We start from the raw sequence: 138597 nt of genomic DNA, 5'->3' as shown, positions 1-138597 counted from the left end.
CAATCAAAACAACCCAAATGCATTTTACCCTACTTGTACTAATATTTTGGCCCTAATAAAGCTTTATAACCATATATCAATAGCCTGTGGCACAAAATACACAAGATAATATCAACTATAATTCAAGTAGTAAAAAAAAATTTGAACTCCTAGTTGACAAATTAACAACTTAAATACACATCAAAATAAATCTAGAGGCCTACAGTTGGGATTTACACATGATCCTACACCTTCGATCATTTTTCCTGATCCTGATCTGATCTAAACCTCGAAAATATTGAAAAAGAAAGGGTGAGTATAACCACTCAGTAATCAAGATTAACCTAACCTATACAGTTGCATATTAATTAATTATGGATGTAAATGGCAATAAACATTCATCACAAGCTCATATGTCAATTATAGCCTCGGCCATAATAATAACAACTATGTGATAGGGTGTGCAACAATTTAACATCAAACATGTCACAACAATGTACATTTTGGGATCACAAAAAATAACAACCATATGCTCCTAAAAGACATGCCGTACGATAATAATAACAACCATGAGACCAAAACAAAATACATGATTAATGCCAACTTTATAACCTCTTGTTACCTCTAACATGAAAGGAGTGGCTACTAGTGGCTACGTCCGTAACTCAAACTAACACAACCTTTCACATATGAGGAGCTATCAGGCCAAAATTAACTCACTTACTTGTGTGCCACGATTTTCTCAATACTAACAACTATGAGGTGTCGTATTCCTAATCTAATCTCTTCATAAACCAGTAGAGATTAGTTAGATTCGATTTCCTTGAAAAACAAGTGAAATAGTCCCAAATCAACTATGGAACAATAATTACCTCTTGATTCTAGTGCTCGATGCCAAGGCTAACTTTTGATTCTAATGGTAAGTCACCGCTGCCATATGAATTTACTAATCTACCTCTCTCTCTAGGTGAAAATCTCACAAATAATCATGCTTATGTAAATAATAACAAGTAGTATGTCATTCAACTCACATTAATAGCATCATCTCACATACACATACTTCTCTTTCTCCACACAAATCCACATACTAAGAAATCACATATTTATCATTTTCACAATGAGTTGTTCTCAAATCATCATTCCTAGTCACATTTACATAAGCATGCATATTACTCTCCATAATTCAAGACAGTACCACACACATAATTCATTACTTAGCCAAAATTTGTATCAATGGGTTTATAAATACCAAACAAGTTCCAAATCATTAAATTCAACAAATAACTAATTAATAAATAATTATATAAACTAGATTTTTTCTTGGTTACCTCCAACCATTATGAGGCCAAAGATTTACCCCTTAAAATGTCAACTTTTAAAGATTCTTTTCAAGTTTGAATGATGCTCATTTGGTTAATCTACAATTATATCACAAGGATATCTATTAATACTCCAATTCGAGTAATTTTCCAACACCAACCCCATCCTTTCAACTCATATAATAGCACGATCTCTACTTTACATCATATCTATTAGGTTTATTAAGTTCTAATGACCAATATTGATATAAATGAACTATTAAACTACTATTAATGTCTTTAACACGATCCCAACAACCATATTTATTGTCATTTTCAGTTATTAATGGCCCTCAACAACAAATAACTCACGAAATCATAAATATGGGGTTTAAATACTACAAACAACTCCCATTATTCATGTTTTAGCCATTAGGTTTGAACCCATAGCTCATATAGATCAAAAATCATTTCATAACTCAAACCCTAATTTTAACCTTCATGAAAATGGATGCATAATGTACTTACCTTAGGTAAGGAAGCTTTAAAATATCTCCAATGGTTTCTAAATTTATGCCCTAGCAGAGCAAACATCGTGCCTTTCATTTTCTCCTTTTTTCTCTCCTTTGGATTCAATCTGTTTCACGACCAGTACATCAAAAAACTAGCCATGTGCCATAGTACACGCAACATGCGTCATGGTGTATGGCATAAAGAGGCAAATTCCTTTCTAATCCACACACGTGCTGCAGCGGATGAATCATATGTCGCGACATGTGGCACAAGATCACTTCCTTCAGCTTTTCTCCTTTTTTCACATCCGGCCACTTTAGACTTGTATTTAGAGCTAAAATTCACAATCAATCGTACTAATTAAACCTCTCTGGCCACACATCACATTAATTCACTTAATAACTCTCTTTTACTTAACTAAATCCTGATTAGTTTTACAGGATGTTATAGAATATACTAAAATATTAACCCATAATATTTGCATAAAATATATGAATTGAGCCAACTAATTAAGTCATGACCTATATGATTCATACCAAAAAAATTTGCCCCTTTTTCCTTTTTTAATTTTTTTACAACATAATATGAATTAAATGGCTCAACCCTAGCTCATCAAGGTTAATTTATATAATTCACAAGTTATATAGTCTAAGCTAGAAAAAATTTATTTTTATGTAGGTTATTTTTTCTAACTCAACCTGATCTTTATGATTGGTAATTCGAGCCAACCTATATTCTTGGCTCTAAAAAGCACAAGTTTGACATACTATTATTTTTTTTTTCATGTTTTTTAATTCAACAATATTATTTTAGATTCAACACTACCATAAAAGACCACTATACCTGATAGTTACTTTTTCTAACATAAAATAAAGGGGCATCATATATAATAAGCCACCATACTTAATGGTTAAAAACTAACAAATATTCGGGGTGTTACTTGATGATTATTTGAGAATAACTGTCATGTATTGGCTTTCAAGTTTGGCTTCTGGTTAGTTTTGAAAGCATATACTTACTAGTTATTTTCAAATAATTGTCAAGTATTTTCAAATATTTGATGATTATTTTTAAATAACTTTCAAGTATTTATAGTAAAAATTAGGCTAAGTTTTTATCATAAATACTTGACAGCTATTTTAAGATAACTGTAAAGTATCTGAGAGTACTTAATGGTTATTTCCAAAAATAACCATCGAGTTAATCAATACTTGGCGGTTATAACAAAGAAACTATTAAGTATTTATGATATTTTTTTAATTGGGAGTTGCTTGCAAAAATTTATACAGCACGTAACCAAAACAACTAGCTAGTAATAAAAAACAATACAATCAATATTCCTATTAAATAAAATACACATGCCTCATTGCAATCATTTTGCATGAAGGATTATTTATCAGACAATTGCAATCATTGTCACCCTAAACAAACAATGCCAGTTTCTAAGATAAAAAAAGTTAAGTAAATTCATAAGATTAAGCATATTACTTCAGATATTTCATTTGAAAGGATTGTGCAGTTATCTTTTTTATTAGAGTTAATCTCAACCAAAATCCTTCCAAAAATATGCCCTTTCAATATCATATCAATTAACTTTGCATGGACTTCTAGCTACTTTTTCATAATGACTTGCTCTTCTATCAGCTTTTGAATATCAAATGAAGAAGTTGATGTTTGTTTTTTTATCTTACCAAAGTATTATTTATTCATGATATTGAAACCAAAACCTCTAACACAACCAATAAGGCATGGCATGCAAGCTAACAGTTGCAATGTTTGAATTTTGAAACAAAAGTTAAAATATGATATGATGATAAATAAATGAGGTTTAAAATATATATATATATATATATAGTTCTTAAACTTTATACAATATTTTATTTTAATTTTTTAATTTTATAGAGTGTCATTTTAGTTCTTTAGCTCTAATATCTTTAGTTTTATCATAAAAGAATTTACTTTTAACTTTTAACTATTTATAAAACATTCTCAAAAGTTTATTTTTAAAAAATAATAATGACTGACATAAAAGATAAATAATTGATATTAATAATATCAAGATTAAATAATTAAAAATATATTTTATAAAATTAAATGATAAAATTGAAATGTTGTATAAAATTAAAAGAGTAAAAATATAGTTTAATCAATAATTTATTTAATCTGTAAGTATGAAAGGCGGAAATCGTGGGGAAGTCCGCAGCCAAGTGTCCACCGGAAAGGCAATGGTGTCAACGGGGTCCACTCTTCCTTTTCTCATGGTAGTTATTGCAGGTTAGGTGGATCTCGTGGTCCTTCAACTCATCAACGTGTTCACATGTGCATCGAATTCATAACTATCTCGTTTTTTTTTTTTTTGGTCGGTTCATAAATATCTTATATGTTTTTATTTTGCAATAAGTGAATATGCTCTTTTCATCCAGTATTATAGTAAAATATTTTTAATCAATTTATGCCTCTTGATAAGTTAATTAATGATATTTAAAATTACATAGTCTTTTCATATTTATTTTTATTTAATATATTGTTTTTATTAAAAAATTTATCAATTACATCTTCTAATTAAGGGTTTTTTTTAGAAAAAATCATATTAATTATACCTCATAAGGCTCAAAATATCTCATATTTTTTAATATAATAATTTAAAAAATTATATTTAATATATTTTTATCAAATTAAATCAAAACAACTAGATTTCAATTTGTTAATAATATTAATAATAAGAATTAGTTATAGGATAAATAATATATAAAAATTTTATATTTCTTGATTTAATTGAAAATTCTTCTTAATTAATTCAATTATTATGGTACAGTGGGATGTAGAATGTTTGTGTTTTTCCAGCCATAAGTCTATAACCGGTTGTTTTTCAAATCTCTTTAGAAAGTAGTTTTTGATGTTTGCATATGTCAAAACGCATTCACATGCCAAAATAAACATGCTGATAATGCTTAGAACATTTTAATAATTTTAGCTTCTTTTATACGCGCGCACGCGCGCAGGAGGCTCCGGTAACAGCAAAAAATATCTCCCAACTGCTAATTTAAATAATGAGATGAAGCATCCACTACTTTTGTTAATTTTAGTTGATAATAATTTTAGCTCTGGATATAAATAGAGTGCATGTTTGATTTTTTGTTAGTCAAAAATTAGTTTGTCAAAAATTTATTTAATAAAATTTAATTTAATAAAAATTAATTATTATAACGAAATTTGTGTTTAGATATATTTTTTATGAAGATAATTTAATATAAAAGTTATTTAAAATATATATAATGAAAGTACTTTTGAATGTTATATTACACAAAAACATTAATTTCTATTTTTGTTATACTAATACAATATATTACAATATGTATGATAAGGATTTTAAATAATATAACATTTGATATGTTAAATAATAAGAATAAAAAACATAAAATTTGATATATTGGACAAAAATTATATAGATAACTCAATATATGTTAATACTGAAAATTAGCACTATTAATAAAAAAAATAATTCTGTACAGTAAGAGTTTGAATTAGTTTAAATGGGAAGCGATAATAGCCAACATCTCAATATATTTTTAGAACCCACTTTTGAAAAATTATCATAAATTACATTTAAAAAATTCACTTTTAGTCACTTTCAAAATGTATTTTTAAAATATATTTTTATTTTAAATTTTTTATCCAAACAGCTATCAACTTTTTAAAAAAGCCAAAAAGACTTTTTAAAGGTATACGAGTTTGTTTAAAACTGTTTTTATTGGCATTATTAATAAAAAAACAATCCTGTACAGTAAGAGTTTGAATTAGTTTAAATGGGAAGCGATAATAGCCAACATCTCAATATATTTTCAGAACCCACTTTTAAAAAATTATCATAAATTACATTTAAAAAATTCACTTTTAGCCACTTTTAAAATGTACTTTCAAAATATATTTTTATTTTAAATTTTTTATTCAAACAGCTATCGACTTTTAAAAAGAGCCAAAAAGACTTTTTAAAGGTATACGAGTTTGTTTAAAATTATTTTTATTTTATTATTTTAAGAATTCATCTTTTATAGAATACATTTTAAGAGTAAAAAATAATGAAAACATATATTTTTTTTTATTCTCTCTTATTCTCTAAACCATGACATGCAAAAGACGTTTTCATTTTTCTATTTTTAAAAACAATATTTATTTTTTTATTTTTTAAAATATTTTTTAAAAATATATTATCAAATAATTTTTTTTATTATAAATAACAAAAAACTGTTTTCATAATAGATTACCAAACAAACACTACATCTCCTAATTCTTAACTGATAGATGACAGTTCACATCAGTCCCTTTCTTTGTGTTTTTTTTTTTTTTTTTTTTTTTTTTTTTTTGGCTCCTTCTTTTGCCAATGCATCAGTCCTCGGTTTTTTAGAAGACTTTAACAGTTGTAGAATTTAAAAGTGTAATCCTTTTTTCCACCTTTACCTCTCATAGTGGTTTTGTTAATTCTGTTTTGACACTAATCTTGTAGCTTTTTTTTATTTTTATTTATTATTATAATTTTCTTTTTAGTTAAAAAAAAAGCATCGGTCCTTGAAAATCCAATACCAGCATCCATTAAAAAAATAAAAATCCAATGCCATCAGGGACTTCTGCTCTGGTTCTGAGATCTGAATCAAGGATGGGGAAAGTATTTTAAATTTTTTAGGTCATTTTTGTCATAAAAAATAAGGGATATTTTAATTATTATATTTTTCTTTAATTTGGACCTTTCCTCGCTTTTCTTTTTTCTTTCGAGGAACACAATTTTTTAAAAATACATCTCCTCGTGTGACAAAGACATAAATGTGAGAATGCATTTTCCTATTTTACTTTCCATAAAATAGAATCCCTACACCTCATATATGTTGATGAAATTTGTCATCTAAGAGGATTTGAAGGCTTAGATCAATAATTTTGGGATCGATATATCTAGGCCTTTGATCCAATAACTAGAAATCAAAATAATCCAAATCGAGTTGCAATTTAATTCTTCATTTATTTTTATTTTATTTTTTATAAATAAATTTCTTAAAAAATTTAGTTCTTCATAAATGTAATATGTCTCAATGTAGTTTCTTTTACAATTTTCTCTCCTCTTCTTTTTTACTTTGATCTCTTGCGTATTGATGATTTTTGTTTGATTTTTCACAAAGAAAATCATTGTCAATAACATGAATAAATTTATTGTACATGAAATTAATAAGGGAGAATAACAGAAAAATACCCTTGAAATAACTAAATGATAGTTCAATACCATGAAATGTGATAATTGTTTTCTAATCCTTAGGGATTTGATTGTCAATTAATTATAATGTGAAAAGACTATTCTACCCTTATGAGGAAAAAGAAGGGAGTCAGACCTAATCTAACTGGATCATTAAAATTACGACCCATCCACATTCAAGCTTAAAGCGTTTACAAATCGATCGAATTCAATGAACTAGCTAGTTGAACATGAGCTCGTGGCCATCAACCTAGATAGAAAAAAAAAGAAACATAACAATGTTGCTCTTTCATTGATAATAAAACTCTTTAGACCCCAATGTTTAATGAACTTAATAATCCTCTAACGAAAGTTGAAGGTCATCGTTTAAAAAATTCCTGGTTCATTAATATTGACAATTGAAGTTCTTCATGAAGCTTTGATAATGAATGCAAATGTGGGCTAAGGCGAGGGATATCAGATATGGTGAAGAAGAACCAGATATTGCCTACTTCGTTTGCATTGTCGATGAAGAAGGTAGATCTGGTGAAGGTGAATGACATTATGCATTTGAATCTCTTGCCTTGTGTGACGACTGTGCGTATATGTAGAATTGCCGACTGAGTTCCAAAGATTCAACATTGTGAACGTCCCATTTTATCTCCATTCAACATATTATCTTTCATTTGTATATTTCGAAAAAAATTTATTATCATTTTCCCAATTAATAAATGTAATGATATAAAAAATTGTTCGGATTAGCTATTAGTGATCACCATTACATAATATGTTGGTCCTTGTTAATTCTAATAATGATAAATTAACAAAACGACAATATTGACTATAATTTCATTTACAAGTAGTCAAACTGAATAATAGTTGGACCAAATTATTATATCAAAAAAAAGTATTTCACACGTAAAAGTTAAATTGACAAATTAATGTTATGAAAAACCAACATGTGATGTGGTTTTATAAGATCAGTTATTAGTAGCCTTCTAGTCTTCCTATATAATATGTCAAAGTATCTATTATAGATATAGAAAGATAGGCTCCTGAAAATGAAAAGATATTATAGGGTACTCATTTGTCTTTAATTATATCCAAGAAAATTGCCTTTATTTTTCGGCGTCACGAAACCGGTCTTCATGTGGCCGAAAATGAAATTGGTCCTAATTAAGGGGCTTCAAGATTTGGGCCCGGCATTAAACCCAACTATAAACCCTGTATTATGTAAACAAGTCATTTGAGCTGTCTTGCTCGTCCATCAATGGGTCTTTGGATCAATGATTAAAAAATCAGATGATCGAACCGTCAATCGATTTAGATTTTGGCTGGTTCAACATGAAAAAATCATTTGGCAAGTTGGGTCGAGGTTCGCTTTGGATTGGCAATTAAATTGAGAATTAGAATCTAAGACATGAACCAGATCTGATTTTTAAAAATTGAATTGTTAAAAAAAAACCACTTTTTATTTATTTAATTTTTTATCAATTTTGTTTGGAAAATGATCAATTTTTGTAATCATATGATGTCATGTTGCATCATGTGGCTTGTTAAACAATGATAAACTTAAAATATTTTGTTATATTTTTAAGTGAAATAGTAATTTCATATTTATTTTTTATATTTAGATTAATATACACATATATAATTTTTTAATTTAATTATTACATCATTGGTTTGATTATTGATCTAACCCGATTAGACCATATGAATTGTGAAACACTGGCCTTTTTGGTTCAATATCTAGTCCAGTCCTTAAAACATTACCTTGAATAATAACTATAAATTACATCTCTTGCATGGGACCTTAATTCTCTCCTCAATTTGAGAGAAATGGATGGCAATAAAATGGAAGAGATATTTTAATGATTTCAATTTAAAAAATAGATAGATAGTGTTATAAAATTTTAAATGAAATTTTTTTAAATTTACATTATATTTTCTCTCATAATTAATGAGTTTAAATAGGAATAATACTATAAAAATATAATTAATTTCCTATTAAATGCTTTATGCTAAGGACTAACAAATTCTTCTAGAAAACCTATAATAGGGACCAAAGTGAATGTACAATAAAGATATAATTAAAAAAATATATAAAATATATCCAACGCCTTAATTTTTAGACCAAAAGAAAGTTTTTAGAAAATGTGATATATTATAATTCAATAGAAGTAGATATTAAATATTTTTATATGCTCATTTTTTTACTATGGCCCTACATGATCCACACTCACATTTTTTTTTAATGTAGATCCGGTTTTTTAATGGCAATTACAATATATAAAACTTTTATAATGGTAAGAATTATATATTTAACCTTATTTAATATACTTTTATCTAATTAAATTAAGATATGTGAATTTTAATGTGTTAATAATATTAATAATAAAAATTTATTATAGAATAAATAATTTATAAAAGATATAAATATCTTAATTTAATTGAAAATGAGCACCTTGAGTATATAGTTAAGTATACACTTTTTTCCTTTTTATAATACCATATATTTATAATTATAAAATAATTATTCGATAATAGAGTGTTATTTGATAAAAACAATCAACACTTGAGTCTTTAAAAAAAAAATCCTTATGCTTATAATAAATTAAAGATAAATAATTATCTATAACAAATTCTATGTATACTATTAACATTCACAAGAAAATATTTTTTCAGCCAATGATTTTAAATAATTTTTGTTACCAGCTTATTTTTCTTGACGAAAGTATTCTCCTCTCATAAATCATACTAATCGGTTGCTTTTAAAGAATTAAATCAGACTAGAACATGGAAAGACCTGCACACATGCATGCATGTACAGAGGCACACACCAACAAAATAGAACAAAATCTTAGCCACCACATATATTAACGTTTGGACATACAAATATAGTTAAGATGTCTTGGATGGTAATAAAGTAAATAATAAAAAGTGGTACGTAGCATCTAAACACGTACCCCCTCCGTTAAAAAATATAAAATATTTTTAATTGAATCTCACCTCTCAATAAAGTAGTTATCTACTTTTAAGCCAACCGTATCTTTTTATATTTTATCTCTATTAAACATCTTACAATAAATATAAAGTCATTATTGGTAGGGATACTTTTGAAAAAAAAAAAGCAACAATTATACCTTAAAAAATTAAAAATATTTTTTATTTTTTAATATCAAACTCTTCAAAAAAATATCTTATATTTTTGAATGAAGGAAGTATATTGTACTTGTACTTGTGTACCCTTAATTTAATGTGACTGAGTTCGCATGTTCCTTATCCTTTTGGTTCTATCTTACCCAAAGTTGGTGAATGTTCCCAAACTTTCTCTGTTTTATTACACTCATTCAATGTCTTCCTTCACGTGCTCCCGTTACTCGAATCACCCAGCATTACAAGTCTAACTTGTGCTCTTATAAATTACTTCTTCTGATTTCAGAATCCTATATATATATATATATATATATATGTTTCCACCAAATAGTGTATGCATCCTATATTTGTCTTGTTATCCTCTGTTTTTTTTAGCGATAATAACGAGTATATTAATCATTACATACATGGAAAATAATAAACCCAACAAAAATTAATGATAATTAAGTTTTTAAAAAAATTTCTGAAAAAATAAGTTTCAAATTCAAGAGTTTCAATTTTAAATAAAATATTTAAATTCTAAATATAACTCTTAATTTAAAACTAGGAGGCCTGTTTGCATTTATCTAAATCGTTATATGTAACTTATTTATTAAAATTTTTTGTCTAAAACTAAACTCTCATTAGTTTAATTTGCTCTTTTGAGATTCTAATATGTAATTCTTCCTTACATTAGATGTATGGTATATCATTTTCTTTTGTTTTGCAAAATAAAGAATTTTTTCCCATGATATACAAACAAGGGCTTAAATTAAATTTGGAAGAATGATAATAAAGTCTCAAATAATGAAATTAATGGTAGTTAAATCTCCAACAAAATTTTATGAAAAATTAATAGTAAATATCAATTTAGATGAATACAAACAAGAATCTCACATGAAAACTAAAAGTTATATTTAGAACTTAAATGTTTTATTTACAATTAAAACTTTTGAATTTATAATTAGTTGAATCAATGAGCCAACTATTATTAACTCTCTCTTTTAAAACTTAATTGTCATTATACCTAAACTTTAGCCTTCAAGGCATGCTCAAGCCTTTGGAGTAGTTTCCAGGGATAATGCAAAACAAATCATTTATATAAAAACGGTACAAAATGTTCTAGAAATCACTCTCATTCCAATCCATGGAAGCTCAATATTGAAGATTTTCCTCTCAGTACAATTATATGGCATGGTACAAGCCACTACGACTAATCAAGGAAAGAGATTTTCAATAATGTTGAACAAGAGCAGCATTATAAAGAATGCTTAGGAAAATCCTCTCATTGCAAGGAATGTGAAGTTTAGAGGCATTGCTGAATCCAAAAACATCTTCTGCATCATCAAGCAATGCCTTGAACTGTGGATGGTTCAACACAGAAACTCTAATCACATATCTCTTGAAATCCTCACCTACATATACAACTACGTGACCTCTTGGAACATCCTTTGGTATGTTTTCTTCTTCATAATAATAATCACAGAAACAACACCTAACCCATTTCACTACTCTACCACTTACCTGTTTTCTCAATGTACACACTTCTTTTCTGAACAGTTTCATGGCCTTCAACTTCATCATCATCGTCATATCCTTAACTAAATGCAGAACCAGAAGCAGAAGAGCGAGAAGGAGGATAAATAGGAAGAATAGATCAGAGTTTAATTTGTGAGGTACTATATATTGGAGAAGAATAGAGTTTGACAAGCTCTCTATGTACAGATAGAATCAATGGTTTTGGACAAAAAGACAAAAACATGGTATTTTTTTAGCATTTAAAAGAAACACAATCGTGCAATAATTTGGTCACTTGAGTACAACATTAAGATAATTTTATTACTTTGGCCCCGAAAAAGATACATTTTATTACTACATGTAAACCTGCTTTTTGATCTCATCAAAAAACAAAATATTAATATCTCCACATTTGTTGCAACTCAGTGTTATACTGACGATTAAGGAATTTAGTAATTGTGTGCATGTGTGTGTGTGTGCCCAAGTTGGAAAAAAATTAATTAGCATATTGTCCTGTTCATGCTAGGAAAAAGAGGAACAAGACAGGAAGAATATGGTTTCAACGTTCAAGTTTTGATTCCTCTTCTGGATTTCTAATTAATAATAATAAGAACTTTGTGTTTCCTATAATAATTAAATATTCTTCTTTCCATCAAGATAGAAATTTGTTACATGCTGAGGGATCACTGACAGTGAAGAAAATCCAGACACTTTATCACTTGAATGATTGTTATTAAAAAAAAAAAGTTTCATTTATACTTAGTTGTAGGTGGGATAGCAAATTTTGTCTGATATCTAGGTTATAATATCACAGAAATGATGAACAAAAGGAACAATATTACGTGCAAGAATGAATAGAAAGATGAAAAAAATAAAGAAGAATAAATAAAAGAGCCAACAGATTGAAGTGTTTGCTAAGTGGTATATATGAGAGGAGATCTCCATATTGTGGCATGTACATATTCTTTTCTTTTTCATGAGCGACAACAGATTGGCAGAAACATGATGTCTTCAATTAATTAATTATCTCAATCATTCACGGTCTTCATATATAAAAATATGGTTTGGTGGTTGGCGAGTCTCTCTTTGATCACTCTCAAAATATGTTAATGTATATCTTCTTGTTTTTGGCTTTATTTATTTATTTATTTTCGACCAGATATTCTTGTTTTGGATTTATTAAACACACAATAATAGTATTGTACGTAATATCCCGTATTTTATTGGAAGAGTTCACAGGGTGGTGAGGATTATTAAAATTGTGGTTAAACACAACCGATTTGATTGCATTATATATATCAGCATTGCAGTGGCTATATTAACTGCAATATACACTAGAATTTCTAGATTGGTTAAATTCCTCATTTTACATAGACTATTTTTTTAACCTGTCTAAAATATGAATTTAGCTTAATAAATGATAGAGCACAATGGCGTCTTGCAATCCATGTAGCCGACCCCACCTAGTGGGATAAAGGCTTGTTGTTGTTGTTGTCTAAAATATGAATTTAAAAAAAAAAAGCCTTTTTACAGTAGTGCCAATTAATTGTATGTGGTGTGGCTCAAGCTACGAACACTTTTATCTTATTAGGTAGAATTGATTATATGGATTGCATGTGTCATTGTATCAATAACCAAGCCTTTTTAGATAGCTTCCTTGACTGTTTTCTACACAAGTTCAAATCATTAATTTAAATAATTTTCTAACATCTTTTTTCTCAACAGTGATGTACCTACCTTTCCTTATATATACTCATTATGGTTTTATCTTTTTATATTTATCCATATATCTATTTCAACATCCTCATCTTTACTACCCTAACTTTATTCGTTCGTTGCTTTCTTAAAGCACAACAATCACTATTATATAACATGATTAATTTTATAATAGGTTGATAAAAGATCCCTTTAAACTTATTATAAATACCTTTCCATAAAAAATAATTCCTTTAGCATTTTTCTATTTGAACCCCATCTTTTATTCTATGAATGAATACCAGTCATGAGCTGATAAAACAATAAAGAACAAAAGCACTTAGCGTTTAAAATATTAATACTTTAAAGATAGTTAGGTTTGAATTTTTTTCTAATATTTTATTTATTAAAATAAAAATTATAAAAATTAATATTAAATTTAGATTGTCTAGAATACACCTAAATAGTTAATTCATAAAAATTATAAAAATTCTTAAAATTAAATTAAACGATCAAAATTAAATCTGTAGAGTCATGATAGATGGTAATGAACAGATTTATTAAAAGTTTTTATAAATTTTATTTTTAAAAATACAAAATACAAATAAAGAATAAAAATTTTAAATTTAGACCATTTGGGTTAAATCTGAACATCAAGATCAGCCCCTGGTCGAGTATGTTTTTTAATGACAGTAGATGGAAATATTGCTTTTAAACTTGTTAAAATTGGATATCTAAATTGGTTAATTTTTAAACCAGTTGTGAAGCCAATTTAGAAAGTGTCCTACTAAAAGCAACAAAGAAAAAATAAAAAATACTTTCTAAACTAGTTCTTCACCACAACCGGCCTAGAAAGTTTCATTTTCTTAACCGGTTTTTCCTAAATCGGTTGTGACATTAATATTAATCGACTTAGAAGTTGACTTTTTAAACTAGTTAATATTATATTAGAACATAAAAGAGGTCTCACATATAAAAATTAGAAGATGGATTATAAATATATAAGTTTATGAAGTATCTAACTAAGTAGCTTAAACTATTTTAGTGAAATATACTATCCTTAAGCTTACTTACATATAAGACATATAACAGGGTTTCATGAGTCATTCATTCAAGAACCAAAAACCAAAAAAAGAAAAGAAAACAAAGAAAAAAAATAAAAAAAATGCAAGAATGAAAGATGAAAAAAAAAACAAGAGATTAAAAAAGAGAAAAGGAAAAGGTGGAGGAGGAGGAGGAGAAATTAAATAGACCCGAGGCCTCTAAAACTAAAAAAATAATACAAGCCCAAGCAAGAAGAAGAAAATTTAAAAAAAGGAAAAAAAAGTAGTGGAGAGAATTTTAGAACATAAAAGAAGTCTCACTTCCAAAAATTATAAAATAAATAATAAATATATAAGTTTAAGAAGTATTTAACCAAATGACATAAGCTATTTTGATTGGGTATACTATCCTTAAGCATACTTAATATAAGAAATATAATATGGTATTATGAGTTTTTCGATCGGGGACTAGAAAACAAAAGAAAATAGAGAGAAAGAAAAAAAATGAAAGATGAAAACAAAACAAGAGATTAAAACAAAAGAAAGAGAGAAGGAGAAGAAAAAGAAGAAATCAAATAAACCTGAGGCCTCTGAGATTAAAAAAAGTATAAGCTTATGCAAGAAGAAGAAGAAAAATGAAAAAATGAGAAAAAATAATAGAGGAAATATTAGAACATAAAAGAAGTCCTACATCTAAATATTAGAAGATAGATAATAAATATATAAGTTTATAAAGTATATAACCAAATGGCTTAAGTTTTTTGGTGAGTATACTATCTTTAAATATACTCACATATAATAAATCTAACAACAACCAATTTAGAAAAGCTATTTTTTTTTAACATTTTTCTAAATATGTCTTAACCCCATGTTTTACAAGACAAATTCATGTTCTTTCACTTATAATGAAAAACAAGTATATACAAGCCAATCGAATCCAATCCAATATTCTAGAATAAAAAATATTGTTAAACAATATGACTCCTTCCAACAATTCTTATTCCAATTCAACTTAAACTATGTACAATTAAAGTGCAATGAAATAACTAAACTAAACTAACAATTCAAATTTAAACCTAACAATTTCATTCAACAACTATTGAAATAACTAAACTAAACTAATAATTTAAATTTAAAATGTACTAACTAACCATGGAGTTCCATGAAGTACTCCATCCACCATCGCTTGATTTCCTCCAAGTCCTCTTCAAAAAATGACTAAGTAAGCTCAAACATTTGAAAGCACAAAACTAAAGTATTATATTAGTTATTCCAGTTGAAGAAAAATAGCACAAATTGTTAAAAATAATTTTACCTCTTGGGTGAATGAAGCCATGCCTTGCCTAATGATGTTGACAATGTGTCACATGACATACAAGTTACATAATTAAGTTTTCTTTGACTATCTATGATTCTGTTTAAAAAAAAAAGCTTTAGCAAAGTAAGAGAAAATTTATAATTAACTAGGCTTATCACAAACAAACATGCTCTTACTTTTGGTGCAATCCATATGGGGTCTTTGAGCTCATATGTGTACTTCTTTAACTCCGCAATCTAATATGTTTTTATACCCTATCGTCACAATTACAATGTCAATCACTTACCAATCATATACCATAAATAACACTTTAATATAGTTTTTTATTGAAAAATACTTACTAGTCTATTGTCTTCTTCAAATCTTTCCCCACTAGTAAAAAGAGCATAAGAACAGAACAATGTTGTTCTTCAGGGTAAGGAGTACTAGCTACTAGCGGCCATTGTAGAAAAACATAATGGGAGTTAGGGAGGGCAAGGTTAAATCAGGATTAACATGAAATACAAAGTTTTACTTACTTGTGGTCGTGGATATATGGTGTAATGTAACACTGCTTTTTCCCTTTAATGAACCTCTGAGACATGTATGTACTCCCTTCGATCTTATTTATAGGTAATAAGACACAATATTTACATACTTTATCCACTAATTTAGACCCATTTTATATGTTATATTCTTCATTTTGGTGAATTTATAGTCTTAAAAGTAAGAAAATCACCTAAGGGGCAAACTTGCGCATTAGGATGGATATTTTGGTCTAAAAATTTGAGTTTTGTGAAAATGTACAAGAAAATTCTCAAAAAGTGTTTGATGCCCAAGAGAATGAATATAAAATTATATTTTAAAAATTCAATATGGTTTGGAAGATATTAATTTAAAATCACAAAATCAGAAATAAGATATTCATTTTATTATTTATTTCCCATCTAAATAATTAATTTTATATTTCCTAAATATGAATTATTATGTCACATGCATTTATTTGATTAATTTTGTTTACCATGTAACATAGGTGACACATGTGCATTTAGAGTTGTATCAATTGGTCAAAAAAGTGTAAAAAGGGCATTTTGGACAAAAGCGACAAGCAAATAGCTGAGAGGATGGTGTAGATCAGATTTTCTAAGTGCAAAGCATGAGAATATTTATATTAACATAGAAATTATCACCCAACCAAAGAGAAAGTGCCATCTAAGGGCATGTGTGTTAAATGTGAAGCTCTTTTAAGCTTTTGAACATTTTGAATTATTTTAGGAGCCAAATCTGATAGGAAACCAATATGCATGTCCCATACACTAAAAAATCAGATTCAATACTTAATTCATTCATCTTTTTCATTTCATATTTTTTTCTCTCTAGTTCTTAGGTTATTCAATTTTTTCCTGCTTCTTTCTAGAATTCTCCCACTCCACCTCCACATTTAAATCTTCATAAAACCACGACCATTCTTCTCCTCTTATCATTCTCTACACATTCCTACAATTTGGTGTTCTATCTAAAGCCTAAATCTCTACTTGAAGTCATGGAGCATTTTGGGCATGAGAAAGACTTCAATAGATCTTGAAGGCTAGGTTTCCCTTAGTGCCTAAAGGAGGATGAAGACTTGATGAACTATTTTAATCTTCAATTTGTGTAACATTTTCCTTTCTCTTAGTCTTTCTCCATTTACTTAACATTGTAAGACTATAATCTTGGATTATGATGTTATTGGCTTGCAACCATAATCTTGAATCACTGCTAAATGCCATTTTTCCTCACTAAATTGTATTTTAGCAGGGAATTTTATCCATCGCTAAATTTATAGTTAAAAAAGAGCTTGCTAAATTTAACAAGGGATTGTATTTTTCTCGCTAATTAATAAGGAATTTAGTGAGGGATTCACTCCCTTGCTAATACTATTTAATATTTAATAACTTTAGCAAGGATTAGTCACTCACTAATCCCTTGTTAAATATGCCTATATTTAAAAATGGTGATGCCATATCATCTGCCATATATGCATCAACTTGTAACATGTCACCAACAATCTCGTGTCTCGTCAATGGTTATATCACCCATTATCTCGTGCCTTATCACCAGCTACATGTGCAACAACTCATGATATGTCATCATCTACCTTGTGTCATGTTACTTGCTTCTTACCATATCATATATTTATTATGTTTATGCCAAAGCTAAGACATAAACTCTTGACCTCATACCTTTCAAGCCTTATACTCTTTTTCTTTACTAGTTAAACTAAAAGTCACCTTTAGTTAGTATATGAGAAATTAGATATATATTATTTAACTATATAAATATATAAAATAATATATTATAAAAATACACACACATATACATATTAAATTTTATTTTCAATTATTAATATATTAAAAATATTTATATTTTATTTAAATTATTCTTTATATTATATTTTTAATAAAATATCATTTTATTAATGAAAATCAACTTAAAATAAATAAAATATTAAACATTAAATAATTTTATTATGAATATTTTAGATAATTTTTAAATTTAATTTTTATTTTTAAATTAAAATAATTAAATATATAATTAAGAATCATTGTCAAAAGGTAAATTTTTTCACAATAATTAGCTAGGGATAGAATTTCTCATTAAATCCCTTGCTAATTATCTTATTTTAGAAAGGGATTAGCAATTCTTTGCTATTTTTCTCACTAATTGTCTTATTTTAAAAAGGAATTGATAGTCCCTCATTAATCCTCTTCTTTTAGAGAGGGATTAATAGTTTCTTACTAATTTTAAGTAAAGTTATGAAATCAACATTTCTCGTTAATTTTCTTGCTAACTTGGTATTTTAAAGAAGAATAGGCAATACTTCACTAAATTTTCTCGCTAATTTGCATTTTTCTAGCAGTGAATTCATCTAATAGTATGGAGATTGATTAGTTTGGATATGTGATTTGTGTATTTTGGCTATTAATGAGAATTGCATAATCTTGTATTTCCGTTGATGTTTGTACCTTCCATATCCCTTCCCATAATCTTGAGAGGTGTGTGTTAGGTTTACTTGTGGTCAACTATAGTCTTAGGGGTTACATGGGCTCTTGACTAAATCACCTAGTCATTCTAATCACTAAACACCTAGACAGCACTTAACACTAATTTAGCAAATTGAATTGACCACTATAGTCCTAGGCTTGAGGATATTACTTAAGGAGGTAGCAGTAGCTATTGAATTTGGTTGGAAAGGGAAGGAGAATTAGAGCACACTTACTTGCACATTGGTCATGATTTAAGTCCTAATCCAATTTTAGGTACCTACTTCAATAAGAATTTCATCATACATGCTTTAGGTTAGGTTTCAAGTTTAATCCAATAGGTAATTAGTTAACACTTCCAATTAATTGGTTAATCTATTCACCTAGTTTTTTTAACTAAGAAGTTAGAACTACCTCCTTGTAAGAAGAATTAGGATTGGCCCTATACCGTCTTAGAGTTAGTTCTAGAAATAATTTTGAGGGTTAAGTGACTACACTTTATCAATAGGACACCTTTTAGAAGTAATTTTTAGTCTAAAATGTAGAATACCTTGAAATAATTAAATCACTTTTTTCAATTTTATCCTTTCTTAATTAGTGTGAAGGTATTTAATATAGTTGTATTATTATTTAAAGCTAAAGGTAAAAATGCAAATACATCTCATTTTTTTATGATATCAAGAAAAAATTAATTTTTCTTAAGATGTATGAAACAATTAAAAGTGTCTTACAATAGAGATTGGAGGGAGTATGTCTTAACTTAGGAATGTTCCATATCTCTTAGGTGTAAACCAGGTAAAGGAATCCAAACTTATCATTTTGCTTATTGACACTAACATACAATGCATACACCTACAATAATGCAAGCAAGTTGGTTGAATTCTTTGAATATATTAATTTAAGACAAAATACTAACATTATCCATAATTGTAAGTGCATTAATGTGAGCTGATCATTATTTAGCATTTAAAATAAGTCCTCCCTCTCAATCCTGACATCTACTTCCACCTTCCTAATAAGCCCTAGATCTATTTAAAAAATTGCTACCTCCAAGGACTTATATATTACATGCCGTTAGAATATACTGCTATAGCTAATTCAACTATGATTGTGGTTGTGGCTAGGGCTGAGGCTAGGGAACTACTTGATTAGAGGGGGTAATTTGCAAAATAATTTCAAGTTAGTAAAATATGTTTAGAAGTAAAAAAATATAATTAATTACACTTACCATAGCTACAACCATATATGTCTTCTCAACCTCACTAATAATCTTGACCTCTTTAATAGGGTGTAGGATAGGGTTATTAAGATACTCGATATATAACTCACAAGGAGTACCCATGTTAGGACCTGCGTTGCCCTCCGATAGATGCCTGGTAATGCAAAGCTTCCTTTCATACTTTGATGAGTGGTAGGAGAATGGGTCTTGGGGGCAGATGTATCATGTCTTGACCTTAGGATATTCATCATTCTCAATTTACTTCATCTTGGCATTATTTTAGATTAAATAATGTTTTTGCCTCTGCCCTTACTTCCACCCTTACCTCGTACCTCACAGTGGCAAGTATTACCTCTAAATCCTCCCTAGTAACACTCCTTATGCAGGTTATACAGGTGCTTTAAATATGTCTCTTATGCCCACCCTACCTTTAACTCCCTTAATATGGCTATAATACTCTTGTTTCCTGGTAACAAGGGTCAAGATGTCATTCTTTCCATTTGGAGTAAAGGATCCCTCATTTTTCTTATTTTAAGTTCATCTTGTAACACAAACCATAAACATTACTTATAATTATTTAACAAAAGCAAATAAAATAAAGAATCATAATACTTGTAATCTTTTCACCAATTATATGAGCCTTATCACTTGTGTAGGACTTGCTCCTTATTTGGTATGCATACTTCTATTTATCTTTTCAATGCATTAGAAATGGTGGACCAAGAAGAACAGAAAAGTAAGAATGAGCTTGTTCCTCCAACCTTGTCCTCTTTTGCATCATCAAGTCTTAGATTGGAACATCTCAAATTTTTAAATTTGGACCTTCAATAAGTAATAGGGATAAATTAGTAAAATAATAAAATAATTAAGTTGTTGAGTTTTTAGTTTACTAATGGATTTACTGAACCTTTAGGCAACTTAAGAGTTAGTACAGGTCATGTTTTAAACTACTCAAGCCTAAATAGAGGCTTAATCATGTGGAGAGGCATGTTATGCCATCCATTGCGGTGCAAGCATAATGCATCACGATGGATGTGTAAAATTTTAATTAAATCAGACATGTTTTCACATCTAAAATAAAAAAGAGGAAAAGAGGAAACTAAAGGCAATGAAGAGACATCTTAAGGCTGTTATGGTTTGGATTTTTTTAGCACTTTAAAGCATTTTAAAGCTAGATTTAAATTGGATAATTTATAAGCTTCTTCAACCTCTCTTTTACCTTCTTATGCGAGAGCTTAGGGTTAGAGATGAGCTCTCTCATCTCTTAATGGATTCTAATTGAACCCATTAGATTTAACTAGGTTAATAGGAGTTAATTTAAATTTTTATTCCCATTTGTTAATGATTTTATGATGTTTTGAAGTTAGGTCCTAGGGTATGGATGAACTCTAAGTTAAATTTAGGATTTTAAGAGCATTATAGGCTATAATCTAGTGTTGTGCAAGTTTGAGGAAGCTAAATGATGTTAATGGAACATTGTTAAAGTATTGAATTAGTTAACAATAATGTATTAAGGTCATGGGTAGCTAATTTAAGGTAAGTTAATGCTTATGTTAGAATCAATAATTAATTATTAGCATTTAGTTTTATAGATTATATTTGTTTAGAGCTTACTTGAGCTTGTGGAGCCTTGAGAAGTGTTCTAAAACCATGGGCAACCCTTTCAGTAACAAAAGAGTTGAGGTAGCTAGATAATATAATCTATTTGTTGAGGCATACTGATTCATGAATAAGCTTTTATGAAATTAATATCTATTTGAATACATGTACATGCATGTGGGTGTGTGAGTTGGCTTTAGAAAATATGTGAAGTAGGTAAGTGGTTTTTGAAAACAATGCTTTGATTTTCATATACCTATGTTTTATTGCAAATAAGGTTATGTTTGTATCTTGTGATAGATATGAATATAAATATAGTTATTGTAATGTAATCACAGGATATGATGATGCATGATTGAGTACATATGAGGGTCGGAGGTTCACTCTAGGTATGGAGTAGTATGAAAAATCATATGATACTCCTTGACACTATAAGTAGCCCCAGTATTTAGTCTTATCTTTGTTTAGAAATCCTAGCTCACTGCATGTGATAGTACTTAGGCATGTAACACCTCGATTATTTGTAAAAGGAGAGTTTGTTATTATTTAGCTTAGTTGTGTTAGCCTATAGATTCAGTTGCTGGTGTTGAGAAGGTTTATATTGACTTGGAATCATGCATGTGTAATTTATGGTATATGTGTACTTGGATATAAGCTTGTTTTATAAATTATAATACATTTTTCCTACTTTACATACTCATTTATGTTTTAGCTAGCTAATAGGTAGCATAGTTTGTTTAGTTATCAAGACTCTATCTCACTCCCTTATTAGAATTTCGCAAGTGACACCGCTGGTAGAAGTAAAGGGAAAGGTGACTAGGGTAAATAGTATGTTTGGATTCTACTTTTGTAATGCTTCATAAACTTTTGATTATTATGTGTGATTTGAATATATATACTTTTATTTCCAATTAGGTTGTATGTTCATTTTAGGTACACTTGCATGAATTATATTTATTATTATGGTGTAATTTGGCCTAAGATTATGTGACTTGGTATTGTGGTCAATGGTAAGGCTGAATTACTATTATAAGTATATGTTTGAGATATTGAACTTGTTGTATTTCTTATTTGGATGATTTCATTATGCCAAGAAACTATTTGGCAATTGGCCCTTGTTATTGTGATATGAAGGTTTTTTAGCCAATCATGCTTTGGATTGTGAATATATGCTTGTGATTGTTCTATTTAGAAGCTGACAGTCCATTAGACTTGATTCAAGTTAGGGTGAAGGTTGATGGCACTTAGGTTGGTTTTGAACACTTGGGTGTCAAAAATTGTGTGTAAGTAATTACTTTGCATTCGATATATCAGACTCCTAAATAGGTTATCTTTTTAGTGTACAACTCATGCCATCATCTAAAACTCAGAACAAACTTCATATGGACATTTAAGCCACTCAAATCTAACATTAAATAGCAAAACAGTGCACGCCAAGAGTTGGGCGTTTAGAAGCTGTCACAACAACTGTTCTATCATGACTTCATTATACACCATGACACATGACATAGAAAGAGGACTTCCCCTTTTATATTATCCATTGTGACGGATGATAATTGTGTTACAGTGAACAAGCTAGAATTATGGGAAAAATTGCTATTGCCCCGGTTCTAGTTTGTACTTCTTATCTGGTCCTTCTACTTCCTGATTGTGTTTAACTCTGATTTTAAACTTATGATAAGCTTAACCATTACTTTTAAAGTTTTTATTTAGATCCCAATTCTTTTAAAATGTTTTCCATTTATAATTTCCATGATTGAATTGGATGTGTGGTGTTGTTTTGGTAATGTTAAGGAGAACATTACAAAGTCAGCTTTAGCATGACCATCATGAGATATTATGTGCAAGGAATCATTCTTCCTACCATTTTCTTATCCTTTTTCCTATTTTTCTTGTAAAGAAGATAATACATTAAAAAAGTTAGAGTCAACAATAAATGAATCACCAATAATATAATTGAAATGATTCAAAATTATCCTAAATAAATCAACTTACCAAAGCTTTTGGTGTAGTATGAAGCCTATAGAATTCTTGCTAAGTTGCCTTATCTAGACATTATCACTTGGAGCATGGATTAGGATGTGGCTCACCATCTTTCACCTTGATGTGCATATGTTGGTGAGCTAGAGTAGTGTTGAATGCCCTTTGAAAAACCCTAGTCTTATTAAGTTTCTTAAAGAAATTAAGGTGTAGTAGTGAGAGCATCCCAGGTCATTTTATCATCAAGGAGCAAGCAATTTGCAACCAAATCAAGCTAATGATCATGATAAGTTAAAATTCTAGATTTAAATTTGAGAGTTTAAGAAAGAAATTAAATGTTTATGTTTGATTTTAAAGTGAAGAAAATGTGCAAGAATCAACCAAGTGTCAAAGTAGCTTCTTAAGATTAGAATCTACCACTTCTATCCTTGTTCTTCCTTACCTTATTTTAGATTCAATTGCCTTCTTCAATTAGTGTGTCAAGGTGTCATAATGACTATCAAGACTAGGTGATAGTAATTAGAACCTAGTGACTACTTAGAATCAAATACATAAACCACCTAAATTGATACACTAATTTATGATTCATTTTTTGAAACTAGTCTTATCTCTTGCCTTGATTATGTTTAATACCTTAAACTAATCAAGTTATGATATTAACTAGAGTTTAAAACTTAAGTAATAGCTAATAACATCTAAACAACAAGAGATTGAAATCAAAATATGTACTCATTCATAACCTTAAGGCATAAATACAAACACTTAAAGTGCACAACTAATTCAAGAATCAAATAGATATCCTTTTCTCTTTAGAACATAAATTTCAACCATAATGATTAATCTATGATCTAGAATCAATCATATAGAGCATGAATTAAAGAATTAAAAAAGGAGAAAAGAAGAATTCAAAGCAATTGAAAGTAAGAGAAAAGGTTTAGGAGAACTTAAGATGTGGCTTCATCTTTCAAAGAAAGCTTTAAGAATCTAGCATCTCATAGTGAATTTTCATTGAATCCAAGCTTGAATCCTCCTTGAGATAACTTCTATGGCTTTAACACTTGCTTGAGATGAATGAAGGTGGCTAGGAAAGTATAGGAAAGTAGAGAAAAATGAGAGAAAATTTGGATGAAGTGGTGCTGAAAATTTTAAAAAGTGAGAGAGAATAGGTGTGAATTATAATGTAAAAAGTGAGTGAATCCCACATGTGCACAATCTAAAATCCCTATATTCAACTTGTGATGGTGTAAAATCAGTAGAATATGATGGGTTTTACGTGATCAAAGCTATAAAATATCTTAAACTACTTGATAGTTAAGAGGTTTAAGAATGAAGGTGGCTACCATTTAAGCTAGATTAACTTGGATGCACAAGTAGCTCTTGTAGGATACTCCAGACTTGATTATAACTCACTAAACACTTCTAAAAAGATGATTAAAGGGTGATTAAGGGATTTTTAGTCAAAATCCTTAATGTTTAAAGTTATTAAAAGCTCTTTGAATTAACTCTTACACATGTGTCACTCTAGGGTCTTTTTACTTTATAGTTTGTCTTATAATTCAATCTTTTGGCCATTTAATATTCATCTAAATCCTTATTTGTATTTGGAATTATACATAAAACAATGATGAAAGCATGTGTGCAAAATTTCAAATTAAAATTCAAAGCCAATTGCAAGATACAATATCATTTCCAAGTTCTTAAGTTATAAAATATGACAACTTAGTGTTAATATCTTTGTCTTAAAATATCCTATTACTTATATCTTTTAATGTCTCTTTATAACCTAAAATGAATTTGAATATTAAACTTGTTCTATTAATCTTAGAAAGATAAAAGACACAAACTAAGCTAATGTTTTAAAATTGCCTAAAAATTGTCAACATGACAAAAATACTAGGCTATGAATGAACCCTAATTGATTCTAAAGGCCTAGAAATATCTGAATATGCAAGAATTGAGTTCTCAAGGATGCAATAATGCAAGAAAATAATCTTAAAATGTATACAAATAATGCAATATGTCACCCTCCTATGTATACAACAACTTTTCATTATCACCCTCCTTAACCCTTCATCATCAAGGATATTATAAGTGAGTTGCAATGCCATATTCAAATAATTAGTAATAAGATACAGCAATAATAGTTAGTAAAATAGTAATAATAATGATAAAAATTGATCACATACCTAGATAGAATCTTAAATATGATTCTTCACTTGCTTTAGCACCTCTGCCTACTTAAGTATCAAGATGTTAGGCTTGTTACATGAAAGCAAGCTGAAAAGCTATTATAATTGGTCATATCTAGTCACTAATGCTTATTAAACTTGATTGGTACTAAGTTGAGTGAAAATTACAATTTTACTTGGGTGATGAAGCAATGGCCATGAATTGTTAGCTATAGCTTAGAGAACCTAAAAAATCTCAAACAAGCACGCGAACAACACAAAATTCATAAAGCTCAAGTGCGATAATTGAACACTCAAATAGGAACAAACTAAAAATTGAAGAGTAACTGATGAATTAATGAAGAAGAAGAAGAAGCATGGTGTTGAAGGAAAATAGCTATATAGATTCGAATTGAAGAAGATAAAGGGCTTTAGGTTGAAGAAGACAAAGAAGGGTTTATGGGATAAAGGAGAGAATAAGGTTTTGGGTTTATGATGTTGGACATAATGGCTTGTGACATTATATTTAGCTTATGTTTTGATTATAACAAATATATATGAGTTAACTATACTCATGCCTACTTGTTTTCATCTATATAGTAGTTAATTATGATTATGGAACAAGTGCTTTAAAAATGATCTTATCTATATTGTTCCTTATTATACGTGAGATTTGGAAAAATGAGTTGAATGGACAAAAGTTATTTTACACTATCTTATTTTTTCTTATCTTAAAGTAATTCTATATCCAAGAGTATTCATAGTATTATCTTTCATGACTTGGATATATATTGATACTTAAACTAATTGTTTTATTCATAATATATCATTTAAGGTTGTCTAAAGTGAAAATGAAAGTAAGCATGAAAAGGAATAAAATGAAGTTATCACTAGCATGCATGCCACACTCAAGATGAGAGAACATAAAGAGAAGGATTATCCAAGCCAAGTTTAAAAGAATGTGTTAGGATAGGCTAGCATCTAAGAGGGGGTGAATTAGGTAACACTTAAAACTTTTGAAAATTTAAAAAGAGTGAAGAGTTAAAGAGTAAAGGAAGAAGATAACACACTCAAGATTTATACTAGTTCAGCTATGAACTTAGCATGCGTCCAGTTTTCAAGATCATACTTAAGATTTTTAACTAAAAACACAAGCTTAAATGGGTGCTTGCCACCACAATACAACTCTCAAGACTAATCATGTATTGATTCACTTAACACATCTTGCTACAAGCCAGCAAGTTGTTATAACACTTAAAACTTCCTTTTCAAGATTTTTAAGACGATAACAAAAGTTTTTTTTATAGAAAACTCTCTTAAAGAATATATGATAATACAAATGAAAGCTTATAAACTTTTAGGAGATTTTCACAATTCTTTTCAAGAATAATGAATGAATGCAATATGTAAAGTCATAATTTAAAAGCTCTTTAAATTCACAAATGATAATTTGTTCACTCAAGGATCATTAGTTTCTTTTCTGGTTCAAAATGAATTACTTATATATTTTTTAAAAATTACAGACTATTGGAATAGTGATTCTATTCGTTGGTGTATTTTATTATGAGTGACTGGTATAATCACGTGTGATTTTGCACTAAGGAAGTTTCACAAAACTGAGTGTGATAGATCAAGCATGAAGATCGTGTCTTCTCACGCATGGTTTTGTACTTTTGAGTAACCATTCAATTTTGTGTGCTTAATCACACGTGATACCTTATTGCTCTTACACGTGGTTTAGCACTCATAAATATACATTCAGTTTTGAATGCTAAAACTCACGTGGTACTATATTGCTCTCTCGTGTGATTTTGTATTTATGAATATACTAACATATCAAGGTGCTAAAACTTGCAAGTGTACTACTTGCTTTCATGCGTGGTTTTGCACATAATAAACTATCATCAATTTTGTGTGACAAATCACGAATGGAACCCTGCTCTCTTATGCGTGAAATGGCTAGTGGAATGCCAAAGCCATTTAATGTTATCAAAACTCTCATGGAAATAAAAACATATCATGCTTGAAATTGCAAGTACTAATACATACACTTGTCTGATGCATATTCACATGTGGAATAAAGCATAACTCAAGCAAGATTTTGCATGATCGGGAGATATAAATTTGTGAATCAATGATTATATATGTGAACAATTTTAGCTTGACTTGAGAAGTTTTAAGACTCAACAAAATAAAGTGTGATTATTCAACAAGTGACAAATCACACATAGCTACCATCAGTTTCACGTGTGGTTTTACATTTTATCACAATATAATGAAACACAAGTGCTAAAACTTGCATAGACAATGAAGCCTTTCACACATCATTTTGCATGCAGAAATAAAGCATAAGGTAGCATACAACACAAGTGCTTAATCAAGCATGAAGTACTTCTTCATACTCGTGTGATTTAGCTGTCAGTGTGCCTAACATGTAAAAACTCATAAGTAACCTACAGAATCACACATGATTCTGCTCTTCACTATGCAAACTTTTACTATGAAGAACCATACACAAGAAGGCCATTGTTTGCAAGCTTTAACATATTTAGATGAGTCTTAATGCATATAAAAGAGACATATGATGCATTCATTTAGTGATTAAAAAAAGTGATTAAGTTCTCTAAGTTTTCATATTGAATTTAAGAAAATTTAAATTACTTATCTTAAACTTCTTTATCTTCTCTTGATTCTTCATGCTCTTAAGATTTTGTCTTCATCCATGATTCTTTATATTGGCACACATAATAAATACCTCTTCTCTTAGTTTCGTAATCATTAAAACACATGTTCCAACAGAATGAAGATGTTCATACAAGTTTGGATGCACCTTGAAATCCTTGAACTTGAAAGGTATAATATCTTTAGACTAAAATTATTTATGTTAAACTTATTGATTTGGATATGAAATATTAGCTTAAGATATTTTAAATTAAAACATGCATTTTGGCTCTTAAGAGAAAGAGTGAGATATAATTTTTTATAATTATGTTTTTTTTATCTTTGATCACATATATCTCACAGACTTTGAAATATTTTGATTACTAACTCTATAAAGTTTTGAAATTTGTTCTATTTACTCAAAATGGAGTTAAGTTGAAAAAATCATGAATACTTAAAGTTTGAGCTTTAAAACGAGAATTGTGAAGAAAATTAGCTTTGACCTTTGGTCATATTTTTAGTCATACCTCTCACTACACAGATGATTTTAATTTGAAGCATATCTCATTTAAAAATGGGCTCCAATAGATTTTCAATGATAGTTTGTTTATTCAAAATAAGGTTCTATTGAGAAATATATGAATTTTAGAAGTTAAGTGTTGAGATGTTATTTCTGCACTATATTTAAAGTTGACCTTTGTTCACTTTTTTAATCATATCTCAAAATTTACATTAAGTTTAAATGTAAAACTTCTTTTATTGAAAACTAGACTTTAAGAGATTTTCAAGAAATATTTTGTTAGATTTGAAGTTGTATTGAGAGAGTTATAGCCTTATGAGATTCTATATAGTGAAACCCTTTAAAACACGCGTGATTGAAACTGGCACACATACGTAAAATGTCCTTAAAAAGCTTTAATGTCTAATTCAAGCATGAATCCTTACTGCATTCACACATAAATTAGCCTCCAAAAGCCTTATTTTCACTAAATAGCTTCTGTGGTCCTTTTCAAGCATGATTTGTCACCTATCCACACATGAAACGTCATTTAGAAGCCTTATTTTTCACTTAATAGCTTTTGTGGTCCAAATCAAGCATGAATCACTTTTTGTCCATAAGTAATTTGTCACCTGTGCACTATCACATGACATTTCAAGCGTGATTTGTCATGTTTCAAGCGAGACTTGTCACCTATGCATGAGAAATTGCCATTTCACGCGTGAATGTGTTTTGTTCCATATGTGAAACATCACCAATGGCTATAATCACTGTGTAATGACTATAAACGATCATCTTATGTCTCTAACACCTATTTCACTCCATCGGCTAAAAATATAGCACTCTAAACTTATCTTAACAAGTAATTAAATTTAGAAATTATCAAGTTATGAAATTTATTTTTATATTACTCTTATTGAAAATCATTGTTCTTGAGCCAATATTATTTATATCTTCATTATTTAAATACTAGAGTTTTATTGTACTCATCATTGCTTATAGATAGAGTTTCAATCAAGTGATTTATATATTCTAAATTATTGTAAAGGTGAGGAAGAGATTTTTCTTATAATCAAGAGATGTTGTTCTCTTGGGAAAAGAAGTTCACTGGTAAAGTGAGTTGCCATAAAGGCTCAAAGTGCCTAAGCTAAACTTGTGGTTATACTGTGATGGCAAGTACCCACTTAAGTTTGTGTTATAGTAAAGAAATATCAAGTAATTATTTGAGGGTTGGATGTAGGCTCAAGTAGTGGAGCTAAACTAAGATAAATTATTGATTGCAATCTCTCTTTCCTTATCTCTTTATATCTCCAACAACCTTAGTTTATGCTATGTTTTAGTGTCCAAAACAAAATTTGATATATTTACATACACTTATTTAAACTTGCATTTAGTGATTGTTTCTAATCATTCTTACACATATTAAGCTTCCAAAACTAACTTTAGCATTCTTACACACAAAGTTTATAACTTAAATTTGTCTAAACTTTTCTTTAAACACAGTTTTGCTAAAAAAGTTTTATAAGAACTAAAAATTTTATAAACACTCAATTCAACCCCCTCTTGGGTGTGTTGTCATATCTAACATATGGGTTTAAGAATTGAAGAAGAACGCTATGTGATTTAGGTTTGCTTAAAGGTTTCTTTGATGATTCTGAATTTTAGGTAGAGAGATGTTTGTAGAATGGCGGAGATCAAAGCAATTCAAAATTTTACCTTCTTAAGAGTTTTGTAGATTGATTACCAAAAAAAAAAGAGTCTAGAAAGTAATAAATATTTATTTTTAATTATGTTTTAATACTTTCAAGACCATTTATAAAGCCAATTGGTCTAGAAAGTAAATAAAAATTAATTTCAAAAAAATATTAAAGCTTTTCTAAATTGGATTTTAGTTTAACTGATTTAGATGTATTTCAAAAGAAATTATGCAAAAGTACAAAAAAGTTTCTAAACCGGTTATCATTACACATGATTTAGAAATAAATCAATTTTTATTATTTAAAAATATCTTCTAGACTAGTTATGTAAGCATCCAATCTAGAAAGTATTTTTAAGATCAATTACTCTTGCAACTAGTCTAGAAAGTCTTAACAAGACGCTAATTAATTCTATAAGATCTCGAATTTTAGGCTTGGAAGCTCAAGAGTACACAAGAATTTAGTAAGCTACTAAGCTCAAGTAATCAAGAGTCCCTAAAATGACTTGATAAGATAGAATGATTTTTAGGGACCGAATCATAATTTTAAAGTCTTTCTTAGATAGAAATGTAATATTTTTATAGACTTTAAGGAAGTGTCCGGAAATAAGGAATGAGCAAGTTAAAGTCCAAAAGTACCTAGAATAGGCTAAAAAGGAATAAGTAAGGTCTAAGAGAGTAAAAAAAGGTATTTAAGATTAGTCTTAAAGAATAATTAATAAAGTTACTGAATTAAATAGAGGTAGAGATCTTTGACAACTTTATCCTTATGTCTAAAGTCTTCCAGAGAAGGATTGCAGTTAGATCTTAAGGATAATAGATTTTAAAAGGGCTAAGTTGTAACCTCCCTGATATTAAACCGCAATTGACTCTAAATTATGGTAATTCAGGGTTTAACTCTCAAAGGTTCACCAAATTGAAAAGTTTATAAAAGGGAATTTCTCAAAATTCTTTCAAAGAAATCTCAATCTTGACAATTTAAATCTCAAATATGATTCAAAAAGCCCAAATCAGAGTTTTGAAAATAAAGCAAAAGCTTGAAAATTAATTAGGACTCAAAATAATGAGTTTTAAAACTCAAAAATAGACTTTGTGTAGAAAGTGTTACGTGCGACGTGGCGTGTCTTCTTTATGCCATACACTGTGGTGCTTTGCATGAAATTTGACAGCATCAGTGCCATTATTTGACAACACGAGGAGCAAACTTTTGACGCATTTCAAATCTCCGTCTAACGTCCGATTGAGGTGGTTTTGGTGTTTACATGGAGCTTTCTCCTAGCTCTACCTAATGGCACTATTTTCACACTCAAACTCATTTTCTATAAAAAGTTGGACACCAAAATTCACTATGGCTACTTTTTTACAAAATCTCATAAATGGGGTGTCCCAATTCAACCACATGTGCCAATAGCTTGTACCAACTATCCGATCATACTCAATGAACTCTTGTAGACTCATGCAATACACCACACACAATCAAAAGCACTTATCTCATAAAATTACTACTCAACCCCAATTTTCACAAAACATAAAGGAGGAGGAAATGTTGTACAAAATCAATAATTTCATTCCAAATTTCTCAAAATATATATGTTTCTATGTGCACAAGTATTTTGGTCCTATCCATGGGTTCACAACCAAAACTCACTAAAACAGGGCATAAAATACACAAAATCATACAAGTAGTATATAAATCATGTCAATTAATCCTAGTTGGCAATTACATTAACAAACACACATGAAAGTAACAAAAGAGAGGCATATAAAGGATTACTCCATAAATCCTAAGACTTTGTATGTTTTTCCTGACTCGGATCCAATAAGCCAGGTCTTAAAAATATTGAGAATTGAGGGGTGAGTACAATCACTCAGTAACCAAGTTTCACTTAACCCATACAGTTGCATATTAATTGTAAATAGATGTAATTTGATAAATAAGCACACATATCACATAACATTCGGCCACGGTTCACAAAAATAACAATCGTGTGATTGGACTTGCCAAAAATACTTAATCATATTATTTTGCAAAACATAACATAGGGTCATAAAAATAACAACCATGTACCCTCAACACATGTTGGACCACAAAACTGACAATCATATAACCGGACTTATATGTATGATCGTATACCAATCTTATATCCTCCTGTTACCTCCGACATGAAACTGGTAGCTATCACATGGCTACGTCCATCACAAACTAACTCAGCCTTCCACTTGTGATGAGCTACAGGGTCAGGGTGAATTCACTCACTTATATAATTTGGTTTCCCCCAATACTAACAACCATAAAGTACCGTACCCCTAATATGGCCTCATCATGAACCGACGGAGACTAGTTAAGTTCAAGTCCCTCATAAAATAAGTGGGATAGTCCCAAGTCAACCATAGGATAAGAGCTACCTCCCGATTCCAACGGTTAGTGGCAAGGCTAGTTCTTGATTCCATTAGTCACTGTCAATACCACAATAGATTTCAATCAATCTACTCCTCTCCCTAGACAAACTCCCATCAATGATCATGCTATGCACATTTCTCACACAATATGCTTTTTAAAAATCAATTCATAATACATGAACTCACATAACTCAATATTCCATAATTCAACACATAATATATCACAATTCTCCACCCATAGTAATAAATCACAATCAATTTCACAAAACATCAAAGGTGGAAATATCAAGGTTTTCTTTCCTAAAAACCATCTCACAAATCAAATACTTTGTCAATATGCATCATTAATTTAACTCATAATTCACATTTCACAAACACAATTAATATTCAACTATAAGGATTAAGTTTTTCCCGATTACCTCAAACCTTTAAGAGGTCAAAGATTTACCCCTTACTGTACCAACTTTCTAAAGCTTCAATAAGCTTGAATGGTGCCAAAAACAAACCTCACTACATCCATACCACAAGAATATCATCATTATCTAACTCTTAGAGCTTTATCAACATATAACTCCACATACTTTATTTTTATCAACTCATAATCACTACCCATTCATATTTAATGGGCTCATTAAATTTTATTAATGCATATTATCATTAATAACACCTCAAACCATCATTAATGCACATTAACCTCTCTCAACTACCTCATAAATATCAATTTTCGGATAATAAATGCTCTCATGGGCCAACCACTTTTAAAATCATTAATGTGGTGTTCCAATACCTTAAATAACTCCCATTATACTTATTTTAACCAATGAAATTGGATCCATACTCCTATAGATCAAAATCTATCTCCCAACTCAAACCCTACCACAAATAATCATAAATAAAGAAGAGAAAGGAAGAAAAAGGCACTATAATCTTACTTTGGATATTTCAAAGCTTTAATCTATCAACAATTGAACCCAATGTTGTGCCCTAATAGAGCCAAATTAAGCTCTTCATTTTTCTTCTTCTTCTTCTTCTATTTTTCTCGTGTAGAAACGAATTAGATATATCTGATTTTTGACTGTGTGCCACAGCGCACGACACAAAGAAGCTCGTTATATTTAAATTGTCATTGTGTGCTGCAGTGGACCAACCACTCACCGCAATGTGTGGCACAAATAGAATTTAGTTTAAACCTTCACTACAATCAATAACACTTACTCTTCCTCTTCCTCTTCCTCTTCCCATATGCTCATTTCGGCCATCAAATGCGCCCGCACACACACACACATCAATATGAAAAAATAGAGGTTTAGAAAGAGAAGGATAAATTAAGCAAAATCTCTATCTAAGCCACATTTCTACCTTAAAGTGTCTTCACAAAAGTTGTGAAACACTTGAGAATGCTACTGCCCTAATTTAAACCATGATTAAATTAAGGATTTAAATGTGGAATTAGAGTAATTAAGAGTATTAGGATGTAATTATATTTCAAGGATTATAATGATACATGTTTAGAGGCAAATGGTAAAGCAACATACCATGAGCAAGCTCTCAATCAATTCTAGTTCTGCATAAAGCACTGTGATTTTGTCAAAATGCACCTCATTAATGGATTCAATGAGCCAAATTGTGTAGGGTATAGCTAGATTATCAATTTTAAAGTCATTGGAAGTAGAAGTCAAATTTAGATGATAAAGTTTAATGAGATGTTCAAGGAATTGAAGAAGACTGGTTTAGTTCTTTTGTAGCAAATGCAAGAATTTTTGGATGTTACCACCAAATTATTTGAAAGAAGGATAAAACAATTGTGGAAGTTTTGATTGGATCAAAAGCAAAAGCAAGAGTTATGGTGCTGTCATGTGCTGTGAGAGGCTAAATGTTTCATATGAAATTCTTCCATGGTGCCACGGTATGCATTTATGTCGTCAAGTTCCATGCTAGTAGTAAGTACATTGAATAACATGCCATACTTGTTAGTTAATTTCAATGTTTAAATGGGTCATGCTATGTGGAATGGTTATGTTGCTACTAACACTTTATGTCTCACTCCCAATTACTAACCATGTTAGGTGAAAAGATAACAAGAAAAAGAATGAAGAAGAATCCAAAGAAGTAAGTGGCACTAGATTGCCAAGTTGGAGACTAAATGTTTTAAATCACATGTAAATTTATATAAGTTATGTAAAGTCAATCAAAAACAATACTATGTGTTTTTGATATGTTTAGAGTGATAATGCATGAGCTGAAGCTTTAGAAATCTCATGAAGCTATGATTTGAATAGATAAGTACTAAGCTATTCTAATGCAAGATTTTTTAGAGATCTATTACTGTTCCATTAAAACTTTTATAGTAAATGAATTATTTTGACCTTGATAATTTGTATATGTAATCTAAATATCATACTTTCTAGAAAGTTCAAAACCAAATCAATTCAAGCTCTGTAGGTTAAGTTATTAATTTTTTAAGAGAAGGGTCAGAATTATTCGTGGATACAGAGCAACTTTAGGGGATGTATTTACTGTACGAACTAGCTCAATTAAAGTCCTGTTTCTTATATTTTTTTCTTGTAGAGGACTTGTCAAGATTTGCAATAAGCCAAGAATCAGATCAATAGAAATTTTTTAAAATGAGTTATGAATTTTTCAAATTATGGGATAGATTTTGAATGAGAAACAGAGCAACTTTGAAAAAATGAATAAACTATGTTATTTGGAACTAAAAGGGATTTAAAATGTACTTTTATCATGTAAAGGACTTTAATAGCTTTCAAGAGAATTTTAGAGCATCCTCACATAAATTTTTTCGATTTAGTTATGATTTTTTAAAATTCGACAAAAATTCTTAACTTACCAAATGAGCAATAATTTAAAGATTAATTTGTAAATTTTTAGTTTATGAATTTCAATTTTCATTTCGCCGGAACTATATCGCTCCCAATTGCATAAGGAAAGTGTTAAAAAATTAGGTTTTAACATATTACAATACTGTTACTGTCTCAAATTTCTAAGTTGTATGTGCAAGAACCAGTTTAGAAAGGGAGGTTTACATGACCATTTTTATGTGATGAAAATGAATCTAATAAAAAACAACAAAAAATTGAAGGAGAACCACTTTGGGCTATTATACATGTTTCATTGATTCAGTCTTGTAGTGTTTTGTACTTAAAGTGGAACGTAATATAATTTGTAGCCATATATTTGCCCTGACTATGATCGCTATAGTCAATAATTCTGATATTTATGATTGAACATTAATTAATTCCGTGGGGGTGGGGTCCACCCCATAAATTCGTCACTATCTAATAACATACCACACTGCGTCTTCATTTTTCTATCACGCATTTATGGTTTATTTAATAAAAGTTTGGTATCGCCTTTTCAAACTTGAAGATTTTATCAACATTTGAATAAATAAATCATAAAAAAGTGGAAGTGTTTATGTAAATGTGATGGGATCAATAACAAGATGGATGTTAGATGTCTAATCATGCTTGCCACTTGCTTCATTTTTTTACTCCCCTCCCATGTCTTCTATATATATATATATATATATATATATTGTTGATTTTTAATTTGAAATTTTCTTTAAGTGTTGATAATATATTCTAATATGTATTCAAAATTTTAGACATGTGGCTGATTTTTAGTCTGATTAATTTAGATTTCAAAATTAAAATTCAGTGTTCACTTCAGGTTATAGGCTTGTGCTCGTATTTAAGAAAGAAACATACAAATTATAAATTAACCTTTCAAAAATATTTTTCTTATGAAACAAAAATAAATTATTCAATTTATAAGAATCAACCAAAGGAATAGGGCTGGGCGGACCTTACTTATCCTTTTCTCTTGTGCAAGGTTATCATAATTTGAGGTTGGTTTATATACAGGGAGAATAATAGAGAGGTCACAAGAATCAATTAATTTAACTTAGATTTTAAGTATTAAATTTTAAAAAATTTGTTTACCTCTCAATTTTACAACTTATTTTTTAAATCTTAATATGATTGAAAAATAAATTATTTTTTCATATTAAAATTTAAAATATAAGTTGTAAATTCATTATAATAAAATTGTAAAATTAAAAATTAAATTTGTAAATTTTTAAAGTTTGACATTTGAGATTTAGGGGGACTTATATGTCATTCTCCCTTTAATATATATGTAGCATGTGTAAGTGTTTGTGCGTGAGAAAGAGAGAGATATTAATTTATTTTATTCTGCTTTATAAAGGGAGCAAAAAGTTGTCTAAAATTTGAAAATATATCCATTTTTGTATGGGATGTCCCCGAAGGGACAATATATCAATATTTTTTGGACCAAAAACTGATCCATAATTTACATGAATAAACTGTCATTCATACATTCAGAAATACAATCAAATCTGTCGAATATCACAACAATCTTTCCGGTCAAGAATAGAAACAAGTCTAAAACGTTTTTGTAACATCAAGGTGTGACTTTGAGCAACAAGAGCGATAATTTATTTTCTAAAAAATAATACTTATAACAAGTTATGAAGTTCTCTCTTCCCAAAAACCCTAATAGTAATAAGCCACAATGTCAAAAGAGTATGCAAATACTAACGGGTTAGAGGAACCAAGATTCGAAATGAAAAAGGTGTCTGTATATATATAGTGTCTATGCATAATTCGAACAAAATTATTTCTAATAAGAGGCGACTCAAGAACATGCAGGTGTAAAGGACAGAGAACAAAACCCCAGAGGTGTTAAATTACGAATTTCTTGGCCCAGAAAAAAGCAATCAAACTTGAAAGAAAAAACGAAATCATGGGTATATATATTATTTGATTCCATCAGAATCACCATGTATATATATATATATATTGCTTTCTGGTAAAGCAGATGAATCAGAAAGGTCATCATCAAGAACAATCATGACCTGCAAGAGAGCTTGAAGGGAGAAGCAGGAAAGGAGGGTCCCAAGCATAAGAGAAAGTAACAGAAGAGAAAGCTTTCAAGGGATTGCCATTAATAAGGAGACAGAAATCTCCTTGCTTTGCAAAAACCGAAGCATCCACAGATTCTGAACTCTGAAATCCCTTACATGATAACTTGATTTGGCTCTGTGAACAAGAACAATTGTTTATCACTGTCACTTCCCACTCTGGCTTCCCTTCTATCTCTTTTCCGCTTCTCACCGTTCCTATGTTTATGTTGTTCAGCGAACAATCCTCGCACAAACCTGCAGGTTTTTGTCTGTTTGGTTACCCAGAAAATTTTGCCCAGAAAGAAACAGAGAGATAGAGAGGGAGAATTCAGGAGAGAATATTGATGGTCGTACCGTAGATGATGATGAAGACCAAGAAAGTGAGTGGTATGAGAGAATTCTTGATTGTTGTTGCCATTTCTTTCTTTCTTGCTTCTGATTGATTTCTAAGTGTGTTGATTGTCTTCTTATATGGATGGTTGAGCTCTGTTTTATTCTTTCTTCTTTCTTTCTTTTTTTCTATGAAAAAACTAAATTATATAAAACACAGGGACAAACTCAGAATTCATTAAAATTTTATCTAAATGTGGAGGTCATAATTGAAATTCTATCCAAATATGAGAAGCTAATAATAATTTTTACATTTTTTATAAATTAAATTATATTTATTTTTAAAAAAATTTGGGGTGTGGGGCCAAAGCCCTTGCTGGCCCCTCTAAATTTGTCATTGCCCTTAAACTATAGAGTAAATGCACAGAATTCTTTTCACCTTTAAAATTTTAAAATTAACCTCTTTAGTTTTTTATTTTTATATCAAAAATATTATTATTTTTTAATTATTTTATTAATAGAAGTTGTTATATCATATAAACAAGACAACTAACAGCTTATGTGGCATTCAAAATAAGTTAATAATAACAAAAAATATGGATAACTTTTTTATAAAACTATTATTAATTTACATTAGATGTTACATAAATTGTACATGTTTTATCTTTAAAAAAAATTGACATGACAACATTTAAAAGTAAGATAACTAACAGCTCATGTGGCATTCAAAATAAGTTAATAATAACAAAAAAATATGAATAAATTTTTTATAAAGCTATTATTAGTTTACATCACATGCTACATAAGCTGTTACATGTTTTTTTAAAAAAAAAATTGATGTGACAACATTTAAAAGTAAGATAACTAAGAAATAATAATAGGGGAGTCAATGGTTAAAAAAAAGATTATGAGTTTAATTTTAAATTTTAAAAGGTGAGGGGTTTTGAATATTTTAGCATTTTAAAAATTAATAATTTGATTTCTATAATTTTGACTTCTTTAAATTTCTAGCTCTAAATTTTAACTTGATACAACTTAGTCATTGTAATTTTGACTGGATTGAAATTTAATCCTTAAATTTTGACTCAATTCAACTCATTTATTATAGTTTTGACTTAGCTAAAACTCATTTTTCAAACTTTAATTCAGTACAACTTGATCCTTATAGTTTTGACTTGATCAAAACTCAATTTCTAAATCTTGACTCGATGCAAATCAATTTTTATAATTTTAACCCAGTTGAAATTTAATTTTTAAACTTTAATTGTTGCATCTCAAGTCCTATAACTTTAACTATTTAAAATATCAGTCTTTGCAATTTAAAAAATAAAGGGGTAAAGATATTTATTGAAATTTATAGATTAATATTTTAAATTACTAAAATTATAGGGATTGAGTTGTATTGAATTAAAGTTTAGGAATTGAATTTTAACAAATCAAAATAATAGAGATCAAATTGTGCTTAGTTAAAATTTAAGGACAAGATTACTATTGAATCAAAATTATAGGAATGGAATGATTAATTTTCTCTCTCTATTTTTTTTCTTTTTACTATCAGGAATTTGTGTTAATCACGCACCTTATTTATTGAGATTTATATCAATAGGCTCTAAACAAGATATCCCACAAATAGTAAGTCATGGGTTTGTTTGATTCTTGTTTCCAGAAAAATCTTTCATTGAAAAGAAAATCGTTGGGCACAATTATCTTTACTCATATTTTTTTAAAAAAAATCTGTTTAGTATTATATATTATAAAATCATATCTCTTTCACGTAACCCAAATATTAATGATTAGGATTAAGTCAAATAACAAGTGTTATCATATTATATTAGTTTTTAGAGCCCTCAAAGCTCAAATCCGAGGCAATTGATAGTGCCGAAATATCAAATAATTGTTAATTAAAAAGATATGGGTTCTTTAAAAAAACATATTCAAATCCTTTCCTAATTTTTTGTTAATCTATATTGATTTGACATCTGATTCAATAGAAAGTCAAAATGTAAATGAAATAATTCATTTCTTGCTTTGAAAAAATTTACGTTAATCACTCATTCACTCACCATATTCAATTAGATTGCCTAATGACTCGGAATTAGGTGTTTACCATATTGAATTATATTGCCTACCAATTCAATTAATTTTGTTTCATCTTATAAAATAAGGGGAAAAAATTGACAGGCACAGTTATATTTGCTCTCTAGTCCCTCATAAGTAATCTAAATACAAAAAGATCCTCTAAAATAACAAAATTACTTTGAAGTCTTATGTTCTTTCTTTCTTTTTTTCTTTCTTTTGCCAGCGAAGTTTATGTTCTTTATTGGAATAATTGTCAATTATTATTGGCATTTGGATACTTGTAAATTATTTTTTATTAATTGTCAATTAAATCACTTCACTAACAACTATTCCATTGCAATTGACTATTTCAGTGTACTAAGTTGAAAACATGAAAGAACATGAGACCTTAGCATTTCATGTATTTTATATTGTTCATGTGGAATTGAGAGTTAATTTTCCATTATCATTGTTTGTATTTTAGAGTAGGCTTTATTGTGGCCTATTTTCCTACTCTCTCTGATTTCTATGTTTAATCAATTAATGGATTGGATTGCCTCGAGGAAAAGAAATCTGGGTTATTTAGTCACCGGGCGTAATTGATGTGATTTAAACCTAATAACTCTGAAAATAGTCTTTTTGCTTTTGCTTTTGCTTTTTCTTGTTCTGCTGTATGCTAGGTTTGTATTTTTTTTTTCCCCTTCTCTTTGGTGAGTTCTATTGTTAGGCTTTTTGAGAATTTTTTTCCCCAGCTTTCACTGTTATGCTATGCTTGACAAGAAAAAAAAGTGAGAGAAAAAATGAAAGAAAAAATATTTTTTCTTGCTTAACTGCAGAAAGAAAAGTGGAGGAAAAAAAAAAAGTGGAAGGAAAAAACAGGTAAAACCCACATATTTTCACTTCTAATTTTTCTCCAAATATGAGAAGATTTTGTAAAGAAAATTTTAATTTCAAATTTACCCATTAATTTTTTTGTTGCTGGCCCTTGCATCCTTTTATTTTTATCATGATATTTATAGCATGGTTACATTTTAATCATAAATTTTCGTTAAAAAATAAGTATATTTAATTTTTAGACTAATTAAAAAAATGCAAATTCTAAATTTTTAGGTTAATTACCTTATATTTAATTGTAGTTTCAAATTTTAAGTTTATTATGTATTAAAATAATTTTCAATTATATTTTTATTCAGTGAATAATATATGATAAAAATTATTATATATAATATGTTAAAATATTAAATATTATTATATAAGTATTTTTATAAATAATAAGACTATTATTGTCCATATAAAATTAAAACTTTTCTCTCTTCTCTGTTTTTTCTCACTCAACCAAATACAATGAGAGAAAATTGTATCTCTCCCATTTTCTCTCCTCTTTATTTTTTCTCCTCCCTATTTTTCCCTACGAGCTAAGCAAAACATTAGTATTTGTACTATTTTTCTTTTAGAATTAATAAAATTGACTTGCTTTTGGGGGAAAAAAACCTAATGACTCCAAGTGAGATATCTAACAAATTATATAGAGAAAATAGCAATTAAGGAGCATTGACTAAAATTTATATAAGTTAAAAACTAATTGTTATCAAAACTCAAATAGCATACTGTTAATTTAAAATAAATTGTTATTAAAATTTGAATAAATATTTGCTGATCATTTCGGTTTTGATAATAAGTGATCTTGACTAATATAATTTTCTGCCAGTGGCCCTCGATTGCTATTTTCCCAATTATGTAGGGCTTGATTTTATGCCATCTTTAATCTCTTATTATCTCTTTCTACTTTGTCCCCCATAAAAAAATATAATCTTTATAATATTTATTTTTTATTGTTCACATGTACCTTCCTATCAAATATAATTCAATTTAAAGCACAATTAAATATTAAATGTGGATATTTCTTCCAATAAAAATTTAAACATTAGTTTGCCACGTTGTGAAGGATTTGTTTATTTAGCTATATCCAACCCTTGTTAATATAAACATTAATAGTGTATCCTTCCCTTGAATACAATGACAATGGAGTAATAAAAACATTAATTATGATATAATTATAATTATTATATAAATATTACTATCTCCATATCAAATTATAAGATAATTTTTAAAAATATTTGGTTATCTCACAATATAACAAAATTTGATAAAAATAAGATTTCACTAATAATAAGTTTCTAATATTAACTTCAAATAAAGAAAGAAATGAAATGATGATAGATTTAAAATTATATCAAATGAAAGGTATAAAGTTTACATTTTTGTTTTTTTTAAAAATAAACTTTTACAGTGTTATTATTAAATTTTATTAGTATACATAATTTTATCTCAAATTGTTTTATAATTTATGATGGAAAAAATATATCAAACTTTTCTTACTTATAAATTTCTTATATATCTAACTTTTATAATCTCGAGTTCATAAGCCGTTTTATCTCAAAATTATTTTTGTTAACCTCACCTTTATTAATGAAATTTAGAGTTGGGCCAAAAGCCATTTTTATTTTTTAATTTTGAAAATTAAGCTTCTCAGTATAATATTATATTTTTATGTTCTAAAGTAGAAATTAAATGTTCTAAAATTCAAAATAGACATACAAATCTTAATTTTAAAGTAGATATATATATATATATATATTTGTGTAAAATGATCAGGTTTAGAAGCATTTTATACTAAAATATCCTAATTATTAGAACTTGTGTTTAAAAAGAAAGAAAGAAAGAAAGGCAGATTTAAACAGGTAGCCCGATGGCTAGGCCTGTATTTCTGACTTTATTTGTCGATTATTACAGTTTCATCCTCCGAGCAAGATTCGAGGTTCAATTATTGATATAATGATTTAGTTTCTTTTTTCCGCTAACGGTTATGGTAGGCTTAGCATAAAAGCCAAATCTTTGGCTTTTCTTATTTAGATTTTAATCCAACAAAAAAATAATATGTTCTCTCAAACACACATACCGTTTGTCCAAAACAAAAAACACGTACACCGGAAAAGAAGTAAAATATTGTTAGTTATGTCAAATAAAATGGACTCAATTAAACTTCTTTAACAAGAACGTTAGTTAAAAGAGTTAATAACCTTTAACGTATCTTTTTCCAATATTCTTTGTAAAGCCCCGCCATTTAAACTTTATTTTTTTCATGAAAAAAGTTAGATAAGAATTACTTTAAACTTTATATCAAATATTTTCTCTATCTCAAATTATAAGATATTTTTAAAAAAGATTTAATATCTCAAAATATAAAACACTTTAAAAAATTATTTTTTATTAAATAAATTTATTTTAATATTATTTTATCTATTTAATCTCTGTCCCTATTCTTTTTTAATATATTAAATAGTGATATTTTAAAAACATTTGATTTTTATTTTAAAAAATAAAATTATTAAGTGTGTTTAATAAATTTATTAATATGTGAAATTTTATTTCAAAATATTTCATAATTTAAAATAAAGAGAGTAATATATATTAAAAAATTAAAGTAAAAATAAGGTTCATGTGATGGCTGGAAGATTGAAAGAGGATGGTGTGGTCCAGTTTTATGAAAGGAATAGAGAAGGAATTTAGAGGGAATTGCACTAAGGATCTTAAAAAACATATAATTGCACTTCACCTGAAAAAGTCTGTTATTGCACTGTAAGTCTTGGGGGCTCTTATTGCAATTTTTTTTAAGACCAAAATAATATTTTTTCCTTTTATTTGATTTGAATTCAAAAAACCTACAGAAAACCATGCATAACACAACATCCATTATATACAAGACAATGCTCACATATGCTAAACTGAAAATCCATACCTTTCTAATATTTCAGTAGCTTAGGCTCAATAAAATGGATAAGCTAATCGGACTATACACAACACAATATTCACTATGTACAAGACAATGTTCAGGTATGTTCAATTCAAAATCTATGCCTTTTCAGTATTTCAGTAGCCTGGGCTCAACAAAATGGATAAGTTAGGCAAACTATATACAACACAATATCTATTATGCACAATACAATGCTCACATATACTCAACTAAAAATCCACACATTTTCAATATTTCAGTAGCCTAAACTCAATAAAATGGACAAGTTATGCAGACTATGTACAACATAACATCCACTACGTACAAGATAATGCTCATGTATGTTTAACTCAAAGTCCATGCCTTTCCAATATTTTAGTAGCATAGGCTTAACAAAATGAATTAGGCAGACTATACACAACACAACATCCACTATGTACAAGATAAAACTCACGTATGCTTAACTCAAAGTCCATATCTTTCCATTATTAAGAAGGACAATTACATCAAATATGAATAATTTTATATTGGTATTGGCCTAGCTATTAAAACAAGTACTCACATGAAATTTGACATGATATTTCAATTTGATATATACAAAAGTTAGCAACTATATACAAAAAATCTAACAATTGTTTTTCTATATAAAAATAAAAAATATATGTGATTCCTAATTACTCAAAAAATATTCCTTGAAAACACTTCTATATACACAATTATAGTTTCCTTTACACACCAAAAAAGTACAATATGACTATTTCTCATGCTGGGTTAGGATTCTTGCATACCTTGCTATTATGTTCGGCCTCCCCACATCTTGAATAATGATAACTATTCTTATCTTGAAATTGAAACTCTATCCTCCTTATTCGTGACCTCCTAGGAGGATGGTTGGTTAAAGGCGGTTGCAAAAAAGTTTGTTATAAGTTATCTATCAATGTTGTTGTATCAGTAGGCCAGGCTTCACAAAATGCACAAGTAAGCAAATAATGTACAATATAATATCTACTATGCACAATACAATGTTTGTATATTTTCAATTGAAAATTCATGCGATTCCAGTTTATCAGTAGGTTAGGCTTAACAAAATGTTCAAGTTAGGAAAATAATGTACAATACAATATCTACTATGCATAACACAAGGTTCATATATTTTCAATTAAAAATCCACGCGATTTCAGTTTATCATTAGGCTAGGCTTAACAAAATGCACAACTTAACATTCATCAACAACAACTTAAAGTTAATTTTTGCATAATAAATACTCTAGCATTTTTGACAGTAGATTTTCTTCATATTGGGTCATATGTTATTCAATTCAAATTTCAAAATCTAATATGAACAAGTCAACCATCATTATTGTACAATAACTAATCCACTCTAAAATTTTTCACAGCTAACTTAATGGTTTAGCAACTTTTAGCTTACATTAGCAATAAAATCACAATTAAAATTTCAATTTTAACAACATCACAGTATAGTTTGTACACCAAAAAGTCCATTTTATATGCACCTTATAAGCTAGAAATCAACCAAGCAACATCATAATGTAATAAGTTGAATGCTTTGATTGCATATTTTTAACAAACCATCCATTGATCTATCATCATATAACAAGGAAGAGGAAGAAGATGAGTAATGGTTGGCGATGTATGAAGCGAGAGAAAATGAGTGAGAGAACCCACGAGAATGCATAACAGGGGAGGAATAAGGAAGAAGAATGAATGAAGAGGAAAATCCCCACCAACACAGTCCTTCTCCGACAGCACCAACGAGCTGTGGTGAGACTTAGACCTTTAAAGGCGATTTCATCAAACTCTAAAGAAGACCTACCTTTTCATTCAAGTTCGGCAACCTTCGAAGACAGCTACTACTCACACCTTCGAATGCAACAAGGGTCGCATGGCTTTATTCATCCCCTTTCTTTTCATTATTCCTCCGAAGATAGCCTTTAAAGATGAAACTAGAAAGCAAAAAGAAGAAGATAGAGAGCTTCAAGATTTCACGTAGGTTTTGTTTTCAAATTATAAGGGCAAAAATATACTTTTGATTTCAAGAAAAATTGCAATAAAGGCCTCTAGGCCTACAGTGCAATATCAAAATTTTTTAATTCTAAAGTGTAATAATCTATCTTTTTAGGGTCTTTAGTGCAATTTTTTCAAAGATTTTTGTGGACGAAAATAAAATTATGATTGCATTGGTCATGAAAATGAGGTTACATGTGTCTTAAAGCTCAACATTGCATGACACGTGTCTCAACACATTTACATACATTTTATCCATTTTTGCCTACTTGTTAAATAAGACAAGACGTCCACCCAATTATGATATCAATGTTCTCAACTTTCACTTTCTTTCTTTCTTTATTTTTAATTTTTTTTTGACCGAACAACTTCCACTTTCAATCCGAGGAACAAGTTGTCCTCAAATTTTTTATTTATTTTATTTTTTTACAATATTTTGTATTAAAAATAATTAAAGAGCTAATTTATTCCTAACTTTTTTTAATAATTGCTGGGCACCATGTAGTTAGTGAAAGATGGGGCAATATTTTTTTTAAAGGGAAATATCTCTTCTTTATTAAATATTTATTAATTTGACCGTTAATTGACTCAAAAAATTATAAAAAATAATTTAAAAATTATAGAAAATGACTTTTATAAAAAAACTAATACTAATTAAGTACCTTAAATTAAAATATATTTTAATAGACTAGTGTTATTTTTTTCACTTATATAAAACACTGAAATATCATTTTAACTGACAATTTTTATTGGCTAGTAGGTAATTATCATATCACATTGCTAGCAATGGACAAGTAATTTAAAATATTAATTTTTTTAAATAAAATCTTATTAAAGTATTAATAATTTAATATTCAATAATTTAAATATTATTATTATTTACAAATCTTCACATATAATTTGTAGGTCAACTTTCAATATATACAATTTTTTGGACAAGGATTTATTAATTTTGGAAGAAAATTTATTATTTATTATACTAATTGAACTCACAAATTACTTCTAAATTTTAAAAAAAATAGTTGATCTGTAAATATTTAAAACATGATTTATAAATCTTTGATGAATACTTATAAATAATATTTAAAATTTTAAATATTAAAATATTTTAATAATATTTTTGCAAAACAAATAAAATATTTTCTTAATTATTTATTGATGTTTTTAATATTGGTTATTTGATAATTACTTGGTTGTCAATTGAAATGGTTGGTTAAAATAATATTTTCATACTTTATATAGGTAAAAATAACATTAGTTTTTTAAAATTTATTTATAATTTAAGGGAATTTAATTAATTTTAATTTTTTGTAAGGTTTTTTAAGATAATTTTCTGAATCATTGTCTATAATTTTCTAGATCTTTTTTTAATAATTTTTGGGGTTAACTAATAGTCAAATCAATAGATACTTAAGGAAGGGATAATATTACTTCTAAATAATTGTTTAGGAGGATATTGTAACACTCTTTATTAATGGTGTCTACTTCTTAAAGAAAGTTTAAAGATAAATTAAGTCATTTATCTAATAAAAAAATTACATTTTATTATTAATTTGTGATTTATTTATGAAAATTATATTTATACTAAAATTTTAAATATGTAATTTTTATATCAAATTATATGTAATTTATATGGTGTTTAAAAAATAGATGATTTTATAAACTTCTCAATATCTAAATTTTAGGGAGTCCAACAACCAGTGATCTATTTTACAAAAAAAAAAAAGGAACATAATAATATTTTTGAGAGGCTACTTGTCATGACTACATCGCTTTCACCAAGTGGAGGGCCAGGATTTCAAATGAATTGACATATGAGGACGCGCAGAACTTTCTTAACTGTTAGATCGACCAATTGTTCCCAACCAAAGGAGACACCAACACATGGTTTAAAAAAAAAAAAAAAAAAGGGAGGCACAACACAGGACACTTTCATTGTGTTATCAAGAGAGAGATGTTTCATGCATTCACACACATTCAAATTTAAGATTTCATTTTATACATATTCTCTATTCAACTTGAGGAGATTTAAAAGGTTATGATTCTATCTACTTTCATATATCATAAAAAATTTATAAAATAGATTTAAAAAAATTAAGTGATTTTTTCATTAAGAAAAGCTAAAACAAACAAGTTCATTAATATATATATATATATATATATATTATAATACTCCAATTATCTAGATTAATTTTTCTCTCAATATTAAGAGTGAGCAAACAACCTGTAGCCTATATAACTTGCGTGTACCAACACAAAATAGGTTGGTGGGGAAAAACAGGAGGGCTAAATTTTTGGGGTAGCTTGTGTTGATTGTTAACAAGTAAGAAGGGCTACGGGTTACCCCTTAGGCTACCCATCCTTGCCCGTATATAGGTCCACGTATATATATATATATATATATATGAATTTGCAAAATATCTGAAGTTTGCTTCAACCTTTATCTTCAGCAACTCTTTCAATTTCATTTTTAAGGCTTCTTGACTTCTTCACTCTTCTCTTCAATTCAAAAACCCTCATTGCCGCTCACCCTTGAGTCTCAATCTCATGTCTCTCATGAAATCCATCTCTAGCCTAAATTCTTTCTCGGAGGTTCCTAAGATCGTTACCCAGATTCTTTCTCAAAGCTCTTGAGTAGTCTCAATCTTGCATCTTTCGTGAAATCCTTCTCTCTATCTTCATTCTTTGATATTGCTTGTAAACCCCTCTCCAAATTCTTCTTTAGAGCTTCCTGAGATTATTGTTCAAGTTTTGGATCTCAAGCCAAGAGGTAATACATTCACTCATTCATGTGAGTATTTGCCCTAACCTATACGAGTTTTTGTCTCACCTTGTGCTTGTGTTTGAATTTTTTTTCCTTTTTACCCCATTTGACATAGGACTTAGTTTGAGGCTTTACTGATTGTAAATTGGGATTCTTGAAATCAACCTCTTTGGTCAATTTTCAAACTTTTGACTCAAGATTAAGTTGATGACTCTATAATTTATCATTAGACTAACATTATTTTTATTGTGATCTTTATTTGAAGAAAATGAAATTTAGTCACTATCCCAATGACATTTATGGTTATTGGGAAACTCCTAAAATGGGTAGTTTGTACGCATGTTAATTTATACGAGTTAGCCTAGCCCATTCTCAAGTAGGTTAAAATGGGTCATGTATAAGCACAAGCTAGTCCAGCCCATTTGTGTTAAAATGGGATGAGCTACAAGCAGCCCTTTAGATTAGCCCGTTTTACTCATTGCATAGACCTACTTAATATTTTTATATTAAAGGCTTTGATTCTTTGCAATATAAAAACCAAAACATTAGTTGGGCAAAAAAAGAAAAAGAAATAAAAAAATAAAACATTCAATATAAAAAGAAATTTGCATATCATTAGCATGCAGTGGCATTTACAAACAAAAGCAGAAAGCAACTTAATCCTCAATGACATTGAGCCATAAAAGAATCCTCACTCACCTAGCAATATGCTAGCAAGCCACTCGTGTACATATTTGAGACTCATTTATCATCTGATATAAATAATTAGCTTTTTAAATTTTAACATAAATCATATGAGGAAATTTAGGAGATCCTCCTACGATATATGTGGGTCCACCATTGGATATTCACATTCTTTATAAAGGTATTCAAGAAATTTTTTCTTTTATTTTTAAATTAAAAACACCAGGCACACGTATATATGTGCAAAGAATTCCTAAATGCCCCACATAATTCGATATTTCAAACCAAGGACAAAAGGATATCCTAATAATAAGTTCCAAAAAGCTTATATAGTTACGAACTAAATCAAAAACTATCTTTATCCAACATGTTCCATGCATGTTGGATAACTACCATTTACCATTTCACCTCCCATAAATGAAATAAATGGATATTTTTTTATTGAATCTATCCTTCTTACTTTTCATTTCACCATAGTTAAATGAAATACATTGAATTTTTCTTTTATGCAAGAACCTCAGAGATTGATGAGTTATTAGAAAGAAGTGAGTATTATGACCATATGAGAGTAGGAGTCAAGTCTTATTGTTGACATGAGAATTTTATTGATGACTAATTGTAAATATCCATATAATTTTCTTGTTTTAATTTTGAGACTCGACTTTAATGATTCCCCCCCTTCATCTAAACTTTTATATTTAATTTTTAGATTTATCTCCAAATTCATAATATATTGTTTATGTTGTTAAAGTGAGAATATCCCTTTCTATCTCCTAGTAGCCTCCAACATTTTCTTTTTATATGGCCTATACAATCGAAGTTAGGATTGCATGTGGCTAAAGTTAGGCATAGCAAGGCTCTTGCTTGATGCCTAATGTGAGGTCACCCTTATTAATCTAATTCTTAACTGTAATCTCCTAAATAATTCATGGGATTAACCCAAATAGGTTACCTAACCATGGTTAAGCATTTTCCAAAGATCAAGTTGTAAAGTTTTCACAATTAAGATCCCAAGTTTTTAAAATGGAAAAGATAAAAAAAAACTTAATTAATACTATTTAACTTTTACCATCTATGATTTCAAAATAATGAAAATAGTTGGAAAACTAATACCTAAAACAAAGGGAGACATGATGTAGGGGCATCAGGTCATGGCACCTTTGTGCCACAGCTTGTCTTCATTGTGCTATGTGCTACAGCGTATTACGTAAATCTTACAGCATGATTGCTGTCAACAATGACGGAGCCACATGCTGAGGGGGCTCACTTGGAAAAAATAGCATATATATGGTATTTGTTTTCATATTTTACAATTTGCTCCCTTTCTTTTTTATACTTTTCACCTCCTTATTTTAATACTTTAAACTTTGAAACCATTTTAATGTTACATTTAGCCCAAATTTAAAATTTAATTTTTTAACTTAGCCTAGTGAATATTAACCCATAAATTCACCATAATTAAATATCAATATTATTTATTAATCCTTCAAAAAATAGAAGAAAAAATCAATTTGACTAAACTAGACTCGCATCATCCTCATCCTAAGAATACTAATTGGGAAAAAAAGGCAACAAAGAATGAAGATTTAAGAATTAAGAGCAAACTTGTTAAATGCATTTCGCTAACTCACTATACTTGCAAATTTGTAATTGAAAGTTGAATTAAGAAATAAAGATAAAGAAAAAAAGAAAGAAATTTAATGGATTTTAAAAAGACAAAAATGTTTTTCTTGTACTAAGGTTCTGGCTTCACCCCTCAACCCAAGATTCTAGCTATACCATTAGTTGTCAACCAACTTCTAGCTTTCCCTAATTTTCCATCTAATGTTTGATTAAGACTATCTAGATATCTATAGAAAGTTTTTTTCGAACTCTAGCTAATGGAATTAGTCTCAATTCTAAATTATCACTAAATCAAAAGTTAGACATCCATTTGAAAAAAAAATACACATTTCACACTTGAAATTCCAACTCAAGTGCCCAAATTTCGAACCAAATGCCAAAAGCTTATAAATACACCTAAACTATATTCAACCGACTCAAGATTACTTATGTAACACACCACATCAAGCATATAACACATGTTTCTCAAATTCACCTCTCAACCCCTCGATTTGTATAAAAAACATAAGGGGGAGATATGCAACATCAAAAGTCATTAATGTGCTTTACAATGAATCAAATCATGTATATTCTACTTTAATTAGTGTTTTGACCTTGTATAACATTTCAATCATCATATCTTAAACCTATAGCCTAAAATATGCTAATTCATCACTATAAACACTTAGTGCACGTATAATAAAAGAATGAAATTCTAGTTGACAAATATCATCATAAATTACACATTAACATAATTAAAATGAGGCTACATGGTAAGAATGTCAATCCCTTAGCCTCTGAAGCCTTCCTTTAGTTTACACCTTAGCCAGAGTAGTAAGTACAACCACTCAGTAATCAAAATAAATCTATCCTATGCAATTGCTTGTTAATTGATGATATAATATGTGTAGTATTCATAAACATACATTTTTTTCAATATACAAGGCAATCACATTATCGTTTTTCACATCATCTCATAATGCACATTGCTACAATAATAGCTATCATATAACAAGGGCAAAAGCAAATATTACAACTTACCACAAACTTAATAACCATGTGACACTTTGGATAAGAATGCATGATCTAACCATCTTTATATCTTCCTTATACCTTCAACTGAAATCATGAGCTATAATTCAATTAGGGCTTCAAATGAATGTATATATCTTTTGAGGAGGTTTGGTGTGCTCTCTTTAATATGAAGTGTAATGTCGCCTTAACATTACTAGGACAACACTCACACACCATTGTGATAACTAAGATTAAATAAAGTCCCATAAAGAAGTTATCACAATCTAATGGTTTAAAGATAATTAGTCTAAAATATTGAGATTTCAAGAAAACCCTTTTTAAAATATTGTTTGAGCTCAAACCATGGTTAAAAATTAATTTAGAACAAATACAAAAGCATAAAAAACAAACCACGTTAGAATTAGGCTAAAATGCCATTCTTCTGCAAATTCTAGTCTGTCCGCCAGCACAGAGGGATGAGTCCCTTGAAGGCCTTATGTGTTGTGGCACAACAACCATGCGTTGCTACGCGTACCTACTGTCATGATAGTAGGTTGCTGTCATGATCGCCCACCAAACTTTTGGAGCACGCTGTTTTACCGCTTGATGTTCAATTTGGGTGATTCAAGTGTCCACATGAAGCTCTTTAAGCCCTCTAGCTAATGACACCGATCTCACACTTATATAACCATCCATTTAAAAGATGGATAGCCGAACATAAAATGGTTTGTTTTTACTTTAAAACACACACAATGGTATCCAACTCATGATACCAAATGCTATTAGCCCCAGAGACACTTTGACCACCTCGAATAACCACACACAACATGAAAATTCATTCATATCACACAAATAAGCATTCATGCTCAAAATGACCACCAAACCTCTATTTGACAATAACACAAAGGGGTAGATTAAATTTAGTATGCATATCAACTTGGTCATTTTAGGCACATAATTCACTTCAATTTCATCACTTGTAATTGTAACTTGGTCCAACACACACACATAATCCACCACATTAACCTTGGACCAAGATACACACACTTATAATAAATCCATGCAAGTGAAATCCAAATTAATGTCATGTTTCTAAGTTGCCATTATAAATTGATAATATTCATTAGAATACCCAGAAAGAAGAAAGGAAAGAGCTATATAACTATGCTCTTCACTCTTTAAGTGCTCCTTCTTTCCCCTTGCCTCTACCAGAGCCCTTACTTATAAAATATAACCACGAGATGAGATAAACATCTTAGTAACCAATATAGTTCATCAAATGCTTATTATCATAAATAACCATGATAAAGTATCAAAACTATAGTAATAACAAGTGTACCACATTTATAAGATAAGTGCATCTTTTCACAACAAATTCACATAATTTCACACTAGTATGATCATTTAACCACCGAACCTTCAATGCTCCCCAACATGAAACCATAGGCTCTCCTAAATCAATCACTTATTGACTCGAGCACACTTTCAGTGGTAGAAACACCCGATCAAAGGTAGTCTAATCCACTTACAGACTATGGTTTTTCCCTTTTTGCACACTTGTGATGAAGGCATTGTTGACTTTTAACCGCACCCTAACAGGTACTAAGGAGTTGGCAGGTTGCCCGGATGTCCCATAGTAATAGTCGCATATAATGTTGCATCAGATGTCCTGTGATGCCACCCTGACTATATGAATTTTTCACTCGCATTTCTCCATACACACGTATCCCTACATATCTCGGGTGAACTTCCACCCCCATGATCATGCTCTTTCATAAATTTTCACTACTTTTTTCACGTTTTTACATCACAAACTTATATACATAATATATATATATATATATATCAATCAAAATCAATAGTCTTTTACATATCAATTTTCATGTTAAAATCATTTACAATATTAAATTATGCAAAAACTATTCAAAACCACCACTTTATCATTTGTATTTACTTCTATACAGTTATAATAGTTAATAAACACAATAAATTATATGGTTACCTCAACCTTTTGTCACACAAAAGGGTTACCGTGGCTCAACATTAGCTCCACATATTCTATACGCACGATAAAGCTCAAGCACCGCTCAATCCATACAATTAAGTGACAATCATCAATTATTACTTCAGTTAACTCTGAATTGACTAGGTTCTAAGTGCCTATAACACCTAATTTCCTTTTCTCATAACATCAACCATTCTCAAATACTCTAACCATCCTATTAAACATCCCAACACACTAAATTCACTAACCAATGTCCCACATTATTTCAAAATCCTCGAATTATACTTAGGGTTCGTCCAAACCCTTACCAAAAATTTTTAATCACCACAAAACTCATAAATTTAGGGTTAGAGGATTGATTTAACTCTTCAAGACTTTAAATAAACTAATGGGTTTGGTCTAAACCCAAGAAAACTAAAATTAAAGCCCCTATTGCCCTAAGTGTCTATATTTTCATATAAATGAGGGAGAAGAGGGAATGTGTAACTTACCCAACGGTGATTCAAGCTCCAAATGCCTCCAAAATAGCCTAAGGATCGTGCCCTAATAGACCACAAGCTTTTCTCCATCGCTCTCTCATTATCCCTCTTTCTGCCTTCTATTTCTGACCTATTTTTTGTGTCTGATAAGTGCAGATTTTGCACGTGCCCCGCAGTGTGTTGACATGCTCAACACAGTGCATGGCACAGAAAATCCCACAAAATTTTGAACTCCCTTCCGTGCCATGACCTACTTGAATATTGACCTAGCCCTCTTCTAAGGCTGTCTAAGGATTCAAAAACATATTAGTCTCCCATAAACCTCATTAATCAATGATTTATCTAAATTGACCAAATTAACCTTGAAAACACTGATAATTACTAATGGGGAAACTTAGGATGTTACATGAAGTCTCTAAAAGCTCTAGGTATTGATGGAATTCACATAAATTTCTTTAAAAATCATTGGGATATGGTGGGTCCTTCTATTTATTCTATAGTTAATGTAGGTTTTGAAGAAGAGTACTTAGAGCCAAACTTGAATGAAACTCTTATAACTATGATTTCCAAAGTTGACAATCTGAAATGCATGAAAGAGTTTAGATGTAAAAGCCTTTGCACTATTCTCTACAAGATTATTACTTAAGTCCTTGCTAATCGGCTTAAAAAAATTCTGCCTAGAATGGTTCTCCCAAATCAATTAAGTTTTATTGCAAGGCATCAAATTTTTGACAATATTATTATTGCATAAGAGGTCATTCATTTTATAAGAAATAAGAGATGGGGCACAAGGTGGATGGCTATCAAGGTTGATCTTGAAAAAGTGTATAATTGGCTAAGATGGGATTTTATTGAAGATACTCTTATTAATGTGGGGCTCCTTAAGAAATATATAAAAGCTATCATGGTTTGTATCATGACTTATAAAATGAGAGTGCTTTAGAATGACTAACAAATTGCAGAATTATTACCTTCTCGAGGTATATGACTAGGTAACCCCCTCTCGCTCAATATCTTTGTGTTGTGTATAGAAAGACTCTCATAAGCTATTAGTAGTGTAGTTGATAGTAGGCTATGGAAGTCGATTTGACTAGATAGATTTAGGCCTCTTGTATCCTATCTATTCTTTATGGATGACTTGGTACTTTTTAGCTCTATAGAAAAATCTCAAATTCATTTTATCAAGCAAAATTTTAGGTGATTTTTTTATTAGTTTGGTACAAGGTTAGTAATAGCAAAACCCAAATATATATTTCCCATAATGTCCTTGATAGAGATGTTGATTGGTGTACTTCTAAATTGGGTTTTTCCAAGGTGAATGATCTAGATAAATATCTGGGAGTTTTGTTTTTACATAAGAGAGTTAAAATTGATATTTATAGTTACATCAAGGAGAAGGTAAGACAATGACTTTGTGGATGGGTTGCTAGAATGCTATCTTTAGCTGGGTAAAGAATCCTTGCACAATTTGTTTTATAAGCTCTCTCCCTTTATGGTATGCAAACCACCAAACTTCCTAAGGGCCTTTGTGATCACATTTATCTAAATAGGTTTAATCAAAAGCCTAAACTTGACCTAGCCTATTTAGTAAATAGGATTGGCCTAACTTGAAGTAGGCTAGCTTATAGGCCCTTAATAGCAGCCTGGGCTACTTCCACCCTTAGCCATTTATGCACTTAACTCAAACATTAGGTAGTACTATTTGCAGCAACCACATAAAGGTTTGACTTTGCTTTTGGAAGACGATACTTTAGGCATTGGACAAACTCATTCATGTAATGATTGATCCTTTTTGGATCTCCCTTCCTTGAAAAAAAATACATTATAAAATATGAAGATTGATAGACTAATGTTTCTATTTTTTTTAAATAATAGCACGATAAGTATATATGTTTAGAGTGCATAGTTTAATATTTAAATAAATTATAAATTATTTATTTTAATATAAAATCATTTTTTATTATATTTAATATAAAAATAATTAATAAAATTATACACAAGTCTAACTTTTTCTCTTTTGACAAAGCAACTTTAAAAATACCCATGACTTGCTCAATAATTTAGTATTACAAGGAAGGTTCTTATACCATGATGGGTTATTTTAAGAGCTTAAGTTGAGTGAGTCAACAACCTCACAATTTTTTTTTCTTTTTTGCTAGAAACATGAAATATCATTGAAAATTGTGGGGTTTACAAAAAACAAATAAGGTACAATGAATAAAATACAAAAGAGAGAGACAACACAAAAAAAACCCCTAAACCAATACAAATTGGCACAAAGAAAGGAAAAAAGACACACTAAAATCATCTCAAGTCTTAAAACAGAACTAGAGAGCAAGAAATAATGTCGTTGTTGTGAAAATTCCTACAGACTAGAAATCACAACAAAAAATAAGGATGAGGGTCCATAGAACCATCGTAACAGTCCCATCCCTAAGTAAACAATAACTATTATTCAAATAATAGATTTACCACCTCCACACATTAGATTCCACGTAGAGAGAACCTAAACTATCAGTAATGATAACAAACCAGCTACTAGCATAATAAAAAAGCACCTCCATCTCTGTCGCAAACCACTACCTATTGAATTGAAAAGCCTAAGCCGAGACCCCAATAACAAATCAAAATTATCAAGATCCAGACTAAAAAAACCATGATTAACCATTATGCAAAGTGTCAATCCTTTGGATAGACAATCTTTCCCTCACCAATTGAACCCACATTCTCTTCTTAGCAACTCAGATTGAAGAAAGAAATAACACACCCCAACATAAAAAGATAGAAAATCAACCATACACTCACCTACGTCAAACACCTCTCTCACAGTAGAAGCCAGCAAGAAAGGCACTGGAGAACAAAGATCATAGAAAAGAACTCCCACTAATGGATAGAGAAAAGCTCCTATAAGGAAGCCCAATGAGAGGAAATAAAACAATCTCACTATGAAAACCTACAATTCATTTCATGAAAAAAAAAAAATCATCTCCACAAACTTTTTTAATAGCTTTGTTGATAAGAAATTGTTTGATTACTAAAAAGAATAATAATAAAATTTGCTAAAAAATAAAGTAAATTATCCTCCTCATCACAATAGACAAGATGAAGTCTGATATTACGTACAATAAATATGAGAATTACTATGCCTTCTACTAAACTCATGAATAATGATTTTCAATATGAACTAAATTATTTTTTCTCTCATAAATATGATTGACATATTTTTCCTCCACATATTGATTATTTTATTTTTGTCTTTGTTTCTTTATTGCATTTTATTCTGATTATTCTTTTTAGCAACAAAGGACTCTGTTGCTAATGACGTCCACCATTTGATGAGTCTTTTTCCATCTCATAGCATCTTAACATCTAAATATGGTTCCATATTTTTTTAGCATAAATTTCTCTACGGACTGTTAATTTTCGACTTGTATTTTATTTGCCTTACTTTAAAAACAAAAGCCGAGTAAGTCTAGCATGTTTTTGTGGAATTTGAAATAACTTGTTAGTTGTACATGTCACAATAATAATACATGACTCTTGAGTAATACGATTATCTATGCATTTGTTTATTAGATAGATGATATTGGTTCATTAATTTATCCTTTCACCTTATGTATTCTTACGTTGGCTGAATAAAATTTTATGAATCCTTATTATGTGTTTTAATGCAATGCATATTCGGTTAATCAGTTGAAATTAAAAACAAAAATGGATAACGCAAGGCGCCAATTGTGCGCATGTTAGCTCAATCGACGTAGAACTTGCTATCTTACGCACGTGATCAACTTCACTCAAGACCTAGACAAACCACCCGGCACCCCCCCACCCCCCCTTCTCTCTCTGCCCCCAACACTCCACGGTGCTTTTGAAGGCCAATCATACACAGTGCCTTTCTGTTACAGGTTCTGTATCTCTTTTCTTGCCTCAATTCGCCCTTGCATTTCCCTCTTTACTCTGTTCTTCAGCTTCATGGGGTCTCAATTATTACTAAAACCTTGCAAATCATCACACGCACTTTCTAATCTAGGGTTTTTAAATCTTCCTCTTAACCTCACGCTTTCTTCTTTCTGTATTGGACAATGCCAATTCGAAGAGTAGAATAGCTTGCTGGTCTCTCTGTTGTATTGTTGTTGTGAATATACATTCTTTTTTCTTTCTTACATGCAATGGGTGATGTTGAAATTCCCAATTGGCTAAAAGCCTTGCCATTGGCTCCTGAATTTCGCCCAACTGATACCGAATTCGCCGACCCAATTGCTTACATTTCAAAGATTGAGAAAGAAGCTAGCGCCTTTGGCATATGTAAGATTATTCCACCATTACCGAAGCCTTCAAAAAGATATGTCTTCTCGAATTTGAACAAGTCTCTTTTGAAGAGCCCGGAATTGGCGTCAGACATTAATTCAGTTGGAGTTAGTAATTGTTTGAAAATGGTTTCTGGGGATAGTGGTAATGATGGGGAGGCACGGGCTGTGTTTACCACAAGGCATCAAGAACTGGGGCAGAGTATTAAAAGAACCAAAGGAACAATTCAAATCCCAATTTCAGGTGTTCATAAGCAAGTGTGGCAGAGTGGGGAAATTTATACACTTGAACAGTTTGAGTCTAAATCAAAGGCTTTTGCAAGAAGTGTGCTAGGTATGGTTAAGGAGGTTTCTCCTCTGGTTATAGAGGCTATGTTTTGGAAGGCAGCTTCAGAGAAGCCTATATATGTGGAGTATGCCAATGACATGCCTGGGTCTGCTTTTGGAGAATCCAAGGGTCAATTTCGTTATATTCATAGGAGGAGAAGGAAAAAGGCTTATTATCAAAGGAGTCTAGATGCCAAGGACTGCCAAGAACCCAAAATGGAAAGTATAAGAGATGCCCAGACTGTTGAAAGTAAGGATGCTTCTGCCCATAATCATGCTGACACATGGTCACAGACATCAAATTCAACTTCAACTCTGTCAACATTTTCACCAAATGAAGTCCTAAATTCAATTAGGCAGAAGAGTTCTGATTCCAGCAATGAGATGGAAGGTACTGCTGGTTGGAAGCTTTCAAACAGTCCTTGGAACTTACAAGTTATTGCACGTTCACAGGGCTCGATAACTCGTTTCATGCCGGATGATATTCCTGGTGTTACTTCCCCCATGGTATACATTGGCATGCTGTTCAGTTGGTTTGCTTGGCATGTAGAGGATCATGAACTTCACAGCATGAATTTTCTTCACATTGGCTCGTCAAAGACCTGGTATGCTGTTCCTGGAGATTATGCCTTTGCTTTTGAGCAACTCGTCCGCACTGAGGCTTATGGTGGTAATGTTGACCACTTAGGTATGCAAATTATTTTATTATGAATGTTCTTGGGAATTTTGGCACCAAAGGTTCAAGAAGCATTTGCTGATTTTGCCTAATCTATTGGCAAAATGCACCAGTTAGTTCTTTCATGTTTATGAAAGTAAACTTCAGGATCAATTATAATCTACATGTTTGGCATTTTCAGAAAATATATCATGTATCTATTGTATTAGTTTTCACACTGTTTGCCAGCATTTTGGGCCACCTTGTGTTTGTATGCTACCTTATCAACAATGTTATGTTACATTAAATCTATGATTGAAATTTAAGTTAGGATCATTATTGGAGTAAAAGTGAGTTTTGGTTGAAATTTGTTATATTGGTTATTATTTGTACGATTATTACTGATGTACACTGCAGTTATGGGTAGCTTTCAAGGTTCAATGCAGAATCAAAACTGAATTTAGTTCATCAAAGGTTTACTTCATCTAAAGTAAACATCCATTGTGTGGAAAATGTTTTATGCTAGCATTGCTGTGACATTACGAAAGTCAATGTGGGTCATGAAACAGATGAAATAAGTGTTTGAGGAGACAAAATTTGAGCACACTTGAAGAGATTTCCAACAGTATATTATGAGTTATGCATGGAGGAAATTAATTTCATGATAAAATTTATAGGACTACAAGTACCTGAAATTAGGATATGTCACAAAAATCTCAGAAATTATTTTGCTTTATTCTCATAATAAGAGGAAAAAGGATTTTATACTGATACTGTAAATTATTTAATCAAATTAACATATTCTAATTTTTTTCTCTATTGTAACCTTGGGTGTCACATTTTCTGCTCATACACTTTCCTTTCTTTCCAGCTGCTCTGACACTATTGGGGGAGAAGACAACCCTTCTATCACCGGAGGCAGTTGTTGCATCTGGGATCCCTTGTTGCAGGTGAGTTGGTTGATATTGTTGATATGTATTCACTCCATCTATTTTACTGATCAGTTAAAATTATTATTCACTCTAATTGGACAGGCTAATTTTCTTAGTGCGTATATACTGCAATAAGTACATATAAATATAAACAATCTTGTACATGCTTGAGCCAGCTTACGGTAAGTGCTATTAGCTTGCACATGAAGCTTGATGAGAAATTTCCCTTCCGGCCTATGCTGAAATGCATGAAAATCAATGTAATTTTGCCTCCAGATACGTATATGAAGTACATAAGCGCTTACTGGTAAAATTGAACACGTTTATTTGTTTCTTACCTCATTTATGGTGAAGATGTGAAAACACTTGTTGATTTCTTTTATCTAACTAGGGTGAGTGGTTGTGATCTTGTAATGTTTGGCAAATTTTTCTTCCGCTTAATGTCATTGTTGAAGTTCTGTTCATACATGTCCTGGTTTTTCCATTAGGTTGACGCAGAACCCTGGAGAATTTGTTGTGACCTTTCCAAGGGCTTATCATGTAGGATTCAGCCATGGTAATTGCTTTCAAATTTTTTACATTTAAAGGATGTTGCATTTATGCATAGTCTATAAAAGGATTGGTCAGATGAGCCCTTCTATAATATGGCTTCCAATTCATTGTACATGGAGAAATTATGTGTTTTTTTTTTTTGAGCAAATATGTGCTTATTATTGAGGACCATAGTGGTTGATGTTTCATTCATAATGGGTGAAGATGGTAAAATTTCAGAACTCACCATACCCTTTTTATAATTGAAAAAAGGAACATCAAGGCAATTCTTTCTTCTTTTGATTTATGTTGAAACGTTTGGCCTGTATGGAGTCCTAGAATGAACACTCTTATGCCCTTTCTCAAGCAGGTGATTGTTTGTATTAATTTAAGTTGGTTGGAAATCTTTTTGTTTAACAACAATTTCAATATCTTTTACCAGAGAATGCCATCTGAAATTTTCGTAGAGAATCTCATTTGCTAAGATAAACGTATGTTTCTATTTAGGTTTTAACTGTGGGGAAGCTGCTAACTTTGGAACTCCACAATGGCTCGCAGTAGCCAAGGAAGCTGCAGTGCGTAGGGCTGCAATGAATTATCTTCCCATGCTTTCTCATCAGCAACTGCTTTACTTACTGACCATGTCTTTTGTTTCAAGGTGAGGCTAATCATCCTCATTATAAATCCTCCAGCCACTTATTCTTACAAAAACTTGCTATTTTTCTTTTCTTGTTTATCAGTAAATTATATGGTTGATGATTGGCTTTAATATTGCTGCGCTGCTAGTAACTAGAAACCTAATGTTTCAAACTGCGTTCTGAGCTGAATTAATTACATAAGACCATAGGCATTTTTTATTCAAAATAGATATATTTTGGGGCTCTAATAAATAAAATTGGAAGTTGAAATGTTGGTTTAGGCTTTGGTGAGCTGTTTTAAATTGTTGGCCAAAGTTATGAAGGAAGATATTTTAGATGGAAAATGTGACAAATAGTTAAATCTGATCTTTAATTGAATTCCTTTTACGGTTGCTCCTTCTATGGATCTCTGTCTACACTCCTTGGATTGATATCTCAAACATTGTTCTGTCTTACATTCACACGATTGTGCAATATAGATTTAACTGTTGTTCAAGAAGAAATCAAGGGGCCATCTAATGATTTCTTTTTTCCCTTCCCATTCCTGCTGGCTATCTCATGGATACATTTGGTAGAGTCCCAAGAACATTATTGCCAGGTGTCCGAAGTTCCCGTCTAAGAGACCGCCAGAAAGAAGAAAGAGAATTGTTAGTAAAAAGATCTTTTATAGAAGATATGCTGCAAGAAAACAATCTGCTATCCATTCTACTTGGAAAGCAATCAACTTATCATGCTGTTTTATGGAATGCTGATTTACTCCCAGATTCAAGCAAGGATTCTCAGTTGCCTGACTTGACTTCTACAACTGGAAGCTTTATGGCAGACAACATGTCAAATTTGTTTTCTGCAGATAAGAGCAACCACAGTTGTCTGTTTGATGAAATGAGCTTGTATTTGGAGAATCTGACTGATTTTTATATGGGTGATGACAGTCTTCCATGTCACTTCCAAACTGATTCAGGAGCATTGGCTTGTGTGGGTTGTGGAATTCTTGGTTTTCCATTCATGACTGTGGTACAACCATCGGAGAGATCAGCAATGGAACTTTTGCCGGTCTCAGGTAATAATGGTCTTTATCTTGTCATTTTGTCTTTTTTCTTTATAGCATTTTTATATGTAGTTCCTTTTATGGGTTTTTTTTTGGGTCTCACATGGCAAATTGAGCATGACAGTCATCATGAACTAAGAAGACATTATTTGATCAAGAGGGTGGTGGAGCTCTTTCAAATGACCAAAAGCCTTGTTTTTGACCTTCCTGTGCAAATCGTTGGATATTATTTGATTAATGATAACTGATTGTTATATACAGTTTGGCTCCTGTATTCGGCGACCTAAATAACTTTAACCCAAATATTGTGTTAGATGGTTATAAAACTACTATGTTCACTCTTGCTCATTATTCTTTCTAGTTGTTTTCCCTGTCGTAGAATTTAATGAAGCTGAGAGACCAAGATTTTCCAAATTAATAAACACATTTTATTACTGTTCATGTTGAGATGCTGAAGGTTTTGATCTCAGCATAAAATTTGAATCCCCTTTTATTGTCATATCTTCATATGATTGAAGCTATTTGTACATTGTCAAGAAGATGGTCCTTAGAAATGTTGAAATGCAAAACTGTATTATTTGTTCTGCAGGGAATGCTCTCTCTGTTATTGATCTAACTTTAACGAATGAACCATCAAAACTATCATTAATGAACTGTGACAAGGGTTGGAACACCTCTTGTAAATTTTTGAGGCCACGAATTTTCTGCCTGGAGCATGCTGCTCAGATTATTGAGATGCTGCAGTGTAAAGGTGGAGCTAGCGTGCTTGTCATTTGCCATTCAGGTTTGTGTACCCAGTTTCCATTGGCTTTTATCATAATTTATCTCTATCTGCCCAGTTGCATGTGGCCCCTTCTTATATCACCATCAGGGCCAGGTTTATGGCTTTTAGACAGAAGAGATCCATTTTTCGCAGCATTAATGTGACTAGGAAAGGCCCAGCAAGGTTGCCAAAATCAGCTGGCACGGTCTGAATTGATGAAAACAAGAAGGAAAAAAAAAATGTAGATTGCAGATTTTGCTTTGTCATTTTTTTCCTGATTAGTCTTCTGCATTTTTTTTCCAGACTACCAGAAAATAAAGGCACATGCCAGGGCAGTAGCAGAGGAGATAGGCTGCTCTTTTGATTATAATGAAGTTCCGTTAGATACTGCATCCCCTGAAGATTTGACTTTGATAGATCTTGCAATTGACAGTGAAGAACACGATGAATGTGAAGAAGACTGGACAGCTAAACTAGGAATTAACCTGCGGTATTGTGTCAATGCAAGAAAGAACTCTCCATATAAACAAGCTCCTTTCAAATTGGCACTAGGAATGCTGTTCCCTGAGAAATTTCCTGATTCAGATGTCTTATCTGTAAATTGGCAATCAAAGAGATTTCGCTCCAGAAGATTGAAGTATTTAGCTCAGGCAAAAGCATGTGATGAGATTCAGAGAAAGGAGGATGATCAGTTGGAAGTAAAGACAGATGGCTCCACTGCTAAAAAGATGCTTCAATATTCAAGGAGAAAGTTCAGGTCAAAGCAAGGTTGTTTCCCTGGATCAAACATGGTCCATGCACCTCATAAAGAGTCCATAAATATGCCAGCTTTCTTGAGTGGAGATTCTGGTAACCAGGTTTCTGAAAATGAGCCTGGCACCGAGAATTCTAGGAGTGATTGTCCATTGTCATGTGTCTTGCAACCTGAAAACCATCTTACTGAAATGACCACTAGTCTGAGTTTGAAAGCTGCTTCTTCACGACCTTCAAATTTCAATCTGGAACCTATGTCGGTGGATGAAAATACTGGACCAGAGGTCCATAATCAAACTACAGAGGAATTGATAATAGATGGCAAAAGTAGTTGCACAACACCTGATCATTCTAAGGTGCCCTGCAAGATGGGCTCCTCAGAAATCGGTAGTAAGGACCATGAGATTTCTGATGACAAGATAAATTCTAGCTCACTTACTGTTGCTAAAGACAAAAACATTGACATGCGAACTGAGGACCTTGTCACAGAAGCAATTAACACCAGTTATAGCAATAGCCTATATGTCTGTGAAGTACATCAAGAATTTGATTCTACCGACAAGAGTAACAAGGTGGAAGCTACTTCATCTCCTGTTTCATCAGTAACTGAGCAGACACAGGCCATCGTGGAAGAAAATTCTGATAGTGCTAGAAAGAGTCATAGCACTGAAAGCATGAGCTTTGGTGCATCCTTGAAAGAGACAGTGGAAACTTCTAATTTGAATGCAAGCAACAAAGAACTTACTGTAAATTGTGATAAATCAATAAATGAGCAGACTTCTAACATTGATGCTCATGAAGTTCCAAAAGAGCTTTGTGCCCCTGCAGACTCCAGCCCTCAGTTTATTTCAGATGTGAGAAAAGAACTGGAAATCCAGCCAAGCAGCATGAATGATGAGGAAATCTGCTCTGGTACTGGTGCCCACCCATCATTAAAGGACTCTTCTGTGTCAATCCAGGAGTGTTCTGCAAGTGAGGGAGAGAAATGTGCCAAAGACAACTTAAATGAAAGCAAAGTTCATTTTTCACAGGACTATGGGGAGCTTACAAGCTCTGAAAGTACGCCAGGTCTTTGGTCAAATACCCAAAAGAAAAGAAACAGGGAATTGGAACAGATACAAGAGGACAATATAAACTTCCATGGCTTTGTCAGAAGTCCATGTGAAGGGTTGAGACCGAGGGCTAGTAAGGTAGCTTCTTGTGGAAGCATGGCTGAAACTAGCAATTCTATGGGGGAAAATCCAGAGTTTAAGAGGGCTAGGAAATCATCAGATGTTGTGGTGTCTAGCAAGAATAAGGGTTCTGTTAAGAGGTCTCACAAGTGTGACCTTGATGGTTGCCATATGAGTTTCGCAACCAAGGCAGAGTTAATGTTACACAAGCGCAACCGCTGCCCTCATGATGGGTGTGGAAAGAAGTTCAGATCGCACAAATATGCTGTGCTTCACCAGCGTGTCCATGATGATGATAGGCCCCTCAAGTGCCCATGGGAAGGTTGCTCAATGTCATTCAAGTGGGCATGGGCCAGGACCGAGCATATACGGGTGCATACTGGGGAAAAGCCATACCACTGCAAGGTTGAGGGGTGTGGCCTTTCTTTCAGATTTGTTTCTGATTTCAGTAGGCACAGGCGGAAAACTGGGCACTATGTAAAGTCACTCAATTGAGATAAGACATTCATGTGTCATTAAACTGTTTTGTATCAATATGCACATACGCATCTAGTCTCAGGACGTCATGTCTGACCTGATATCTTCTGGTTAGGTGTAAAGTTAGGAATAGAATGGTTTTGTAGGTTATTATAATCCAATGTATCTGAAGGTGGTGGAAGTGTAATTCAGAGAAATTTTGATCTTTCTGGATTATTAGACAGCAGATTTAGTAGCAGCGGCAGCATCAAGCTCTTGGCAAGGGTGGAAATCATATTGGTGGTTGGTCATATTGCTGGCCTCCATTTGGGAAGTTGCCTGTAATCATGGATCTTTTGGTGCCCTGGATAGTTCATTGTGCATGTAGAGTACTTGAAATTGAGTTTATTTTATTTGTCCATTAGGAAGACCAAGAAGGGGGAAAAAACTCGAGCCGAAAGCAGGACATATGCTCAATGATTGAATTTGCTTTCTTTCACTTCTCTCAGCGTCTCTTTGAATTAAGTTCAGTCAGTCCTAGCACGTTACTAAAATGCATTGAGTGCAAATCTTTTAACTGTTAATTTCTGTCCAGTTTTTGGTCAAGACCAGAGTTTCAAGTGATGTATGACTGATGAGGTTTAAATAATTATTACTGTTCGATCTCTTAGTCTGAAAAGGCGGGTGCTCTGGGGTAGCAAAATTTATTATGGTTCTCTCTAATTAACGAGTTATAAGTTTTCTAGAATATATGATGGAGACTGATAGCAATGTTCTGTAAAATCAAATTGATGACAGGTCCTCGAAAAAATATTTTCTTTTAAAAATGAGTTACAAAAGTTTATTCTCACACTTGCATGCATGAATTAAAATTGCATCTAAAATTTTAATATTCTATTCATAATTAAAATTTTAAATTTTTTATTATTTAAATTGATATTTACAACTTATTTTTAAAAAGTTTATTAGAAAATCTAACCATTACTTATACTTATTATAAAACCTAACTATCATTCTTCCTATATAATAGCGGGCTTTATACGCATGAGTCTTTGTACTTTTTTATTTAGGCAACAAAGAGCTTTCAATATTTTTTATTATTTGAGGCTTCATTTTCAACCCTTAAATTTAGGTATAATTTTAATTTTCCGGAGGCAATAATTCGTCCTATAGAAATTTAAAATTAATTTTACATGCGCGAGTATACAAGCGTGTGATAGAAAAAACCTATCACAGAGGCTTAGAGCATATCCCTCTACACTAAATCAGAAAAGAAAGACCTATCACAAACACACTACCAATCAATTACCTAGCAATAGCATTGGTTATTTCCTCTAAGAAAAATTCCTCAGAAAATGTACATCAATCAGGAGGGCAATGACGGCCTAATAATCAGTCTCTTGGGACTAAAACAGTTTCTTGCCTCATTTTCTCCCACCATCACCCTTGCGACGCCACTCGTTCTCCACCTCCTTCAAAACGTCCAAGACACCAAGAATCCCCAAAAGGACTAACCCACCTGAAAACTTGCCGCTGCCACCTCCACCGTTACCTCCGTTGCCATCATCTCTATATGGCGGCAGTCCAGGTCCGTTGTCGTCCAGCTGAGGCGTCTTTGCTTTACCTGAGATTTCACAATCATTATCTATTGTTGGAAAATATGACAACGGAAGTGTTCTAGCAGATAATGTCATGCATAATGACGGTGTAAAAAGTATCATAGGACATTTTCATTATCTCAGATTATATGTGACACTTACTCCCTGGGTCTATAAGCAGTAGTTTAATATCTCCTCTCATAAAACTCAAATTTAAACAAGCAAATGTTTTTTAATTAAAACTCAATGGTTGAATAAAAGCAATCATGTTGCATAAAATGACCTTTAAACCCAGTTAAGATTTCCGTTTTATCATTCTAAAAACAAAGTAATTTTTTACTTCAGTTATTAAAACTTCTATTTAAAATAAAAGATTCATTTAATCTTTGCACATGTTTCACCGCTCAACAATATAGAGACTTCTATTCATTCTTCAGAAGGGTTAGCGGCTTTCAAACTTCCATATAGCATATCTCGTTAAGAAACAGAGAAGTGCATCAGGGAAGGAAACCTTCAATTTAAAGACAGAGAAACAAACCCATGAGACAGAAAGGAGAAGGGATCAACAGGAAAACAATGACAGGTTTGAAACTAAAACGTTAAAATACTGGAAAGTAAGGCAGGAAGAATTGCAAGCCTGAGCATGCTAACGGCACCTTAACCCATCATGCGAATGTTCTATCCTCATTACCACTTTTACCTACCAGGAAAAATGTAAAAAAATAGGCTGGAAGTAAATTACAAATTCACACGGTTAAAAGGCATTCCATTATAAATGTCCAATTCATCTCAAGGCCCAAAACTAGATACAAGTTAGAAATTAGAGTTAGCCACAATGTATATCCACCAAATCAATGTTGCTTGTTATAAATTGATAACAGAGTAAGGTCATTACCAGGGGTAAGTGTAACTGTCTGAGACTCACGTGTTACAGTTTGGGTTAGAGCAGCTGCACATGTAGCATTCTACAAGAAGCATAAAAAAAGGACATCAAAATATTGAGAAATAAACAATTACCAGAAATGACTCACTGGCCATGGTTCTATTCTTGATCGTTTATAGACAGCAGAAAATATAATAAGCGTCAAGATAAACTATCAGCATTAGATGGTTAAAAAACACCTAAAACACCTAAAATCAAGTACGAAAAGAACAACACAACTGACATAAAATTCACAGAATCATCAATATCATCATTGTAATTATAAGAATAAAAATTCTAATAAGCCACACCAATCATAAGCTGCAAATAGTGGTGTGACTCATTTCTCAGACTCCATGCAATGCAAAGACCCAAATTTAATTTAATATAAACATTCATTAAACTTAATTTAATGCAGGACATCACTTGATGCAAAACAGCAACAATCATCATCTCTCCATGAAAGAATAATTAGCCATTATATAATAATATCATATCTTTGAATAAGTAATATCTTCTCATTCATTATAATAAAACACTTGAACTTTCTAATCAATACTTGGCCAAAGAACCTTTCAAACCGATTGATAGAAAAAAAAAAAAATCAAAATATAGTACAATGAAGAGCAAATCACTAATCAACACACAAGAAAGAAAAATGTAGCTTACCAAAGCAGCAGCACATCTCATATGACATGACAGAGTTTGAGATCTACCAATTCGAAGTTTTCCTCTTCTTATATTACATGGCAAGGCTTGCATACAAACTAGGTTAGGTCCAGTATAATCAGCTTCTTTTTCATACCGACCTCTTCTTCTAACTGCATAAAAATACATAAATAAAAATGAAGACATTTTCTTAAGTGTTGAGAAGCTTGAGTTCATAGTATGTATTGAAAATGGAGATGGTGGGGGATTTTTTAATGTATTTTGTCATCAACATGTTTTTGAGTGACAACATCAACATCAACATGTCCATGGAAGTTGTATGGAGCCTCATTGTTCAAAAGTTGTCAATTGTTTGGCTCATCTTGGACTTCATGGAAATACACAATGGCCGCTCTAGTTATCTTATAAAACTAGCTATCCACAATTCATGTACCTGCGGGTAATAGAGGGGACGCAGCAGTATTACTCGTTGACATCAGCGTTTTCATGATGAAAAGATGGCTACAATTAGCTGTTGAATTAATAAGACACAGAGTAAATTATCAGTTTCAAACAAAAACCAATTAACAAAGGTCTTCGTTACTAAAATGCACTGGGAATTACAGGGCATAGTCTCCTAGTTGAACAATAATAAATTAGGACCAGCCAAAGAATTCCATAGAGAGAAACCAAACCCGAGGTATTCTTTCTTTCTTTTTTATTTTGACATTCAAGCAATTTAGCCACTTCAGATGAAAATATTGCAATGGATACAGCACATGATAAGATAAGCAGAGATCTCCATAAAATCCAGGATCACCAGAAATATAAAAATGTTTTCTGAAAAGTGGGAAGGAATTTTTGAGTAACAAAGGGATTTCCATATTTAATCACAATGCAAAAGACAATTCGAGAACCACTGGTTCCGCTGAGAAAATGATGGAAACACCAAGATGACAATGCAAGATGGGAAAGCAATGCAAGTAAACAGAGACGTTAAAAATTTGGTTCAGCGATAAGAAAATTTCAATTTCTAATATACAATCAACCCCGATCAACAAAACAAGAAACGTCCATGTCTGCGGCCACCTTTTCCCAGAAGTCAAACACATAATTCCATCGCATTCAAATCAAGATACAAAGGAAGAAGAAACATAATACTTAAAGGAAACAAGAATTGCATAAAAAGGAAAACACCATCATATTTTAAAAAGAAGATGAAAGAAGCACAAGACAAGCATCAATTGAAAACACACCAAATCAAAATGTTACCTTCGATTTTTATTTTTTTTTTTATCTTCACGCATAAAAGTCTACCAACAAAAAAGAATATAATACAGTGAAACAAAAGGAAAGAACCTGCAAATAGTGATAATCGCCCGGACCTGACGGAGAAGATAATAACTAATAAGTGCGACTAACTCGAGAAATTCGTTTTAAAGACTAAAAAGAACCTTTTCGACAAAACTGACTTCATCTAAACGTTTTGAAGGAGAATGTCGGTTCATGCTGGGCTTTATCAAAGGTTTTCTAATCGGCTCTTCCATCTTCGTGGCCCAATATATTTTATACAGACAGGTTTTAATATGAGAATAAATTTATTATTGTCATCTTTGGCCCCAAAAAACAAAATGTTATTGTCATAAATATGGGAAGATTATGTGGATGTCCCTGTATTTTAGATTCTCAGTTAGTATTTTGTTTAAATTTTTAAATTTTAGATTCTCAGTTAAATATGAGAAGGTTTTTAATATTTTTCAATTTTTCTAACATTTTCAGTTAGTATTATCTAATATATATTTATTTAATTTAATTGATATATTTATACTTATAAATAGGATGCACACCAATTTATTTTTGATACAGCACATCAATTTTGTTATACATATGGAGTCTTTCATTCTCTCTTTTCAGTTTTATCTCTTCTTCTTCTTCCAATCTCTACTTTCATAACAATTAGGGGTGTTCATGGGATGAGACAGGACCGGGACACCCCATCCCGTGTCCCATCCCGAAAAAAAGATCGGAACTAAATTTTAATCCCGTGACCCGTCTCATCCCGAAAGTCGTCCCGTCCTGTTAAGAGTCGGGATGGGACTGGGACAAGATCGAGACGTCCTGCCGTCCTGATAAATGGAATAATATCGAAGAAAGATATGAATAATAACATTCATTAAAATTTTAAATTATATAATTTATTAAGTTTAAAATCAAAATAACACAGGCACATAACTAACAATAATTTAAAATTAATTATTGAATTATATTAATCACAACTACATATTATAATAACAAATACAAGTGATCTTTATGCTATAAGATTAGCAACAACAGACAAGTCAAATACAATATCAAATCATTATTCTTCTACTTTAGTGAAGATCTACTAAGCTAATTACTCTTCTAAAAATAAGCAAGAAATATGTTATAAATAAAAGTTATTAAATAGATAGATATAAGAATAAATTATATTAATATAAGTAATATATTATAAAGAAAGATATCACCATGTTTACTCCATGCCATTAAAATTATCAATATAAAAAAATTTAATTTTAAATAAGAATTGCAAGTATTAAAATTATAATAGATGTAATTAATATAAGTATAAATTATATTAATATAATTAATATATTTAAAATATAAAAATATATATAATATTTGGGACAGGACGGGACGGGACATCTCGATGGTAATCCTGTGTCTTATCTCGTCTCGAACTCCTTTCCTGTCCCATCCCATAAAGTTTCGTTTCGATTATTTTCGGGTCGGAACAAGACCTGTCCTGATCATATCGAGATGATACTAGACTAATCGAGACGGATCCAGGCTAAACACTCCTAATAACAACTACACACACACAATGTACATGATATTAATCGTTGAATTTTTTATGATCAATTTAAATTTGAATTCGATTACTAACCCTATCTTTATTTGCAAATAAAACCCTATTATTCTTATTGATGATCATTATATTTCTCAATTTAATAGTTGTCAATAAAACTGTGAACGATAAAATTATTTTTGTAATTTAACAAACCAACAGTTATTAGTTATTCTCCCCTAAATTTACGTTAATATATAATGGTGGTGAAGTTTTCACATTCACATATGCAACATATTTACATAGTTTAAGTGCATTATTTTTATGAATATTAAATATCTCCTCCATTAAAAATATAAGACATTTTTAATTGAATTTCACTCCCAATAAAATAATTATTAATTTTTAAACTAACATTATCTTTTCATATTTACTTCTATTTAATAAAATATTTTAATTTAAAATAAATACAAAGTGATTTATTCATTAAGAGTATTTTTGTAAAAAAATAATAATGGTTACATTTTAAAATATTAAAAGTACTTTATATTTTTAATATATAACCTTTTAAAAAAAATATAAAATTAGAGAGAGTAATTGAATTTTTTTTTTATCAGACTGGAAATGTCATCTGCTCACAGCGCAGGCTAATTTCCCATTAAAAACGGCTCTTTATCGTTTGTTTGGTTCATTACGTCCTTTTTTTTTTTTAATTGTTACTAAATTTTATAAGAAAAATAATAATAAAATTTCTCTAAATTATATAAATAATAATCTGATCTCTCAAAATGTTATAATTTTAATAAAATCTTTAGAGATCTCCTTGTTAATAAATTTTAAATTTTCAACAACAAAAAAAATTACAAATTTCAGTAACGATATCAAATTTAAAATATCAACATTTATAGTTACAAATTCATAAAATTTCAATATAAATCTATTCATCTAAGATAAATATTTTAGAAATTAAAGAAAATAATTTGAAAAAATAAAACTTACTTGGAACTCCTCACGTGTAAAGAAGAAAATGAAACTCAAATCTTCAACAATGGAAAAGGAAGGCTAGAGAAGAAATCTAAAACTTCAAAGCAATAAAAGACCAAAAATTATTTAAATAGATGAGTATTTAATAACAATGGAAGAAGAAGAAGAAAGAAGAAAGGAGGAGAAAAAGAGAGAGATCTCTAACCTGTAAAAATGGAGTAAGAAGAAGGAAGAAGGAACAAGGAAGAGGGAGAAAGCTATAATGGAGGGGAAAGGCAGACCCATAGTAGCAAACAAACAGGCCCACAGTAGCTGGAAGTTCTGGACGGACGTAATGGAGGGAAAAGGCATGACCTTTCAGTGCTAAACCAAAACGCTAAACTGAAATGGGAGATCTGCTATATTCTACATTGAATACGCAAAACACAGCTTTTAAAGTTGTGAGAAATCATGTTGGTATTTTTGGAAACAGATTTGGTTTCAATTATTATTAATAATAATACTTTTTTATTATAAATATTTTAATGTTGGTTTCCTTAAAATTGATGTTAACAGTAATTATTTTTAAAATTAATATTATTTCACGTCGGTTATTGTTAATAACCGACATGAAATAAGAAAAATTTTATTTGTATTTTTTTTTAACTTTGTTTTCCACATCAGTGTATTTAATAACTGACGTTAAATACTTTTTCACTATAATTTTTTTAATAACCGATGTTAAATGCTCTCCCTTTATTTACAAATATGTCACCATCTTTTTTTAACATCAATTTTTGTAATAACTGACATTAAAAAGTGATGTTAATTTCATTTTTTGCAATAGTGATAGGGTAGGAGGGAGTACTATTCAAGTAGTAAAGTAAAATAAAATTTGCTCAAAAAATAAAATAATCGATAAAAATGGAGTAAGCCTACACAACTCAAACTATATAACTAACATCTTCTATCACAGCAAGTGACTCAGTATAATCTAAAAAAGAGGAGTCACTTCATCGTTTTGTTAACTACTTACTTGTATATAAGATATTTTTTGGTTGACTATTACTTTCAATATGATATTAACCATGGGAACAGATTCATTTGATGTTTCGAAACTATATATTAACGTTTACTTGAATGTATTCAAAGTATGAGGAACATTTACTTGGCAATTTGAACCATAAGGATAGGATTAATACCACTATAATTAAAGGACAAAGACCAGATTATAAATTGAGTTAAATTTCGAGAACTTAAAAGTTGTGTTTTGTATTTGTATATATATTTTTTTGGCATGAGACCTCCTAATAATGATCATGGTCAAGTCAAAATGTGACCCTTTTAATGATCATGGTTAAAAGAAAAAAAAAAAGAAAAAGACCTCTAAAATTGGTCGCTAAAATGGATGATAGTGTAATCGCACTATCAATAATATATAAGGAAAACAGTTTGCCTCAATATCAAGAATATATAAGATGATTGTGAAGTTAATTGCCCATTTACTTTGGGTAATAATAGCATAGCAACTCTCTCAATTCTGTAGGATTGGAGGGAATAATATAAAAAAAATTTAATCCTAATGCAAAGTCAAAGTTTAGAACAAATTTTCTTCTATATTATATGAAGTATATATGAGAAAATGAGTGGCGTGTTATAGCTTACAACTTGTGCGCGCGCGTAAAGTGAGTCTTTACCATAAATAGTCCCAAATAAGTTTGGGTTGTGCCAACCCATTTTTAATTAATGCTTAAACAAATTAAACATAAAGTACATTCAAAGTTGAAAATGAAATATGGAAACATTTATACATGAAAACATGGATTTTTTTTTAAATTCAAAGATAAATTAATGATTTTGACCAGAAAGAATTTCAAGCGTATGCCAATGATATCAAATCAAACCTAAAAGTATATTTTCAATCGCAACGAATTGATATGGTTCGTTTAATTTTCTTCATCAAGAACAATATTCAAGTCTTGCAAAAATATGAAAGCAAGACTTGTGCGGTGCTTGTAAAGGTGATGGTGATAAGACGGACGCGCTTGTTGGGAACAGAATATTGACTGTGAGGGACCAAGATGGTTTGGAAATGTTTGATAGACAAATGATCATTAGGTTGAATGAAATTGGAGTTGGCCTCGCTTCCCTCCACTATATAAATAATCTAGATTATTAGCTTGGATTTGATAGTTTTTAAAAGTATAAATTTATTTATATAATTAAAATTTAATCTAAACAATTTAGATTTACAATAAAGTACAATAAAGAAAAAAAAACTAAGGCACCATTTGATTTATCTACTTTTCATATTCTAAAAGTGTTATTTTACTTTTGAAATGTGAAAAGTTATTTGATATTATTTTATCAGATCAAATGTGTTTTTAAAAAGAATTTTTTAACTGTGTTCAAACGTGAAAAATTGATAACTGCATTTTGTAACTTTTAAAAAGTTAATTTAAAAAGTGAGATATTATTTGACTATATTATTTTAAGTTTAATCTTTTATTTTTTATTTAAAAAATAATTAATTTATTAAAAATATAATTATTATTTAAATAATGATAATTACTCTAAATATTAAATTTTTAGCATTATAAATTATAAATTAAATAATTAATTATGTTATTTTTTGCATTAATGTATAATAAAAATTACAAATCTTTATCACATTTTTTAAAATTAAAAATTAAAAAAGTACAAATAACTAGAGATTAATTTTTTAGCATTACAGATCAAATTTTATATTCTTTAAAATCTTTATCATATTTTTTAAATATTTTAAATATATTACATTTATATAATAAAAATTATAAATAATCATAAATTAATTTCTTTTTAATAATTATATATTTAAAAGTATATTTTATTATCATAATTTAAATAACTTTTAGTGTACTAACTAACTTTTAAAAAATATATTCAAACACAAATTTTATTACAATAATTAATGTTTATTAAATTAATTTTTATTAAATAAACTTTCATCAAATAAATTTTTAATAAACTGAAAACCAAACACATATTAAATTTAAATCTAGATGGAACCTGGCAATTATTGGTTGACGGAGGATGCTTTGGTTGACTTGTTTGCTCTATTAAGTGATCAATCGATTTTTCCAAGGGTTTGCTTTTATGGAAGCAAGAATAATGTTGATCATGAGAGCCAACAAGAGGGTATGTGTACTGTAAATGTTGACGCATGTGACTTAACAACATTAATTGGCCTTCATTACAATTCACAAGTCTCGCTTCTTGCATTTGTCTTCCTCTTCAACATGCATGTGACGCCCCTTCTCTAATGCCGTATCTTTATCCTTAATTTTTCTTTTTTTTTTTCCAATTAACAATAGACATATTTCTGTTGTGAATTAGGAAAGAAGATAGTAAATGGGGTTGTACAAGTGACTCGATAGCTTGGTATGCCTAGCTCTACTTGAGCTATTCGGGTTTGACGGGTCAAGATTGAGGCCGACTTGGGCACTACCTTGGCATGAATAAATTTATTTTTTAATTTTAATTTTTTAGTAAAAAATGTTTTATAATATCATACTTCTCAATTTATTTCATGTAATATCTTGTTTTTATGATTATCATTAATATTTTTTTATGATTTTACTTTTTTTAACCATTTTCAAAATTTTAAAGTACTTTTTTAACTTCATATAAAAAGCAATGAATAATTTTAAAAACTATCACTTTGCATCCTAATGTTAGTTTTATATAAGATAAATCTTAAATGAGGATAATTATATTTTTTTATGGTTAAAGAATTTTTTTTTCATTTTTTTTAGCTTTTTTCTTAATTTTTTTTTAACTTGGGCCAAACCCAACTTGAACTGCAAAACAAGCTAAAACATTATGAATCTATAAAATTTTTATTGAATTGAAGTGACTTAACCGGGCATAAATTAATCCATAACACTTGTGGGACTCTTTAAAATAGCAAGCTCTTGTGCAAGGTATTTAATATGGCAGTATTATCAAAACTTGAACTCAAGACTTATGATTAAGTTAGTATAACTACTATATTAATTGAACTAAACATGTGAAGTCTATCTTCCTTTTTGATTGTGTAAATGACTCCTCATGAATGACACTGATGGCTATTTAGTTGCTAGAAATGAATGAAGTGAATTAAAAAAAAGATAAAAATAAATGATCAAAATGTAAAGATGGATAGGTGAACTATATTTGGAGAATGATACTTTAGTTCATGATATTGAAAGTCACAATTTATAAAATTTATGCAGGATGTGGTAATTCTCACATTTGAAATATATAATATTGAGTTGTATGAAATATGATTTAGTTTATTTTAATTTTAATTTTTTAATTCATTTCACTATATCATATGGCACTTAAACATGAACATTCTTCCCTCCCATAAAAGTTATAGTTTTTATTTTTTTTTATTAAAAACTCAAAACGACTATGTATGAGTAGAAGTACTCCATCTATTTTTTTTCGATAAAAAACAAAACAATACAGGAAACTAGACCATAATGTTAGAATCTAAAGCAGCAGACACACATTGCAGTGGGCTTGAGAAGACCACAAGATCATATATTTGACGCAGAGCCTCCTTGGCTAAAATATCAGCAATCATATTTACCTTTCTACTACACCATAAGAGCATCACACACCAATCTCTACTCATATTTTAGATCTCTTTGATCAAGTCTCTATCCAGATGGCCACTAGTATCTTCCTCACACAGCATTACTAAAACTTCTCTGTAATCAGTCTCAATTTCCACTTTAGTCCACATCATATCCTAAGCTCTCTTGAGAGCTCAAAGCACCTCACAAGTTCTGCATTTAAATTAGAGCCAGTACCAATATGATACATGAAGCCACCCAAAAATTTCCTGTGTGATCTCTAGCAATTCCACCACATCCAATGACACGTCCATCTATAGTGCAGGCACCATCGATGTTAAACTTAATAGTCCTAAGTTTAGGAGCACGCGACATACTCCGATCTTCTACAATATTATTTGTCAACAACCTCGGATTAGACCATTTGATCACTGCCAGTGTCTGAGCAAGTGTAGCTTGAACACTAAAGGCTTTTTGTTGAAAAATCCTCAAATTTCTATTAATCTAGATGTGTCTACAAAGAATAGAAAACCACATATCCCATCTAAAACCATTCACCAAGAATCTTTGAGACAAGTTCTAGTCTATCCATTCTTCATGAGTCTCAAAGGAGAGTGTAACATCCTGATTTTTATATAATAAAGAAATTGTGGAATTTAGGTTTTGAAAAAAAATGATAATAATAGGAATTTATATTATTTGAGGTTATTTAGAAATAATATTATGGTTAGGTATTTAATTATGAATTTAAAAATTTAAATTTAAAACCACATAAGCAATATTTAGTTAAGATATAATACATAAATAATTTTTTTTATGTATGTGTTGAAAAAAAAAAGAGAGAAGGTAGAAGGAACAAAAAAAAGGGGGTGGAAGGTTGTTGTTTCTAAGTCCCACATTGGTTAGATGAGGGAAGAGAAGAGGTGCCTTCATGTATAAAAAGGAGGGGGTGTGTGCATTAGGAAGCATGAGAGGCTAAGATGCAATTTAGAGAAAATTGCAACTTTTGGCCCAAAGGTTTGAATAATTAAATTCAAACCTATAGTTTTTTTTAATATAATTTTGGGACTCACAATCCCATTTTTATATTATTTTTCTCTCTTCCTCTCACGTTGCTCGGCGTTTTCTCGCAAGGGGGGATTTTTTTTTTTCTTCAGGTATGTTCTAACTTTCCTGTTTAGATTAGCATTTAAAAATTTATTTAATTACAAAATTAATTTTATAGTTATTTTCTAAATAATATTAGCTTTCTAGTGATATGATTATTTTGTAGGATAGAGTAAATATTTTGATTAGGATTTTTCTATAGGATAGTTAATCTGATGATATGATGGATTAAAAATATAGGTTAAAATTCTTAGGGATATAATAAATATTATAGAATATTTTCTTGAGGTTGAAACTCATGTTTAAGAATTTTTGAGTTAAAATCTAGATCTATATGGTTGAATTTATGTGGAATCTGAGATGTAGGGATAAACCTATGATTATTAAATATTTATTTAAGTATGAATAGGTATTTTTGAGGTTATAGAAAGGTGATTTGAGGCTTCAGGATAATTCTAAAATTTTTAATTTATTTTTGGATGAATTTTTAGAATGTAGAAGGATGAAATTGTGATACTAGAAGTGAATTGAGGATAAAAAAAATAGTTCATTAGGGTACGAGAATTTTAGAAAAGAATTTGGGAAGTTAAATGAGGCATAAATCTTAAATTAGTGTTAATATGGACTATAGATTTAAGACTTTCTAACTCTTTAAATTAGAGTTATTTATTTTAATGTAAAATTAATATATAGTATTGTGAAATAATTATGTAGATTATATTGACAAAGATAGTGGTGAAAAAGGAGTTGTGAAGGGGAACTTGTTATTCAAGACACAAGGTAACCATTATTAATGTGTTGTGATGGGTGTGTTTGTGAATGGTTATGTGTTGTTTTGTTGTTTGGAAAAATTATGAATTATTGAAAATAAATACTGTATATACTTGTTTGAAATTATTGCCAAGTGGGTTAAAAATTTATTTTTGTTTATCATGATGAGATATTATTGTTCGGATATATATTCTGTTTGGATATTTGAATGATGCATGACTTGTCAGGGTATTTTAATGTATGGTGTTAATGGGAATTTCTGTTCGGTTAATTATTACCACGTGGTAAGCCCTCATTGGACCCAATGAGTGGCGTGTCGCTTGGTCCAACTCACCTTTGGCCGGGTGATTTGGCGTCCGAGCATGGCGAAAGGAGGATATAAGGTGCAGTCATGCAAATTAAATACTTGTTCGGTTTGTTTGAAAGTATTGTTCGGTTAAATGTTTTGTGTGCCCACTTAGCAATCGCATGATTAGTTACATCCGCATGCATCATTACATATTAATTTTTGGTTACTGGGACTTTTAAGTCTCATTCCCCGTGGTTAATATTTTTACAGGAGCGAGTCCGGCCGAGAAAGCACCAGAGGTGTAACTATGGTGTATGAGACACCATCTTTTACGTTGCCTCTTATTTTAGATTATACAATGTATCTTGTGCCAACTTAGGACATATCTTCTTTGTGAAGCATGTAAACTCTAATCCTTTTTATTAAAAGTATTTATATGACCAAGAGGATTATGTCTGTCCCTCTTGATTTATGATCTGATTTGAATAACATGCTATGAGGATCATGTCTGTCCCTCATGGTTCTAATTGTTTTTTTTTGAGATATTTTAAGACCTGTGGTATATTGTCTTGGATGTATCGTGGTAGAAATTTTTCTACCATGATAAGGGTTCAATAAAAAAAAATAAAAAAAATAATTTGTTGAATTAATGATTTGCGAAAAATCGGTCTGTAAATTTGAGGGTGTTACATATTGGTATCAGAGCATATAGTCGGTTGGCAATATACATTGTTATGGTGCTTCTCATTGTATGGCCATGATATAGCTAGGCTAATTTTATTATTTATATCTTGTATCCTTTAGGAGGGGAGAGAAAATGCCTGTTACTCGTGGTAACTCAGGATTCCAACATGAGCACCTGCCACCGCCACTGCCAAATGAGGAGCCTGACTTGGCGGAATTAAGAATGCTTGTAAAAACATTAACAGACAAGGTTCAAGGATACGAACAAGAGTTGACGGAGCTAAAGAGGCAAAAGGTAACTGAAAATGGAGATAGGGCTCATGTTGAGAGTCATGTGGGGGAAGGCAGTTCCTCACATCCTGCCACTCCGAGAGATCATGAGTCTAGAAGGAAGGAAATTAGGCAGGAGGAACAGAGAGCCCCACCGACCATTACTGATGTGTGGGAAACTGTTAGGAAGTTTAACCCTCCTACGTTTGATGGTAACCTTAAACCATCCGTGGTAGAGGAATGGGTGAAGAGACTCGAATCCATCTTTCGAGTAGTCACATGCACCAGCAATCAAAAAGTACAAGTAGCATTAGTGCTCCTAGTGAAAGGAGCAAGAGATTGGTGGGAGACAGCAGGGCCCAGGGATGATTCTACACTCACCTGGGAGGAATTCAAGGAAAAATTATTCAGGCATTACTTTCCATCAGAGTTAAGGTCTGAGAAGGAAGCGGAATTCCATGCCTTTAAGCAAGGGAACCTCGATGAGGACACATTCATTGCTAAGTTTCAGGAGTTATCTAGATACTCCACGTACCTGCAGTATAGGGATGATTCCGAATGGAAGGCTAAGCGCTTATTGGAGAAGGCTAGACCAGAATTGAGGGAACAATTGGCTCATCTAGATATCCGAGATTATGATGAAATGTGCATAAAACTACAAGTAGTAGCTCGCAGTAAGAAGGAGGTTGAGAGAGAGAAGAGGGGTTATTCATATAGTAGACCCCCAACCTACCCTCGACCCACCGGAGGCATTATGAAGAAAAACCATCAGGGTTCGAGTAGCTCATGGAACCAAGGAAGGCAGAAGGGTCCATTTCAAAGGGGCCAAGGACAGAGGAGCTATCATAGTAGTTATCACGGGTCACAGAGGAGCCCAACAGTATCTACCCCTGCCCCGAGTACAGCGAGCTCTCAACAGTGCACTAAATGCGGGCGTCGTCATTTCGGACAGTGCTGGGTCTGTTACATTTGTGGGAAACCCGGTCACATTGCAAAGTTTTGTGGGGACAACCAGGGCTCAAATATGAAGAACCCTTCCCAACATCCTACTGTCTCTGGCCGTGTGTTTGCTCTTACTCAGGACACCATGAACTCCCCAGATGCCATTAGAGGTAACATCAAAATCCTTCATCATGATATTGTTGCACTATTTGATTCGGGTGCTACACACTCTTTTATTTCTGAAACTTGTGTAAAGAACCTTGATTTGCCTGTGTGTATTTTACCTTTTGATATGAATGTGTCTACTCCTGCGGGAGAATCTGTAAGGACTGCTAAGGCATGCCTTAACCTAGTAGTCGAGTTTAAAAATAGGAAAACAACTATGGACTTAATTATCCTACCACTGAGAGGTATGGATGTAATTGTGGGAATGAATTGGATGGCTGCAAATGGTGCTATCCTAGATTGTAGAGAGAGGAGTGTGTCTTTATCTTCTTTGTCGGTGACCCCAGTCGAGACTCAAGATCATGTTTTCTTGTCGGCGGCGCAAGTTGATAGATGTATGAAGAAGGGTTGCCAGGCCTACATGGTTTTCTTCTCTATCCAAGCTGAGATTGATGAAGGCGTGAAGAATATCCCAATTGTCAAAGAATTTGCGGATGTATTTCCAGACGAAGTCTCCGGTTTACCCCCAAAGCGCGAGGTAGAGTTCTCAATTGAATTGGTACCCGGTACAGGGCCAATTTCTAAGGCTCCTTATCGGATGTCCCCTTCAGAGTTAGCGGAACTGAAAAAGCAAATTGAAGAGCTACTTGAGAAGGGTTTCATCAGACCGAGTGTTTCACCTTGGGGATCTCCAGTCCTTTTTGTAAAGAAGAAGGACGGAAGCCTCCGATTGTGCATTGATTATAGACAATTGAACAAAGTAACCATCAAGAACAAATATCCACTTCCGAGAATCGATGATTTGCTGGATCAGCTTGTGGGATCCGCAGTTTTCTCAAAGATTGACTTAAGGTCAGGGTACCACCAATTGAGAGTAAGAGCAGAGGATATACCTAAGACAGCATTTCGGACGAGATATGGGCATTATGAATTCATGGTGATGCCGTTTGGACTTACGAATGCTCCTGCGGTATTCATGGATTACATGAATAGGATCTTTCGACCCTATTTAGATAAGTTTGTAGTAGTGTTTATTGATGACATTCTTATTTATTCAAAGGATGAGGAGGCTCATGGTGAACATTTAAGAATCGTCTTGCAAGTTTTGAGGGAACATAAGCTTTATGCCAAATTAAACAAGTGTGAATTTTGGCTCCAAGAAGTAAAGTTTTTGGGCCATGTTGTGTCCAGAGACGGAGTTGCGGTGGATCCTAGCAAGATTGATGCAGTGATGAAGTGGGAACAGCCAAAATCTGTTACAGAGATACGAAGCTTTTTAGGTTTAGCAGGTTATTATCGTCGCTTTATTAAGGGATTTTCGCAAATTGCGATGCCCTTAACTAAGCTGACTAAGAAGGATGCCCCATTTATTTGGACTGACAAATGTGAAGCTGCTTTCCAAGAATTGAAAAAGAGGTTAACCACTACTCCAGTATTGACTATTCCTGACCCTGTGGTGCCGTACACTCTGTACACTGATGCTTCTTTAAAGGGTTTAGGATGTGTTTTGATGCAAAATGACCGAGTGGTTGCCTATTCCTCCAGACAGTTGAGACCACACGAGGAAAATTACCCTACTCATGATTTGGAGTTAGCTGCAGTTGTGTTTGCTCTGAAGATATGGAGACACTACTTGTATGGATCTAAGTTTCAAATCTTCAGTGACCATAAGAGCCTGAAGTATTTATTTGATCAAAAAGAGCTTAATATGAGGCAGCGACGATGGATGGAATTTCTGAAGGATTATGACTTTGAATTACATTACCATCCGGGTAAGGCTAACGTGGTAGCTGACGCCTTAAGTAGAAAGACTATTCATGCTGCACATTTGATGGTTCATGAATATCATTTGTGGAACAGTTTTCATGATGTTCCAGTAGATGTGATTGAACATCAAATGGCCGCACTCCAGGTAGCAGACTTTGAGAGCAAATTCTGGGAAGATCTCAGAGTCTCACAGCAGAGTGATGACTACTTAAGGAATATAAGGAAGGAGATAGTGGTAGGTAAGGCCCCAAATTTTACCATCTCTGAGGACACAGTGATGAAGTATAAAGGTAGAGTTTGTGTACCTAATGATCCAAGATTGAGGAATATCCTTTTAGAAGAAGCTCATAGGAGCAAATATACAATTCATCCCGGTATAACTAAAATGTACCATGATTTGAAGCGAGGTTGGTGGTGGCCAGGAATGAAGAAAGATGTAACTGAATTTGTTTCTAGATGTTTAACGTGTCAGAAGATAAAGATAGAACATCAGAAGCCAGCTGGAACACTGCAACCGTTAGATATTCCAAAGTGGAAATGGGATGATATTTCCATGGATTTCATCACTGGACTGCCAAGAACACCCTCGAGTAAGGATGCTATTTGGGTGATAGTAGACCGACTCACCAAATCAGCTCACTTTTTGGCGATCAAGTTTACCTCTACATTAGAGAAATTTGCTGAGATATACATTAAGGAGATAGTTAGACTTCATGGTATACCCTCTAGAATTGTGTCAGATCGTGACCCAAGGTTCACTTCAAACTTTTGGGGTGCGCTACAGAAGGCTATGGGTACCAGACTGAGTTTTAGCACCGCATACCACCCCCAAACAGATGGACAAACAGAGAGGACGATCCAGACTTTGGAGGACATGTTGAGAGCTTGTGCCATTGAACTACCAGGTAGTTGGGATAATCATTTGCCATTAGCTGAATTTGCTTATAATAACAGCTATCATTCTAGTATTGGGATGGCGCCTTATGAGGCCTTGTATGGAAGGAAGTGTAGATCGCCTTTGTGTTGGACAGAATTAAGTGAGAGGAGTATCATTGGTCCAGAAATTGTAGAGCAGACCACCCAGAAGATTGCAATGATTAAGCAAAAATTGCTAACCGCTCAGAGCCGACAGAAGAGCTATGCTGATAAGAGGAGACGGCCGTTAGAGTTTGAAGTAGGAGATCATGTATTTTTGAAGGTTTCTCCAGTGACAGGCATTGGTAGATCCATTAAGGCAAAGAAGTTGACACCTAGATTTATGGGCCCGTATGAGATCTTGGAGCGAATTGGATCTACTGCATATAGAGTTGCATTACCTCCACAGATTGCAGGTATCCATAATGTGTTCCACGTATCACAGTTGAAGAAGTACAACCCGGATCCCTCCCATGTTATTGAACCTGAAGAAGTAGAATTGAGGGAGAATTTGACCTTTAGATCCGAACCGGAGCGAATTGAGGACTTTAAGGACAAACAACTACGCAATAAGACCATCCGACTCGTGAAGGTGATTTGGAAGGGTGGAGCCCTAGGTGATGCTACTTGGGAAACCGAGGAGAGTATGAGGCGAGATTATCCACATTTATTTGCTTAGGTACATAGTTTCTATGCTTATCTATTAAATTTTGAGGACAAAATTTCTAAAAGGAGGGGAGAATTGTAACATCCTGATTTTTTATATAATAAAGAAATTGTGGAATTTAGGTTTTGAAAAAAAATGATAATAATAGGAATTTATATTATTTGAGGTTATTTAGAAATAATATTATGGTTAGGTATTTAATTATGAATTTAAAAATTTAAATTTAAAACCACATAAGCAATATTTAGTTAAGATATAATACATAAATAATTTTTTTTATGTATGTGTTGAAAAAAAAGAGAGAAGGTAGAAGGAACAAAAAAAAAGGGGTGGAAGGTTGTTGTTTCTAAGTCCCACATTGGTTAGATGAGGGAAGAGAAGAGGTGCCTTCATGTATAAAAAGGAGGGGGTGTGTGCATTAGGAAGCATGAGAGGCTAAGATGCAATTTAGAGAAAATTGCAACTTTTGGCCCAAAGGTTTGAATAATTAAATTCAAACCTATAGTTTTTTTAATATAATTTTGGGACTCACAATCCCATTTTTATATTATTTTTCTCTCTTCCTCTCACGTTGCTCGGCGTTTTCTCACAAGGGGGGATTATTTTCTTTTTCTTCAGGTATGTTCTAACTTTCCTGTTTAGATTAGCATTTAAAAATTTATTTAATTACAAAATTAATTTTATAGTTATTTTCTAAATAATATTAGCTTTCTAGTGATATGATTATTTTGTAGGATAGAGTAAATATTTTGATTAGGATTTTTCTATAGGATAGTTAATCTGATGATATGATGGATTAAAAATATAGGTTAAAATTCTTAGGGATATAATAAATATTATAGAATATTTTCTTGAGGTTGAAACTCATGTTTAAGAATTTTTGAGTTAAAATCTAGATCTATATGGTTGAATTTATGTGGAATCTGAGACGTAGGGATAAACCTATGATTATTAAATATTTATTTAAGTATGAATAGGTATTTTTGAGGTTATAGAAAGGTGATTTGAGGCTTCAGGATAATTCTAAAATTTTTAATTTATTTTTGGATGAATTTTTAGAATGTAGAAGGATGAAATTGTGATACTAGAAGTGAATTGAGGATAAAAAAAATAGTTCATTAGGGTACGAGAATTTTAGAAAAGAATTTGGGAAGTTAAATGAGGCATAAATCTTAAATTAGTGTTAATATGGACTATAGATTTAAGACTTTCTAACTCTTTAAATTAGAGTTATTTATTTTAATGTAAAATTAATATATAGTATTGTGAAATAATTATGTAGATTATATTGACAAAGATAGTGGTGAAAAAGGAGTTGTGAAGGGGAACTTGTTATTCAAGACACAAGGTAACCATTATTAATGTGTTGTGATGGGTGTGTTTGTGAATGGTTATGTGTTGTTTTGTTGTTTGGAAAAATTATGAATTATTGAAAATAAATACTGTATATACTTGTTTGAAATCATTGCCAAGTGGGTTAAAAATTTATTTTTGTTTATCATGATGAGATATTATTGTTCGGATATATTTCTGTTTGGATATTTGAATGATGCATGACTTGTCAGGGTATTTTAATGTATGGTGTTAATGGGAATTTCTGTTCGGTTAATTATTACCACGTGGTAAGCCCTCATTGGACCCAATGAGTGGCGTGTCGCTTGGTCCAACTCACCTTTGGCCGGGTGATTTGGCGTCCGAGCATGGCGAAAGGAGGATATAAGGTGCAGTCATGCAAATTAAATACTTGTTCGGTTTGTTTGAAAGTATTGTTCGGTTAAATGTTTTGTGTGCCCACTTAGCAATCGCATGATTAGTTACATCCGCATGCATCATTACATATTAATTTTGGTTACTGAGACTTTTAAGTCTCATTCCCCGTGGTTAATATTTTTACAGGAGCGAGTCCGGCCGAGAAAGCACCAGAGGTGTAACTGTGGTGTATGAGACACCATCTTTTACGTTGCCTCTTATTTTAGATTATACAATGTATCTTGTGCCAACTTAGGACATATCTTCTTTGTGAAGCATGTAAACTCTAATCCTTTTTATTAAAAGTATTTATATGACCAAGAGGATTATGTCTGTCCCTCTTGATTTATGATCTGATTTGAATAACATGCTATAAAGATCATGTCTATCCCTCATGGTTCTAATTGTTTTTTTTTGAGATATTTTAAGACCTGTGGTATATTGTCTTGGATGTATCGTGGTAGAAATTTTTCTACCATGATAAGGGTTCAATAAAAAAAAATAAAAAAAATGATTTGTTGAATTAATGATTTGCGAAAAATCGGTCTATAAATTTGAGGGTGTTACAGAGAGAAATTTAGATCTCCACTCCAAAGGCACCACTCTCTCCCAACATCCCTCCACTAAGTAGCAATCACGGAGCACATGCATGATATCTTCCCTGTGATGCAAACATAAAGCGCATAAGGTATCTGTCTGTAGTCTTCTGACAGCATAAAACATGTTCATCATAATCCTACCGTGACTGCATACCCACAAGAAAGTTTTATTTCTTTGAGGAATAGGAGCCTTCCATAACTTCCTCCAAAAGCCTCTTCGAGTCATATTACTGGTAAGGGATAGGCCTATATAAGTAGACTCAATAGTAAGCTCACCACTATTATTCCATCTCCACCGTATTCCATCCTCATCAGGTGAAATTCTCATGCGAAGAATCTCTTTAACCACAATCAATGGCAAAAAGTCTTTAAATTTATGTCTATTCCAGCTGCCCGAGGGATTAATGTATTTATCTATTGTCTCCTCACAAACTTCATCAGACAGTAGGTTAGTAACATAATAGTCCCTCGTGGTGGGGTAGCCAATGATCTTTCCAAAATCTAATATGAGTGCTATGACCTAACTGCCATGCTATTAGTGTCAAGCCATGCATCACAAATTCCTGTCCAAGCACTAGAAGCACGTTGTCTAGTTTCAACAGTAGATATCACATTGTCTCCACATTTATACTTCTTTCTCATAACTCTCACCTATAATGCATCCCTTCTTTTAATCAAACCCCAACCAAGTTTCATCATGAATGCCTTATTTTGTTTATGAGCCTCCCTCAGACCCAAACCGCCATCTTCTTTCCTCTGACACATATCTCCCCAAGGTACTAAGTGCATCTTCCTTTAGTTATTCATATTCCCCCATATGAATTGCCTACACTTTTTATCAATCTCGTGACATGTATTAAGAGGTAAAGGCATAGATTGCATTCTGTATGTTAGGATAGCAGCAACCACAAAAGAAACTAGGGTATGTCTGGTTGCTAAAAATAAAGAATTTACCTTCCAAGAAGAAAGATGAGTCTCCATCTTGTTCAACACATGTTGATATGTAGCTTTTGTGACTTTCTTATGTAGTAAAGGTACACTTAAATACTTCCCCAGATCTGTCGTAGATGTAAATCTCAAGAAATTACTTATCTTTGTAGTTTTACTTCTCCCTACATTCTCAGAGAAAAAGATCCTAGATTTATTGCTATTGACTTTTTCCTCTGATATACTGCAAAAATCATCAAGGCAAGCTTTAATCATCCCAGCTTGATCCAAGCTAGCTTCAATAAAAAGTAAAAGATCATCTGCAAAGAATAGATGAGATATAACAATCCCATTCCTTTTAAAGCGAAAGGTAACTAGTTGCCATTCTCCACTTCACCTTGAATTAAGTGTCTTAACTTCTCCATAATCAACACAAACAAATAAGGAGATATTGGATCTCCTTGCCTTAGCCCCCTAGATGGGGTAAGTTTCTCCCCCTTTTTACCATTCCATAACACTTGCATAGAGGCAGTAGAGAGACACTTAGTCACCAAATTCACAAATGCTTTAGGTATATTCAGTTCCTTAAAACATTGGATGATAAATCCCCATCTATCTCAATCATAAGCTTTCTCAAGTCAATCTTCAAGGCCATAAAGCCTTTCTTTCCTGAACATTTTCGAAAAGAATGAATAATTTCCTAAGCAACAATAATATTGTTTGTACTTTGCCTTCCAGGGACAAACTACACTGATTAAGGGCCACAACCTTAGGCATGACAGTTTTTAACCGTGAGGTAAGGATTTTAGTCACTTTATAAATGACATTGCTAAGACTAATAGGACGAAAGTCTTTCATTGATTCCAGATTCTCAATCTTCGAAATTAAAACAATATTTGTATCATTAATTCTTCCTACCAAATCAAGATGTTCAAAAATCTACTACACCAGCTGAAAAATTATATTCCCCACTAATTCCCATTGATTTTGGAAAAATAAAGGATTTAAGCCATCAAGGCCCGGGGCTTTGAGAGACCCATAGAAAACAAATTCTGTTTGACCTCTTGTAGAGTAATATCCTTTCCCAACAAATGTAATTCCGCTTGCAAGATTGTAGGAAATCTCCTTCCAAAAACAATGTGATTAGGAGAAGGCGATGTCTTTGAATAGAGGCTTGTAAAATAGTCTGTACCCATTCCTTTCAAACATTCTTTATCATAAATCCATTATTATCTTCCCCTTTAAGAGCTTCAATCCGCTTCCTTTTCTTGCAATTATTAACCATAATATGAAAATACTTGGTATTCTTGTCCTCTTGGGAATACCAATTACACCTAAACCTTTGCAGCCACATAATTGCTTCTTGCACTGACACTTCTTCCAACTCAGCCTATAGAGTACTCCCTCTATTTTTAAATATAAGAGAAATTAATCAACACATGTAGCTTAAAAAAAATAAGTTAAGTATAATAATTATATCTAAAAATAAAAAGAAATTGGAATAATTTTTTTATAATTAATAAAGTAATTTTTTTAGTAAAAATAAATATTAAATTTATGAAAAAAATTTAAACAAAACGTAACAAATACTTTTTAAAATTTATAATTTCCATTATAAATAAAAATAATTATTTTTTTCATATTAAAAAATGTACTAGTACAATCTAGAAACAATGTGCCATGAAATTTAAAATAAAAAAAATTATAATCAAGCCTTATATAAAAAAATTAATTATTATAAAATTTGTTAATAATTAAATTAAATTGTATTGTCAATAAATTTTATAATAATTAAATTTTTTAATGTGAGGTTTGAAATTTTTTTAATAAAAAACATACCTCTGAAGTGGGCGCCACTTCCCTTCCATGGTCTTCGCGTCGGCAACACGTAAGCAAGGACGAATCGACGCCCATTGGAAGATTACGCCACGCCACTCTCAGACGCAGCCTCCTTCTCCAACTCCTTCTTACAGAGACCAGACCACTTTCTTTTCTGTGATGACCCGTCTCGCCCTCCGGCACACGTTAGCCTCCGCCTCTTCCTCTACCTCAACCTCTCGATGTGCAAGTCCAAAAGCAGCACAAACGTGACCGAACCCATGCCCCGTCGATCTCGCACCTTCCAGTCATCTTCTTCTTCGCCTCATACCACCGCCAATAATCTCCGTCCCAATTCTTCTTCCTTTCAGCTCACCACAGAATCCACTAGCTACTACTACAAGGACTGGTCTAAGGGCTCCTCCGTTTCCACCGCTTCCTCTCTCTCTAGCCTTAAGGACTCTTTGCCTGATAACCCCCATATCTACGAGTTCTCCGAGATTTCCTCCGCCACTGGGAATTTCCTTTCCCAAAAACACTCCTCTTCATCTTCTTCTTCGTCCTGGAGATGCTCCATTCGCAACAAGGATGTTCTGGTTTTCCAGCGCAAGTTTCGCCGTCCCATGGACATGCCGGAGCTCCGAGATCGGCTTGCTGTCATCTGCCGGAGCCACCATAGTAGCTTGATCAAACTTCTCGGGGCATCGGTCTCCGGTAATTCCATTTATCTTGTGTATGACTATGTTCAGGGTGTGAATCTCGCTGATTGTCTTCGAAATCGTTTGAATCCCAGCTTCACTGATCTCTCTACGTGGCTTTCTCGGATGCAAATTGCCACTGATCTTGCCCACGGGCTAGATTACATCCACCATTTCTCCGGACTCAATTCGAATTTCGTGCACAACCATATCAAAAGTTCGAGCATCGTCATCACGGAGGATACTCTAAACGCGAGGATTTGTCATTTCGGAACCTCGGAATTGTGCGGTGAAATTGTCGCCGCCGAAACACCTTCCAGTTCCAATTCCTCGAAATTGAAGGAGCTGCAGAGATCCGGTAGCCGGACGGTGAGACTGGAAGGGACGAGAGGGTATATGGCGCCGGAGTATCTGGCAACGGGGATCGCGACGCAGAAATCGGATGTGTACGCTTTTGGGGTCGTGATTTTGGAGCTCCTCAGTGGGCAAGAGGCGTTGAAGTACGAATTCGATGACGACGGTGGGTATAGAAGGATGAGTGTGGTGGAGACGGCGAGGTTAGCTATGGCGGAAGAAGGTGGCGCGAGGAAATGGGTGGACAAGCGGCTGAAGGATTCGTTTCTGGTGGAAGCAGCAGCAGAGATGATTCGGGTCGGGTTAGATTGCGTGGAAGAAGATCCGAGTGAGAGGCCGGATATGGGTCGGGTTGCAGTATTTATATCGAAACTGTACTTGGATTCGAAGAGGTGGGCCGAGAGTATGGGAACGGCTATTGACCTGACTGTCTCATTAGCACCTCGGTGACTCCTCTGATTTTCGCGACGAGATTTTTCGTGTTGGAGTTTTTCTTTTCCTTTTTTTTAATTTTTTTTAATTTCTTAAAAAAAAATCACATTTTGTTTTTCTTGAAACTGTCAGCATTCAAAGAGTGACGAATATTATACGTTGTATATAATGAAAGAAAATCATCATTTTCAGAGAAGGAACTACGAAGGCTTGCAGAATGAAAGAATATATTTGGCCAAACAAAAAAAAAAAAACAGAATATAATGGCGTGTAAGTTGTAACAATTATGGTTAGCAATTATGTTATTTTCAAGTGCGAATTCATTGAAAAAGAGCGAGCACAGTGTGTGTAAAGAATAGACCAAAATATATTCGAGTGTCTTTGTTACTATATTTATACAAGAAAGGCTAAAAAGAGTGACTTTTTAATGTGTATTTGAAGTGAAAGTTTGGAAATTAATTTTGGTTATAATCGATTATGTCAAAATCGAGTTTATTATAATGTAATTTTTTTTTAACATTTTTACTTTAAAGATAATTTTAACAAATGAAATTTGTTTGGAAAGTTTTTAATAAAAGGCACTCTTGGATAGTTCTTCCACCATAAATTATAAAGACAAAGCGAGAATGATGAGAGAGCAAATACTAGTCAATTTAATATTACAATTGGCGAGTCACTGATTATAGATAGATATTCTTTAAGTAGTTCCAATTTTATTTATAAATCATAATTAAGTACTTTAAAATTTATTAATTCTATTTTATTTATCTTTGTTTCTATTAAATATACATATTTTTCCTCATAAATATTTAATAGAAGATAAAAAAATTATGATAAAAATATAATAACATGACTTATAAATAAAATTAAAACTTATTCTCTCTTCCCATTATAAATAGGATCACAAGAGTGATTACAAATTTACAATATAAACCCCCACAAAGGGGTCATTCTTAGATGATAAAGTACTGTCCAAATAATTAAGAATCCTAAACTAATTGTGAAAGGCAAAATTATGGTACCTTGTTGCATGATCCTTGAAGTGTGGTGTTACTTGGACTTCTTTTGGAAAGTGACCATGCAGAAATATGCCAAAACTCGACTAATTATGCCTATACAGATGAGGATTACTACGCACAAGTTCCAATCATGGAGATTATAGCCACTTTCCTTGAGTGATCCGCATCGAGTTATGAGCCATACTCCATGATACCTGAACCATGTAAACATAATAAGCAATATCTACACTATCTGTAAAAAAAAGTTGACTTAGATGCGAATCATGCAATCTCTTGAAAAGTTTATTATTTGATTATTGAAAGAACGATGGCTTAACTCAACAGTTTTCACCTAAGGTTCTAATATGACCGGTTTATTTTTCAATAGCCAAATGTGTGAGTGGATTTGGATCTGAAATTGATGAAGTTTAACGCTAACCACTAATACTTTACATTACTTTATATATATATATATATATGTAAGACAAAATTTATATATAATTCCTTGTTTTCTCATTTCAATTATTAATATTTTGCATTATGCAGGTCTTTAATTTCTTCAAGCATCTCACAAGAGACGTGTAATTTTATGAATCATCTCTAAAAGAAAAATACCTCTCAGCATTTGCAATAACAAATGCTTGCAAAGCCCACTTGGAATAGCAGACATTAGCGATACGCTTCAGAAATTCACTATCCTTTTGTTTTGTCGCAATAAGCGTCAAAACAACTGGAAGAAGTACTGACCACTGCAAGAAAGAGTTGCATCTTACATGTTAAAGGGGAGATGAAAGTAAAATGATAAGTCAAATAACCGGGGAATTGATAATCTGTGTCAAGAATTTGTTATTATGCAGACCTGGTTTCCAAAATTATTTGATAAGCAAAAGCAATCTTTGATCGATATGAAAGTATGTCATATATATATATATATATATATATATCTTGAGCAAAGTGTATCAGTATGTTCTTCATGGGAGTGATTTCTGGTATATTTGCTATGATTGATTTGGTCTCTTAAGTTTTTTGTCGACCAAATGTATTTAAGAAATTTTCAACTGTGGACAACTTCTGATACTTACAAGCTGGGCAGTACCAGGTTCAAAGAACATGGCCAATGCATAAGCTATGCCAGTCACACAGTATACAAGACAGAGAAGCACGATGTAGTTATCTGCAAAAGACGATCTTGGGTTGGTGAGAAAATAGAACATGGAGAGGTAAACCAGAGGCTTGATCACTGTATTAAATTGATCAGTTGTGTCCTTGGAGAGAAAATAGGCCAAGCTGCTCATGCCGGAATCTCTCTCCCTCCAGTAGTGTATTTTATCCAGAGAAAATGATCTCAAGGCTGCTATTTTGCATAGAAGAGCTGAAATTAACAATAACAAATGAGAATAAACCACTAATGACATGAACGTACAACGTAAGTAGAGTAGATTAATTAGTTTAGAGCAATAGTAATTTTTTTTTTTTGGGATAATGCAATATAGTAATATATATATTGATTTACTGATTCCAACGAACTTCAATTATGGTCAAAGGTGTTTTGGCCGAATAAAAAGAATATGATTACGGGTCATATTTTCTTTTTAGTAAGCCAATTGATGTGGCTATAGAGACCCAAGTTACTTGTGCAATCCAGTAGTATATTCATCAGATTGAAGATCAATTTTATGATTTATATAATTTATAATTTATATTAGATATTACTGCTATCTACTGTTTTTAAAAAAGGATAAACATAAGTTTCAATAAAAAAAACAACCGGATTGTCTATTGTTTTTTTTTTCTTTCTGAGTAGTTTATGATGTATAAATTTAATTTCAATGTTTTAAATTCAAGATTGTATAACAGAAAAAATCAAGCTTACATAATAGAAACATTTTAAATGTTTCTTTGTTTGATTAACTTTTTAGTATTTTTATGTTTATATTTTCTTGTCATCTTATTCATGTAGTTCTTACATGCAAATAATTTTTTTTTTTCAAAACATTTCAAAGCTATTTCAAATTGAGTATTATTGAAAAAAGATCATTTAGAATATTAATCATAACCAAGGAATTTAATCTCAAACATTGCTCAGTAATACGTTTGTCGTGAAAAATTTAATCATAAATGAGAAATTTTGTATCCGACCGTACACTGAAATATTACTACTAAAGGGTATATATAATGAATATCTTAGGTTGGTGGTATATTTTTTCCACATATAATAACACTTGTTGCATGAATGATAACATGTTAATATGCAGAATAAATTCAACTAATATATACTAAAAGAAAATAGTATAAGGGTCTAATTCCCAGACCAAGAATATAAAACTAGATAAACTTACAGACGGCAATGACAGTGTATGTGTACCCAGCTACACCAAACGCTTGTTCACTTGTTTTTGTAAGCAAACCTAAGCAAGCTCCGGCAAGCAATAAAATCAGGTAATCCATAGCTTGAATACTAGCTTCCCGCAGTCTCTGCTTACCGACCCTGAAATAATATCGAGGCTGGGAGATGTAATTTACTGGCAACTAACAAAAGAAAATATACTTTGGTCACAACTTAATAAAGAGCACGGGCACCAAACTGAACAGGCATATAGTTATCAAATTATACATAGCCCATCTGAGGGCTTTTGAGATATGAATCTTTTTCAACTCTTAATGATGAGAGAGCGATGGACATAATGATATGGTAGGCCTCACCAATAAGATGGAACCTATCATAGTGTCTATCTCTCTCTAATTAAATAGTCTTGTTGATTAAATAGTCATACTTGTCTGATTAAATAGTCTTACTGATACTAATGATTTTTTTTTTGGGCACAATGATGCTGTGAAAATATTAGATATTTATTGTAAATATTATTATTGTTATAAATATTCTTATGCTTTATTAGTCTTTATTACTAATTATTAGTCATTATTATTATTTTCTCATCCTAGTGTATAAGTACCTGGTTGTATTTTAATAATCTACATCAATGAGAAATAGTTTCACTCAAATTCTACATGGTATCAGAGCCTATGCATCTAAGGTCTCTGGTTAAGGGCATCTAGTGTTTTCTGGGTATGTCTCATTAGATGTGGCCTTTGGAGTGTCTCTGGCGGCTGCTGTTCATGGTGGTAAAGGATGTTTTGGATCTTACCGTTGGCTAGGGAGGTGCCCAAGGCTCCGATAAGTGCAACCCTAGAGTTCAATAGTGGCTAATGGTGTGTGGCACTCCCACACACCAACTGAAGATTCTACTCTAAAGAGTGCTAGGTGGCACGTGGGAGCACGGGGAGGACTAAGGCGGCTAACGATGCCTTCCTCTATTGCCGCCATGACATTTCCAATCTGATTCCAATGTGCCTTAGGTCTAGGCAACTTGTTTTTCATATTTGTCTTCTTCTGTCTATGTGATTGCTCTCTGTTTATAAGGATGTGGTGTTCCTTTTTCCTCTACTATGTAAAAATTATTATATTTATCAGAGTAATCTTGTGGGTACTCTCTAATATCAAAATTACCCAATCCAAGTCTCTACACATAGCAACAGTGGCTAAACGGGGGACTTTCTTTAGGCTCTAACAATGTCATGAAATAAAACAGTGTGGATCATTAACTCTGGAGCCTTCGATCATGTGACTAATTGTTATGAGTTGTTTACCACTTACACCCCGTGTGCTAGGAGTATTAAAGTCAAGATTGTTGATGGCTCATTAGCACCTATAACAGGGAAAAGGGAGTATTTGAATTTCAAATTTCATAATGTTGGAATCTGTACTACATGTGCCTAAGCTCGATTGTAATTTACTTTTCATTAGTCAACTGACTAAGTAGTCAAATTGTTATATTAAGTTTCTTCTATCCCATTGTGTATTTCATGACCTATCATTTAGAGCGACAATCAAAAGTGCTAAGGCATATGAAGGGCTCTATTATTTTGAAGTCTCCACTCGAGCAGGTAACTCATCGATTATTAGTATAACTCTGCATCTATCTCTACAATTAATAACTTTATGTTATAGTATAAGAGGATGGGTTACCCTAATTTTCATTATTTTAAACAATTATTTCCAACCCTCTGTCCAAACTTGAATGTTAATTATATTCATTGTGAAGTGTGTGAAATTACCAAACACCATAAAACTTCCTTTGCTAGAGCCACGTACACACCCACCAAACCTTTCACAACCATTCGTAGTGATTTGTGGGGAGCTTCTCGTACTCCTAACCATACTAAAACAACATGGTTTATTTCTTTCATTGATGACCGCACTCATGTCTGTTAGGTCTATCTTTTATGAAACAAGTTTGAGGGTGCATCCACATTTATCAATTTCTTCAACATGATCAAAACCCAATTCAACACTACCATTCAATTCTTACACACCGATAATGGCACTAGGTATTTTAATCAATCTTTGAGTACTTTCCTCCAAATGCATGGTATTATCCATACTAGTTCTTATGCCCATACACCTCAACAAAATGGGGTTGCCGAAAGAAAAAAAAATTTCCATATACTTGACGTTGCTAAAGCATTTATGTTTACTTGTAATGTGCCAAAATTTTATTATGAGGATGCCATTTTGACCACAACCTACATAATAACCGTATATCCAGTCAAATCTTATCCTTTGAAACTCCTCTCCACAAATTACAAAGTGTTTTTTCAACATCCCATATTGAAATTAATCTCCCTCTTCATGGGTTTGGTTGCACAACTTTTGTCCATAACCACCAAAGCACCAAACTTGAACCTTGAGCTATCAAATGCATTTTCCTTAGCTATTTTGCTACACAGAAAGGATACAAATGCTTTGCTACACACATTTGTTAGCCTTGATGTCACCTTTCATGACGATACTCCATTCTATCCTAATTCTTTGATTCAGGGGGAGAACATAGGTCAATCTCAGACTTGGGATCAAGAACCTAACCAAGAACTTATGCTCTTTGAACTATCGTTTACACCAACTAAGCTGTTACCTTCACCTATTCTACTAGCACCACCATCTCCTCTTATGCCACAACATGAGGAAAATAAGTAGAGAGGAGGAGATGCAAAAAAACCATAAAAGGGAGAATTTCTTGTTTACACTCGAAAATAGAAATTGAAAAACAATGAGCAACTTGTACCTAAAGCGCTAAAGAATTAGAACCAAAGGTAGCTCTTAAAGTAGAAGCTTATGAAGACTTAGAATTTAGGGCAACTTTTGAAACCCTAAAGATGGATGATACAGAACAAATAAGTAAATCTATTGATCTTGATCTTCCTATTGCTTTGAGGAAGCAAACTCGCTCATGTACGTTCCATCCAATAGAGAGATTTGTCCATACAATGTACTTTCTCCTCAATATTGTACCTTTATTACTAATCTTAATAAAGTAAAGATACCTGAGACTGTCTCAAGAAGCTCTAAGCATCCTTAAATGGTGGAGTCTTGTCATAAAAGAAATGAGGGCCCTAAAAAAGAATGGAACATGTGAACTTGTTTAGCTACCTAAAGGAAAGAGAATAGTGAATTGTAAGTGGGTGTTCACTCCTAAATACAAGGCTGACAGAACCCTTAACAAGCTAAAAGCAAGCTTGGTTGCAAGGGGATTCATCCAAACATATGGCCTGGACTATGAAGAAACATTTATTGCGGTAGCAAAAGTGAATACTATTAGAGTCCTGTTATCTGTAACAGCTAATATTGAGTGGCCTCTTTACTAACTTGACATCAAAAATGTCTTTCTAAATAGAGAGTTGAAGGAAGAAGTCTATATGACTCTACCTTCTGGGTTTAATAAAGGTAGAGAAACTGAAGTCTGTAAATTAAAAATGTCTCTATATGGTTTGAAACAATCATCGAGATCTTGGTTTGATAGATTCTCAAAAGTCTTAAAGTCTAAAGGGTACAAGCAAGCTCTGTCGAATCATATAATGTTTGTTAAAGTTGAGGGACGCAAGAAATGTATCATTATTATCTATGTTGATGACATAATACTTATTAGATATCACCTTGAGGAGATAGAGAAAGAGTAAAGGCTATCCTTGGAAAGGAATTTAAAGTCAAGGATCTTGGGAAGCTAAAATACTTTCTTGGAATGGAAGTTGCCAGGTCAAGAAGAGGAATCTATGTTTTCAAAGAAAATATAAACTTGATCTCCTGATGGTGATAGGTATGTTGGGTTGCAGACCTGTCGAAACATCCATTGAGATCAAAAAACCAAAGAAGAAGCTTAAGGTAAATGAGGAAGGTAAAGAAGAAGAGGAAGTCAAAGAAAAAGAAGCAGTTGACAAAGAGAGATATCATAAACTCATTGGAAAACTAATATATCTCTCTCATACAAGACCAGATATAGCCTTCGCTATCAGTGTAGCTAATCAATATATGAGTTGTCCAATAAAGAGTATATGGAGGCAGTGTATAGAATCTTGAGATATCTAAAAGGTACTCCTGCTAGAGGCTTGTTCTTTAGATAACATGAGCAAAGATCCATCGAAATGTACATTAATACAAATTGGGGTAGAACATATAAAGATCAAAGATCAACCTTGGCTATTGTTCATTTGTGTGGGGGGAAATTTAGTGACATGGAGAAGCCAGAAGCAAAGAGTTGTTTCTAGATGCAGTGTTGAATTTGAATTGAGAGCTTTAGCTCAAAGAATTGCTAAGGAGTTATGGCTGAAACGAGTCTTGAATGAGATGCAGGTTAGAGCAAGCTCACCATTGAAGCTCTACTGTGATAATAAAGCTGTCATAAACATGGCCTTAAATCTAGTACAACATGGCAGGTCTAAACATGTTGAGATCGACCGACACTTCATCAGAGAAAAAGTGAAAGAAGGAATTCTATGCTTGCATATTTGCCTACAAGTTACAAGCTGCTGATGTTTTGACTAAAGGGTTACTTGGACCTACTTTTGATGAGAATTGCAAAAGCAAGTTGGACATAATTAGCATCTATAATTCAACTTGAGAAGGAATGTGAAAATATTAGACATTTATTGTAAATATTATTGTTGTTGTAAATATTCTTAGGCTTTATTAGTCTTTATTACTAGTTATTAGTCATTATTATTATTTTCTCATCCTAGTGTATAAGTACCCAGTTGTATTTCAATATTCTACATTAATGAGAAATATTTTCACTCAAATTCCACAATAGTAATTAATAAAATTAGTTGATGAGAAAGAGTGAACACCCTTCTAAACTCCTCCAGCTCATACTTGACCAGACTAGATCGAGAGATTTATTTATATTTAGTTACATAATAACAAACTACATTCAATAAAAGTAACCGCTAACTATGACAAACGTTCTTATTATTCCTAACATGGAAGATAAACCACTCCACTCTTTGTAACAAATCATGACATTGGTTTATTCAGAGATATAATAGAGAGGAGAAATTGTTATATAATTTGGAGAGTGGGATAATGTTGATTAGAGTCTCCCTAAATTGTCACATGACTTCATGGATTTGGATTCAGAAAGACAGCATATAGGGAGCAAAAAGAAAAGGAAAAAGGCCATCATATGTCCAGAAGAAAAGGCTTTATTAGTACTTTTCGTTCCAGTTCTTCACTCACAATGTAAACTTCCCTTGAATTACAAAGAATCTTGAAGCATGGCTGGAAAGCCAAATCATGAAAATAGACACAGCATCAAAAATCCTTTGACTCTTATCATGCAAAATTTTCCCAAAATAAGAAAAGAAAAAAGTATTTCAACCAGGATATTGTAATGCTTCTGATAAAAATGAACACATTAAAGAGGAAATCAATAAATCAGCTGGAAAATACAACTTCCGAGTCAAAAAGAGCAAAAGAGGTGGGGAGCTCATTGGATGATTTACCTTATTAGGAAGTACTTATATTGCTTAAACATACCAGGAGTTTTCCTGTCAGATAAATCCTTGGACTTCGAATAATTAAGTCTAATCGTCTTGCCCTGCAGTTCCACATTGTGTTTAACATCTTGCCATAATTCTCCAGCAAAGGTTTGCTGATGACCAGAACCATTAGGATCCATTTGATTAGCCGTGTTTACACTCTGGGATGATATATCAAATTTAGATACACCCTGCTGCAAATCAAAAGGTACTGGGTAGTTATTATAAAGCATCCATCTAATTGGAAGCTCTCTATAGCTCACGCTTGAGCTTCCACTAGGCACTGCTATACCCTCCAGAATGTCAATGAAGTAGTCTGGAGGATTGATCCGTTCTGGGATATTGATCCCAAGACCTGCAAAGTACTCTTCAACCTTCTTGACTGATCCATGATAGACAGTAAGACCACCTTTTGCCAGTAGAATTAAGTCATCAAACATCTTGAACAAGGCATAGCTGAAGCATAAAGCCAAACCATCAATCGAAAGGAAAGCAGTTCCCTTGCCAAATGATGATAGTAATAACAACAATAATAACAAAAAAATAGAAATAACAAAGATATGATGATTAGGGTGGTGGTGGTGGTGGTGAAGGGAAATTAGCTCCATTGATGTTATGTCCAAATTAAAGCACGGACAGTAATATTTATGCCTATAATGAACCACATATCTAATGCTCATTCAGAAATCTAGCAAGGACCATCTAAGTAGTTATGACAACCTAATATGGTGCAAACTGGTTCATGGCATCAAATTAAACCCAGCACCGAATACCATGGCACAAGAAAACCCAAACTTGGAGAAACAACACAAAATTTTAAGCTTATAATAAGTAGTATATGATCTAATTTTCCTTCAGATAAGAATAAGGGAAAGTTCCGATAAATATTAAAAGTGAAGAGGCTCTACAACTCTCGATTGAATTACTGATTAAGAACTACGCATATGTAATTTCTTTTTCTTACAAGCCACAGTCGTATATAAAGAATACTGGTACAGAAACGAAAGCCATTTCACTAATGATGCAAATTTGGAATTAAACGTTACCTGGGTTGGTGCACGACCATGCAAATATTTACCCCCTCAAGAGCTTCACGTCTAAGTGCTCTAAGAAGGAGTTGAGATGATGCACTGTCCAAACCAGATGTGGGTTCATCCAAGATCAAAAGCGAAGGTTCCATGACCATCTCCAACCCAACATTTACACGTTTCCTTTGGCCTCCAGAAATTCCTCGCTTTTCCACTGTCCCAACCATGGAATTTCGCACTGACTGAAGTCCCAGGAATTCAATAACTCTTTCAACAACTAGAACTTTATCTGGTTTTGACAGGTCAGAGGATAGCCTAAAATGGCAATGAGATTTTGTTAAAAGAGTATACAAACATAAACAATCAAACAAAATAATTTGCACGGAAATTGTAAGCAGGACAGATCAGGACAAGCTAAGGAAGAGGCAAAGAAAGCAAATTATTGGGGCTAAAAAATTCATCCAGGATTAAGAAGTTAAACTACAATTCAAAGCAAGTACAGGCAGAAAGTAACTGCGTAATTTTTCAAGGCGAAAATGAATAAAGTGTAAAAAGTACTGCAGTTCGATTGTCTAACAATGTGCCATACCTGCACTGTGCACTGAACCAAAGGTTCTCTTCCACTGTTAGGTTTCCGTGAACTATATCATCTTGTGGCACAAAGCCAATAATTTTCTTGTAGGAGCGGATAGATTCATTCTTTCCATTTATAAAAATTGAACCAGTTGCTGTGCATCCAGGTGCTTTCCCGGCTAGAGCAGAAAGAAATGTTGTCTTGCCCGCACCTGAAGGACCCATGACAGCGGTAATGCGTCCAGGTTTAATTTTACCAGTAACACATCTCAATATATGCTTTCTTTGTGCTTTCAGAGTGAGAGTCAGATCTTTGAAAGAAATCTCAATTAATGGCCTTTTTCTCTGTTCACTGTTGATGGCCATTCTAATTACTCCAGAGAAGGTAAGATTCTTGTTTTCTTGTTGCTGTGCTTTCTCCTTTTCAAGCTGAGCATATGCATACTTAAAAACCTGGGTTTGAGTATTCAGTTGTTTCCCCTTGGGCATTTTCCATGTGAAACTTTTTTCTTTACTTTCAACATTTAAGTTGCCATCAATGTCCGGGTCATTTTCTATCTCATTCATCATCTGTATCCGGTCACTGGGTTCGTTTCTGATTTCATTTGGCACTGCAGATGAAGGAACAACCATGCATGAAGTGATGGGATCAGGTAAAAATTCAACATCTGTTTCCGAAGTTTCCTGATCCAAAATTTGAAAAATTTTAAGTTTTCCTGAATGTGATGCTTCCTTCATATTACGAGAAAATTTGTGTGATTGTTGGGTTTGCAGCCCACTAGCATGCTTCTTAGCATGATAGTTCTGTTCTTTTCTCATTTCATTTGGCACTGCAGATGAAGGAACAACCATGCACGAAGTGATAGAATGTTCCGGCAAAAATTCAACGTCTGTTTCCGAAGTTTCCTGATCCAAAATTTGAAAAATTTTAAGTTTTCCTGAATGTGATGCTTCCTTCTTATTACGAGAAAATGTGCGTGATAGTTGGGTTTGCAGCCCACTGGCATGCTTCTTAGCGGCATCTTTTGCAGATTTCCATCTTTGGCGTGCATTTGCTGTCTTCCTTGCACTTCTAGCTGCTGCTTCTCTGGATTCAGCCGCTCGCCTTTCCCTAATTGTGAGAACTTGGTCAGAAAAGTTGTAAATAATGAGTAGCAAAGTACTCAAAGCAGCCTGCATAAGCAGTGGGAGAGTGTCAAGTGTCAACCTCCACCAACATGGTCTTTCTGTGTGCATGTCTATCTATATATTTGTCCGTAACATGTCTTGTGCACGGTTTTAAGCTCATCTTTGAAATATACCATATAATTTAGAATGTAAATTGAGTGGAAAAATGGAAGCACAAAGAATTGGAAACTTTTCCAAGCTTATATTTGGCATCAGAGCTTAGACATAAAATTTAGCAGTTCTCCTTTAAATAATCAGTGGCCAATGAAGATAAATGGTTACTGGTCTAAATGAAAGTCCAGCTATTCTTGTTCTGAACTAACAACTTACGATGAGCATAATTCCATATGCATGCAGATTTTGAGTTGCTGTTTTTGAATTACATGAACTCAACTTGAAACATCCTACAAAACAATCAGCGAATGGTCATATATACGTGATTCATGTATATATTGAGGAAATTGATTACCTAATCTGAGACTAAATATAAAATTTTTGCACCAATATTTCACCATTCTTCGGGAACCTTACTTTTCTCAGACGTGGAACCCATCCTGCAATAATGCCTGAAATATGAAGAGCACGAATAAAAATCAGAATTATGGACAGAGGCAGCTTTAAAATTTTTTGTTGATATTATTACAAATCAACATTAGGGCCTCTGGCTCCATATCTACCAAGATCCCTAGTTACTTTCTTCCAGAATCCTGTTATAGCAGGTTGTAAACAAGAACCAGGTTCTGAGACAAAATAATACCCACTACTGCAAGTGACTCTTTTGGTGGTTGTTGGACAGTATGAGCCAGCAGAACAAAATATCTCAATACTGCTAGTAAAATCGGCCCAAATATTTGCTCCTCCACATGTATGGTTCGGCTGACTTGGAGGCAATTGGTAAATATATCTGCAGTAATAAATAGATTAACGTCAAACAGAGAACATAATCAATAACCCCAGAGGAAAACAAAACTTGAGACCAACATATTAGAACTCACGGTTCACATACACCAGTTGTTTCATTGAGTCTTGCAAGAGGGCAATAGGAACCTAGCGGGCAAGCTTCCAGAATAATGTTTCATATGCCATAAAGAAACATTTGAAGCATTAGAGAAAGCTTCGTGCTTGTATATCTCAATATTTTATTATTCTTGCATATTATGCCATTGGGATTAATTGCTCAGAACTGTTGGGAGGACTCTGTCACATTTATGCATGATAGAGTTAATGTTGTCTAGCTTGCGAATTAATCGATGTGGTACTTTTAGTTTAACTATATAAAAGAAGTGAGATAAGCGAGTGCTTTTCTAGCAAGACTTACTCGAAACATCTCATCATTCACCAGAAACAACAAATGAATTGGCAATTTTTCATTCTATAGACCAGTATAAAGTAATTAAAGTTCCACAATATATGAATCCCCAGCACATTTCTATATACCCCTCACTCTATTCGGAAATTCTTTGAGGGGCTTCTACATTTAAAAATACTAGTACATGACTCAGCTTGAGGGTGCAGGAAAGTCCAGTTAGATGTTGGTTTATTGTCATGCAGAAGCGGTTTCCAGTCATCAGTGATGAAGATAGATTTCTAAAAAATTCTCGTATACTTACGTATCATGCAAGTGAGGCCATGAGGACAAAAGAAGCCCTCACAACATGCTTGACAACTTGTAGTTCTGGCAGGTATCTCCTTTGAATTCTGAAGGTCAACTTGCTGTTGTGGGCCAACACTACAGGCCCATCCTGGCTCGCAACCAGAGACCCATGAGGTTAAATTGCAGTTCTCGTTAGGCTTTACGAAATTGGCTTTTGAACTCTCGAAGAGACTATTAAAGTAAAACCTCATCTCTGCTGCTGTGCACAAGCGTTTTGTGATATCTCCTGCAAACCATAATATTAAAAGTGACACAGATTTCTCTCTAAGAACAAAAATTCAGAGGATTAATGCTGCTCAATTCTCACTATCCAAATTTGGCAAGAAACAATAACTGCTCGATCCTCATTCTTGCTTTTATTGAACGGAATGGAAGATAGACAATCATATTGTGAATGGAAGACTATCAATTGCTGGAATGAAAGATGATCCCACGTAATCATATATTCTTGAAGTGCATTTTTTAAACAAAATCAATACTTTATCTTTCAGACCCGCGGCTGATCTTAATATATCCCATAACAAGATTAACTTCCACGCAAGCAAGCAGTGACGTTCTGAAACTCACCTTTGGTTTTTCGAATGCAAGAAGTCAAGAAGTCCAAATTTGAAGAGAAGTTAAACGCTTGATTCCACTCAGCTTCCCTAAAATAAGTGAGTTGGTTTTCACGCTCAAATCCATACAGACAGAATTATAAGATGAAATTGCGGTAACAGTAAGATTTTATTTTTTTAATTTCACTTAGTACATATGGACCCAACCGATGGCTGGACTTGCAGAGAAATTAGCCAGGTTGCATAGGTACAAGTATGAGTATCCAATATGACACCGCGATGCAGAAAATTTTTAAAATTGAAGAATATAAGCATAGGGACATTTATAATATATATTTCAATATTTTATGATTTTATTGGTATTCTGCTTTTTAAACAAGAATTTATAAAATAATACAAGGATATTTATAACAATTAATCAAAATAAAAAGTGTTTTTTTAAGCTTTGAAGTGATATAGTAAAAAATTGTTGAAAAAAAATCATGTTACAAATATTAGAATATGAGATGCGTATATCAAAGTATCCTACAAATACATATCAAATACAGGTTCATAAGAAATTAATCATCTCATATATTGCATGATGAAATAAAGTTGCTTTCTTATTATTTTCTTCTTTTTCCTTTTTTGTTTTCAATATTTGAGCTAAAATTGGAAAGAAGTCATTGTTTAAAAAAAATTAAAAAAAAATGAAGAGTAGCCATATATTAGCGCGCACAAGAATTTTTCCAGACCCACGCCATAAAAGGATCTAAATTAATAATGAATAATTAATATTAATAAGTTATCTATAAAACACCTCACGCTTTTAAAAAAAGAATTTTCGATGTGTCAGTTTTTTCTTAATGTCATTTATAAATCACACCAAAAATGGGTGAGAGTCATCAATAATAAAATATAAATCAGAAAGCCTTTGGGACAAGTTCATTGATAAAAGGGATCTATGAAATTGTGACAAACATACTAAAAAAAAAAGTTTCATAATAGAATTAAAACAAGCTTTCAGAAAGAAGTGCAGTGGAATCTCTTCTGATAATACAGAAGTACCAAATTAACAAACAGGTGTAGAACGAGCCAGAAAACAAGATACTCACGGATCTTTGACGCAGAAACTGGAGCTGCGGCTAATTTCCTGACTGAGAAAGGAGGTAAGATTGGAAATTCGAGAGTACACAAGCTGCGTGACGAGGGGAAGAACAGCCGGATTTTGTATCTGATCGTAGTCATCGGCGACGACGTGTTGGCACTTTATCACATTGAAGAAGCTCAAGAGCGCCACAATCCCTAACCAAATGAATATTGCCAACAATTTCTTCTTAGGCTTACACATGATGATCCTATATTGGTATGGAGAATGAAGAGAGACTATTGCGTGTGAAATGAATGGATGAATGAATGAATGAAGGAAAGGAATAGAGGGATAGCTAATTATGTGAAGCTTGCGTGAGAGAGATTTTGTGAAGAAGAAGAGATAGTGGTGGGACCCACCAAGGAGGAGGCAAGCACGTTCGAACGAGTAACCATTAATCACGCCATGCAACCATATGATCTGAATTCAGACACCTTTGCCTTGCCAGCCACCTTCCTCGCGTGTTTTCAGTCTACGCTTTTGCATGCACTAAATAATCATTTTTCCCTTTTTTATTGTATTTAAATTAATTAATCATGCAACATGTTATATTTTTAATTTTTTTATCATTAAACTAAAAAACTGATGTAGACCCTCACGAAGGTGCTCAATCTTTTGTCCAAAAAAAACAAGAATGTGCTCAATCTAATAAATGTGTCCCACTTGTGAATTTGTTATAAATTTTATATTTAACTATTATGATATGAAAGACGTTGATTTTTTTTTTTTACCGAAAAATAGCATTGACATTGATATTAATTATATTCCTGAGAAGTGTCTAACTTTAACGTTGTATCTTCGTTGAGTGATTGCTTTTAATAATTATTTTCAATAAAAGAATATTTGTGCATGATAAAAAAAAATTATGTGGATATTGATTATTCTTTGTAACATTATGGTGAATTTGTAAGGATTAAAGCACAAATCTATCTACAAAATTTTTACATAAAGAACATGGTATCCTTACTCTTTTATGTTTTGTGAAATGTTGCCTTCACATTTTTCAATTAGTACAATATCATTAAAAAATTTGATCGTTGTTTGTCTTACTAGATTGTCACATTGGTTTTCATGTGTGATTAAACCTCTTCTCCCTTCTATCACTTTCACTTCTCTCCTCCCAACCAATCAATTTATGATTGTTTTCAAATCTTGATTGACTAGAACGATCAAATCAGTTGAATCATTATTTAGAGAAGAAAATAGTCTAATTCAATCATTTAATTTGTTCTAACAGTTGACTCAAGTTGGTCCTCTTCGATCTAAATGGTTTTTAAAGACTCAAAAAAAATTGAGACCTAAAGCTGTTGAACTGCTCTAACCTATTTTTAATATATATATATATATATATATGCATATATTATTTTATTATTTTATTATTTAATTATTATATTATTAATTTAACCATCAACCTATTGATTAAATTATAGAACTTATGAATCATTGATATTTTTAGTTTATTATTTGATTCGGTTTTTAAAATGTTAGTTTGTGCGCTTTTTATCCATTATGGGCCCTAAATCTCGAGGCTCCTTGAAAACTCCGCCCTCCTTTGATTCACGTCTCCAAATGGGTGTGTTGGGGTTATTGGGATTGAACCTCGCCCATGTTAAAGCTAACGTCGGTGGGCTTCATCCGAGCATGGTATCGTCATCATCGGTCGAAGCAATGACGAGGAGGGTCAGCATGGGTGCGAACAACGAGGGAGAGGGTGGTGGATCGCTCCTCCTCTTGGTGATGCTTGGCGGCTGAGCTAAAAGCTTTTATTGGAAAGGTCAAGATGACAAATCATATATAAAAAAAAAATTAATATATATATATATATATATTTAGTCCTCTAATTTTATATAATAATTTTATAAATTATCTTTTTAATTCTCTAATCTTAATATTATTAATTTAAAATGATTATTTTTTATATAAATTATTGTTATTTTAAAAAAAATTAAATTTAATATGTGAATATTTGAGAATGTTTTGTTAATATTTAAAAGTTTAATGTAAAAATTTATTGAAATGAAACTAATAGTACTAAGATTAAAAAATCAAAAAAAATACTTTATAAAATTAAAGTTTTACTCATTAATTTTTTATAATATAAGAATAATTAATTATAATGTTTGTGATAATAAATTTTTTAGTAATTTCCTTCTCAATATAAACTATCATTAAATTGATAAAGATTTCATCTTCTCCATAAATATTTAATAAATTAAATGCATTCTTGGGATCTAAAGTTTTGTTTAATCTAAAAAAAAATCTATTACTTGCTTAGTTAAATTGGCGAAGATTCCATTTTTTCTATGAACATTGAATAATTTAAATGTATTGTTGAGATCTAAAGTTCTATTCAATTAAAAAAAACTCTATTATTTTCTTTCTAAATTTACTATTTAATTCTTTCAATTGATAATTATAGTAAATAAATATATCAACATGGAATGATACTCAATTGTTACATATTTTTTATGTCAATGAAATCTAAGTATATCATTGTAAAAACCATTCATATAATAAATTTTAATAACTTGGTTATTACAAAAAGAAGTAAATATTTTTTAGAAGAACATATTTTAACTATAACCTCTTGATTTTTGGATAAGTGATTTCATAGTGAACATCAAATATATCTTGGGATTTTTGTTGTAGTGGATGATAAAGTTTGTAATTAATAATTCTTATAATTTATTTCATTAAATATAAAATAAAAGCAAAATCAAATGACATTAACTCTTTAACAGCAACTGTAACATCATCTTGTTGAAAATAAGTAGACTATATAACAACTATATCATCAAGCTACTGAAATAATTAGACTATACATATGTAAAAGACTAATATAGAATTGAAATGAGAATTTCATCTAGTATCTAAAAGCTTTTATAATGTATTAACTTAAGAGGCCAAAAATATATAACTCTTATGTTTTACTTAAAAAAATTAAAAAGCTAGAGAGTCGTGGCCTTTGTTGGTCACCTGTCTCCACCCCAATGGTGTTTGATGAGTATCTCAAATGACCATGAATTAAGCATCAAAGATTAGCTCAAGTGACAGTGAGCATGAAGGAGTATGTTAACTTTCTAATTATGAGTCATTTTGACTCTAATTATTGAGAGAAAATCATACACCATATCTCAATGAAATGAATAACTCTCTATTCAACAAAACCAATGTATACAAAGTATTTATAATGCTGTTGTGCTAACTAAAATATACATAACAGAATAAAACAGAATAAAATGACATTACATACTAAATCTTGAAAAACTATTTATTTTCTACATTTTCTACACTCCCCCTCAAGTTGGTGCCATAAAGATCTATAGTGCCCAACTTGCCTAAAAGATATTCATGTGCTTTTTTACCCAGTGCCTTGGTGAGAACATCAGCTTCTTGTTGTCCTAAACGAACATGATTCAGGTGAATAATCCTCTCTTGCAGCTTGTCTCTAACAAAATGATAGTCCACTTTTATGTGCTTCGTCCTTTCATAGAAAACAGGGTTGTTAGCAATGTGTATGGCCGCTTGACTGTCACAATAAATATTTATAGGCTGAACACGAGAAATGTTCAAATTCTTAAGCAATCTTATAATCCAAATGACTTTCAATACTACAGAACTCGAGGTTCTATATTTAGCTTTCGTAGAGGACTTAGACACTGTGTGTTGCTTCTTTGTTTTTCCAAGAAACTAGACCATCAACTGATTTGACTAAATAGCCTATAATAGATCGCCAGGATGTACTATATGAAGCCCAGTCTGAATCACAAAAGCAACTCAAATCTATATTCTTATTTGAACTGAGAAACACTCTAAGTCTTGGGTTCTGTTTTAAATAATGAAGTATATTCTTGGCAGCTGCCATATGAGCTTTTATTGGACAGTTCATAAATGAGCTAATAACCTGCACAAGAAAAGAGATATTAGGATGGGTCATAGTCAAATAAATTAACCTTCCTACCAACCTCCTATATTCTCCAGGATCCCTCGATAATTCTTCCTTCTTATGTTTACCTTCTTTATATGCTAAAAACTTCAGGTTTTGTGGCATAGGGATGTTAAGAGGCTTACACCAGTCATACCTTTATTTGATAATAAATCTAGAACATATTTACACTGACTCATCACTATGCCTTTTCCGGACTTGGCAATCTCAATCCCTAAAAAATACTTTAAGGACCCCAAGTCTTTGATTTTAAATATGGATTTTAGAAAATCTTTAATTTCAGCAATACCAACATGCGAACTACTAGTTATAAGTAGATCATCCACATAAACTAGAACTAATACTATACCATCATCAGTATGTTTAGTGAAAAGTGAATAATCATACCTATTTTGTTTAAATCCAGCTTCTAATAAGGCCTCAGACAACTTACAATTCCACTTCCTTGAAGCTTGCTTCAACCCATACAGTGATTTTTTAAATTTATATGTTGTATTCTCCCCCTTACTATGAAGTCCTTAAGACACTCTCATATATACCTCTTCATTTAGGTGTCCCTATAAGAAAGCATTATATATATCCATTTGGTGCAAGCCCAGTTATTTTAGGCAGTAAGATTAAGTATGATTCTCACTATTACTATTTTAACTGCTGGAGAAAAAGTCTCATGATAGTCTATACCCTTCTTTTGGTTATAGCCTTTAGCCATTAATATAGCTTTGTATCTATCTACACTGCCATTAGACTTATATTTAATTTTAAAAACCCATTTACACCCTATGGCACATTTATTTTTAGGTAATGGCACTATATCCCAGGTATTATTATTTTTTTAAGGCTTGTAACTCATCATTTATGGCCTGAACCCAATTTTCATCCCTTATAGCAGCCTCATAACTAGTTGGTTCATGAACAGAATCAATTGAAGATAAGAAATAGTGATAAGAACGTGATATATTAGCATAGGAAACATGATTTTAAATAGGATAATAAATGCTAGGATTAATGCATGAAGATGCAGAAAAAGCATAATCTTTTGCCCATATTAGTGGTTTTCTATCCCTGGAAGGTCTCATCCTAGGCTATTCAAGCATATTTGTGTCTATTATGTCCTCTTCAACTACATCATGAGTACATTCCATTTGATTATTGACAGATTTTGTATATCCAGACCTAGTAGATTCAGGCTTATGATGCACGGTTTCAACATCATCCTAAAACTGATTGTGACTAGAAGACCATTGAGATTCTTAGTTAACTTGTGCAAAGTCTTTAAAAGGAAAATTATTCTCAATAAATTTAACATGTCTACTGACAAAAACACATCTAGTAGCAAGATTAAGTAAGGTAAAACCTTTTTGATTATGTAGATAACCTAATAAAACACAAGGAATAGATCGTGGTTCAAACTTATATGTAATAGTTAAGTTAATGACAAAAGCAAGGGAACTAAACACTCTCAAATGATCTAAACGAGGAACCTCACCATAAACCAACTCATATAGAATCTTAAATTGCAATATTTTGGAGGAATTCTATTAATTATATATGCTATAGTTTTCACACATTCTCCCCAATGTTTAATGGGCATACCAGATTGTATCATTAATCCTCTAGAAACTTGAATTAAACTCCTATATTTCCTCTAAACAACTCCATTCTGTTTGGGGTATTAGGACAAGTTGTAATCTTCCCATTATCAGTTATAATCTTCTTTACCTTAGCAGAGAATTAGTTTGAAATATAAGAAAAAAAAATTCTTAATATGATTTGTTGTTTCAAATTTTTGTTTTTTAAGTAAACCCATGTTGCTCTAGAGAAATCATCTACTATAGTAAGAAAATATTGATGACCTATATGTGAAGGTTCTCCATAAGGCCCCCAAATGTAACATCCTCAATTTTAAACCCAGATTAACTAAACTTAAAAAGGTTAGTAAAATGAATTTTTAGGGTGTGTGGCCAGAGAGGCCTAACGGATATGTTTGATCTCAATTTTAGTACAAAAACACGAGTCCGAAGGAGAATCGGATTATCCGGGGATAAAAGAGGAAGAATTTTTAAAGGAAGCGGTTTTGTGTCACACGTCACGGTGTGCGGTTAGTCTGCTGTAGCACATACATGCCAACATGCCTAGGAGAAGCTCTCTGTACTATGCACCCTGGTGGACGCACAATGCATCGCAATTCATGGCCAGAATTTTGCAGTATTAAGTCGCGAACCTGATGTGAAACAGAAGAGAAAACAAAAGAGAATGAAGGAGTAGCGAAAAAGCTAAGCTAGGGTTTGAAGAAGCTGATTGTTGGGAGTAATTTAAAGCTCATAAACACTCAAGGTAAGCCTTCTAGCCTAAATCTTCCTCTCTTCTTCCATTTTCTTAATGGTAGAAGTTAGGGTTTGATTTTTAATGGTGATTTTCAATCTATAGAGATTATGGGTTCAAACTCATTGACTTAAATAAAGTTAATAGGGATTGATTGAGCTAAGTAAACTTGATAATTATAATTTTATGATGATTGGTGGTTGGAGGACATTAAATATCTGAAATTTTCATAAATTTGGTGGTTAGGAATAATGTGGCTTCATTAATGCCTATTTAAGAGTTTAATGTTATAAACGAGAGTTAAAGGAAGCTAAGCAACCTTATGGGTACTTCTACATGAGTTTAGAATAAAGTTTGAGTATTAAGAAATGATGAGAATGCTAGTGAAAAATAGCTCAAAATAGATATTAATGTTTTACATGGTAAATGCTTGTAGTGTAATTACCATTAGCACCATTCAAGTTTCTTGGAAGCTTCGGGAGCGAATAGTTGAGGGGTGAAACCTTTGACCTCTCAAAGGTTTGAGGTAATCGGGGGAATTCTATCTTATGCTTGTGTATCTATCAGTTTATTGATTTATAAATTATTATTGAAATGTACAAACTAGAGAAAATGCAAGCGTGGCTTAATTTGTAAAGAAATCCACTAAATTAAATTTGAGAGTTTTATGCCTTATGATGTAAATTTTTCCTTGAAAATAAGAGTAGTGAATTTTTGTATTAATGTTTATTGGGAGTGTAATAATTTTTACAAATTGAAAAGTAAAATAAATCTTCATTATGGGGAGTCCAATAATGTTTAAAAATAGAAAAGTTCAATAATTTTAAAAGTGTGAGGTACAAGGATTGTGATTCAGGATTTCAATTATTTGTTTGGTTTAGAAGTTCCATGAAATGTGTTTGAAAAGTTCAATGATTGTGTAATGATGAAGTTCAATGATTTTAAATTATGAGGTACAGTGATTATGATTTGGGAGTTCAATAACTTGTTGGGTTTTCAAATTTCATCAAATATGTGTGAGAAGTCCAATGATTGGATAATGTGATGTTTTATGAATTGTATATGAGTGAGTTGTGGCATAAATGTCCATTGCATGATCTTGAGAGGTGGGAGTTCACCTAAGAAGCAAAGTAGATGAAAAATCCACGTGGTAAGGCCCCATCCGTGTGGTGGATTGCCTAGTTTGATTCTATCCTTACTGTCCCATTGGTTCAACGAGAGACTCAAACCTAGCTAGCTATCCACCGGTTCAATGAGGAAGCTAGTTTAGGGTATATGACACCCTCCAGTGTGAGAAATGGGAGAAACCGTGATCTATAAGTGAGTTAGGTACACCTTGGCCGGGTAATCCCCTCACAAGTATTTAGGCTAGGGAAGTCAAAGAATATAGACTATCACGTTGAGTTATAGCCCACGATTTCATGTGAAAGGAATAAGGAGACGATAAGGGAGGTGTGATCATGCATATAGTAAGTAAAGACACTTGTTGTCTATATTGAGTCCATAACGATGGTATTTTGAGTTGAGTATTATTTTTCTTCTTTTATATTTGTCAATAAATTGCTTGATCAACTCTATCTCTATGAAAAGTGCTAAAAGTGATATTTTCCTAGTAGTTGCTATTATGTGAGCTAAACTGTGGATATCAAGTTTTCAAATATCTCACATGATCTAGAGTATTAATATTGATGGCAACTCGCATTTTAAACTAGTTGTTACACATTAGCATGAGTTAGTCAGACCTTGGTTATTGAGTTATTATACTCACTCTGTTACCTTCAATATTTTAGAAAATAGCTCAAGAAGTGTGGACAGAGGAAACAACCCGAGGCTTAGGATCACAATCCTTTTGTAGTAGGCCTCTTTAAATTGGGTAATTTATGTGTATGACAATTTTGATTGCCAACTAGGATTTTCCTTTTTGTTACTTACTTGCATTAAAAGAAAAGTAAATTGTAATTGGTATTTTGGGCTCTAGTGAGAGAGTTAATTATTATGTGTTATGTTGATAGAGTCAAAATACTAATGCAAGTGAGAGTAGCGTATATATTGTGATGATTTGAGAAATCTTGATGAAAATTATAGTAAGTTCCCCCTTCCTATGATTTTGAGTTAAGGGGTCGAGTAGTGAAAATTTGATCTGAACATATTTCTTTTGTTTTGGTGCTTTGTACGAATTAACTTTGTTAAGTTGAATGTGGTCATTTGATGTCAGTGACCATTGGTCTTTAATTTTGGAATAGGACACTTGAATTTTGCTAAAAGTTGAGGTAAAGGTGTAAATTTTGAAAAGGGTGTCCAATTCTTGTTTTAAAAATAATTGGAGCTTGAGACCAATGCCATTAGTTAAAGCCCAGAAAGAGCTTTCTGTAGATTCCTAGTTCATGTCATTCGGACATTGGACGAAGAATTGGGGTGCGTCGAAAATTGGCCCTAAAGCTGTTAAATTGACAGTAGAATTCACTATCAAAGTTCATGTATTTGCACTGCGATGCATGGCGTCACGAGCCGTGGCACATGTCACAAAGGCAAACATGCTACGGCGTATATTCAACGAGCCACGACACACGCCTTTTAAATTTTTAAAATTTTTCGTGTTCTAAATTTTTACATCTATGTAACCACTCATGTGATAATCCCTTACTTTTGCGTATTTTTAAACTCTGTTTTACCTTTTTACAAGACTTGATTTGACTTAGATTTATAATCCTGGGGGCCCCATTTTGTTAACCAATGAGAATTTTGTATTTAATGAGATAAAAGGAGGAGGATATTACACCAAACATCCATATGTAATAATTCAAAAGATATCTTGGATTTAATAATACTAGTAGAGAAAGGCAACTTGGTCTGTTTAGATTGAACACAAATGTCACAAATTGTATTATCAGTTTCATAAGCACTGTGTACATCAGGTAAATGTCTAATAACCTTGTTAGGCGCATGACCCAATCTACAATGCCAAAGCCAATTATGATCTATTATCTTATTCAAATTAGAATTCCTAGCAGCAAGAACATGTTTATTATCAATAGTAGGAATATACAATCCCTTAATTAGTCTACCAGTCGCTCTCATCTTACCATTCTAAAGGTCCTACAAAAGGCAAAAATTAGGAAAAAAAGCTACCATGCATTGTTGTTCCCTTGTCAGTCTAGATATGGCAATCAAATTAAAGCATAGCTAAGGAGCAAACAGGACATTCTTCAGAGTAATACCATCAATTAATTTGACATCACCTTTGTAAGTAATCTGAACACATTGTTCGTTGGGAATTTTAATAGTTTTAACTAGTCCATTATATTCTTTATAACTATCCAGATAATCAAGGCTGCTCACCATATAGGTGGTGGCTCCTGAATCTAAGGTCCAGTCAACATGCAATTTAAAATCATAATTACTCAAACTTGTACCAGTCAAGGCATTCCCTATTGGCTCTAGATCTCTTTTGAGAAATTAGAGGATTTATTGATACTATTCTTGTATGAATGACGGTGCCACACTACCATTTGCTTCATCCTGTGTGTTATCACTTGTCACCTGATTAACACGTTGCTCAGGAGCCTTTTTGTCTTTGCTCTTCCAGTTGGGTGGAAACCCCACAATGTAGAAGCAATTCTCTTTCACGTGACCCTTCTTCTTGCAATGAGAACACTCCACATTTGAGTTTCCATGCCCACGTCTCCTTCCACAACCTTATCCTCCAGTGACTACCATAGTATTGCCATCAAATGGGATAGGCTTGTTCAGGTTCATTATGGATCTTCGAGCTTCATCCTCAACAATTATGCTATACGCTTGATTGACTATTAGAAGGGGGTCATCATCAGTATATGGCTTCTTGCAACACTGTACATGTCATTGAGTCCCATTAAAAATTGTAGGAGCTTTTGCTGTTGAACCAGATCCCCGTAACCCTTCGAAGTCCTATATTTGCACGATGGGATGATAATAAGTGTAGCTTGTTCTTCCCATAACTCCTTTAATCTAGTAAAGTAGCTGGAAACTGAGAGTAAACCCTAAACTAAAGAGTTAATTTCTCAATGGAGGGAAAAAATCCTAGTCCCTGTCGCCTTATCAAAACATTCTTTAAGATCATTCCACACTTGAGATGTACTTTGTGAGAAGGCCATACCGCAAGACAATTCCTTCATGACAAAGTTTAAAAGCCATGACAGCACCACAGCATTGCAATATTCCCACTGATATGAAAGGTTGGATCTTGCGATTCTTTTGTGCAAGAACCATCAACGAATCCCAATTTGTGTTTTCCAAACAACAAGATTTGCATCACCATGCTCCAGATACTGTAGTTTTCACTTCCAGTCAAGACGTGAGGGATGAGTGTGATGGCCTGTGTGTCTGAAGGATGAAGATACAGCGAATGCATGAAATCAATGGCTGTTGCTGATCTCGCTTTCTTCTCCTCGTTCGGCATATGGGTGTCATCTTCCAGGATTGTGGAGGAATCGAGAGTTTCTGTGCTTTCTTTAGTTGTTGCTTTATTCATTCGCGTTTGACTCAGGCTTCCTTGAATAATGACTCAAGTCTTGATTCGTGTGGTGTAACTATTTGGTTTATGGGTCCTTTCTTCTACCGATATATGGTTTCGGGTTTGTTACTTCCACCGGCCCATTATCATTAGGAATACTCTACTCTGTACTAGAGCCAGTAATTTAGGCTAAGCCCGACGGGCCAACCCAAACCCGCCCAAAAATTTTAAGCCCGAGCCTGAATAAAAAAAATATTTTTTTAATGTTCCGGCTTATTCGGGTTACCTGAATAAGCCCGACAAAATTCAGGCTAAGCCCGAACGGGGTTCGAGCGTGGCCCAAATACCTATATCATTTTTTTTTAAATTTTAACTCTTGGTCAGAAGAACTCAAAATTCAGAATGTGAACATCAGACTCACACACCGAATAGAACACTGTTCTAATTCTTAATTAATTTTCACTTGACAGTGAGAACAAATAGCTCACTGCACAGCACACTGCTCAAGATTCAGGAGTCAAGATTTAATACTCAGAGTGATAGATCACAGATCAGAGAGCCTCACGAGTCAGTCATGCCCTCACGCCCTCAGCTCACCTCAGTCACACACTCACACTCATCTTCAAGCAAGAGAAATCAGAAAGCACTGAAGGAGGAAGGTAAAACCGTAAAAGCCAAAGAGAAAAAAAATAGAGAGAACTTCAGAGTTCAGATGTGCGGTCACCCACAGCTAGCCAGACCAGAAGGTAGAAACATTGAAGCAGAGCAAGCACGAGATGAACGAGACTGTAGATGATAGCATGACGTAGAACCTCGGTGGCTTAGATAGTTAGATTGAGTAACTCAGACGAAAGAGAGATATAGACAATCGAGCTCAAACACTCAAAAAAGACATAGACGAGAGATGATGCAGATCCATCGATCGTGACTCTGACTCTCCTCCTCTCATCTCATAAGACTCGTCTCAACCTCTTTAATGAGTTCAGTGACTCTCCTCTTCTCTTGGCCTGTCTAGATCCTAGTTCTTATCGCATCACACTATTATAGATCTCAGATCTCCTTGCCTCACCATTACCCTCTTTTCCTTCTTGTTCTGGCTCTACACTCTTTCAGGTATATTCCCTCACGTCACCGCCAACCATCCCTAGGAGCACAGGTGAGCTTTCATCGTCTGATTTTTTAAGTTCTTTTTTTGTTTTCATCTTATGGATTGATCAGTCTGTGATTCTTGATAGGATTCAAATAACATAAAATCTTTTAGTTGATTGATCTGTGATTCACTGATTGTTGCTGCATTTATATGGATTAGAAATTTTAATCCTTATTTATGCTTTAACTTAAGTTGCCGTGACTTGACTTTTCCAACTAAATGTTTGGTTATCAGAAAAATGTGGATTGGTAATATTTATATTTTATATAAATTGATTATTACATGAAAATTCTAGTTGTTTGCTAAGCTTAAACTATGATTAGATTGATGATAAAAATTTGAATGAAATGTTTCTTTTCATGTTCTCTCTTTAACTTGTTTAGTGGACTAGTAGTGGCTAATTAATTTTATTTAATTGTCTTATATGTCCCATTATATGCAGTAGACAATGTCTTCTAGTCAAAAGAAGCATATTGAAATTGGGGGTTCTGTTAGTAATAGAAATATGGCTGCTAGTGGTAGTAAGATGGATGATAATTTGCATGCTAGTAAAGTGGATAATGCTGTGATTATGTCTGCATCCCAGAATAAGAAGGAAAAATCTATTTGTTTTGGTAAAAGAACAGCTTCTGAATAAGGAGGGAAGCTTTTCGGAAGTAAAAGAGTTAAAACTTGTACGTCTGATGTTTGGAAGTCTTTTTCCAAAGTTATAATTGATGGAAAAATAAAGGCTAGATATAATAGTTGTAATAAAGATCTAGCAGGATTTGAAGCTGATGGTACGTCCCATCTAGCACAGCATGCTAAGAATTGTCCTCAACTAACTAAGTATCATGATGTTGGGTTAATGTTGATGGATAAAGAAGGAAGGTTGAGGTTTAGAAATCTTGATGAAAAAGAGGTGCGGCATTCTTTGTCTATGATGATAATTGAACATGATTTGCCTTATTCTATTGTTGAGTATAAGTGGTTTAAGCATTGTTCTACTGTCTTGAATCCTAGTGTGTAGTGCATTACTAGAAAAACAGCAGTAAGTGATATCATGAAAGTGTATCATGGACACAAAGAAGCCTTGAAACAAAAATTGTTAAATAGTGTTGGAAGAATTTTCTTGACTTCTAATTGTTAGATAGCTGTAACCTCTGAAGGTTATTTATGTATGACTGCTCATTTTATTGATGAAAATTGAATGTTAAATAGCAAAATACTTTCTTTTTGTCATATGGAACCCCCACATTCTGGAGTAGAATTAGCTAGAAAAGTATATAATTGTTTGGTGGAGTGGGGGATCAATAATAAAATATTTTCTATCACTTTAGACAATGCCTCTGCAAATGATAATATGCAGGACAAATTGAAAGAGAGGCTAGCTTTGCAAGACAGTGCAAGCTTGATTTGTGAAGGGGAGTTTTTTCACATAAGGTGCTGTGCTCATATCCTAAACCTGATAGTTCAAGAGGGTTTGAAAGTGACAAGTATAGCTGTAAATAAGATTAGGGACAGCATTAAATATGTGAGAGGATCAGAGGCAAGGATGATTACTTTCAAGCGATGTGTTGAAGAAGTTGGTGGAATTGATTGTTTAATGGGCTTGCGAATAGACGTGCCCACTAGATGGAATTCAACTTTTGCAATGCTTGAGAGTGCATTAAAATATCGCCATGCTTTTACCAGCTTATCTTGTCATGATACAAGTTTCACATCTTGCCCAATACATGAAGAGTGGAGGAGAGGAGAGGAGATGTGCAATTTCTTGAAGCCATTTAATGTTATGACAAGGTTGATATTTGGGTCATCTTATCCCATTTCAAATTTGTATTTCTCTCAAGTGTCAAAAATTTGACTCTTGTTGGATGAAAATATGCTCAATGGTGATCTTGTGATTTGTGAAATGGTCAAAAGAATGAAAGACAAATTTGATAAGTATTGGAATGATTATAGCACTATCTTTGCAATTGCAGCTGTGCTTAATCCATGAATGAAGCTTTAAATGATACAATATATGTATGCCAGAATTGATCCTATAAGTTGCCATGCAAGGATTGGGAATATTCAAAGCAAATTGAAATATATTTTTAATCAATATAAAGAAATGACTTCTATTTCTGATGTTGGGGCTGGATCAAGTTCAACAATGCCAACACATGGATATCAAGCTCAATCCTCCATTACTTCTAGTGCTTCAACAAAAACAAGCAATATTCAAGGAATTTTAGACGTCATTTTTTTTTATATTTTTAATTTTATCTTAATTGTTTAAGACATATATTACTTCAAATTTTTGCATGATGCAGGATTGGATTAGTTATACAAGTATGAATTTTATGTCTGTTGGCAAGTCTGAACTTGAATTTTACCTGGATGAAGCAATACTTCAGCCTATGTATATCAAGAGTTGGATGTCCTTAATTGGTGGAATACTAATAAAGGTAGATTTCCAATTCTTTCGAAGATGGCAGCTGATATACTTAGCATTCCAATCACTACAGTTGCAAGTGAGTCTGCATTCAACATTGGTTCATGGGTTCTTACAAAATACCGGAGCATTCTTCTTCTTGATAATTTTCAGGCTCTTATTTGCACCCGTAACTGGTTGTGTGGTTTTCAAGATAACGGTAATATATGATTATTTTTATTTATTTTTTCTTTCTTCATTGGAAGCAAATTTCACTAAATTATATTACTAAACTTGTTCATTTATTGTAGATAATGAAATAGTGATTGAAAATGAGAGGAAATCATCTGAAAAAATTTCACCAGTTGATATGCCCACTGAAAGTTCAAATGTAGCTTTGGATGATAATGACAATGTCAATCAAGAGAGTCAAGAGGAATAGGGAATTAGAAAAAATTGATTGCATGATGTTTTGAACTTTATTGTGAAATTTTCATCTTTTTTGTCAAGGGATTATGCAGTTATGTAATATTAAACTTATTTTCAAGTTATTTAAACACTTATAAGCTTTATTAGTACTTGGTAGCATGCCTTTGTTGTTAAATTAAACAATTAACTTTTTAAATTTTGTTATTAATATTAATATTAATGTGTTTTTTATGATTTATTACATGTATTTCACTAATCTAAAATGTGTTGTTATGTTTATATTATTTAAAAAAATTAACTTTCAAATTACAGATTGAAATTAGTTCAAAAAAAGGTTAAAAAAATTATTTTTTAAAAGTTTCGGGTATCCGGGCCAGCCCGAATAAACTCGAAACCCGAAGATGTTAGGGCCGGCTTGACTATATGGGCTTTTTTTAAAGGGTATGATACTTAAAGCCCGATCCGAATAAGCTCGGCCCGAATAAGCCCGACTCTGTACGCATCTCAATGAGTCTTTGAACATGGATCTTGGATTCTTTAATCCAAGTCTTGTGTATCTTGTTTGTATCTTGTTTCAGAGGAGGCCCAAAAATGACCATGCTTTGAATACCATGTTAACTTTCTAATTATGAGTCATTTTGACTCTGATTATTGAGAGAAAATCATACATCATTTCTCAATAAAATGAATAACTCTCTCTATTCAACAAAACCAATGTATACAAAGTATTTATAATGCTGCTGTGCTGACTAAAATATACATAACAGAATAAAACAGAATAAAATGACATATTACATATTAAATCTAGAAAAACTATTTATTTTCTACACAGTATGCGTCAGTGATGATGAGGATGCCGACAGATTTTGGGTGAGTTTGATTGAGTAATTCAAGTTTTCCTTTACTTCCATGGATGATGATACCTTTTGCTAAATCTCTACCTCGTTTATATGAAAAGAACTTCAATTTTGCTCTTAAGTTTATACACAATTCAGGTCTTAGAACTATCAATAGTTTGAAGAATTGTATTTGCAGTTGAGGGTCACAAATTTAATGTGAATCAACTTGTAGTTTAGTTTGCCATGCTTTAATGTTGCTTCGAAAATTTTTGAGTTTTTGACTCTCCCAGAAAATTATAGTTGTTTCGAGATGGAGGGGGTGAAGCATTTGGCAGGCAAAGAAAGGTTAAAAGTTTTTTCAGAGGGGGGAAAAAAAAAAGGTGTGTTGAATGTCACACGGACGTATCACGTAAGGACGATCAGCTGACAATAAACATAGTCAAATCCTAACAATAGACATCATACTAAATTGAAAAATAATGGCACGATACTGTATCTGCATGAAAATTTCGAAGGTAAATTTATATTTTAACCCTTTTTTTGTTTTGTAAAACTTTAACCCAATCCGATTTTTTTGGGAAAACCTTAACCCAATTTTTAATTGAATGTTTTTATGTTGACTCTAGGTGCTTGATAGAAAAAAAAAGTTAGTTATGGACTTTAGTTATAGAAATTACTTTGGAAAAATTTCAATTAAGGGCCACAAATGGAACGTAATTGTTAGTGGGTCACAAAAAAAAAATTGAAACTTCAATTCAATTTAAAAGAATTAAGGTGGAAATAATTTTAATCATGAAAAAATTAAAAAACTAAAAATCTTTCACTTGTTATGCAGAATTATTAATTTTTTATTTTTTTATTTCATTTATTACTTTACTAATATGAGTTATAGATTACATCAATTTGTCGAACAAATAACATTAGTTGACATATAAACTTACATAATTTACAACTCACATTAGTAAATTAACAAGTGAAATAAAAAAAATTAATAACTAATTATTTTACATGATAAATGAAGGTACTTTAATTTGTTTATTGTTAAAATTATTTTCATTTCAGTTTTCTTGGATTGACTTGAAATTTCAAATTTTTTGATACCTAACAGTAATTAAGTTGCATCCTTGGTCCTTATTTAAAATTCTCTCAATTACTTTTCTCTTGAATACTATACATTAAAAGAAATTGCATTTCGAACAATAATTGGTTAAGTTCATAAAAATTTGCATATTTATAAATATTTTTATAAGTATACTTTAAATAGTATAATTTCAATAAACCTGCTTTCACACATAGAAGGTGCAACAATTTGCTCTTTATAATCTCTAATCAAAGATGTACTTAAACTCACATAGTATAAGATTGACTAACACCCTTAATCAAGTTAATCATACAATTCTTTTTTAATTAAAAAAAGATTCTAAATTCTTATCGGTTTAATATTTACCACTTATTTTGACAATTTCATTCTCAGCAACATTAAGACTCATTTTATATTAATATAATACAACACATTAAAATATATATATATTCTTAAATTTATCATGTCCAAACTAACAAATAGATGTACGACACCCAAACATGATCAAATATGAAGCTTGAGCATATATATATATATATATATATATAACAATGACGTGTTCATATCATTGGCACACCCAAAATTTTCTAGGAATAACATATACGTACAGAAAAAATGGCAATTACATGTAGGGGGAAAAAAAAAAGAATATCCTACATACAGACAGGAAGATACAAAGGAATGGTGACTAAATCATTGAACTTTTTTACTTTCTTCGGAAGGTTAGCATACAGATGAATGCAATTGCACGACTAACTACTCCGAAGAGGATAAGTATTGAAATGCACAAAGTCCAATCCGAAAGATTGTAGTCGTTTCGCATAAGGGCACCACAACGAGTTATGAGCCACACTTTATCATACCTGCAATGTAACAGTAAATAGCAGTTTACAAACCATTAAAATTTCAGCTCATGACTGCACTTGAAATGTGCTATTGTGCTCTATCAACAATGAAATCTCTGAAAATATTGTCAACCAAAAGATCCTTTTTAATAATTTTATCTAATATTTTCTTTTGTCTTTCTCTACCTCTCTTCATAGGACCTAGAATTGTATGTTCCACTCCACTCTGGTCTTGTTTGAACATGTCCAAACATTCTCTCTTTACTCTTTCTCATGTATTACACGGAGGTGAATTATGTTCATGACTTATGAATAGTGTGCTTTCTTCTTATATCTTGTATTGATTTATTGATGATTAGTGATTAGTGATATTTGTTGGATGTGTAAGCTGTTATGAAGTACTGGCATGATACAATTGTTGTGAATTCAATTAGGTTGTGCACAGAAAGGCTATAGAACAGAGGAGTTAAGCCAAAAGTGAAGAGTTGGTGACAGAAAGCTTCATTCAATTTTCCATCAACAACAAACCTTATCCTATTAGGCAGGGTCACATTATTATACTCTATTAACAACTAAACCTTTAGGTATATTTGTTAACCAAAAAGTCTCATTAATGTAAAAATATGTTGCTCGATTTCCACACTTCAGAGTTTTTGGTTATGATTGTGAATTACATCTACTCTGTCTTTTTTCTGGTATTACAGTCATGAGTGTAAAGATAAAATAGTTGAGATTGGAGACAAGTATTTCTGAGAATCAGTTTGGTTTTATGCCAGGTAGATCAACTACAGAGGCGATTTATCTACTAAGGGGATTAATGAAAAAGTATCGTTGTAAAGATAAAGATCTACACATGGTTTTTATTGATTTGGAAAAAGCTTATGACCGTATACCAAGAGAAGTGCTTTGGAAAGCGTTAGAAAAAAAAGGGAGTACGGATTGCTTATATTAAAGCCATACAAGATATGTATGAGGGGGTAAAAACTAGTATAAGAACGCCTAGTAGTCAAACAAAGGATTTTCCTATAAAGATTGGACTACATCAGGGATCATCTCTAAGTCCTTATTTGTTCCACTTGATCTTAAATGTTTTGACGGAACATATTCAAGGGGAAATTTCAAAATGTATGCTCTTCGCGGATGATATAGTTCTTATAGCAGATATAAGAGAAGAGGTTAATTGCAAACTTGAGTTATGGAGGAGGACATTGGAGTCGAAAGGTTTTCGTCTGAGTAGAAGTAAGACGGAATATTTATATTGTAAATTTGGTAAAGGACTATTCGACAATAATTTGGAAGTGAAATTGGGAGATCAAATTATACCTCAAGTGGAAAAGTTCAGATATTTGGGAGTCATCATTCAAAATGATGGCGAAATCAGTGAAGATATTTCACATAGAATTCAAGCTAGGTGATTTAATTTGAGAAAAGCTAAAGGAGTTATTTGCGACCGTAAGGTGCCTAATAAACTTAAAGGAAAGTTTTATCGCACTGCTATCAGACCGGCAATGTTATATAGTAGTGAATGCTGGGCTCTAACGGGACAGCAAGAGCATAAAGTTGTAGTAGCAAAGATGAGAATGGTACGATAGATGTGCGGACATACACGTAAAGATAAAATTCGAAATGAGCACGTATGCGAAAAACTGAGGGTGGCACCTATTGAGGAAAAAATGGTAGAAAATCGGTTGAGATGGTTTGGGCATGTACAAAGAAGACCAAGGGAGGCACCGGTGAGAAGAGTGGAACATATAACTTTGACTCCGATTAAGAGAGGTAGAGGAAGGCCTAAGAGAACACTTTTGGAAGTTATTGAACGCGATCTGTTAATTAATAATATTCCTAAAAGCTTGATAAATGATAGAGCACAATGGCATCTTGCAATCCATGTAGCTGACCCCACCTAGTGGGATAAAGGCTTGTTGTTGTTGTTGTTGTTGTACAGTCACAAGTGTCCTTAGATAAATACTTTTCCTGGATAATATTAAGGGTATGTTTGGACGGGGGATGATGGAAGAGAAGGGAAGCGAAGGGAATATTTTCTTTGTTTGGCAATTACAAGGACAATAAAATTCACCCCCTAATTTTTACCTCCATTTTCCTTAATTCAAACATAATTTAATAGCATTAAAAATCCTACTCTTCTTATCAACTGATTTAACTCTCTTGTGAACAACATTCATGAGTATGATTGCAAGTTGACTAAGATGCAGCTTGTGCATTACTTCATGGTAATTTAAGGATACCTTTCAGCATTGGAAATTACAAATGCCTCCAGAGCCCATTTGGTGTAGCACAAGTCAATTATGCGCTTCATGAATTCACTGTCTCTCGGTTGCGTGGCGACCAGAGTCAAAACAACTGGAAGCAGAACTGACCACTGCAAATAAGAGATGTCAGGTAGAAATATATAGAAAAGAGAGATTCATGGAAATGAAATAATGACCATTTCTAGACAAGGTAAAGTAGGCTGGTGTTAAGAATACAAGCATGCCCTCTCAGAAAAAATCAGGCTTGAATTTTTAGACAAAACACAAGCTTACTATATAGCTTTTGATAAAAATTTTAAATAAGAAAGTGGGGAAGAAAAGGATTGAACTTTTTACATGGTCTTAGAGTCTCTAACACCATATCAAGAACTATTTTAACCAGAAGTTGAGTGAAGTCTCAAGTGTGGATTTATTTTAACCATACGCTGTATATTATGAGAAAACTATTCATGAACTTTCACTTAATGTTTTAATATTTTGACTTGAAGTGGTCCCTTGACAATACTTACCAATTGAGCAGCTCCGGCTTCAAAGACAATGGCCAATGCATAGCCCATGCCAGTCACACAGTACACAAGGCAGAGTAGAACAGTGTAATTATCAAAAAAAGTAGATCTGGGGTTGGTGAAGAAAAAAAACATAGACAGGTACACTCCAGGCTTGATCGCTGTATTAAAATGGTCAATTGTGTCCTTAGAGAGAAAATAAGCCAGGCTGCTCATGCCTGAAGCACTCTCCCTCCAGTATTGTAATTTCTCCAGAGAAAATGATCTCAAAGCTGCTATTTTGCATAGAAGAGCTGAAACCAACAATGGTAACAATGTGAGGAACAAAAGTTCATAATATGGAATTAGATGGAGCTTATAGCTATTACGATAGTTATTGTGGGGTCTTTTTGTTACAACTTGAACTCAAACCTTCAAGGCATTGGGCTGTTTAACATAGTACCAGAGGGGTCCCATTCACAAACAGTATGAAGTTTGATTCTTGCTGCCATGCTAAGATACAGCTACTACTATTACTTGGTTATGGGATATAGGGATGGGAATACGCACTGTCCTATGGTTCACAAACCAAAGCTAGGCAAAAATATTTAACCTATCACAGGTGACAGGACTCACATGGGAGGCCAACAAATTTAAGATTTAGCCCCATGGCTATTTACACATAACTCAAACTGCCAAATACTATTTTTCAAAAATATTATCCTGAAATGGGTCATTGAAAACATTATAAATTGCCTTTAGCCACATTCTAAACACAAGCACCAGCCCATAGGAATTACAACCTGCAGGTCTTCAATGAAATACTTTTCAAATAGACACACATGTAGATGTAGCATGCAAAAGACTACACATAAACTATGAGCATGGGGTGAGCTGAATTCTAGACTATCAAGATTGAGTCTATAAATGATATAGGGAAGGCTTGGCAGGAATCGCAAGGAAAGCTAAACTTTTTAAGTGTTATTCAACCACAATAACCCTAAATTTATCAGATTGTGACAGATTTCACACTGACTACTCTTTTCCTTTCTCACCTTCTTTTACTTTTTCCCCCTTTTTGATAGAGAAACCTAGTGTCAATGCAGGTGTAATTTTCCTACGAATCCTCCTTGTGGCTCACATATAGAATTGATTTTAAAAATCATCATGCTCGGTCTAGGATTTTAAGAACCAAGTGTAAATCATTAATTTCTAGCAATCAAATTCTACACGGAAAGTCAACTCGACCTATACTTCAGCAAAATGATATAAAAAGAAAAACAGTAGATCGGATATCTATTATACTTACAAACAGCAATGACTGTGTATGTGTATCCTACTGCACCAAGTGATTGATCACTCATTTTAATAACTGATCCTAGGCAGGCTCCAGCAAGTAGTAAAATCAGATAGTCTATGGCTTGTGCTTTGGCATCCCTAAGTCGCTGCTTAGCAACTCTGTAATAGGAAGTGCAGGGAGAAGATAAAATTATTCACGATGAACAGAAAAGTTTGCGGAAGGGATATGCTATGAATATGTCAATATACTATGGTTTTCGGACACTAACCCCACCATGAAATACTTCCAACACATAACGTGCATATAAATTTGTAGTTTCAGACACTAACCCCACCATGAAGTACTTCCAACACATAAGGTGTATGTAAGTTTGTTAAAAGGGAAAAAAAAAAAAAAGAATCTTCAGAACACAACTTAATGTGCTTCAACACCTTTTCAGAAATAAATTGCAGAATGCTTAGAATCTAGAATGATATCAGTTGTGTTTTTCAATACAATATGACTTTTTCGAAAATTTGTGAAAACTGTCAACATATGTTTGATTTAAGTGATGCTTTAGAAACATGATAAGCATTTTGCTACCTTGCAAGGAAGTACTTGTACTGCCGGAACAAACCAGGAGTTCTCCGGTTTGATAAATCCTTGGACGTTAAAAAGTTTAACCTTAACTTCTCTTGATGCATCTCTATGCTACCCTTCACATCTTTCCATAACTCTCCAGAGAAGGATGGTTCCACATTAACAGCATCATCATCATTCGTTTCATTAATTGGATTTAAAAGCCTGGAGGACATGTTACTCTTTTGCATATCAGGAGGTACTGAGTAACCATTATAAAGCATCCATCTAACTGCAAGCTCATCATACTTCACTCCTGAGCTTTCACTAGGTTTTATCACTCCCTCCAAAATGTCAATAAAGTAGTCTGGAGGGTTAATACGCTCAGGGATAAAGATCCCAAGGCCTGCAAAGTATTCTTCAACTCTATTGACAGGTCCATGGTAGACGGTAAGACCACCTTTTGCCAGGAGTACCAGATCATCAAACATCTTGAATAATGTATGGCTGAAGCAGAAATCTCAAATGTTAGCAAATGGGTAAAAAATTTAAAACTATAAGTATTGCATTCAAATTCTACCATTCAATCAATATGAATTCCATAATAAGATTGGCAAATGTCTCATAGCAGCCCCAATATTATCCGCAAGGGTTAAAATAGTTGACAAAATCTCACTCCCTAACTTAAAAAAGGGGGCGAGGGGTTGAATACTTAAATTACTCTGCTGATCCAGACAATTCATGCTAACTCACCCTAGCCACTTGACCATGATGGCAACAAAGGCCACAAACGCATTAGGATTTCATTCCATTGCATGACTTCACCGTTCACCCCTTTCACTGCGATGACTGGTGCATATTTAAAGTATCAAGATGACACGTGATTGGTTTCTATCAGAAAAATTTAACAGCCCACTAATAGAAGTTTCAGGACAGGGATCAGATTAAAATTATCAAAACTGCAGGGACTTACAAACACTTAATCTATAGGAACCAAATTCAAAATTGAATAACATTGAGGACTAATAGTATAATTCAACCAAAAAACTTCATTTCATTTAATGCAGACAGCAGATCTGCTACATGAAATTTAGTTAATATAACAAATCACTATAATGAATGAGCAATTCTGTATATTACAAATAGTTCCCCTCTGACCAAACAAAATTTTCAAAACATTGTGATATTAGAATTTTAATAATGAGACAAATGGACAATTTTTTACATTATGCAGAGCTGTGAACACAAAAGTTACCTAGGTTGGTGAACTACTGTACAGACATTCACCCCTTCAAGAGCTTCACGTCGAAGAGCTTTAAGAAGTAACTGAGACGATGCACTATCCAAGCCTGATGTGGGTTCATCCAGTATTAATAATGAGGGTTCCATAACCATTTCCAATCCAACATTCACTCGCTTCCTTTGCCCTCCAGATATACCTCACTTTTCTACTGTTCCAACCAGGGAATTTCGCACAGAGTGAAGCCCCAAGAATTCAATAACTCTTTCAACAACGACTACTTTATCCGCTCTCGAAAATTCGGCAGGGAGCCTTTTTTATTGTTGAGATAAAGAAAAAGAAACATTTAGCCAGAGAAATGAACTGACAAATCATGCATTAACTGAAATTCCAAGAAGGAAAAGCAGTGCAAACAATATAGATCTTAAGATTGATAATTAAATCAATGAGGATTAATAATGCTTACTTGATTTAGACAGGTCTGTGTTTAGTAAAGGCATACACATAAAAGTTACGTATTAATCATTAATTTCCTGCAGTTTATTTCAAATTGTCAGTTATGTCAATGTTGGCCACCATGGGGCGTAGGAATGGCAAGTCAGTTTTGGGGCTTCCCACCATAAAAGTGCCCCAAGGCATGGAATCAGCTATGACTGAGGCCAACACCATCTAAGGTGTTTTTGGGGCTTGCCACCACAAACCATTGATAACACTGCTTTGACAATTCGATGACCCATCATATCAGCTCCAAATCCATTCCTAAATTTATTACAATATTCTTAATCAAGACTGCAGAAGTGATGTATATATTTTATAAACCTGAGATGAATATAGTAAGCAAGAATAGCCTCTCCTCATGTGGAGTATAACATTAGAAATCTTCTATACCTAATGTCAGTAAAGATCAGAGAATAATTATGAAAGTTTCCTCACCCTTCACACGCAAATGGCCTGACTCGATCATTCCAAAGGACAATGGACACAACAATAAGATCTCTAAGATGAAGAACGTGCCCACACATGCATTGATGCAACTTAGAGGTTTTTAATGCATAACTATGTGCCCTTACCTGCACTTTGCATTGAACCAGAGATTTTCTTCCACTGTCAAGTTTCCATGAACAATATCATCTTGGGGCACAAAACCAATAATTTTCTTATACGAGTGGACAGATTCATTCTTTCCATTTATTAATATTAAACCACTCTTCTTGCATCCAAGTGCTTTTCCTGCAAGTGCTGAAAGAAATGTTGTTTTACCAGCTCCTGAAGGACCCATAACAGCAGTAATATGACCTGGTTTTATGTTGCCAGTAACACATCGCAGTATATACTTGTTTTGTGATTTTAAGACAAGACTCAGATCTTTGAAAGAAATCTCAATCAGAGGTCTTTTTCTTCGTTCACTGTTGGAAGCCATGCTGATTACTCCTGAGAAGGTAAGATTCTTGTATTCTTGTTGCTGAGCCTTTTCTTTCTCAAGCTGAGAATATGCATGCCTAAATATCTTGCTACGGGTATGTAATTTTTTTCCCTTGGAATTATTTGCAGAGACAATCTTATGTCCACTTTCCATCTCAAACTCATCATGAACAATAGGTTCATTTTCAATTTCATGCCCAGTTTTTATCTGATTTCTGGGGGGAACCGAAGATGCCCTTGAAGTGTTAGAAGGTAAGGGCAATGACAAATCATCCGTCTTGGGAATCACTTGATTTAAAGCCTGTAATTCTTCTGAGTGAGCTCCATTCTTTTGGCGAGAAAATGAGAAAGACAAATGAGATTGAAGCCTGGTAGTATGCTTCATAACAGCATCTTTAGCATCTTTCCACCTTCTACGTGCTTGTGCTGAGCTCTTTACACTTCTAGCAGCTGCATCTCTTGATTTGGCCAGCCGTCTTTTCCTGATTGAGAGGACTTGATCAGAGCAGCTGAAAATAATGAGTAGCAAAGTACTCAAACCAACCTGCATAAGCAGTTGAACAATGTCAGCTTCCACTGATATGCTCTCTTTTCCATGCGGATCTGAGTAATGTTTTTCTTATTAGAAGGTTTGGAGCCTTGGAGGTGATCAGCTTACTATGAACATGATTCCATATACTTGCAGGTTCTGATTTTCCATGCCTGTTTTACATGATACCAAATTGTAGCAGCCTGCAAGGTAAGAAGTAAACATCATAGGCATGTGCATGTAGGAAAGAATTCAAATTAGCACACCTTACATATGAAATAATTCAAAGTCGTCATTTAAACTTACGTCTCTCAGATGTGGACCCCATCCTGCAGTAATGTCTGAGATATTGCCAGGGAAAAAAAAATGAAAGACATCAGAGTAAAGAAATAAAGGGGAAATTTTTATGAAAAATTATCAAAGCAGACCAAGTACATAAAAATATCAAATCTTCAGCGCCATTTAGGCAATACAAATAGGGGAAAACACTTTTCTACCCCACTATCATGCCAAAGGACACAACTCTGGCAGGGCAAAAGAGCAGTATAATGATATGTTGGTCCAAACTTCTTCCACAACATATCGTTCTATGAGAATGTAACTGGCAATGTCAATTAACTTCACCGATAAATAGTAACTCAATGTCCAGGAAAAGTGTAATACCCATTACTGCAAGAGATGTTTTTTATGGTTGATGGACAATAGGATCCTGCTGGACAAAATACTTCTTCACTGTTATCAACATCAGCCCAAATATTTGCTCCTCCGCATGTATGGTTTGGCTGGTTTGCTGGTAGACGGTACTGATATCTGGATCAATAAAATATAGATTAATTGTCTACACTGTAAATAATTGATTATTGGAAAATAATAGAAATAGAGCAAGAATTAGAACTCACGGTTCACATAAACCACTTGTTTGATTCAGTGTTGCTAGGGGGCAATAGGAACCCAATGGACAAGCTTCAAGAATTATATATTAAGTGTCCAAAAAGAAAAAATTAGAGACAGCTTTTGACATGGGAAACAAAACTATATTAATTATCAAGAAAATGTTACAAGGCTTCTTATTCAATAATTTGTACAGACTCTTTACAGAGGCAGTAGCAAATGATCCAATTTCCAAATTTCATGACTTTATATGACACAAGCCAAGCGCTGATACAGCAAGGACAATTAAGATGAATGGAAAAGAAAAAAAAAATGAATACCATAAAGCAGACACTTCCAGTCATCTTTGAAAAAGATAGCAATTCAAAGGTCTGAGATACTTACGTATCATGCAGGTAAGACCCTGTGGACAGAAGAAACCCTCACAGCATGCCTGGCAGTTTGCAGTTCTTGCTGGGATATCCTGTGAAGTTCTAAGGTCAACCTGCTGATCTGAGTCAGTACTACACGCCCATCCAGGCTCACAACCAGAGACCCATGAAGTTAAATTGCAATTCCTGTTAGGCTTCAAATATCCAGTACTTCCAACTTTTTCAGTTATACTTCTAAAATAAGACTTCACCTCTGCCACTGTACAGAGGCGTCGTGTAATATCTGCTATTAAATTATTAGAGACATTAGACACCAGAGGGTTCACAACAACAACATGCAAGAAATAAACAAGTAGCATAACAGATTTGCCAGTAAATTGAAAAGGACAAAATTATTTATATCTTTGGAAGCACATTTCGTTCAAGGGGAAAAAATCAAACATTCACCTCATGGTTTGGCAGAAAGGAAATGAAGGTTACAGGAACAATGGTGGGGTCAACATAATCATGCATATAGCTTACCTGGGATGGAGTATGATGGGTGGGTTAACATTAATCATAGCCAATCAATGTGCAGTGTTAAACCATGAGATTAACAGCATCATTCTTTCTAGAAATTAACGGCTTGCTAAATTTGATTTTCCAAACAAAAAAAAAACATTATTTTAAAGAAACTCCTAACAAGATCTTAAAACCTTAAAATCTTCTGTTTGTTAATGACATATTATGGCATTCCTGAAATAACTTTACCACTAGACCCACTACTTATCAATCAACTTGTAAAAATTGCTTAACTTTTATCTTAAAGGTAGAAACCTCATATTTGGTTGCAAATGGCCGGAAACAGAAATTGGGAAGCAAGCGGGAAAAAACTGAAAAGCTGGAAGAAATGTTATCCTTTGTGCCTTATTCTTAGAAATTGAAACTAACATGCGCAAGAATTAACATTTCCTTTGCAAGTATAACCGCTCATACCTTGATTTTTCTGAATGCAAGAAGTCAGGAAGCTCAAATCAGATGAAAAGTTAAATGCCTTGTTCCACTCAGCTTCCCTAAAACAGCAAAACTAGGATTCAGAATTAAGTGTATAGTACATGACTCTTGGGGTTTGGTGACATAAGCTAATATAAACATCAAGTGTCTTTCTGTCCCTAAAACATGCAGGGCAAAGCAACATACCACTTGAAGTAGTCTTGACACCACATGATAAAGGTAACAATTTGATGCATAATGGCCACTTAATGTTATGCCCCATGAACCATTACTCGAGAATTATGTAGAAAACAAAATACTATTAAGAAGATTAAACAAAGATGTTTAATCTTATGGAACCAAATTAAAATAAAGTTTACACTCGGAGGACCAAAATGTCAGCTCATTCTTTTAAAAAAAAAAAAACTATTATGACAAAAAAGACGTAGAAATACAGAGATAAACTAATGAAGTACTAACGGGTCCTTGACGCAGAAGCTGAACTGGCTTTTGATTTCCTGGCTGAGATCTCTGGTAAGATTGGAGAGCTGGGCATTCACAAGCTGTGTCATAAAGGGAAGAGCACCAGAAGAATCACCGAATGGATTGGTGCCACTGTTAACCTGGCACCGGACCAAACTCAAGGAGCTCAAAACCACAATGGCTAACCATGACCATAGAATTCTGCAGCCTAACCTAGAAGAAGAAGAAGCCTTAAGACTCGTCTTGCCCATCTCAAAGCAGGAGGGAATTGGACTCTCGGGATCAGTTCATGAGAGGGTAGAAGAAGTAATGTTAGGGAATCCGGAATGGGGTTTCTGAAGGATTGAAACTTTGAAAGCAAGATTGGGAATCCCGAGATTGTAGCTTGGAGACAAGTAGAAACGAGTAAGAATTTGTATAGTTGAGACAAGTGTCAGAGTAGGACCTACGAAAGAATGACGCCGTCATTACCCTTTTTAAGATTTTTACAACCGGCGGCCAGAACCAGGAGACCTGTTCAACTTGATTGTCAAGTGTCAACGATTTCATAGACGAATTAGTTAATATTGGCGGCCTCGGGGACGCAGACTCAGACCAGGCCCTTTCTGAGCAGACGCGGGATTGAGCCTCGAGAGCTCGAGTGTTTGAAAAAAACAAAAAAAGTTTATAATAAAACAAGAACCTACTTTATTATAATTATTTTTATCAATTTTATCCATATTAATATAAAAAATATAAAAAATAAAAATATGTAAAACTTTAAATATTTTTATATAATAAATTTAAAAAATAATGATATATTATTTTTATTTTTCATAAATTCTTTTAAATATTATTTAAAAAATCTTATTATAATTTATAAATAAAATTAAATAAATTTTTTAAAAATTGTCTCATAAATGAAATGGGAGGGAGTACTTCCAAAGATTGGAAAAATTATTAAATAAAAGTATTTATTGATATCCCTATTATGAGACACATCTACCAATTTTATGAAAATTAAGTTATTATTAAATATGTTCAAAAATGAAATAAACTTTAAATTTTATTTCTATTTAAATAATTTTTTAAAATTTACATTATTTTTTCTTTATAGTTAATAATTTTTAATATAAAAAATATTAAAAAAATACTATTTATGTTAAAAAAATATAAGGTATTTTTAGTCTTTTAAAGTGTAATCATTTCTTTTTTAAAAAAAAGTGTCGATATTGATAATAACTTTATTTTTATTGGAGAGTGTTTAATAGGAATAAATATAAAAAAATAGGGTTAGTTGAAAAATAGGTATTAGAAGTAAAATTCGGTTAGAAATATCTTACATTTTTAAATGAAGTGAGTATATGATTAATATTTTATCAAATATCTTGTATAAATAAGGAGAATAATATACAAGTTTTACACACAAAAATTAATTACCGTGAGATTCATTAACAATTAAAGTAAGACCATTTACAACACACTCTATTGTAAATTGGCCTACTTCAATTCTTAATGAATTTTTAAGTAATTAATTTTTTTATATAGAATTTTAACATAATTTTTTCTATTAAATATAACAAGTTTCTCCAAAGGCGTCTTAAAATAAAAATGGAGAAGTATTAGCAACATAAGATTCAAGCTAAGATTTAGTTATAGAAAGTTAACGGACACCTTGAAATTTTTTTATTAACTGACTCAATTTGCAATATATTGATATCCACATCATGTTTTAATTTTAACAATTAACATTATAATTATGATTCATTAATACGCAGTTGCTAATTAACTCTTTTTGTATATCTATCGGCATCCTCTTATGAAAGATAATCATGTTGGAGATATGGTTGAATACAAAATGTAAGTACCTATTTTGATAAGAATTCGATATTAATTCACAACATAATGAAAAATTAGTTTCTTTCACTAAATCAATCCTTTCTTATAGTTATTAATTAACTCTAATCATTTTCGTATTGCACTGGATAAGACAGCATTTTTTGTTTTTTTTTTTTTGTTTTACCCAAAACCATATCTAAGGAAAGGAGTTGCAAAGTATACATGTTTTTTATTTTCCCATTAATTAAATTGTAAGCACATACTCTCCCTTTCAGTATGCTACTCCTCAATTAAATATTATAAAATATTTTTAATTAAATTACACCTCCAATGAATTATTTAATTGTCTTTAAAATTATACACTCTTTATATATTTTTCTCTATTTAAAATGATGTTTTAATTAAAAAACCTTATTAATTACACCCTTAATTAAGGATATTTTGGAAAAGATTTATTCATTGCATTTTAAAATAATCAAAATATCATATATTTTTAACATCTTATATCTTAAAAAAATGTCTTATATTTTTTAAGAGAGGGAGAGTATATGATTTTTAAAGTTTTAGAACATAGATTAAGAAATTATAATTAATAAATTTAAATATTGGGCAACATTGTCAAATGTACTCTTAATTGAACGATTGAAGCATTTTCACAATTCTTATAAATAATTTCAGTCAAAAAACAAGTGATAATGCAATTTTTAATCCCTTAAATTTACCTCAATTATTAATTAAGTCTCTTAAATATACTTTAGTTATTGAATTGGTCATTATTGTTTAAAAAGAAAGTTAAACTATTAAAAATTTCTGTTATGAATAACAAAATATTGATAGCAATCATACAAATTAACAAAAAGAGTATAATTATTTAGATAAGAAAAAAAAATAGACTTTGAAATAAAAATAAGAGAATAAAATACAGTGAATGATTGTAATGATAAAAAAATAAACTAATTTAAGAGTTAATTTATTCTTATTCAACTATATATATATATATATATATGTTAAGTCATTAATATACTTTTAAATTAGAATATTTTAAGAATCAATTTATGTTTTAAAATTTAAAGGACTCACATAATAATTTTAGAAAGCATAAGGGACCAAGTTGATAAAATTAAATTTAAGAGACTAAATTGATAATTGAAGCAAATTTAAGAAATTAAAAATTACATTATCCCAAAAAAACATTACTTATGAATAAGAGTGCTATAAGCAAAGTATCAGTATAAGTTGTATTAAACTTTTAAAAAATATATTCACGTCATGTTCTAAAAGTTAAACTTTAACGCCAAATAGCTAGTAAACACGACATAATTTTTTGAATAAAATAATAAAAATACTTACAAAGTGATCAACCATGGACATCCAATATTCTAAGTGAGAAAAAAGATAAAAATACTCATAATGTTACATGGATGGATGCAAAAGTAATTAGACCATTAACTTTGAACTAACGCTGTTAACTTTGACTATTAAATGCTGACTGTATATGTCACGTGTCAATCTTTGCTGATATGTACTAATAAATGAGAAAAATACCCACAAAGTCATCGGCTAAGAGCAAAAATACTCATGAAGTCATAGATTAGGAGCAAAATATCAATAACGTTATCAAAGTTGGTGTAAAAATGACTAATTCATCCAACCCCTTAAATGTTAACCATTTAACTGACACCTAAGAAAAGGTTGACCATTTTTTTCACTAACGTAGGCAAAAATATTTTTCCATGAAATTCTCTAGAAATTAATTAGTCATTGTATAAATATCATGTGAAAAAATGTCATTTTAACTAAATATCAAATTAAATCATTTGTTTCTTTACAATAGTAGTAAAAATCATTTGAAA

At 32.0% G+C, this 138597-nt stretch overlaps 6 protein-coding genes and 1 pseudogene across 9 annotated transcripts; 2 read left to right on the top strand and 5 right to left on the bottom strand.

Annotated features, from left to right (window-relative positions):
- Positions 1-11264: 11264 nt before the first annotated feature.
- LOC129306816 (protein SMALL AUXIN UP-REGULATED RNA 12-like) lies at positions 11265-11775 on the bottom strand. Its single transcript, XM_054947566.1, has one exon. It carries the CDS (start codon positions 11734-11736, stop codon positions 11377-11379), a length of 360 nt encoding a protein of 119 aa, XP_054803541.1. The 5' UTR covers positions 11737-11775; the 3' UTR covers positions 11265-11376.
- Positions 11776-37706: 25931 nt separating this feature from the next.
- Positions 37707-38380, bottom strand: LOC129294335 (protein TAPETUM DETERMINANT 1-like). Its single transcript, XM_054932614.1, has 2 exons — positions 38241-38380; positions 37707-38141 (listed from the first exon to the last, which is right to left on the bottom strand). The coding sequence occupies exons 1-2, from the start codon at positions 38302-38304 to the stop codon at positions 37822-37824; spliced, it is 384 nt and encodes a 127-aa protein (XP_054788589.1). The 5' UTR covers positions 38305-38380; the 3' UTR covers positions 37707-37821.
- A 20108-nt stretch (positions 38381-58488) lies between these two features.
- LOC129315043 (lysine-specific demethylase ELF6-like) lies at positions 58489-66900 on the top strand. Its single transcript, XM_054958557.1, has 7 exons — positions 58489-59961; positions 60800-60878; positions 61349-61416; positions 61899-62049; positions 62605-63089; positions 63667-63861; positions 64144-66900. Exons 1-7 carry the CDS (start codon positions 58809-58811, stop codon positions 66258-66260), a joined length of 4248 nt encoding a protein of 1415 aa, XP_054814532.1. The 5' UTR covers positions 58489-58808; the 3' UTR covers positions 66261-66900.
- Positions 66901-67382: 482 nt separating this feature from the next.
- LOC129288206 (protein YELLOW LEAF 1, choloroplastic-like) lies at positions 67383-70904 on the bottom strand. Its single transcript, XM_054924697.1, has 5 exons — positions 70749-70904; positions 69844-69921; positions 69411-69562; positions 68715-68784; positions 67383-67845 (listed from the first exon to the last, which is right to left on the bottom strand). Exons 2-5 carry the CDS (start codon positions 69896-69898, stop codon positions 67646-67648), a joined length of 477 nt encoding a protein of 158 aa, XP_054780672.1. The 5' UTR covers positions 69899-69921; positions 70749-70904; the 3' UTR covers positions 67383-67645.
- Positions 70905-90536: 19632 nt separating this feature from the next.
- On the top strand, positions 90537-92368 carry LOC129285069 (receptor-like serine/threonine-protein kinase At2g45590). Its single transcript, XM_054920617.1, has one exon. The coding sequence runs from the start codon at positions 90693-90695 to the stop codon at positions 91950-91952; it is 1260 nt and encodes a 419-aa protein (XP_054776592.1). The 5' UTR covers positions 90537-90692; the 3' UTR covers positions 91953-92368.
- A 450-nt stretch (positions 92369-92818) lies between these two features.
- Positions 92819-107144, bottom strand: LOC129295116 (ABC transporter G family member 24-like). Of its 4 annotated transcripts, XM_054933596.1 has the most exons (14): positions 106872-107144; positions 105791-105867; positions 105180-105449; positions 104565-104628; positions 104327-104473; positions 104101-104135; positions 103900-103973; positions 102419-103575; positions 101848-102144; positions 100766-101257; positions 95272-95420; positions 94015-94304; positions 93548-93681; positions 92819-93147 (listed from the first exon to the last, which is right to left on the bottom strand). In XM_054933596.1, the coding sequence occupies exons 1-14, from the start codon at positions 107105-107107 to the stop codon at positions 92985-92987; spliced, it is 3585 nt and encodes a 1194-aa protein (XP_054789571.1). In that variant the 5' UTR covers positions 107108-107144; the 3' UTR covers positions 92819-92984. The 4 variants fall into 4 exon arrangements, 3 of the variants coding, with proteins under 3 accessions (XP_054789571.1, XP_054789575.1, XP_054789581.1); XM_054933600.1 differs by lacking the exon at positions 105791-105867; XM_054933606.1 differs by lacking the exons at positions 105791-105867; positions 106872-107144 and having other exon boundaries at positions 104576-104628; positions 105180-105249.
- Positions 107145-124128: 16984 nt separating this feature from the next.
- On the bottom strand, positions 124129-135452 carry LOC129317109 (ABC transporter G family member 24-like; annotated as a pseudogene).
- Positions 135453-138597: the final 3145 nt, after the last annotated feature.

This window comes from Prosopis cineraria, unplaced genomic scaffold (assembly GCF_029017545.1).
Source record: "Prosopis cineraria cultivar Desert tree isolate PC_DT_omini unplaced genomic scaffold, ASM2901754v1 PC1, whole genome shotgun sequence".
Lineage (NCBI taxonomy): Eukaryota > Viridiplantae > Streptophyta > Magnoliopsida > Fabales > Fabaceae > Prosopis > Prosopis cineraria.
This window is presented reverse-complemented; position numbering and strand designations above follow the sequence as displayed.

Coding starts and splice junctions, on each gene's coding strand:
- LOC129306816 (XM_054947566.1), bottom strand. CDS start 11,736: ATGACGATGATGATGAAGTTGAAGGCCATGAAACTGTTCAGAAAAGAA.
- LOC129294335 (XM_054932614.1), bottom strand. CDS start 38,304: ATGGCAACAACAATCAAGAATTCTCTCATACCACTCACTTTCTTGGTC. Junction 38,142..38,240: donor GGTCTTCATCATCATCTACG/GTACGACCATCA, acceptor AAAAACCTGCAG/GTTTGTGCGAGGATTGTTCG.
- LOC129315043 (XM_054958557.1), top strand. CDS start 58,809: ATGGGTGATGTTGAAATTCCCAATTGGCTAAAAGCCTTGCCATTGGCT. Junction 60,879..61,348: donor TCTGGGATCCCTTGTTGCAG/GTGAGTTGGTTG, acceptor TTTTTCCATTAG/GTTGACGCAGAACCCTGGAG. Junction 61,417..61,898: donor TCATGTAGGATTCAGCCATG/GTAATTGCTTTC, acceptor GTTTCTATTTAG/GTTTTAACTGTGGGGAAGCT.
- LOC129288206 (XM_054924697.1), bottom strand. CDS start 69,898: ATGAAAACGCTGATGTCAACGAGTAATACTGCTGCGTCCCCTCTATTA. Junction 69,563..69,843: donor GTCCCCTCTATTACCCGCAG/GTACATGAATTG, acceptor ATTTTTATGCAG/TTAGAAGAAGAGGTCGGTAT. Junction 68,785..69,410: donor TGAGATGTGCTGCTGCTTTG/GTAAGCTACATT, acceptor TGCTTCTTGTAG/AATGCTACATGTGCAGCTGC.
- LOC129285069 (XM_054920617.1), top strand. CDS start 90,693: ATGTGCAAGTCCAAAAGCAGCACAAACGTGACCGAACCCATGCCCCGT.
- LOC129295116 (XM_054933596.1), bottom strand. CDS start 107,107: ATGTGTAAGCCTAAGAAGAAATTGTTGGCAATATTCATTTGGTTAGGG. Junction 103,576..103,899: donor CATATGGAATTATGCTCATC/GTAAGTTGTTAG, acceptor CTGCTTATGCAG/GCTGCTTTGAGTACTTTGCT. Junction 94,305..95,271: donor ATACACTGTCATTGCCGTCT/GTAAGTTTATCT, acceptor TGTTAATTTCAG/CTCTTCTATGCAAAATAGCA.